Consider the following 144179-nt stretch of genomic DNA (forward strand, 5'->3'; position numbering starts at 1 on the left):
GAGATTCTAGGTTGTAGCAGAGTCCCATCTCAGATGAGCCATTCCCCCCCACCCTGACACACACACACAAAAAAACCATTGCTGTTGAGCCAATTCTGACTCATAGCCACCCTATAGGACAGAGAAGAACTGCCCCACAGGGTTTCTAAGGCTGTAAATCTTTACGGAAGCAGACTGCACATCTTTCTCCCAAGGAGCAGCAGGTGAGTCTAAATCATGGAGGAACTGCTGAACTTTTGGTTAGCGGCCAAGCACTTAACCCCTGCACCATGAGGGCTTCTCTCAGATGAGCCATTACATTATGTAAATTCTCAGGATTCTTTCCAATTTCCAGGTGATTGTACCCTGTTTTGTCCATCATGCACAGAAACGACTCTTCCTATCATTCTTAAACACTCTACACTTGAACATTTACTCTTGCTAGGTACAGAGGACAATGGGCTGGCATCACCAGGAGTTGATGATTTCCTGGTGTCAATAATGCATTTGTCCATGTCTGGGAATAGAGCTTTGCTTGGCAGCCATGAAACAGAGTAAAGCAAAAATAGTTCACAGGGAGAGGCAACCATGATCTTATTAACATGACGTGCTTATCAGTTGTGCTAACCAGCCATACATGTATTCACCCTATCATGCTGTCTTTACTCTTGCTCCCTGCCCCCCTCCCACCATGGAATGATATGGTTAAATATTTCGTGCTGGGAATTTAAAAGAAAATCTGGATTTGTTGCCAGTGCCCCTACACCTTTAATTGAAGGAGGTTCTTGCCTTTCACTGGTCAAGAATGAACAGGTGAGGCATGAAGGGTTTTCCACAGGAGCAAAGCTTTGTTGAAGAGGCTTGCAAGCGGAAACGAGGAGGGCCTAGGCAACGCTTACCCCTGTCTCCACAAAGAACTTGCATGCGTTTTTAAAAAAGGTTTTTTTGGGGGGTGGAGGGGGGAAAAGATTTATGTTTATTCATGGCATAGGCGTGGTTTTCCAGGAAGTAGCCCGTCTGGGCGGGGATTTATTAACTACAGTGTGCAGGCAGCAGCTTTCTAAGATGGCTTTAAGACGGCTTCTGTCCCGGAGGCTTCTGGGATTCCTTGCAGGACTTATTATGGGGTGTCACGCCTGCACAGTCCCTCCTGTGGCGCCGTTTTGATTCCTGTGGCGGGTACTTGCATCAGGCAGAAGTAATCCGTCGGCCACCTTGCCAATGTCTGCACATGCTCCAGGAACCAAATGGGGTCAGTCCTTCTGAAAAACATCTTACAAGGGAGTACATTGTTTGTTCTTTCCTTATAGCACATTCCAGGGTAAGGGTTTTGCATTAGCCAGGCACATAGTATTTTAAGTAAGTTGCAAGTCGCAGGTGTTGCAGAGCTCCTTGCCTAGGGGCTCAGTCCCTGTTTCTTCCCTATCTCAGATTAGAAAAAGATACTTCCTTTAGACTGAGGACTAAGGTATTCCTGTAAGTGAGGTATTTGCCAGTTTTTTTCACATGCCCAAAAAGCATAAGAGAAAGCTTACGAGGATCTACTGCAAGTATTCAGATTTACATTTAGCCTTGAATTATACATACTAAACCCGTTGCCAGTCAATTCTGACTCATGTTGTTGTTAGGTGCCGTCGAGTCGGTTCTGACTCATAGCGACCCCATGCACAACAGAATGAAACATTGCGCAGTCCTGAGCCATCCTTACAATCGTTGTTATGCTTGAGCTCATTGTTGCAGCCACTGTGTCATTTCACCTCGTTGAGGGTCTTCCTCTTTTCCACTGACCCTGTACTCTGCCAAGCATGATGTCCTTCTCCAGGGACTGATCCCTCCTGATAACATGTCCAAAGTATGTAAGATGCAGTCTCGCCATCCTTGCCTCTACAGAGCATTCTGGTTGTACTTCTTCTAAGACAGATTTGTTCATTCTTTTGGCAGTCTATGGTATATTTGATATTCTTCGCCAACACCACAATTCAAAGGGGTCAATTCTTCTTTGGTCTTCCTTATTCATTGTCCAGCTTTCACATACATATGATGCAATTAAAAATACCATGGCTTGGGTCAGGCGCACCTTAGTCTTCAAGGTGACATCTTTGCTCTTCAACACTTTAAAGAGGTCCTTTGCAGCCGATTTGCCCAAGGCAATGCATCTTTTGATTTCTTGACTGCTGCTTCCATGGCTTTTGATTGTGGATCCAAGTAAAATGAAATTCTTCACAACTTCAATCTTTTCTCCAGTTATCATGATGTTGCTCATTGGTCCAGTTGTGAGGATTTTTGTTTTCTTTATGTTGAGGTGCAATCCATACTGAAGGCTGTGGTCTTTGATCTTCTTTAGTAAGTGCTTCAAGTCCTCTTCCCTTTCAGCAAGCAAGGTAGTGTCATCTGCATAACGCAGGTTGTTAACAAGTCTTCCTCCAATCCTGATGTGCCGTTCTTCTTCATATAGTCCAGCTTCTTGTATTATTTGCTCAGCATACAGATTGAATAGGTATGGTGAAAGAATACAACCCTGACGCACACCTTTCCTGACTTTAAACCAATCAGTATCCCCTTGTTCTGTCTGAACAACTGCCTCTTGATCTATGTAAAGGTTCCTCATGAGCACAATTAAGTGTTCTGGAAGTCCCATTCTTCGCAATGTTATCCATAATTTTTATGATCCACACAGTCGAATGCCTTTGCACAGTCAATAAAACACAGGTAAACATCCTTCTGGTATTAATCTGACTCACAGCAACCCTGTAAGACAGGGTAGAACTGCCCCGAAGGGTTTCCAAGGCTGTAAATCTTTATGGAAGCAGACTGCCACATCTTTCTCCTATGGAGTGGCTGGTGGATTCAAACCACTGACCTTTTGGTTAGCAGCCAACGGTTTAACCACTGCACCACCAGTGCTCCTGAATTATACATACACACACCCACATACACACACATACGTTAATTAAGTAATTTAATTTAGAGCATCGACATTTCAATCTGAGAATTATATGGGTGATGCTGTATCTATTGTGCCATTGTGAGATAACTGGTGACATATCTCTCTAGTAAAAGGAGACCAATTAAAGTAATTAGCATTCTGCAAATTTGAATGAATGATGTTGCTCACTAAATTCTAATCAACCAGTGTGAAGAATCTTAGGTCATGCTTTTTTTAGAGCCAGAAAAGGAAACTGGCAAAAAAAGCTGTCCCATCATCTCCCCTTGCCTGTGAATCGTTCCCAGGCCTGCAGTTCTCAGTGCTTATCATTGGGAAGAAAGGAGGGGAAGACTATGCATCATTTTTAGGCTCACTGTGAGCTCTAACCCAGCCCAAAGAGTGGGAGACGCTGATAGGGTTAAACTGTAAGAACAAAAACTCATGCTTTGTTTTAACCCCATTGTCTTGAATTTGGATTAATCATTGGAGCTCCCTTTCCACAGGATCTGCTTGGAAGTTGAGATCTGTCCACACTGAATGCATATATTTCACGAGAACTTGTGAAAAAATGGAGGGTGATGCAGGATTCCTTGGGGGCAATGGGAGTATTCAATCACACTATTTTATGTAAAGATCAGTGAAAAAAAATCTGAAATGTAATGTATTTGGTTAGTGGAGTAAGATATACGTAGTGGTAGAAGAAAAAACAGATATAGTTATTTGGATTGTGCATATTTCATAATACAGTTTAGGTTTAGAAAGGATCTTAAATTGTGAGTTTCCTAGCTTGTTGGCTTAGTTTTGACCTGACCAAAATGGATTTGCTGTTTTTATTTCTTTCATCTTTTTATTTAAATGGGACATACCTTCCTGGTTTTGAGAAATCTGATTGTTATGTCTTAGTTATACCATACCTGACAAAGTAATCTTTTCAGTTTTGGATATTTAATCATGCTGAGTTTTTACCAAAGATCTCAGGGGAGACTCACCTGGAAGGACAGAGATGATTGTCAGGTGAGCTATGGATATGGGTCTGATTCTTGGTGGAATTTCAATGCAAATCGTTTATGCAAAGGTCAGTAAGGCAGATAGAAATAAAATATGCTTCTGGGGAATAAGCAGGGCCAAACAAACACACAGGAATGGATTAAAGAAGGAGCCAATGAGCTAATTCATAACTAATGTCCGATATATAAGACCCAAACGTCACTTAATATTGACTCTATTGTAACTTATTCTTGGGCTTGCCTTAGCTGTTTTTATTTTATTCAAGTGTTTCTCTGGAGGCACAAAAAATATAAGAGTAAAATCGGATTTATCTGAGGCATTTACTTGGATTAATTAGGTAACAGAAGTATTTTCAAATTGCTCATTTACTAGGGAATGTCACCAGAATGCTGAATTACTTTTATTATTATGATCAAAAGAGACAAATGCAGGCCTAGCCACAAAACCGAAGCAGAGGGCTGGGTTTCTTCCATGAGAGAAGAGAGGCAGCAGTCATTCTTTGCGTAATTATTGGTATTTGTCATCCTTGCCTTGAAAAGAGGATGATCATTTTTTCTACAGACTGTTCTCTTTGCTTTAGAAACTCTCATCAGATTGCTGTTTATCATCCACATTGTCCTTCTTTACTCAGAAACAAATGCAGTACTAATATACTTTTCATTAGTCAATTTAATGATTTTAATTTCGGTTCAAAATATTGATTAAAAGGTGTATATTTCATTTGTAAAAGGATGAAGCTTAAAAATCGGTTGGTTCTCAAGTGTTAGGCTAAATTACTAGAAGGAGAATTGTAAACCAGTGCTAATCAGTGTGAAATTTAGTATCATGAGCCTGGGGTTGATTTGGGGGAGTTATAGTTAGTTTTGCTATACTTTTAAGAAAACAAAGGCTCAAAAGTATTTAGGGAGAAAATTTTGAAGAAAACAAATGTAAAAAGAAATAGTAAGGAAGTTTGCCTTAAAGAGAAAAATACTAAAGAAAAAGCTAACAGACCAGATATTCCATTAGTAAGAAATTAATAAGAATTTCATTATTTCTTGGCTTTTTAAAAAATTCACCCTTTGCCGGACCTAAAAATGCTGCTATCCTGGAAGAAAAAGGATCCATTTTGCTAAACAAGCACATACAATTATTTCCATGAAAATGAAATCGTAGACCTGTGTCAAAAAGCTAAATTAAAACTCAGGGGTTCCCAATCCCTAAATTCTGAGCCTGCTTTCTTAAAAAATACCTAAAATATACTTTAAAACGAAATCAGCAAATATAATTACAGTGGGTTTAAATAACACACACACACTGCATACTGGATCTGTTTCTGTAAAACACAGCTGTTCTGTTATTTATATTTTGCTATTTTTTTAATTAGAAATGTGGATGTACATCCGTATTTCTAATACATATATGTGAAGTAACTTTTTATAAAGAGTGAATCTGTTGTCTTCTGCCATCATTAAATTAAAAATCTACAGCCAATTAGCTTGGAAATCTTATATTCATGTCGCTGAACATTACTGCAGTTGTACCAAGGAAAGCAGCACCTCCAGGTACATAATGTAACAGAAACAAGGCACAGGCATCAACTTGTATCCCTGGCAGTTGACAAGGTAATTTCTTCCCCTTGTCTGTCTTCCTCACTCCACCCCGCTTCACCCCCTCCCCCACACGAGACACGAGGCACCCTCCGGGCCATGGAAGGTGCCCTGCGGGGAGTGAAGAGACGCCGGAAGAGTGAGGGCAGAGCGCGCGGGCGCCCACATCCTTGGCCACCGGGTGAGTGCGGGCGGCTGCCGAGGGCTCCGGGGGCCCCGGAAAAGGGGAGCGAATTAGGAGCTCGGGGTCGGGGCGAATTCCCCCCAATCCTCCTGCCAAGATCAGGGATCTGCGGCCCCAAACGCCGGGCCCGCAGCCCCCGGTTGGGCCCCAGCGGGGATGGGCGGGCAGGGGGCGGAGCGCAGCGCAGCGCGGAGCGGTGGGAAAGGGGCGGGGAGGACAGCTCCGGCTCGGGCCGGCAGAAGGACGGTGGCAGAACCTGTGGGCTAGGTGGGGGGCTCGCCAGCTAAGAAGAAGGAGAGCGAAGACCGCTGCTCCGGAAAAGCGAGGAGGCGCATGAAATCCAGGATCGGGCGGCAGCACTCCTCCTCTTGCAGCGGGAGACCGCGCTTCGGGAGAGCGCACCGGCAGCCCTGCGCGCAGGTGGGCACCCCGGAGCTCGGCGCTCTGTCCCCTCCCGGGTCCGCTGCGACCGGACGCCCTCTCTTCCAGGCCACTCCTCTGGGGGACTAGGGCTGGCCAGGGTCGGGGGCGGGAGAAAGGTGCACGGCCCAGTGGTGTGCGCGCTTATGTGTGCCAGCGCTATGTTTAGGACGGGAAGAGGTGCAGAAAGCTGCCTCCCTCGGGAGTCATTCCATGGGGTCTCACTGTCCTCCCCACCCCCTTCTGAGGAGCTGAGGATCTTTGGAAGTCCGCGACCCCTTCCCCCCGCCTGCAGTCTCGGTGGTGAGTGCAGGTCTCCCCCTCTTCACAATCCAGCAACCTTAAGGACGCCCTCTGCTCCCGGCCCGCAGGACTGTAAGGGCCCTGCGAGGAGGGAGGGGTGATAGGACCGGCCCGGGCATGTGCGGGGAAGTCAGGAGTTGCTCGAGTATTGTCTGCCCGGGTCCCGGCCGGTGGCTGCGCCCGCGCGCTCCCTCGCGTTCTGCTGGGCCAGAGTGGGGGATATGGGTTTGGAGAACTTAACTCTAAGGGCTGACTCTGCACATGCATTTGGCGCGTCGTGCACGCTTGGACGAGAGTTTAATGGAGGTTTAATGGAGGCGCGTGGGAGAATTGGTCACTGGCGAGCCGCCAAGGACCCTCTTGGGATGGCATGGCGCGTGTTCGGGGTTGGGAGGGTAAGGACCCTTGAGTGTGTGAATGTGTGTTCTAGGGAGGAGGAGGAGAGTGTCTCAAGGAGACTTGATTTTCTTGTATTTGCTGCAATCCCTTAAACCCAACCATGCTTTCGGAGCGTTAAAGTAAATTACGGGCGAGGCGAGGATTCCGGGTTTGCGGTATAGCGGGCTTAGCTGGCGTGCTTGCTCGTGGCTTTTGGTGCTGCCTCGCCTAGGGAGTGGGACTGGGTAGTGGTGGTGCTTGTGTTTTCGGCTTAAGGTGCTGAAGCTGGGCATTTGTCCCGGGGAGACCATGTGGGACTTGGAGGAGGTAAAGAGCTGTGCGGCACCGTATGTTAGTCTCAGTTAACTCCAGAATCTCTGTCTACCTGCCTCTCTGTCTCTGTCTCTCTCTCACACACACCATCTTCTAGGAGAGCTTTTTTTGGGAGCATCGCTGCTTGGGCTGATAGTTGTTGATTGTGGATTTTTTATTCATCTGCTTGTTCCATAGCTGACTTAAAAAGGACTTAAAAAAGAAAACCAAACCCGTTGCCTTCGCGTCCGTTCCGAGTCATAGCAACCCTATAGGACAGAGCCCCCACAGGATTTCCAAGAGCGGCTGGGGGATTCAGCCAAGCTCTTAACCACTACACCACCAAGAACCAAAAAACCCGCTGCGGTAGAGTCGATTCCGACTCATTGGCGACCCTACAGGACAGAGTAGAACTGCCCCATAGAGTTTCCAAGGAGGGCTTGTTGGATTTGAACCACCAGCCTTTTTGGTTAGCAGCCCTAGCTCTAAACCACTAGGCCACGAGGGTTCCTAAAAAGGACTTAAAAAAAAAAAAAAAAAAGGACTTAACCTGTATTTAAATCCGTGGGGTGTCAGAAAGACCTTTCAGCACTCATTCACATTCAAATCAAGGGTGGGCATTATGATGAAAATACGCGAACAAACTGCTCTTTAGGTTGGACAAAGCTCTAGTTCCTGTTAGTATTATTATTTTAAATAGACATTTTACAACCCTGTGACAAAGTAACCTTTGCCTAGATCTCTCCCTCTCTTCTGTGTGGTAATTTACAAAATTTTGCCTTACTCAATTAGCGAGGTCAGGTTGTCTTTTAATTTTTTTAAATGCTGTGTATTGAAATGGCTGTAAATTGGCATGCAGATGGATTCTGTGACTCCATCTCTTTCTCTCGTAAACTGATCAGAGTGGTATACAGTTGATGATCTGTGTCATCTTATGTATACTCCAATTTCTAATTGAATAATTTATCAAACCATTGGGGGAGAGGAAGTCCTTAGAAATTTTCCACACAGAAGAGAAAGAACACTTTTGTCTCTTGGAGCAAATATTTTGCTACTTTTTTCCAAATCATCTCTATGCGATTTCTAGAAAGACTGGATTGTTGAGGAATGCATGGTTTATTTCTCTTTTATGTCTACAGGTGGCAGTGTAAAAGCCAAAACAGGAGCTTCCAGAAGTGGCTTCTGAAATACAAGAGTGAATGTACATGAGTAAGCAAGCAAAGGAATCTGGAAAACCACCGGTATGTAGAATAATTAATCCACCTACCCTGCTTTATAATCATTGCATTCCAGTAGTACTAACCCATTAGCTGTTATGCTCAATATTTTGACATTTGTATAGGCTTTTATGAAGTGAAATGTATTTTGAAGTACTCTCAGCAGAGAAAACAAGTCTAATCTATTTCAGACAATGTAGGTAAATAAAAATACTGCATGTCATTGTATTATATTATTTTTTACTGTTCTAAAAGAGAAGTATGTTTTTCCATTGTGACTGGCTTTGCATTTAAACAGTTGTTGCTGGATACTTGCCTTTAAAAACACTTTTCCCTAAAGTGTTTAAAACTACCAATTTTTCTGAATAATTTCATTTGAGACACTGTTAACAAAAAGTCACCCAGGTAACCCAACATAGGTGTCTGTTTTTACTAAAACCGCATCTCGCCATTGACTTGGCATCACAGTGATCCAAATACAGATGCTTTAGGAGGTTTCTTTTAAACCAGTGCTTCTGTTTTTAACCTTGTCATTTTCTTCCTACTACCTTGCTCTTTTTCCAAGCTAAGCATATGAGGTATCGTCCCAATTTGCTCACTAAAATAGTTGACTGAAATGAGGACAGGTTTTATAAGTGTTAAAAGACAATCACATTTGTGAAGTTATTAATTGTAACAATTCAAAATAATTTGCCATTATCATTAAAATGTAATGATTTGCTTTTTAAGACCTTTTTTAGCACGTTATTATGAATGGTAGAAGAAGGGGAGAATCCACCTTTGTGTATTTTTATTTTCTTTCAGGAGAATGATAGGCTATAGCTTTTGGTCCTTTTACCAGGAAGGTAAAGTTACTGTATGGGCTGTTTAAGGACAGGGCATCAAATGATTACTAAAGGGACTAAAGCTTTCTCTTTTTCAGGGGGGTATATCTTCATCACAATGCCAGACTAGTGATACCTTGTGAATTTTGACATTTTCCATTTACAGCTGAGGAGGGATTAATTTCGCTAACTGCTGAGGCTGTAAAATAAAGTCAGATGCTGTTCTTAAAGCTTAAAAAGATCAAACTGCACAGGAAAAGCTACTCAGTGTCATTAGTCATTAACCAAAAAAGCAAACCCATTGCTGTCCAGTCAGTTCCGACTCAAAGCAACCCTATAGGACAGAGTAGAACTGACCCGTATGGTTTCCAAGGAGCAGCTGGTGGATTCAAACTGTCAGCCTTTTTTGGTTAGCAGCTGAGCTCTTAACTAGTGCGCCACCAGGGCTGTCATTAGTCATTAGGGAAATTCAAATCAAAACCATAATGAGATACCACTTCACACTCAGTGGAATGACTATTATCATAAAAAATGGAAAATAACAAGTGTTGGTAAGGATGTGGAGAATTTGGAACCCTTACACATTGCTGGTGGGAATATAAAATGGTGCAGGCACTGTGGAAAACAATTCTTTAGTTCCTCAAAAAGTTAGTATAGAATTACCATATGACCCAGCAATTGCACACCTAGGTGTATGTATACCCCAAAGACTTGAAAGTAGGGACTGAAACAGATTGTTGCATACCAGTGTTCACTGCAGCATTATTCACAGTAGCCAAAAGGTGGAAAGAACATAAGTGTCTATCAACAGATGATGTATATACATACAACAAAATGTATTACATATAGTGGAATATTGTTCAACCATAAGGAGAAATAAAGTTCTGATACATGCTACAATATGGATGAACCTTGAGAACTTTATGCTGAATGAAATAAGTCAGACACAAAAGAACAAATATCATATGATTCCACTTACATGAAATATCTAGAATAGGTGAAAACATAAAGACCAAAGTTTATTAGTGATACCAGGGACTGGCGGTAGGGAGGAATGGGGGAATTATTGCCTAAGGGATACTGAGTTTCTGTTTGGGGTGATGTAAAACTTTTGGAAATGGGTGGGGTAATGATTGTACAACATTTTTAAGTAGATAATTCAATAACATGTAATTTTATTGAATTATCTACTTAAAATGGTTAAAGTGGCAAATGTTTTGTTATACATTGCCATGGATTGAATTATGTCCCCCAAATATTTTACTACAATAAAATTAAAAAAAAAAGATCAAACTTACTAGTAGAAAGCAAATTGGGAGCTCTGACTCAGAAAGTATAACTAAAACTAAAGACTGAACAGTTTTACTGTGAAGACCTCGTGGATTTGGAGTGGCTTCAGGAAAGCTCTGGGACATTTAGGAATATGTAAGTTTGTATTTCTGCATGGGGCTTAGATTCATTATCTGAGTCAGGAAATTGGGAAGCAACTAATTACCTCCCAACACATCTAAGAGGAAATAGGAGTCTCATCTTCTAAGTTAAAAAAAAAAAAAGAACAAGAAGGTTGGAATTTTATTCCTTTTTTAAATTATAGCATACTCATTGTAGAGACATCTAGGTACTTCAGAGATTTTTTTTGAGGAATAATATACATACAGTAAAGTGTGTAAAATGCATTAACCTAAAGTGTTTTGCTCAGTGAATTTTTGTATGTCTATACACCATGTGACCACTACCCAGGTCAAGATAACAAAATATTTCCAGCATTCCAGAAGATTTCCTCTTGCCTCTTCTATTCAATATTTACCCTACCTCCAAACCGCCAAGGTAACCACATTGTGGTTTTTAACTCCATCCACTAGTTTTGTCTGCTCTTAAACTGCATGTATGTAGTATCATATAGTAGGAACGCTTGTATCTTCTTTTCCTGCAATGTAATGTCTATGAGATTCATCCATGATGTTGTGTGTATCAGCAGGTATTTCTAATCTATTGCTCAGTAGTATTCCATTGTATTTATGTGCCACAATATGTTTATCCATTCCCCTTTTGGATCTTTGGGTTATTTTCAGTTTTTGGCTAATATGAATAAAGTGACTGTACATTCTTGTGTATGTCTTTTGGTATACATGTCTTGAACATATACCTAGGAGGAGAATTACTGGGTCATAGAGTATGCATATATTTAGCTTTAGTATTAGTAGATAATTGCCAAACAATTTGCCAAAGTGGTTGCACCAATTTAAATTCCACCAGTAGTGTACAAGAAAGGAGCCCTGGTGACGCAGTAGTTAAACATTCAGCTGCTAACCAAAAGGCAAGCAGTTCAAACTCACCAGTGCATCAGCGGGAGAAAAGACCTGGTTGCTCCCATAAAGATTACAGCCTAGGAAACCTATAGGGCAGTTCTACTCTGTCCTATCGGTTCACTGTGAGTTGAAGTCAACTTGACACAAAACAACAGTGTACAAGAGTTCCAGTTGCTCTATATTTTAACTAACACTGGGTTTTGTCCATCTTTAATTTTAGCTACTTTGATGGGGATATGGTGGTATCACCTGGATTTACAAAAAAAAAAAAAAAAATTTTTTTTAATGATATTGAGTGCCGTTTCTTTTGCTTAATGGCATTTGGATATCCTTTTGTGAAGTACCTTCTGTTCAAGTCTTTTGCCTTTAGTTGGGTTGTATGTATATTACACGTATTTTTTTCTAGTCTGTGTCTTACCTTTCTACTGTCTTAATGTTATCTTTTGATGAATTAAAAAAATTGTGTTAAAATACATTTATAACAAAAAAGCCAGTAAAACGTATAAAATGCATTAATCTAAAGTGTTCTGCTTGATGAATTTTACGTGTTATACACCATGTGACCACCACCCATAAGCATATTTCAAATAAGTATCCTAAGAATTAAAGTTTGTTACAATAGGTGGCAGAGAAGGGATTTGAAAAAATGTGCTTTTACTTAAGATATGTAGATATAAGTGCAGTTACTCAAATGGCCCCTGTTGCTGTCTTCTCCCAGAATTCCGGGCCCCTCCAGAGTTGGAAGCTCCCCAGGGAAAAGCCTGATGACTTGGCTATAGGAAAGGATGTTATAAAATGGATGGGCAGCCACACTTCCTCGATTCTTAATCCAGGCTTGTTGAATGATTCTTCACCTCCCTTCTTCTGTCCTTGAGGAGGGTTGCTTCTGTTTGCAAGGAGGGTTTCTTCTGTTTGCCATTGCCTTCCCCCCGCCGCTTTGCCCCTCAAATATCGATGTCCCTCAGGATTCTGCCATTCATTAGCTTTTTCTCTTCTCCATCTACATCTTGCCCCTGAATGCTCTGTGCTTACTTTCATGTCTTCAGCTGTCCCCTGTGTTCTAATGACTCCCCAGGTCTTTATCTCCGGCTTCTACCACCTGTCCCTCAAGGTCCAGATATGTATCCTTAAATGCCTCCTGGACATCTCTCTACATGTCCCACAGATGCCTTCATAAAAACGTGTTGTTCCTCTCCAATCTGCTCTTCTGTATTCTTTCCTTAATTCATATATTTGCCATTAATCCAGGATCCCAAATCACAAATCTTGGCACTGTCCTTGATTCTCCCACACAACTGTTATCACCCTCGAGACTGTTGAGACTTTCTCCTGTCTCCCAAACATCTCTCTTCCCCATACTTGCTACCTCTTGGTTCTGGTTTAGTGGTTAAGAGCTCAGGCTGCTAATCAAGAGGTCGGCAGTTCAATTCCACCAGCTGCTCCTTGGAAACCCTATGGGGCAGTTCTGCTCTGTCTTGTAGGGTCGTTAGGAGTCAGAATCCACCTGATAACAATGGGTTGTTTGGGTTTGGTTTTAGTTTTTAGGATTGTAGCGGGAGAAAGATGTGGTGATCTGCTTCCATAAAGATTACAGCCTTAGAAACCCTGTGGGGCAGTTCTGCCCTGTCCTATAGGGTCAACATAAGTCGGAATCGACTTGACAGCAGTGGGTTAGGATTGTAGTAATAACCTTTTAATTCATTTTCCTGATCTTACTCTTGGCTCTGATCCATTTTCCAGCTTTCTTTTCCTAAAACACAAATTTGATCGTGTCATTTTCTACTTAAAAATGATTTGTTGCTCCGCACAGCTTACAAGAAGTAGTCAAATCCCTAAATGTGATTTATAGCATGTGACCCTTCATTATTTGCCCTCAGCCCACTTTTTTGTTCCATCATCTTCCATTTCCTCTCTGTACTCCCATCTGTCCTTAATTATATTCCTTTCCTAGAACATTCTTTGAGTACTTTCCTGCATCTGTGCATTTACACATGCCATTTCTCTTGTCCATTCCTATCCACCTGGTGAAATACCATTTTTTTCTTTAAAAACCAGCTCAACTGGCCTCTTCTTGTTAACCATTATACCCCCAGTGAACTTTGTAGGTTTCTAGGTTAACTAATGGGTGTACTACTTGAAATATAAACCAAACCAAAAACCACACCCATTGCCATTGAGTTGATTCCGACTCAGAGCGATCCTATAGGATAGAGTAGAAGTGCCCTATAGGGTTTCCAGGGAGCGGCTGGTGAATGTGAACTGCTGGCCTTTTGGTTAGCAGAAGGGTCAGCAGCCAAACTCTTAACCACTGTGCCATCAGGGCTCCACTTGAAATATAGAAGGTATTTGTTAAATTTTTAGTGAATGAGTGGGTTCATAAAGCATCCTTTTCTTATCAGTTATCTTTTACTGCCTAACAGAACACCACAATATCATTTTAGTGATTTAAAACCACACCCATTTACTTAGCTGATACTGTGGGTTAGCAGTTAGGCAGGATGCAGCTGGGCAGTTCTTCTGAGCGAGGCTAGGCTAACTCACTTGTCTATGATCTGCTGGTGGTTTGGGTGCTGGCTCTTTAGGATGGCCCCAGTTGGGATGTTTCTCTCTCCTCCACATGGTGTCTAATTGTTAACTACACTAACCTTGTTGGTTGGGTTCCAAGAAAGTGTGATGACATGCAAGGCCTCTTGAGGTGAAGGCTCACACAACTGGCAAAGGTTACTCCCTCTGAGTTGTGTTAGCCAAAGGAAGTCACCAAGCCAGCCCTGATTCATGAGATGGGGAAATTGAATCTCTCTCTTGATGGGAGGAGCTGCAGTCATATTACAAGGAGCATGGATAGAGAGAGGAGAATCATTGTGGCCATTTTTGCCCTTGCTTAGGAGTAGGAATATGAGGTTAGACCAAGCTGGGTCCAGATCACCAGCAGGGAGGGTAGTTCTGACCATAACGCATGTGTCTGGTTGCTTGTAGTCTAAGATGAGTCCAAGATGGCCCCCTGGTTCCTAGCATATTCCTTACCCACCACCCCCCTTCATATTTAAGACATCCACAATCTCCTTTAGCCTTGATGGTTTGGGCTGGTCTAATGGATGTCATTGGTGTTGAGGGATGGAAGAGAAGCTCTTCAGTATTGTAAAAAGGAGAAACTTCTCTCTTTCCTGTCATCGTTCTGGAATCTGCTGTGGATACCCTTGGGCATTGGGGAACCTTTTTATGGAGCACCCTTGCGTATTTGCCATTAACTTGCCTCTAGCATTTAATTTAAAAGGAGTTTTCTGAGAAAGGAGAGTGTCAGGAAAGGAAAAGAGATTTGATTGATTGGAGCTCTTCACCTGTGTTCTTCGCCATGTGTGAAAATTTAACATATCCTCCTACTGAGAAACAGTAGTAAAAAAAAATTTTTTTTAATGTTTGTGTGCTTTTCCACCTATTGCAAATTATTCAGAGAGTGAAAACATGAATTTAAATGTTTCTGATTTACCGCCCATTAAGGAATCCTTTTGAAGGGCTAGAGTACATTATGAGGAAGTACAGTTATAAGGTACATTTAGGAGCTTAATGGAAATATGCTAAAAACATTACATGAAGTGACTCTAATTTTCCAGGGATAGTAACCATGTATATGTCTGAGTTTTTCCAGAATATATATTTTTAATTTTTACTATTTTTTTATGGTGCTTTAGGTGAAAGTTTACAGCTCAAGTTAATTTCTCATTCAAAAATTTATACACATATTGTTTTGTGACAGTAGTCGCAATCCCCACAATGTGACAACACACTCCCCCTTTCCACCCCAGGTTCCCTGTGTCCATTTGACCAGTTCCTGTCCCTTCCTGCCTACTCATCTTGCTTTTGGACAGAAGCTGCCATTTTTTTTATATCTATCTGACTGAGCTAAGAATCACACATTCCTCATGTGTATTATATTTTGTTTTATAGTCCTGTCTTTGTCTGAAGAGTAGTCTTCGGGAATGGTTCTGGGGGTTCTTCCAGTCACTGTCAGACGGTTAAGTCTGGTCTTTTTACGTGAATTTGAGTTCTCTTCTACATTTTTCTCCTGCTCTGTCCTGGGCTCTGTTCCCAGTCAGGGTGGCCATTGGTGGTAGCTGGGTACCATCTAGTTCTTCTAGTTTCAGGTTGGTGGAGTCTCTGATTCATATGGTCCTTTAGTCCTTTGGGCTAGTATTTTCCTTGTGTCTTTGATTTTCTTCATTCTCCTTTGCTTCGAGTGGGATGGGACCAATTGATATATCTTAGATGGCCACTCACAAGCTTTTGAGACCCCAGACGCCACTCACGGAAGTGGGGTGCAGAACATTTTTTTAATAAACTATGTTATGCCAGTTGACCTAGATGTTCCCTGAAACTGTGGTCCCCAGGCCCCAGCTACTCTGTCCCTTGAAGTGTTTGGATGTGTTCAGGAAACTTCTTTGCTTTTGCTTTGATCCAGTTGTGCTGACTTCCCCTGTATTGTATGTTGTCCCTTCCTTTGCCAAAGTTGATCCTTGTCTACTATCTAATTAGTGACTTCCCCTCCACCTCCCTCCCCACCCTTGTAACCATCAAAGAATGAGTTTTTCTGTATTTAAACCTTTTTTTGAGTTCTTCTAGTAGTGGTGTCATGCAATATTTGTCCGTTTGTGACTGACTTATTTCATTCAGCATAATGTCCTCCAGATTCATCCATGTTGTGAGATGTTTTACGGATTCATCATTTTTCTTTATCGTTGCATAGTATTCCATTGTGTGTATGTACCATAATTTATCCATTCGTCTGTTCATGGGCATTTATGTTGTTTTCATCTTTTTGCTATTGTGAATAGTACTGCAATGAACATGGGTGTGCGTATGTCTATTTGTGAGATGGTTCTTATTTCTTTTGGGTATATTCCTAGGAGTGGGATTGCTGGATCATATGGTATTTCTATGTCTTGCTTTTTAAGGAAGCACCGTATCATTTTCCAAAGTGGTTGTACCATTTTACATTCCCACCAGCAGCCCATAAAAGTTTCAATCTCTCTAACATTTGTTATTTCTTGTTTTTGGATTAGTGCCAGCCTTGTTGGGCTAAGATGGTATCTCTTGGTGGTATAGTGGTTAAGAGCTATGGCTGCTAACCAAAAAGGTCGGCAGTTTGAATCAAACCAGGTTTGGTGTTTTTTTTTTTTTTTTTTTGGAACGGCTAATGATCCTGAACATTTCCTCATGTGTCTACTAGTCACCCGAATGTCTTCTTTGGTGAAGTGTCTGTTCATATCCTTTGTCAATTTTTAAATTAGATTATTTGTCTTTTTGTTGTTGAGGTGTTGCTGTGTCTTGTAGATCTTAGAGATTAGACCCTTGCCAGATACGTTGTATCCAGAATTTTTTTCCCAGTCTGTAGGTTCTTTTTTTACTCTTTTTGTAAAGTCTTTTGATGAGTGTATTTGATTTTTAGGAGCTTCCAGTTATCTAGTTCTTCCTCTGGTGTTTGTACATAGTTATGGTTTGTATACTATTTATGCCATGTATTAGGGCCCCTAGCATTGTCCCTATTTTTTTTCCATGATCTATATCATTTATATCGTTTTAGATTTTATATTTAGGTCTTTGATCCATTTTGAGTTAGTTTTTGTGTATCTTGTTTCATTTTTTTTTTACAGATGGGAGATCTAGTTACGCCAGCACCATTTGTTAAAGAGACTGTTTTTTCTGCATTTAACAGACTTTGAGCCTTTGTTAAATATCAGCTGCTCATAGGTGGATGAATTTATGTCTGGGTTCTCAATTCTGTTCTATTGGCCTATGTGTTTGTTTTACCAGTACCAGGCTGTTTTGACTACAGTGGCGGTATAATAGGTTCTAAAATTAGGTAGTTTGAGGCCTCCCACTTTCTTCTTCTTCAGTAATGCTTCACTTATCTGGGGCCTCTCCCCTTTCTATATAAAGTTGGTGATTAGTTTTTCCATCTCGTTAAAGAATGTTGCTGGAATTTGGATCGGTATTGCATTATATCTATAAATCGCTTTGGAAAGTATTGACATTTTCTCCATTTTGTTAAAAAAATGCCATTTGAATTTGGATTGGGATTGCATTGTTTCTATAGATACCTTTGGGTAGAACTGACATTTTCACAATATTGGGTTTTCCTATCCATGAGCATAGTATGTTTTTCCACTTATGTAGATCTCTTAGTTTCTTGTAGTAGTGTTTTGGAGTTTTCTTTGTACAGGTCTTTTACGTCTGTGGTTAGATTTATTTCTCTGTACCTTCTTGGGGACTATTGCATTTCTTGGGGGCTATTGTAAATGGTATCGATTTGGTGATTTCCTTTTGGACGTTCTCTTTGTTGGTGTAGAGGAATCCAACTGATTTTTGTGTGTTTATCTTGTATCCTGATACTTTGCTGAAATCTTCTATGAGTCCCGGTAGTTTTCTTGTGGATTCTTTGGGGTTTTCAGTGTATAAAATTGTGTCATCTGTGAATAGGGATACTTTTACTTCTTCCTTGCCAATTTGGATGCCCTTTATTTCTTTTTCTTGCCCTAGCACTCTGGCTAGGATCTTGAGCACAATGTTGAATAAAGGGCAGTGATAAAAGGGCATACTTTCCTGGCTCCCGTTTTTAAGGGAAATGCTTTCAGTCTCTCTCCATTTAGAATGATGTTGGTTGTTGGCTTTGTATAAATGCCCTTTATTATGTTGAGGAATTTTCCTTCTATTCCTATTTTGCTGAGAGTTTTTATCATGAAGGTATGTTCGACTTTGTCAAATGCCTTTTCTGCCTTAATTGATAAGATCATGTGGTTCTTTTATTTATGCGATGGATTATGCTGATTGATTTTCTAATGTTCAACCATCCCTGCATACCTGTCATGAATCCCACTTGGTCATGATGAACTGTTTTTTTGATATACTGTTTTATTCTATTGGCTAGACTTTTTTTTTGAGGATTTTTGTGTCTATGTTAATGAGAGATATTGGTCTGTAATATTCTTATTGTGTGGTGTCTTTGCCTGGTTTTGATATCAGGCTTATGCTGGCTTTATAGAATGAGTTCAGGAGTATTCCATTCTTTTCTATGCTCTGAAATACCTTTAGTAGTACTGGTGTTAACTCTTCTCTGAAAGTTTGGTAGAATTTTCCAGTGAAGCCGTCAGGGCCAGGGCTTTTTTTTGGTTGGAAGTTTTTTGTTTTTTTTTTTTAATTACCTCTTCTATCTCTTCTTTTGTTGTGGGTTTGTTTAGTTTTTCTACCTTGGTTTGTGTTAGTTTGGAAACCCTGGTGGCATAGTAGTTAAGTTCTACCGCTGCTAACCAAAGGTTATGGTAGAGAAATGGCTAATGAATACAAAGTTGTATTTTTAGAGTAAGCCTCAGGTGCCACACTGAGTAGTGTTAATGGGCACATTGTCTAGTTTTAAATGGAGATTTAAAAACATACATATTTAGATGGACCAGAAGGCAATCAGTCATTCTGTCTTTTGAATACTGATCCTCTCATTGGAAAATATTTAAAATGATTTGTATGTTTTCTAGATACTATGTTTTGTTTCTGATTAATTATGTTAGCAATGTTATCTTGTGGCGTTATTGGTATATTCAGTATCTGAATGGAGGCTCGGGCACAGAGGTCAGGATCCACTGCTGCAGAAGCTGCGCTGCCTATCCAGTAGGCCAGTTGCACGGGCAGGAGAGTCTTGGGCTGAGTTTTGATAAAGAAAACAGAACCTGGCGAGTATTTAACCAGGAAAATACAACGATGGAGTCTTAATGAATTTCATAACGAGGAAAGGATATGGCTGTTTTAGTTAATCCCAAAGCCTCAGATTGGTGCAGGAGAAAGAACAGATGATTATTTCTCTTTAAAACAGCTGTAGGGAGTAAAAATCCATGTGCACTGAGGGAACACATGGTGCCATGGTGATGAGGAATCCATGGCATGTATCAGCTATTGGTTTCCTTTTACCTTCAAGGACAGCAATGTGGGATCTTTTCCTTTAGTCACCATTCCTGGACCTATAGCAAGCTCTAATACTTGCATTGTGTATGATGATATTATACATGCTATGGAGAAAGGCCACAAGACTCACAGAAATAACCTGACTGCTGGAGCTGAAGTGACAGTCCCTGGTCATACCTTTCCCTATCTCTTTGACACATGTGTTTGCTCTGTCTGTGAGCAACAGGTATAGTCATAGAGTGAGTGTTGTTGGCGGGGGGAGGGGTGCTTTTCCCAGAGATGATAGCAGCTTTTCGTGATTACATGGTCAGAGTGAATGAGTGCCTAGTGTGCTGCAGCTGCTAATCAAATGGTCAGCAGTTTAAATCTACCAGCCACTCCTTGGAAGCCTTGTGGGACAATTCTACTCTGTCTTGTAGGGTCGTTATGAGTCAGAATAAACTCAATGGCAATGGGCTCAGGTATGTTATTTTGTATCACTATCAGTGAAAATATATATATATATATATTTTTGATTGAAACTTCTTTTTTTAATTAATTTTTATTGTGCTTTAAGTGAAAGTTTACAAACCAAGTCAGTCTCTCGTACAAAAACTAATACACACCTTGCTGTACACTCCTAATTGCTCTCCCGTTAATGAGACAGCACACTCCTTCCCTCCACTCTCTCTCCTCATGTCTATTTGGCCAGCTCCTGGCCCCCTCTGCTCTTGTCTCCCCTTCAGACAGGAGATGCCAACATAGTCTCATGCGTCTACTTGATCCAACAAGCTCGTTCTTTACCAGTATCATTTTCCATCCCATATTCCAGCTGAATCCCTGCCTGAAGAGTTGGCTTTGGGAATGGTTCCTGACTTGGGCTAACAGAAGGTCTGGGGACCATGACCTCCGGGGTCCTTCTAGTCTCAGAGTGAAAATATATATTCATAAAAATAAAAATATTTCACCAAGACCTGATCTTGGTTTGGATTTTAACCTTGAACAGGTCTGGTGCTGGCATCAGAAAGCTGGACTAGAAGTCAGGAGCCTACTGTTTTGGTCGCCAGTCTGCTGTGGTGACTGGCACGTCATTTTTATTGCTTTGGGCTTAAATATTCTGATCTTTTTTAATGCGAGGGTTGGACTGTTGATCTCTGAACCCTGTCTTAATACTGTGCCCCCTCCTCCCAATTTCAGTAAACCTTACCATAAAACTATTCTTGGGATCAAAAAATTTGATTGTATAAAATGTGGAGTTGCATTATTATGAGGTTAATGAAATGAGATTAGTGGCCAGGTGGAGACCAGGAATACTTATCACAGTGTATTCAAATTGATGTTATTGTGGGGCTTTACTGTACTTGGCTAAGAGTAAGCCTCCTCTCCTTCCATGCCACTGTCCTTTTTATCATAACATTTCCGAGAAAGGAGGCTAATTCTGTTTGACTAGGTTTAGGTCTGTTGTATGACTTCTGAGTATGTGCCATGTTTTTGTACTAAGAATTTGACATTGACAAGTACAGGTGTGATTTTTCTAGCATTCTTATTAGCGTTATTGAGTTTCTTGAATTTGAAGGTTGATGCCTTTCGTCAGTTTTGGAAAATAATCAACCATTGTTTCCTCAAATATTGCTTTTGCCCTATCCTGTCTCTTACCTTGTTCTGGTTCCCCAGCTACATGCCCATGAGACTCTGAGACTGAGTTCCATATTATGATCTGTTCCCTGCCTTCCCCCCCTTTTCAAACTGGGTTTCAATATGGCTGTTTTCCATTGACTTGTATCTTCAAGGTTACTACTTCTGTATTTTGCTAGGAGTCCTGGTGGCGCAGTGGTTAAGCATTCGGCTTTCTCACCAAAAGACTGGCAGTTTGAATCCATCAGCTGCTCTTTGAAAACCCTATGGGGCAGTGCTACTCTGTCCTGTAGGGTTGCTATGAGTCGGAATTGACTACATGGCAAAGGGTTTGGTTTTTTCTTTTTTTTTTTTTTTTGGTGGGCGGGTATTTTACTATGTCTGTCTAGCCCGCTATTAAACCCATCCAATGACTTCTTAATTTCAGTTCAATTCAGATAACTGTATTTTTCTTAATTTCAGGTATTTTATTTCTCTAGGGTGTCCATTTGATTTTTTAAGCTAGATTTTAGTTCTCTGCTGAAATTCTCCATCTTTTTGTCTATTTCATCCTTTTTTTTCCCTCTTATTTTCTTTAACCAATTAATCGTAATTTAAAGGTCTTGTATACGAAATCCAATATCTGGATCATCTATGAGTCTGCATCTATTGCATTTTTTTCTCTTGACTATTAGTTACCTTTTCTTGCAATTCATTTCATGTCTAATAATTTATAGCAGACATTGTGTGTGAAAGAATCTTACTAGCTTTAGATCATATCTTCCTCTAGAAAAGATTTCTACCGTTTCTTTTATTAGGAAAATATAGTGAGGGACTGATAACCTCCATTGTATTGGTGATTGTGCTAAGTCAAGGCTGACTGGCAGTTTTAGGAAGACCCAATCCAGCTATAGTTGTCCATGCTTCTCAGGCATAGCTCTCCTGGGCTTTTGATTGAAAGCCTGGTGGATCTTTGTCTTTCTTAGCCCCAAAAGACTGGGAGATTCAATTCTACATTTGGAGGTCTTAAGCTAGCTCTTTAGCCTCCTGCCTCATTTCAAATTCTTGCAGTTGGCTTAGGAGAAAACTGGTTATGTATTTGAGGCAGGTACTCCTACTCCAGCAGAACTTGTCTCTGAGACACCTTGAAACTGGGAGATTTCACTTTGCCTTTAGAAACCTTTCACTTCGTATCTCTGCCTCCCTCACATAGCCCCAGAACTGAGCAAATGGGAGTATTTCCCATCTGTCCCATTATCCTTGCACGTTCATCAAGAAGCCTTGCTGATTTCTCTTTTTCTCAGTTGAAATCCTTTCCCTTGGCCAAGTCTCATCAGTATGAGCCCAGAATTACTAAGTGCCCTGAGGAAGAAAATCAGAGATTGTCAGCTCACCTCAGAAAGATTCCCTTCTGACACTCTTGCCCTTGAGTCTCTTATAGTCAAACGGAAGCCTCCTGTTTCTTTCTGCATAAAACATATAAGATCTGAAATTTAGTAATATGCATTATTTGCATGTCCTTATCTATTCTCATGGAATCTTCTGTTTGAATATTAAAAAATTTCAGCTTCATGATAAAAGTAATTTTTGTAGTAAGCACCTGCTGACTCAGTACAATATTTCCAAAGATGGAAAATGGGAGTACTTAGATAATATGGTCCTCTTCAAAATATTTTCATTGCCTTTTCCAGTTTTAATTTGTCTAGAAAACACTTTATAGGTAGGAGATGGTAATGGAGGCAGTTTCAGTTGGTTTAAAGCTCTCTCAGATGGATTCTTTATTGGACACATTTACTTCTCTTTTGTAGTAAAATGGGGCATGACTGTCATTACAAACTCCCATTTGTGAGAAGAATTTGCTCCGGAGAATTCTAGTTACACTAATAGGCAGCATCCATATGGTTTGCATATGTAAAAAAAAAAAAAAAGTGAGAATGAGCCCCACAAATTATTTAAATTTGAACCATTTCATTCTTATAGGAGCAAGACTTTTTTTGAACCTAAGACTTGGCCTGGGCTGAGCGCCCCAGGGCTGCTGGGGGTCTTGAATTCTAGTGTTGGCTCTGCTTCCCACAGGCCATTTGTCTTGGGAGAGGCCTCTGTTTCCTCATCTCAGAATGAGGATATTGAATAGTTGAATCCTAATCCTTTGCATTTCTGCCCCACGGATTCCTACTATTCATCACTTGTAAATTAAGGTTGTACTTGAATTTCAATGAACTATTGCCAGGATCAATTAAAAGAATAAACTATGCTAATTTGGGGGGGATCTTGAATTTATATGTTTGTGACACCAAGTGGAAAAACAAGGTGCTGTGTGTCTGTGTCTAAGCATGTGTTAGCATGAAAATAAATAGAAAAATAGTGATTTTCGAGTCCTGAATACCTGAATTTAAGTCCAGGTTTGTCACTTTATCTGCTTTGGGGGCTTGGGCACATCACCAACTTCTGTGAACCTGTTCCCTCAACCATAAAATGGATCTAGTTATACAGTAGCCTTAACTCTTCCCAGGGCTGTTGTGAGGATCAAATAAAATATTTCATGTGTGAAGCTTCTTTGTGAGTAGTAAAGTGCTGTAACAGTGTCAGTTTGTCATTAGGACTGTAATGATGCAGCCCTTGTCAGCAGTAACCATCTGTTTGTTGTGGCTGTCGTTATCAAAAGTGTGATGTATAAATGGCCCAAGGGTGTTTAAATTACATGCACTTTGACTTTTGTTTCCACCTAACTTTTTTAGGGGGGTTAACTGGAGCCCTGGTGGCGCAGTGGTTGAGTTTGGCTGCTAATTGAAAGGTCAGAAGTTCAAATCCACCAGCCACACCTTGGAAACCTATGGGGCAGTTTTGCTCTGTCCTGTAGGGTTGCTATAAGTCAGAATCCACACAATGACAATTTTGTTTATAAGTGTAAACACAAGGAGTTCTGGTAGCTCAGTGGTTAAGTGATTGGCTGCTAACCAAAAGGTAGGTGGTTGGAACCAACCAGCTGCTTCACAGGAGAAAGATGTGACAGTTTGCTTTCATAAAGATTTACAGCTTTGAAAACCCTATGGGGCAGTTCTACTCTGTCCTATAGGGTCTGCTATGAACAGAATCAGCTCCATGACAAGGGGTTGGGGTTTTTTGTTTGGTCAAGTATAAACTGTGACACTATTTTCAAGGTTGAGTTCCCTCCTTGGAGGTATTGAACTGCAAAAGGATCAGTGGGATTATTTTATCAGCTGCCTCCCCCTTTTAAAGATGGGTTTAGGAAGTTTGACTTACCTAAGGTGGCAGAGGAAACCCTGGTGGCATAGTGGTTAAGTGCTACGGCTGCTAACCAAAAGGTCCGCAGTTTGAATCCACCAGGCGCTCCTTGGAAACTCTGTGGGGCAGTTCTACTCTGTCCTATAGGGTCCCTATGAGTCGGAATTGACTCGATGGCAGTGGGTTTGGTTTTTGGTTTAAGATGGCAGAGCTGCTTCCAGGTAAAACCACAACTAACAGTGGTAACTATTCTCTCTTTAAACCCTGATTTGTTTAGTTACTTAAACAATTTTGGTGAAAGATCAAAATGAAGAGATTTTTTTTGCTTTCGAACATTGGGATTTTCCACTTCCTTCTCCATAGCCGCACTGACAACGTTCACTTTCCTCCAACTTCATAGTCCCATTTCCCATTCTGGTGGTGGCACCTTTCCACATTCCAAATATTGCCCAATTAGGGTCCTTGCCCTGAAGCAGTTGAGCCAATGAAACATACTTCAAGTCAGAAAGAGTGAGAAAGTTTATTTAGGGAGAGATACTACCAGGGATCCGACTGTAATGCAGACTGTCTCTATGGAGTCCCAAAAGGCTTTTTTTACATTGGAGCTTATATATGATTTTTACAAAGGTTAGAAGTGTCTTTGTAGTCCCTAGATGGCATGGCTGGAGGAGTTATTCATTACAAGATGGTGACAAGAGACTCTTTCTCAGACTAAAGAGATACATGGCTAGACATCTCCTTATCAGGCTAAAGATAACACACATCAGACACCTGGGCTCTAATTTTCTGGTGAGAGCTTGTAAGTCACAGGTGGTCAGACTGAACAAAACAAAGTTATTAGCATCAGATCAAAACAAAGAACAAAGTTACTTGCATCAAATCAAAACAAAGTCATTAACAAAGGTATGTGAAAAGGAGAAGGCAGGCAGAGGAAGGAGGAAACTTGTAGGTTTGTCGAGGTGTTAGTTATGTCAAGCTCTTGGTGGCCCATTTTGAAAAGGAGAAAACATGTTGGGGAGTATTAGGGTCACACAAAGAAGGTCCTTCATGTCCACATCCAAAGCTGACCTCCACATGTGCTCATTGTGACTCCTTTTATCTCCTTGGGGATACCTGATTCTAGCAGTTATTTTGACTGTGTCTGATATTGTCTGTCTTTCCCCTTCTGCTGGTTCTTCTCCTTGACCTACGTACAATTGTGCTGAAGCCTTGTGGATTTTTTTTTTTTTTTACTACTCCTCTTTTCAACACTTGACTTCTGGAAAAAGAAATTGGTCAGCAGAGCTGCTGTTTTCTCAACATGTCATTCCCATGACTGGCACATGGTGGTAGCTCAGAAAAGTAACCTGTGTCCCTTCTTCCTTTCCCCATCTCCTCCTGGTTCCCTGCCTTACTCCTCTCCCCCACCTCTTTTTACCCCTTTCCCCCTCTTTTTGTTCTCTATTTGTTTCCTGCCTTTCTCTTGTCCCCTGCTCCTCCTACCCCCATTTGTTGCTATTTGGCTTCTGACCTTAGGAAAACTAATAATGTATTGAAAGAATGCTGCTTGCCTGACATGTAATAGTCTTTTTAAAGATGTAATTTTACCATGGTACTGAATGTGCTATTTTAGTGCCAGAGTTTGGAGCTCCACTTTCTTGTGTTTTAATGCAAAGAGACATAATTCTGTGGATTTCTAGTCATATTAAAGAAAACCAAACCAAAACACCAAACCCCACTGCCATCGAGTTCACTCTGACTCATAGCAACTCTGTAGGATAGGGTAGAACTGCCCCATAGGGTTTCCAAGGCTGCAAATCTTTACGGAAGCTGACTGCCACATCTTTCTCCTGATAAGTGGCTGGTAGGTTCGAACTGCCAACCTTTCAGTTTGCAGCGGAGCGCTTTAACAGCCGCACCACTATGACTCCTTTGTTAAAGAAAAACCAAAACCAAACCTATTGCCGGGTTTAATTTGTGGATTATTTTTTAAAATCCCTTTTAAAAAGTGGGTAATTGCTAGGAGCTAATTTAAAATTCCTTGCTCCACATGCCAAAGGGACTGGGTGTTGGGCCAGAATCAATATTTTACAGACATCCCAGGTGATTGTTACCTAGTCTTTGCTCCTTGAAGGGCCATCAGCATCGGGTCACCTGGGAGCTGTTTACAATTGCAGGAGCTGGTTAGAAATGCTCACCTTGGGTCTTAGCTCAGACCTACTGACTCAGATTCTGCAAGATCCCTAGTAGATTTCTTGTACTTGAGAAGCGCTGATATAGATAGTCCTTGGAAATGCTGTTTTAAAAGAAAAAGTTTCTTTTTGAATTATTATTTACCTTTTAATTTGACCATAATGAATAAATCAGTAACAATTAGGTAAAAGAAAAAAATGTTTTTAGAGCATATTAAAAAAAAACCCATTGCCATCGCATCCATTATGACTCATAGTGACCCTATAAAAAAAAAATAGGCATAGTTAGAACAATAATAATTTAGAAGTGTGTTTTTTAAAACTTCTAAGAAAAACAAAGTTATATTGCCTACAAGGTTTAATCTTAATTATAAACTGTTGGTCTGACATTTTGTTTAGCTTATTTGAATTTCAGAAATCTTACTCGATTTTTAGGAAATCAAATGCAAACAGTATTACAAATAACCTATTATGTAATGTTTAAAGAGAGCCTTTTAAATAAAATGGTAATTCTTGAACTAAAGAACCCCCCCTTTTTTTTCTGATACTTGTCCCTAGTCTTTGATAGTAATCTTCTTGAGTTTCTTTATGTATGAATTGTGTGTAAGAGGACCTAACTCACTGAAATGTGGACACTAAATAGGTGGTGTTTGAAAATGCTTTACAGACTCTTAGATACCTGACCAACAGAAGGTGTTTGTATAGTTTTAGAAGTTGGCAAACATCTGTGGGGCCAACCCCAAGCCTGTATTTAGAAATAAAGTTTTATTGGCACACAGCCATGTCTGTTCATTTACTTGATTGTTTATGGCCATTTATGCGATACAATGGCAGAGTGACAGACCCCACCATCCAAAACGTGATCCTGACACATAGTGACCTTTCTAAGGCTGTAATCTTAACAAGAGCAGACTGCCACATCTTTCTCCCTCAGAGTGGCTGGTAGGTTTGAACTGCCAACCTTTCAGTTAGCTGCCGAGCGCTTAACCACTGTGCCACCAGGGCTCCTTATGGTCTTAATATCTGGCCCTTTGTGGAAAACGTTTGCTGATCCCTAGTATCAGTAATAATGTATCAATCAATTAATGTATTAATGTAACAATAATAAAAAAAAGTATCAATAATAATGGATGACGTTTTGTATGTATGTGTAATTCTTGAGAAAGGTGCCTGAAGAATCTTGATTTCTTTAAATAGGAAAAAAAAAAAAGGGAGTCTATTAATTAATAGGTTTTTATTTTTCTTCTTTCACATTAAATGTTTGTGTTAGGGCTGCAGCCACAGATTAACTTTGCCACTTTTTTGGACCTGTTTTTAAGTCTTTCAGCCAATTCTTTTCGAAGTACTGAGATAATGCTCTCATTAGATGCTGCCGTTATTATACAAGCACAGTATTTTATAAATGAACTATGTGTATTTTTATATCTTCCTTGGATATATGCTACTTACCTCATATAGCCCTGTGAATGTTTTCCCTCCATAACCTTCCAACCTTAGGCTCTTCCTTCCCTGGGATGCCATCTTGTGGTGGGCTGTGGACCTTCACTGGCAAACTCCTGCACAGCTTAGTCATCTAGCAAATCGAATCATCCTTAGGGTTGACTCATGGGAAACCCTGCTCAGAGTTAGAAACCCATCACGTACCTAAGAGATCATGAATCATTAGACTGGAGAAACTTGGTGGTGAATACAACTTAGAAGAAATCTCTTCTACTGATTCTCAACCCTTTTTCTCCCATACTATAAATGGGCTTAGAGTAAACATACTGAGAATGAATAAAGAAATTACTAATCAGGGCTTTCTTTGAGATTTAATCTTAATTTACATTTAATTAATTCAGCGTTCTTTATACTTGGCTGTATATGATTATATACGTTAAAAAATATGTACATATACATACACACACATCTATGTATATATCCATGTAGTTTGTATGTGTGTGCACATGTGTATAACTAATTCATATTTCTGGTAAACTTTGTTACTGAAGAAGTTTAAGACCCCACCCTAATTGCTGTGACTTTTCATCCGGGTTCATGTTAATCTATCACTCATTTATAAATTAGTCAACATACAGGAGAACCTTTATGTAAAGGGTCATATCCATTATTTTGCTTTCCACTTAATAATTTCCAGATAAAAATATATTGATAAAACACACCAGTCCACCAATATTCCTTTGATTTTAAATAGCTCTGACAGTGACAGCTAAGTTCTTATCTAAAGATTCTAAAACATCCCTATAAGATCTGAGTAAATATTAACCATTTATTTGCATCTATTTTCAGGAGAGAAAAATATGTATGTGCCAAATAATTTGTTTAGCTCTGCATGCAGGGGATTATGTCTTTAGTTCCAGCAACACCGTAATAGTGAATAAACTTAAGAACCAGCTTATTCTGTTATAGCTTTCACTAGTCTACCTGGATGAGGATAAAGAGACATGTGTTACTCGTAGGAATTGACAGATCTGGGATAGATTCAGCATAAATAGCACTTTAAAGACATTTGGAACTATGATATTCAGCTAAATGTTCCCATAGTTTAAGCTATATTCATTCCTGAATGTTGCCAAGGATCCTAGTGCTGTGAGCTGCTTGCAACAGAAATTTGTGTGGTTGCTATGTGCTAAGAACCCTAGAATAAGCAAGTGGGAAATAATATCCAGATAGGAAAATATTGCTATAGTAACAAATTATTTTTTCTGAGAGAAATTCGGAAAATAATGCAAGAATCACTGGAACTTTGCCAGAAATATATTTTGCACAAAATGGAGAATATAGAAAAACAAAAGTCAGGCTTCTAATACTGCTTTTTATTACGAATACTTTTCTTTAGGATATAGAATAATTTAAAATGTCATATTTTAAGTGACTTTCTAATGCATTATTTATTTAGTTGGATCAGGGCTTGGACTGGTTCTTCCTGGTTCAGTCATGGCCGAGGAAGTGAAACCAGAACAGACCTGAATTTTTTAAAATTTGAGTGAACCAGAACAGTAACCAAAATGGGAAAAATTAGATTGAAGCCTTGCTGGAAAGCTAATCTCCCTCTTAGAAAACAAGGGCAGTGTAAGCGTTGCATAGCCACCAGATCTCTTGCTGGTCGGATTTTGAGCAGATCCAGAAACAGAGGTGCCCCACTCAAAGCTGGCGGCTGACTGCGCCACTTTGAATTGTGTCACACTCCACAGTCCTGCTGATAACCCAATATCATGCTTCAGGCTCCTGAAAGGGCTCACTACACCTCATCCGAGTCTCCCATTTCAGGGCTTCGACCCATAATTTTTCCAATTCCAGTTACCGGGCTGGATCACTCAAATTGTAAAAATTTGAGTCTGTTTGGTTTTGCTTAGTCCGCCATGACTGAACTGATTTGAACCGCTTTGAAGCCCTGGTTTGGATAAAGTCACAGGAAAAGGTGCAAAGACCCAAGAAAAAGTAATGTTATTTCATTTTTTTCTTAGCATGCAATACCAGAATATACTCTTCACGTGAAATAGTGCTCTAGAGGTTAATTGTATGTCTTGTTTAATTCCATTATAACAGATAACTTTCTTGATTATGAAGGTCTTTATATACAGCCTCAATCTCTTCAGTTGCTCTTCACCGCCTTCTGTTTCTCTTCTTAGTTCAGAAAAAACAAAGGCCACGTAATTATTAAATCCGTCATTTGATTATAAAACATTGGCAGTGATTTATTTATTTATTTATTTATTTATTAATTACCATCTTCTAATGTGTTGGTCTCAACCTTAGCTGCACATCAGAATCACTGCAGTTTTTCCAGAATATAAATGCCTGTGCAGATGATGATAGGCAGGCACCCTGCCTCATCCCGTTTATAAAGGAATACTTTTGATGTTTCACCGTTAAATATGGTACTTACTATAGGTTTTTGGTATGTTTCTTTTTTCAGAGTAGCAAGTTCCTTTCTGTTGCTTAAGTTTTTGCTTTTTTAATCATAAATAGATGTCACTTTTTCTACATCTATGGAAATGAGAGTATGATTTTTCTCCTTTAATCTGTTAATGTGGTAAATTACTTTGACTTTTTTTTTTTTAAATGGTAAACTAAGCTTGGATTCCGGATTTAAATCCAGCATGATCAGGATGTATTAAAAAAAAAAAAGAGCCTTTTTTAATAATATTTTCTTTAGGATTTTTGCATCTATGATCATGAATGAGATTGGCCTCTTGTTTTCAGTTCTTGTACAGTTCGAGTTGAGCTTTTGGATTAGGTTTATGCTAGCCTTCAAGTTGAGGAGGTTGCCCTTTGCTCTCGTTCTCTGGAAGGGTTTGTATAATTTATCCTGATGTCTTTGTGTTAAGTGTGAATGCTTCTTTAAAGTTTTAGTTGAACTTGCTGCTGAAGCCATTTGAGCATTCAATTAATTTTTTTCCTGTGGAAAGGCTTTTAAATTACTGATTGAGTTTCTTAAAGGATTATTCAGGTTTTTCGTTTCTTGTTAGTTTTGATAATTTTTTCTTAAGAATTTTTCCAATTCACCAAAACTTTTTTGGCATAGAGTTGTTTGTAATATACTCTTTAGTTATCTTTAATATCTACAATTTTCTCTTAGTTGTATTCATCAGTCTTCATTAAACATTTATCATTTCATTGATCTCAAATGACCACCTTTTGTCTTTGATGACCATCTCTATTTATTTCATGCTTGTTTTCTCTTTCATTTATTTCTGCTCTTATTAATACCTGCTTCCTTGTACTTTCTTTGGGTTTATTTTGCCCTTATTGTCTTAAGATAAATACTTAGCATTTTAATTTTTAGTTTTTCTTACTTGCCAATGTATATATTTCTTCTAAGTAGCTTTGATCCCACAAGTTTATTTATATATAGTAATTTTGTTACCTAGTTTAAAATGTTTTCTAATTTATATTTATTTCTTCACTGACCCATGGGTTACTTTGTTCTTATTAGTTGGTGTCCAGTTGATTTCGACTCAGAGCACCCCCATGTGACAGAATAGAACTGCCCCCATAGAGTTTTCTTGGTTGTAATCTTTACAGGAGCAGATTACCAGGTTTTTCTCTTGTGGAGCCACTGGGTGGGTTCCAACTGCCAACCTTTTGGTTAGCAGCTGAGTACTTAATTGTTGTGCCACCAGGGCTTCTCTAGGTTAAGTATATTATTTAATTTTCAAACATGCTGGGGCTTATTTAGTTCTGCTTAAAGAACATCATTTAGTATTTATTTTGTAGATTTGTGGTGTTAATTTTTTTTTCAGTTTTTGTTAGCCCAAATGTCTTTTTCACCTTCATTCTTGTTGGATATGTTCACTAGGTATAGAATTCTGTTATCAGATGTTTTCTTTTAGCACTTCGAAGATTTTATCCCATTACTTTCTGATTTCAGTGATTTGGGGAAGTCAGCTTTCAGTATAATTGTTGCTGCTTTGAGTGTAATCTGTCTTTTTTCTCTGGCTACTTTAAAAATTTTTATTTGCACCCTTAATTTTCTGCATTTTTACTATGATGTATTCAACTATGGATTTCTTTTCATTTATCCTTTTATTTGGGGACTATTAGTCTTTTGAATCTGAGATGATATCTTTAATCAGTTTTGGAAAATTCTCAGTTATCATCTTAAAATACTGTTTCTAGACCATTTTCTCATTCCTGTATCTCTCTCTGAGACACCAGTTAAATATAGGTCAAACATTCTTAGTGTATCCTCTGTCTCCTCCTGTTTTAGTTATCTATTATTGCATATAAACCACTCAGAAAATTAGTGACTTAAAACACCAACAATTTCATTATTTCTAGTGATTCAGTGGGTAGACTAGGGCTCAGTTGGATGGTTGTTCTGCTGGTCTTGCTTGGGGTTTGTCATGCAGCTGCAGTCAGAAGACATCTGGGACTTCTTTGAAGATGCCTTCTCACATGCTGCTGTCCTTGGTGGGGACAACTGGAAGCCTGGGCTCAACTAGGGTGCCCCAGGAGGACATCTTAGTCTCAGGGCCTCTGTTTTTCAAATGACCTTTTATCATGGCCTGTCTATACGGTCTCTCCAGCAAGGCAGCTTGGCTTCAGATGGTGACTCAGGGCTCCCAGAGCACAAAAGTGGAAGCCGCCAGGCTTTCTTAAGACATAGCTCTAGAACTAGCACAGTGTTACTTCTTCATTCCTTTAGGTAACTTGAATCAAGGAGCTAACCCAGATTTAATGCGGGAGAGGACTGCACGAGGACATGGACGCTGGGAAGCATGGTTTGTTGTGTCCTGTCTTTGGAGACTACCTACTCTACCTCTTCTTGCTCTTTTCATCCTTATTCCTCTGTAATTCATTATGAATTCTTTTTTATCTGACTTATCTTTCTGTTTACTAATTCTTTATTCATCCATTGAATTTCTAATTTTTTAAAATTATGTCTTCAGGTTTAGAATTTATATTCTTTTTCAAATCTATTATCATTTTTTAAAATTAGTTTCCAGTTCCCCATTGAAATTTTCAGGTTTGGCTTTTAGCTCCTTGTACATATTAAGCATAGTTATTTTACATTTCAGTTCTGGCAGTTCTAATATTTACAGTCCTTCTGTTTTTTTCGTCTTGTCTCTCATTTCTGTTCTTTCTTGCACATGGTTTCTTCATGCATAAATGTTTATCTTTGACTGTGTCAGAATATTGTGTTTGAAAAACTTTTAGAAGTAATTTGAGACCCAGGATGATGTCATATGACTTTAGAGAGTGATTTTGTTTTCTTCTGTCAGGTGCCTGCAGGTATGAGGTTTTTGGAACCATAGTAATCCAACTCTATGAGCCACCCAGATAATTTAAAGCCCAGCTGTAAGTTCATATGAGAGCTGGTTACTTTCTGTTCACTTTTATTTTTTTATTCAAAAGCGAGGTGACTTAACCGTGGTGGTCCCCAGTGTCTGTTTTTTTTTCCCTGCTAGAGGCCATCAGACATGACCTTCATCCTCTCAGCTTCCAATAGTATCAGCAAACACCGCACCCCCCCCCCCCCGCCGCCCTGCAAAAACAGCCCCAAGTATCCTACCCATCCACTTTCAGACTCAGTACTCAGGTAGTTGCTCACCATCTTCAGTGCTCTTTGATGACTTTAAGATGCTTTCTTTTACTTTGCTCAGGTTCTTCAGCTACTTTCAGTGGGAGTGTTGGCCCCAAGTACCTGGTCCATTATTCCTAAAAGTAAATTGTTGCCGTAATTTTTAGCACCGATTTGCCTTTCAGTCTTTATATTTATTCCTTATATCTTATATGTATTCTTTTTCTCTAAATATAGTACATACTTATGCTGATCATATTTATGCTGACCTTGGAGTACCAACAACTTATTATACCCATAATTTAATATCTGTTCTGGTCACAGTTAGCTTGTATTTTACAATCATAGACTATTAGAACATCCTAGGGATTATCTAAACCAGGGCTTTTCAACATGTGGCTCATGCTCCTCCTGTAAGAATTATCTGAGAGAAATTAATAAAAATGATCTGGTTCAATTCCCACATTTTTCATATAAGGAAGCAAAGGGAGAAAGTGATTATGTTGAATTTACAGTTATATGATAATTTGTTGAGATATAGTTACAGTTGGCATGATTAAATATATAAATGTCTTTTATACATCTGTCTATGCTATAGTATTGTAACTTGTTTGTAAGTGGTGGATCACACCTTTAAAAAAACATAGTTTGAGTTACCTGTAATGGCACTCTAAGTGACCGTTGCTTAGGCGTATTAACTGAGCTATTTTTTTTCTCCACCAGGTTTCCATTTCTGAATAAGGAGAAGATGAGTTTCTCTCCCTATGAAACTTTCCCTTGACATGTTGCTGGGAAATCAAAAAGATAAAACAAACATGAAAACACACTTCTCAGTAGTGAGGTAATCATTTTGCATCCCTACTTGTGAAGAACCACCACCCTTGTGAATGCTGCATCGATTTCAAGCCGTTCTTACCAATTCATCAGCTCCAGAGACCCAAACTACCTACTCTGTCAGCATCCCTTTCTCGTATTGAGGCTGTAGATGAAGTGTCTTGAGAATGAAGTTGACTCCATGCTAGAACGAACTGAAAACTCCACAAATGAGTAAGTAAAGTTGTCATCTACTATTAGTTTATTAGGGTTTTGTGGATTGCTTCTTAGTTATCCCAGTTGTTTGCCATTTTAACTTTCACATACTAAAGTTTATGTAATAATGGCATGGGGGCATTGTTTGGCCTCCTGTAAATTCACAAAGGGGAGGTAGAATCAAGATTAACAGCCCGAGACTGGTTCCTATGAGGCAGAAGTCAGACATGCCCTCCTCATCACCATTACCAATTCTGACACCAACTATTCCTTTCATGGCACTCTACTTCTCTGCTGGGTTTGATAATTCATTGTAATGGCCACACAGAACTCACAGACAATACTCACAATTATGGGGTTTATTAGGGAAGTAACAGGTTACAGTTCAAGTTCAGGAATGCTCAGGATACACTTCTTCCATCAGGATAGCCTCTTCCCAGCTGTATTCACAGGCACACCTCTCTGACCCCTCAGAATCTGCCCTGCTTGGGCAAGTGTTACAAAGCTCTTTTAGCGCTGTGAATAAGTGCCTCAAGGCACCCCACTCTGCCAGTAAGCCTCGGCCCCCAAGGTGCTCAGCTCTAGTGCTGTGGGTTGGTAAACTAGCTCTACTAAGTGCCTGGAGGCATCCTACTCCACCAGCAAGCCTCCTGCCCGAAGGTACTCAGCTTTCTTGCTCTGTAGACTGGAAAGCCTACCATGCTGTCTCCTTCCGATCTCTCCAGCTGCCGTTTCTCTGCCACCACTTCTCACCGTCGTCAGTGTTATAGCTTTCTCTCTCTCTCAATCTCTTGGCTCTAGGAGCATCTCAGCACAGGGATCCCGGATCCAAATGTCGCACTCCGCTCCTGGGTCTTTTTCCTTAGTGGCAGTGAGATTCTCCTCCTGCTCTGCAATTGGCTGTGTTTTAAGCCTAGCACTATGGCAAAATTGACCAGTCTCCTTGGTGGGCCACAATTACCTTATTTGCGCAGTCCTACCCAATCACCTGGGAGGGAGTTGTATGACTATGGCTAGAAGGGCCACACAAAAGCAATCCATTGCGCCACAGATTTTGTTTTAATTTACTGTTTGTTATACTTTCCTTGCCTTTATTTTCACTTTTAAAATGCCTTGTAGTATTATGCTTTTAACAGAGGTGTAGAGGTGGCTGGGAAGAACATTAGATGATCAGAATTCTTTCCTCTTTCTAACCTTTAGAAAATTAGTTTATTTCTGGGAGCCTTTGGTTCTTCACTTCTAAAATGAGGGATTGGATTAAATGATTTTTAAAGCTGAGCCATCGATTCCTTAAAAAAGGCCTAGTATCTATTAGACATATAGGGTTGCTATGAGTTGGAATCGACTTGATGGCAGTGGGTTTATTAGACATCCAAGTGGAGATATTGCATACTTAGTTGGGTAGTTGAGTATTTCTGAGAGTAACAGTTCAGATGGAAGATAGACATTTGGGGAATCATCACTGCATTGATAGCATTCAAAATCACGAGGTCAAAAGAGGTCACCAAGGGAATGAGTGTAGGTAGAAAAAGGGGTGGCTTGAGGACCGCCCAGGACTGAACCTTCAGACACCCTCCTGTTCACAGTAAGGGAGCATAGAAGGAACCAGTGAAAGAGAACCAAGAATCTGTGATAAAAGAGAAAGTAACGTCTTGGGAGTCAAGTATCACAAGTGTTTTAAGAGGAAAGAGTGTTTAGTTGTTTGAAATGCTGCCGATAGTTCTGGTAAGATAAGACCTGAAAATTTGTCAATGGATGTGTCAATGTGAAGGTCATAGGAGACCTTGATAAGTACTGTTTGGGGTGAAGTGATGGAGAGGGGCACAAGCTTTACTGAGGTGAGTTCAAGAGAGTGTGGCAGGAGGGGAATTAAAGCGAGTATTAAGAAAACAAATCCGCTGCCGTCGAGTCTGTTCCAACTCATAGCAGCTCTGTAGGAAAGAGAACTGCCCCATAGGGTTTCCAAGGATGTAAATCTTTATGGAAGCAAACTGCCACATAATTCTCCCACGGAGTGGCTGATGGGTTTGAACCGCCGACCTTTTGGTTAGCAGCCGAGCACTTTAACTACTGTGCTACCACTCTCTGAAGGAGCTTTTTTGTCAATAGGAACAGAGAAATGGGACCATAGATTGAAGGGGAGGTGAGGTCAAGGGTTTTGTTTTTGTTTCTAAGGTGGGAGAAGTGAAGTGATTGTAGGGATGTTTGTATGCTAAGAATGATCCAATGGAAAGAGAAACATTTATGGTAGAGAAGACAGAGCGGAGGCAAGAAAGATTTCATACATGAGTGGGTTGGCCTGAGCTAGAAGTACAGTATAATCATAGGAGAGAAGGTGGAGGATGTGAGTACTTTGGAAAGCACTCTGCTTTCTGGGAATAAGGTAGGATTGCACTTCCTGGTCCTTTATGGTGTGGTGGGGTCATGTAACTGGTTGTGGCCAGTGAGTTTTGAGTGTTAAGTGACATGTGTCATTTCTGTTCTACAGCATTTAATTGTCAGTGTGAAAACCATCAAAAGTTATTTTCCCCTTTGCTACAGTGACTGGCATTATTCTAGAAACTGGCTGCTCATCACCCTGCATTCCTGAATAAGGACAACATGGAGCAGATCCCCCAGCTGACCGTGACATTGAGGGCTGAGATACATAGTAAAAAGTCAAACTCATGTCATCTAGAGGGTGGTTTAAAGTTTTCAGAGCACTTTTGCACATGGAAGAAAATGAGAAAGGACCAGATGGTACAGTGGGATTGGCTTCACAACAGCCCAGACCTTCTTCCATTAGGATAAGGAGAAGGCCTCTTGCCTGCCCATGCTTATCCCCTGTGCTTCATGAAGCCCCTGTCTTGGTGGCCTCTTCCTTTTGTGTTTTTTTCCCCCTTTTTTCATATACCCTTCTCTAAAAAAATCTGTACTCTTCATTTGTGGTTTAAGCTTGACCATAATAACTTCTTTTGTCATTGCTTCTTTTCCCTTTGTGTCATTATGAGATTTGGCTCTCCCTTGGGCAGTTGGTGGAGCCCTGGTGGCGCAGTGGTTAAGAGCTTGTCTGCTAACCAAAAAGTTGGCAGTTCGAATCCATCATCTGCTCCTTGGAAACCGTATGGGGCAGTTCTACTCTGTCCTCTGGGGTCACTATGAGTCGACTCGATGGCAAAGGGTTTACAGGCAGGTGGTGAAGGAAGAGAAAATGAGTGGGGTGAGTTACCATGATTCAGATTTAGCCCGGGAGGTGAGATTTGTAAGCACAAAATTACAACCCTTAGAATAAGCCATTCATGAGATAATGTGCAGAATCCTCCAACTTAAAAGTAAGGAAGCTGAAGCTTGAGGTTACTTGTGTTATTTACAGACTAATGGGGTAATGGGAAAGTATTATTACCTTCACATATACCCCTTTTTTGGATTCAGACTCTCCCCCCGCCCCCCAGTCTAGGGAGTGTTTGCTATTAATAGTAGGAATTGTCCATATCCAGTCTATTGTATGTATACAGTGTGCCTCTTCCCAACCACTTCGATCTAAATAATGCTCCAAAGGACACTCTGTCAAAGCTTCCTTCATCTCTTTGCAACTTATAGGGACAGATACTGATTCTAATTCAGGAATTGTTTATAGAGATGTCCTGTGTTGTTATCCAGACATTAAAAAGCCAGAGAGGCTAGATAATTCTAAGAGTTGTTAAGTGTGTTTACTGTGTTTCTTTTTTTAGACAAGGACAGGAGAAGGCTTGTTTGAGGAGGCCCTGCTGTCTCCCTTGGTGCTGGGTTTGAGCTCCTGGGCTGAGGGGAGAAGCAGTAAACCTGGGGAGCCTCTGCACAACACCAGAGAGAAGTAATAAGGCAGTGTTGTTTCCACTGCGGATGCATCAAGATGGTGGTGCTGCTCCTGAAGTGGGAAGGGGGGGAGCATTTGGCTGTTGGGAAAAGTCATCTCTGGCCTCCAGGAGTCCACAGTGGTTCTGTTGGCACTTTTTTTCTTGTAGTCTTAAAGCATTTCTGATGCTTCCTCTTAAAACACGAATATCCCTGAGAGGGAGAGAACTTCACACTCCTCAGAGCAAGTACCATGTAAACGGTTATTTCTCAGCAGATCCTACAGCTAGATTTGGGGATGAAGCATGAGCCAGAAGAGGCCCTTTGGGCGAGGAGGAATGAGAAGGGCAGGGCTAGCTTGGGTAGTATTTCATAGTTTGAATTCCTGCTACGCTCACGAGCGTGTGATTTTGGGGACTTCGAAGAGTTATTTGACTTCAGCCTGGGGCCACAGGTTATTTCTTGAACCATGACCTTTTTCAATGTTTGGTCTCTTCTTTCTCATTTATTTGCTAGGCTCCTGTAAGATTGTACCTGGGTGTACCAACTTCAGCCTTTCCTAGGCCAGTATCCTCTGTGAGGGCATGCCCAAGATAAAACCTCAAATATTTGCTTTCCTCCGGTTTTTGATCTCCCGTACCTCTGGAACAGTTCTCCATGTAGGTGATAGCGGCACTAGGTATGAATTAATTGAGATGGGGCAGAAGTAAGAAAAATCATGACATGCCACCCTTACCAGTTTTAGGAACTAAGTTTTTACTCCCCTCCCCCCAGTAGACTGCAGTTTGGAAGAGTATGCAAATAACATAGGGCTGTATGCAAATATACTTCCCATCTTGTTTGTGATTTCATATACTTGAGTAATGCCTCCAGTGAAATGCAAATAGAGACTTTTCTTCTGAATCATATAGATTCCAAAAGCCAAGAAGTCCTGAGCTATTGGGAAATCCAGTTACCAAGTCCATGTTTTTTATTCTCTAAGGCCAAGACAGAGAAATGTTCATTACATTTCAATTACAGAGGAAAGAGTCTTGGACATTCCAGTCCATTCCCTTATGTAATAATTCTTACAATGGAAAGTTGAAATCATAAGCTTTAGAAAATATGCAGTTTCCTTTGAGTTTAGCCTTTTCTGAAAGGAAGGCTGGGTGAATAAAAGTTTGCTCTGCCTTTTTTTTCACTGTTAACTTAGGAGTTACTGTTCTTCTTACAAGTGTAGTCTCTTTAGAGTAAGTAACTTCTGCATTTCAGAAAAATGGAGAGGTTTGGAGAGGAGGAACCCGTGAGGAACCATTCATGAAGTCGAAGTTGCTTGTAATGCCTGTGTACTCCCTCTATTCATGAATTATTCCTTTTTCTGCCTTTGTTATAATAGCCATAGTGTTCAGTCTCCTAGACTGTCTTGTGTTATATCCTTCTTTTGCTAAAAGACTAGATATCAGCAGCCTACTTTGAATTAGAAGCCAATTCAGCATACCATTTGAAAAGAATATTGGAATCCTTCCTGCTATGAAAATGTCATGTGTGCTTAAAATGACAAAGTTTGTCCCAAGCAGTGGTTTCAAGTGCCTTTTAAATGTTGTTCTTGAATCTTCAAAGCAATTTAATTTTAGGGTGTTCGTTTTCAAGAAGGAAAATTACCCAGCTATGTGTTTGGTTGTGCTTTTTAATATCAAAATGTTGATCTGGAGATGTAGAGTATCCAAAATGTAGAATGAAGGTAGTGTGCCCGTTGGTAAAGTTTTCTTATAAAAAAGCGTTTCTTGGGAGGTAAAACAACCAAACCATAGAGAACTCAGAAAAATAAAATCTGAGTCATGTATGCTAGCAAATACTTTTTGTTTGTGCTACTTAATATCAGTCTTTCATACTCTCAAATCATGGAATTTCCTCAACTGAAATTCCAGGACAAGTGGTTTAGGTTCAAACTCCCCTGACATCCCTCTCTCCACAAATATCATGTCCAGCTCTCTCTTAGAGTTATAGTTCCCCAGACTGCCCCTTAGGGACAGTGTGCCTGCTGAAGCTGGGTGCCCTGCAGTCCTGCTTGCATGGAGGGAGACATGTGGTCAGGTGCTCACTGAAAAAAAAAATGATGACTTTTTCTCCTAAACTTTTCTAGAATGCCCAGAGGGAAGAGAAGGGGAAAGGGAGCAGGATGGGAAGGGAGCTGCTGTAACAGTGAAAGGATGAATGACCTATTAGATCATTAGGGTTAGTAATATGTTTTCTCATTGGAATCTGTGGGCTTTTCCCATAGATCAGCTTCTATATGGATTCCAGGCCCAATTCAGAGTTCAAGCAGCTTTGGCCAAAGAACAGCCACAGCAGCAGCATGCTCTGTGGTCTGGGTTTAGTCCAAAGAGGGTTGCCAGAGAACCGGAAGACAAAGGTTTGACTTGAAAGAACACGTGGTTTGGGAGAATCTGAATCATATAGTGTTACTTTCACTTTTTCTTGACTTTTTTTTTTCCCTATGAACAAAACAATGAGGCAAATGGAGAGGCCTGATTTGGATAGTGGCTGGGATTACTGTCCTGACAGATGCTTCAAGATTAGCAGTTTGCTGTCTTCAGTAGGTATGAGCTGTGAGAATGAGCTTCTTTCCCTCCCACCCGTTTTATTATTGGATAAGGGTGAGGAGCAAAAGAGGCTGGGAGCCTCTCTTTTCCTTATCCCTGCAGGTTCCTGGAGCCACTCAGTGAGCCAGGAATGTGGGTACATAGTGTGTGGTCTCCAGTCTGACCAAAGAGGCATTTCCATTTCGGGCTCTACCACTAAAAATGTCTTTATCCTGCCTGGGCTCAGAGGAGTGTGGGGAGGTTTGCCTTTCTCTGCTGCTTTTTTGCTTTCCACTAAGGAAAGCTGCGTAGGTGCTGCTGGGTGGGTGAGGGGAGGAGGAAAGCTTAGGAAAATGCCCAGAAGCTTCTAGAAAAACCTGGTGTCTGGGGAAATGCTTGTGTGCTGTGAAGTGTGGTTCCCTGGAGAACCCTAGACCCTCCGGTGCTTCAATAATGGAGTCAGAGAATGGAAAGAAGGGAGGGCAGGTGGGGACTGAGGGCCAAGTTTCCAGTCTGCTGCAGTGGCAGCTGGTTCTGTCCTGCTTCTTGCAACAGAAGACTAGGGAGGAGGCACACACTTAAGCTCAGCCAAATGGCTGGTCAGCTGATTCTCAGAAGTCAGTCAGGTGAATGGGCCTTGACAGACCTTCCCCCCAGAGTGAGGGATCACTTTAGAAGGCAGGTGCAAGCCAAGGACTCTGCTTTGTTGATACTGATATGGAGGCAAGAGGAAATGCTTTTAGAAATTTTTAACTAGTGCTTTTGTGTGTGTGTATGTCTTTAAAAAATAAATTTACCCCGTTTTTTCTCCTAACATTTTTTTCTGAAAATTTTCAAATCTCTGGCAAAGTGGAAAAAATTTTACAGTGAAAACACATATACCTACCACCTAGTTTACTAGCATTTTAATGTACATGCTTTATCAAATATCTGGCTATCCATCTAGCCATATGTTAATTCATCTTATTTTTGATGCATTTCAAAAAATGTTGTTAGGTGTCTTTGAGTTGGTTTTGAATCATAGCAACCCTGTGTACAACAGACCGAAATGCTGCTTGATGCTGCACCATCCTCACAACTGTTGCTATGTTTGAGCCCATTGTTGCAGCCACTGTGTCAGTCCATCTTGATGAGGGTCTTCCTTTTTTTTGCTGACCCTCTGCTTTACCAAGCATGATGTCTGTCTCTAGGGACTGGTCCCCCATAATACCATGTCCAAAATAAGTGAGAGTCTCACCATCCTCATTGCTAAGGAGCATTCTGGCTATACTTCTTCTAAGACAGATTTGCTTGTTTTTCTGGCAGTCCATGGTATATTCCTTGGTCTATTCATATAGTCCACATTCAATATACTTGGCCTAGTGGTTAAGCACTCAGCTGCTAACCAAAAGGTCAGCAGTTTGAACCCACCAGCCACTCCACGGGAGTAAAATATGGCAGTCTGCTTCTATAAAGATTACAGCCTAGGAAACCTGATGGGGCAGTTCTGTTCTGTTCTGTTCTACAGGGTTGCTATGAGTCCGAATTGACTCGATGGGAATGTAATTTCAAAAAATACTTTCCCCTAAATTCTTCGGCATTGTAAGTTCAGTGTTTATTTACACGTTTTTTTTTCCTTTTGAGGTACAATGGAATGCCCAAATCTTAAGTGTTCTACACTGTCTTCTGAATGATGTCTTTTCTATCATTTTGTCAGATTTTACAAAACTAAACAAAGCTTCTGGTTAGTCACATAATTGCTATAAATTATTTAAGAAGTGCACATTATTAAATTGAGAATGAGCACGTTATAAGCATATTGGAAAGATTGTTTGGAGAGGATGTTCACTGCAACACAAAGTTCATGCCCTGCCCTCTTGCCCCTGCCCTCCCCTCTTACACACACATGAGAGAGAAGAAAGTAGAAATTAATGGTGAAGACTTTTTTCAAGATCCAAGTGTGAAAGCCAAGCTAAAAGGTGACCTCTAGTTTTTGCCATTTGCAACCACATTCTTCCACCTTTCCATTTCTTAAATTCAAGGATGTGGTAAAACCCATGTGAAATTGTACACTACAGATTACTATTAGTAAAAACAAGCCCATGTGTACCTGGCTTATTGGATAATCCACCCCTGCCCCACCTGCGACTGACAGAAATGTATATACTAGACTAGGGCCATTTTGTCAAAACGGTACCTATTTGGTACCCATTGACCCATTTCTTGTTTGGATAAAGAAATGAAGAAACAATTGGATCGTGTGAACTATTTCTAAATTAGTTTAAGAGAACTGGTGATCAAACAAAATATGTAGAATAAACTTTTAATCCAAAGGTAGTGACCTGAAATGGAAGTATCACCTTTTCATGAGAGGAAATGTGCCCATGAAGAGTTACACTCCTTTTATTAATGGGGATATGGTCACTGTTTAAACCACAAACAAACAAAAAAAGCCCAGCAGCATTTCTTGGGTATAGTTACTCATCTTAAATGTTGCAAAATACCCAAGGAAGGAAAAACCAGAAAAAGAAAGGGGGGATATTGGTGGTTTAAAAAATACAGTGACTAACTGACTTGCGCTGACTAATATCAGTGAACTCATAATGAGTAACAATAGTGAATTTAGAAGGGATATAAGTAGAAGGAGAACTATTTAAAGGTTACTTTAGTATAAAGGGCAGCTGAATTGGTAATAACTAAGGGTTCCCTCTGGGAGATTTGGAAGTAATTCTTTTTACCCCTAAAAAGTTCTGTCTCTTACCTAAAGGAGTCATCTTGGAGAAGTTATATAGAGCTCTTTCAAGTATGGCTCCTTTTCTACTTCATCCTGGCTGGGTGGGGGGATTCTTGGCAGATGAGCTTGCTTGTGGTTTTGCGTTGAAGAAATACCATTGCTGTGCAGTGGTAAGCATGAACAAACAGTTGATTAAAATAATAATAATAAGGTTGGTGGTGATTTCTGTGAGCTGGAGATACAAAAGTTTTGTTTGAATTTATTTTTTAGGTTTTGTTTCCTTATCATGGTATAAAATTATAAGAACTGACCAACCATCCTTTTTATAAACAAAGAGACTTTTTTTTTTTAATGAAAGAGCATAGTATATAAACAGCAAAATGCAACTGACCAAAATGTATAAAGACAGGATACTCCATTCTAGAATTTTTAATTATCTGAGTGTTTATCAGAAAATGTTTTTTTTTTTGTTCTTGTTGAAAATATTTTAAAATGTTAATGTATTTTTCTTGAAACACCTTTTTCCTAACCCCACTTGACCCCAGACTAAGGACTTGACTGTCTTTTTCTATCATAGCATCTGTCTTGCTTTTATTGACACAGGATATTCACTTGTGTCTTGTCCCTTTTAGACTTAAACTTTTGACACTGTGTGGGTCATTATTTTAATACCAGAGCCTATAATTCAGTGTGTGTAATGTAGTAGGTATGTATTTGTTCAAAGAAATATTCAGGTCATAAATTAAAGATGGGTTTATCTAGCTGTGTCTTGGGGATTATGATGTCATTTATTGTTTTATCTTGAAAAAGATATCAAACTATGCTAAACCTAGGATATGCCTGCATATTTAATTTTTATCTAAAATATTTAAATAAGCTTATTTTCCTGTTCTGTTTTCTTTATCCCTCATTATTTAGAATTTCTAGTGACTTAGGTCACTGTTAAATGTTTATATATATTTGGAAGATAATCTGAGTTATTAATTTGGATAAAGCTTTGGATAAGTAATTTTCCTCTTTTAGTATTTATGTAATGTGTGGTAAATAAATATGAAAATATCTTGAAGTGTGTGAGTTTGAATAGCATGAATAGGGAAAACAAAGCCTCAGGTTTTCTTGATATCTGAAGGTCTTTGAGCAATTAATCGAATGGGATATTTATTTAAATAAGTTTAAATCCATAGGCAAGTTGATGAACAGTTTAGTTTGTTTGGTAAGAAATTTAATGGTTTAGAAATAATAAATTTGAATTCTTCCTAAAGCATGTATTATGAAATTTTCCTCGGTTTAATTTCAGTTCAGCACGAAAAAGTGTATCTTTGCTTTTAAAGTTGCAGTTAACTTTGTCTTAAATTTAACAGCCCTATTGTTCAGAGATAGAGGTGCTGAGAACAGATTTACTCAATGCCTTTCCCTTAAAAGGAAATCCTGGTGGAGTAGTGGTTAAGTGCTATGGCAGCTAACCAAAAGGTCGGCAGTTCGAATCCACCAGGCGCTCCTTGGAAACTCTATGGAACAGTTCTATTCTGCCTATAGGTATAGGGTCAGTATGAAAGTTGACTTGACGGCAACGGGTTTGTTTCCCCCCTTCCGCCTTAAAACTGGTGGTAAATTTAGATGAAGTTGCTAGCGCCAGAAAACACCATACTGTAGACCTTTGTGATATATTTAGGAATAATTTCACTTAAGAATTTTGCTTTCACAATTAGAGCAAATTGTTTTTAAAAGGAAATAAGTTTTTAAATCCAATCTGGTTATAGCATTCTACTCATCAGAGGTTTTTTTTTTTTTTTTTAAACGTGAGGGTGAAAAATGAATGTAAAGAGAGGGATTTATATGAACATTTGGCTTGAAAATTGACTAAGACCTTTTTTTGCTTACCACCTTATTCCAAATGGAGGGTGTTTTTATGCCTTCTGGTTTTGGCTAGGGCGAGATATTATAAGTATTGTCCCTCTTATGAAGAATCAGTATTTCCAGTTAATTCCGAAGTACTGTAAGTGCCTATTTGGTAAAATTCAGAGACTGGATGTTTTTCAGTCTAAATGTTGAACTTTAGAAATATGTTAACGGTATGACTCAGTTTTCATTTTGACATGTAAGACCCTGAACGGGTTCAATCCTGATTTTTCTTTTTTAATTCTTATTAGTGATGCTTGGAATGTCTTTCCTAAAATGCAATGTCAGTATTGAAATGGAACCTGATGCCTTGGGTTTAATAGAACTTTTCAACAAAGAGAAATGGCAAGCAGAGGAGTATGGATGATAAGAATATTTTATCAGGGGGCTATCGAATGGACAAGGAAAAATAGCAGATAACTAAAATTCCCCACGACGAGTGAACAATTGCTGTTTGGCCTTAACTTCAGAAAGAACCTAGGTTTTTCGTTTTGACATAAAAACAATCTAGAAGCAATTATTCCGTATCATTTGAGTTACAGAGGTCAGTGGGGTGTTTGTCATCAGAAAGAGTGGAAAGCATTTGTTCACTCCTTATTCAAAGGAGTTCTCTGGATTTCATGTGGTTTTAAAGTTTGCAGAAGGGTGGAAAGTTTTCACGTTGGTCAAGTCTAAAGAAAATGGGTTGCTGCAGACAGTGGAGCTAATAATGGTGGCACAAAGTAAAGGATCAGTAAATATGTCAAATGACTGGATCAATAAACCTTATCTTAAAATTCCGGAATGATAGTTAAGCTTGAATCTTGAGACACTACAAGAAAATAAAGCAAGCATTGTTTTATACAGTGAGGGTCAAATCATAGACTCTTATGCAAAAGGTGTGGTACCCATTGGAACTATAAAGTAGGCTGGGGGAAAAATTGATTCAGGCGAGGGGGATGATCCTAAAACCAAACCTACTGCCATCGTGTCCATTCTAACTCATAGTGACGCTATAGGATAGAATAAAACTGCCCCGTAGGGTTTCCAAGGCTGTAAATCTTTACAGAAGTGGACTGCCACATCTTCCTCCCACGGAGTGACTGGTGGATTTGAGCTGTCAACCTTTTGATTAGCAACTGAGTGCTTAAACCATTGTGCCACCAGGACTCTGAGGAATGATAACCAAACCAAACTCAACCAAACCCACTGCCATTGAGTTGATTCCAACTCAAAATGACTATAGGAAAGAGTAGAACTGTCCCATAGGATTTCCAAGGCTGTAATCTTTACTGAAGCTGACTGCCACATCTTTCTTCTGTGGGGGGACTGGTGGTTTCAAACTCTCACCCTTTGGTTAGCAGCCCAGTGCATTAACCGATGCGCCACCAGGGCTCTCTGAGGGATGATCCAAAAACCAAATGAAACCAGACCCGTTGCTGTTGAGTCAATTCCAACTCATTCCGACTCAGAGACCCCATAGGACAGAGTAGAACTGCCCTATAGGGTTTGTAAGGAGCAGCTGGGGAATTTGAACTGCCAATCTTTTGGTTAGCATAGCAACCATAACTCACCGTAGCTCTTAACCACTGTACCACCAGGGCTCCCTGAGAGATGATCACAAAAACAACCAAACCCATTGCTGTCAAGTCAATTCTGACTCATAGCAACCGTATAGGACAGAGTAGAACTGCCTTATAGGGTTTCCAAGGAGCGCCTGGTGGATTCCAACTGCCGACCTTTTGGTTAACAGCTGTAGCACTTAACCATTCCGCCACCAGGGTTTCCCTGAGGGATGATAGATGTGCGAAAAGAGGTGTCACATCACCTCGCTGGTCACTGAAGAAAATAGGGTGCCATCTAGTGGACTCATTTCACTATCACTGACCAAGTTGAGTATTTCAGTCAACATTATTTTAGAAGATTTAGATTCTTAATAAAATAATGTCACAATTTGTTTTCTTTCTCAGAGAATTTATTGTTTTTTACTTTTTATTTTGAGATAATTTTACATTTATGGAAAATTTACAAAAATAGTACAGAGAGTTCCTATATACCTTTCACGCAGTTTCCTCTGTTAACGTCTTGCGTTATCCATGGAGCACTTATCAAAACCAGGAAATTAACATTGGTACAGAACTACTAAGTAAATTCCAGACTTTGTTTGGATTTCATCAGTTTCCCACTAATGTCCTTATTCTGTTCCAAATCCTGGCCAGGATCCCACCGTGCTTTTAGTCATCATGTCTCCTTAGTCTTCAATCTGAGACAGTTCCTTAGTTCAAAGAGTGTTTATTAAAAACGCTTCTCTAGGGATTGTGGCTGTTGTAAAATACATTTGAAAATACAGGAGACTAAAAAAAAAAAAAAAGAAAGAGTATTTATAAAATAAAAATTTTGATTAGAATTATTTATCCTGCCTGTGCAATTGCCCGACGGTCTTTTTTTTTTTAAAAGTTATTCCTTTATTTCTTAAAAGAGATTAGTTTCAGTGAAGCAGTCATGCATTTCAGGATTACAAAATTAACATTATTAGTTTCTCATTTTGGAATTATGACCTTTAAAATTAAAGATCTTTACCTTTTTGTGATGACTAGAAAGAAGAAAAGAATAAAAACTAAACAGAATTTCGAGTCTTGAGGCTTGTGATTACTTGGATTCCATTATTTGTAATGCTCATTAACACAACATATATGGCTTTATAATTTTTTATTGAATATTAAAGGAGAAACAAAGTAGAAGATTTACAAATGCAAAGAAATTATTGTGACAGAAAATTTGTTATGTCTAGTATCATTTTATAAATAAAAATATTGGTTAAAGAGGATTGTCTGAAGTTAAAAGGTAGGTTAATATGCCTCTTAATAGCAGCATTAAGCATTAAAATACCAATCAAAAAAGTAAAATGTAGGACTGAATCATTGAGCAATCAGAATTATTATAATTTTGGCATAATTTTTGTCATTATTGACCCAAATTATTTTTATGGTAACAACTTTCTCAAAAGTTGGCTGCAAAAGAAGATAAATACAAATGGCTGGAAATAATTTTTTTTTTTATTTCATGATTTTTCTTTAATGCTCAGATGATCTTCATTTATTCCTGCACAGGCTTTTTGTATTTGCAAAATGCTTTATAAGTTTTACTTGTTCTGAAAAGTTGTGAGAGGTAGGAAATAATCTTTTACACTTTTCTCATTTGACTTAAAAGGAAATTGAACCATAGGGGATTTTTATATTTTGCCTTAATTGGAACAGCAGTCTCATGCACACTGGCAGGTAGAAAAAAGGGCAACAGATTACAATATAATTGAAAAGTAAACCTCATTTTGCCAACATATTTTTTATTATGACAGTAACTGAAATTTTAAAATGAAAGATCTCCCAGAATTACACTGCTTAATAAATCAAATGTTTTGTTTTTTAATAATTGGTGTCTGAAATACAAATCAGTGCTTTCAAGTGCTCCCAAAATATTTGCAATATTTAATCAGTGTATATATTTATGTAGGGTTTTAAGAAATAGGTTGAACTATCTGTTCTAAGATTTCTAAACTAACATTTAACTGCCTTGTATACAGAAATAAGTAGGTCTGTTACAAATTTTATTGTTAAAAATAAGAATGATTTTTGGCCCTTAAACAACATCATAATTTTGTTGCCCCCAGTTAGTATAATGATTTGAAGAATCCGTATTTAATTTAGAACATGCTGTATATGAGTGATGAGAATAACAAAGCACAGTCTTATTTTATTCACGTTAAGGCTTTGTTCCTCTGAATATTGCTTTTTGCACTATGTGATTCTTCCCTGAATCTAATGACTATGGTAAACTCTTGTGTACCTGAAAGCAGCAGAAAGGCCTGGAATTTCCACAGAGGATGTTTCCTTTAGCGCCTCTCCACACCCACCTTTCCCAAATCAACTAGAAGAGATGTGGTGATGTTGTATGAAGTGAAACTGCCTCCAAAACAAAGAGGAATGACTTGGCCAGGGCCTTAGCCAACAAAGCTACCTTCTTCAGAAAACTTATCATTGGGTTGATGTTGGCATGAGGATGAATGTGCCTTGATTCCAAGATGCCATCAGTCCTTTTAGTCATAGTAAACCCATAAAGTAGCCAAACCGTAGAGGCATGTCTGCTTTCCCAGAACATTTATCTTGACTGCAAGATACAAATGTGTCGCTTTTCTTGGATTGTGTAATTGTGCCTTCTGTAGTTTTTTCTCAGCACGTTTTAATTTTTGTCTTTACCTTATATGCATACTCAATTATTTGAAAGTTAAAACAAATTTAAAATAGCATTGCTTGCCTTTAAGCTAACGTAGTGAAATAGAATAATTAGTCTGTCTTTTAGGTTTCCCACATACTATTGGGAACCCTGTTCTCTCTCATTTCCTCACCCCCAGGCAACCCAGCCCCCCTCATGTTTGTCAGCAGTCTGTCAGTTTGTCCTACTGTGGGGCTTGCATGTTGCTGTGATGCTGGAAGCTATGCCACTGGTATTCAAATACCAGCAGGGTCACCCATGGCAGACAGGTTTCAGCTGAGCTTCCAGACTAAGACATACTGGGAAGAAGGACCCGGCAGTCTACTTCGGAAAAGATTTAGCCAGTGAAAATCTTATGAATAGCAGCAGAACGTTGTTTGATGTAGTGCCAGAAGATGAGCCCCTCAGGTTGGAAGGCACTCAAAAGACGACTGGGAAAGAACTGCCTCCTCAAAGTAGAGTCCAACTTACTGACGTGGATGGAGTCAAGCTTTCGGGACGTTCATTTGCTGATGTGGCACAACTCAAAATGAGAAGAAACAGCTGCAAATATCCATTAATAATCAGAACGTGGAATGTACGAAGTATGAATCTAGGAAAATTGGAAGTCATCAAAAATGAAATGGAATGCATAAACATTGATGTCCTAGGTATTAGTGAGCTGAAAAGGACTGGTATTGGCTATTATGAATTGGACAATCACATGGTCTACTATGCCGGCAATGACAACTTGAAGAGGAATGGAATTGCATTCAGTCAAAAAGAACATTTTAAGATCTATCCTGAAGTACAGTGCTGTCAGTGATAGGATAATATCCATATACCTACAAGGAAGACCAGAAAATATGACTATTATTCAAATTTATGCACCGACCATTACAGCCAAAGATGAAGAAATTGAAGATTTTTATCAACTTCTGAAGTCTGAAATTGATCGAACATGCAATCAGGATGTGTTGGTAATTATTGGAGATTGGAATGCAAAAGTTAGAAACGAAAAAGAATCGGTAGTTGGAAAATATGGCCGTGGTGACAGAAATGATGCTGGAGATGGCATGATAGAATTTTGGAAGACCAACGACTTCTTCACTGCAATACGTTTTTTCAGCTACATAAATGGTGACTGTACGTGTGGACCTCGCCAGATGGAATACACACAGGAATCAGATTGACTACATCTGTGGGAAGAGACTATGGAAAAGCTCAATATCATCAGTCAGAACAAGCCCAGGGGCCAATTCTGGAATTGCCTATATGCAAGTTCAAGTTGAAACTGAAGAAAATTAGAACAAGTCCACAAGAGCCAAAGTACGACCTTGACTATGTACCACCTGAATTTAGAGACCATCTCAAGAATAGATTTGACGTGTTGAACACTAATGACCAAAAACCAGATGAGTTGTGGAATGACATCAAGGACATCATACATGAGGAAAGAGGTCATTAAAAAGATAGGGAAAAAAGAAAAGACCAAAATGGATATCAGAATAGACTTTGAAACTTACTCTGAAAGTTGAATACCTAAAGCAAAAAGAAGAAACAATGAAGTAAAAGAGTTGAACAGAGGATTTCAAAGGGTGACTCCAGAAGACAAAGTATTATAATGACATGTGCAAAGACCTGGAGACGGAAAACCAAAAGGTAAGAACATGCTCTGCATTTCTTATGCTGAAAGGACTGAAGAAAAAATTCCAGCCTCAAGTTGCAAAATTGAAGAATTCTATGGGGAAAATACTAAACTACTTGGGAAGCATCAAAAGAACATGGAAGGAATACACAGAGTCACTCTACCAAAAAGAATTGGCTGACGTTCAACCATTTCAGGAGGGACCATATGAGCAGGAGCCAATGGTACTGAAGGAAGAAGTCCAAGCTGCACTGAAGGCACTGGAGAAAAACAAGGCTCTAGGAGTTGTCGGAATACCAGTTGAGATGTTTCAACAAATGGATGCAGCCCTGGAAGCACTCACCTGTCTATGCCAAGAAATTTGGAAGACAGCTACCTGGCTAACCGACTGGAAGAGATCTATATTTATGCCTATTCTCAAGAAAGGTGACCCAACCGAATGTGGAAATTATTGAACAATTTTTTTTTATCATTAATATCACATGCAGGTAAAATTTTGTTGAAGATCATTCAAAAACAGCCGCAGCAGTACGTCAACAGGGAACTACCAAACAAATCTGTCTTGAAAGAAGTACAACCAGAGTGCCCCTTAGAAGCAAGGATGGATATCGAGACTAAGTCTCACATACTTTGGACATGTTATCAGAAGGGTTCAATCCCTGGAGAAAGGACATCATGCTTGGTAAAGTGAGAGGGTCAGCAAAAAAGAGGAAGACCGTCAAGGAGATGGATTGACACAGTGGCTGCAACAATGGGCTTAAGCATAATGGTTGTAAGGACAGCGCAGGACCGGGCAGTGTTGTGTTCTGTTGTGCATCGGGTCACTATGAGTTGGAACTGACTCAATGGCACGTAACAACAACAATAACAAGGCAACCCAGTTGGGCCACTGGAGGCTTTAAGTTTCCTCTCACCCGATGCTGCGTTTGCTGACAGAAATAAATTAGTGTGCAGTATTTATTCATGTATTGAACAATATCGTTAATATCACATGCAAGTAAAATTTTGTTGAAGATCATTCGAAAGCAGCTGCAGCAGTATTACAACAGGGAACTGCCAGAAATTCAGAAGAGGACGTGGAACCAGGGAAATGACTGCTGATGTCAGACTGATCCTGGCTGAAAACAAAGAATACCAGAAAGATGTTTACCTGTGTTTTATTGACTGTGCAAAGGCATTTGACTGTGTGAATCGTAACAAATTACGGATAACATTGCGAAGAATTGGAACTCCAGAACACTTAATTGTGCTCGTGAGGAACCTGTACATAGATCAAGAGGCAGTTGTTCGAACAGAACAAGGGGATACTGAGTGGTTTAAAGTCAGGAAAAGGTGTGCATCAGGGTTGTATCCTTTTACTATACCTATTCAATCTGTATGCTGAGCAAATAATCCAAGAAGCTGGACAATATGAAGAATGGGGCTATTATCCCTTTAAGGTAAAATTCTTGAAACTTAACGGAACCCTTGGGGAGGTAACACCTGAAAGCTAAAAAACCGAAAACCAAACCCACTGCCATCGAGTCGATTCTGACTCATAGCAACCCTACAGGACAGAGTAGAACTGCCCCATATAGTTTCCAAGGAGTGCCTGGTGGATTTGAACTGCCGACCTTTTGCTTAGCAGCCATAATAGCACTTAACCACTCCGTCACCAGGGTTTCCCCTGAAAGCTAAGGGCGGGTAATTTTAGGCTTGCGAGCATTCGAGCAAGTGAACATTTTGCTACTGCTCAGTCGTTACCACACCACAGGTGACCCTGCCAGTGTCTGATCACATGAGAAACATGCAAAGTAAATCTTGTAAAAACTATATATATATATATGGTCTTCTCTGGAATACAGGAAACAAGCATGTTTCAGGCTAATGAATGAAAGGAGGCTTTCCAAATAAATCCATTTACGCAATGTACTAGATCATATTATGTCTTGTGAACTGAACATATTCCAAAGGAAATTGGAGAAATAAAGTATTTGCCTATTCAGGTGTATACTTCTAGAATTTTTTTTAAATATCTTTTTGCATATGTTTATTAGAGACTGGATTCTTAAATAATTTTAAGTTAATGGCTAGGAGGACTGAGATTACTTTTCACCAACCTCCAGATTATATTTTGACAATTTGAGTTTCTCATTAAGTGTTTTCAGTAACATTTCGGCTTCCTTTGTATGTTTCTTCTAAGTTGAAAAAACTATTTGGTTCTTATAGTCGTTAGTAGTTAAACATCTGTATTTTAGAAGAAGCCTTTTAAAATTGTATAAATTGTACTTTTTATACACAGGTCCAAAGAAATGAGTTGACATGAGAAAAGAGGGGTTCATGATCCCCTTAGAAATATTGAGAGATGAAGTTTCACTTTGCAGACACTTCATTCATTAGTACAAACCCACTTATTTTCTTTTTATCGACTTCCAATGTAGGTGCTTTGGCTACAGTGAGTTCTCCAGTTTTTTAAAGTGGACTTTTATTATTGCAAACCAGGGACACTTCAAGTGGTTAATAGAACAAGGCTGTTGTAGAGCAGTGAGTTGAAACTGTTTCCTAGATTGGTGATTATTGTATGCTTTTGAATCCTTACGTTCTGTGAGCGAATGGTCTCTTTATATACTTTACCATTCTTTGTGCTTAATAAATGTTAAATATTCTAGCCACATTGAATTCCCAGTACATGTAGTATTACCAAACCTATAGGAAGAATTTGTACAGCGTTCAATGAATAGTAAGGTTTTCTTTGTATGGGAATTTATGAAAGATGTATTTTTCTTCATGTACTCTAAATACTTTATGCCTTTAAGGCTGGTCTTGGCTGCACTTTGTTTTCATGGCTCTTCCTCCGTTGTTATTTGAGGATGTTAAATGGTATGTTAACTTGATTACGATTTGTAGATATCATAAAGCTGTATGTGATTCTCCCATCATCAATACTAAATCGACACACTTTTTTGAGCCTTGGATTTTCTTTGTCTACATGTTATATGCCTCAATAAGGGCTAAGCAAGGAGGTTGAGATTTTTATGAAGTGCTGAGTCCAGGGTGGCCTTCCCACCATCCACAATGGGAAGCTAGCTGTTGACTCAATACTGCATTCATCTTTTGTGATTTTAAGAACCACATACTTAACAAGAGAGATCCCAGGCTGTAGGTAGATTTATTCTATCTTAAGATGAGTCTTTGGAAATATAAGAGGCTTATGGCATCTGGAAGATCGAGTTATGGAAATTTGATTAAAAGGCAAAGAGAGGAAAAAATGTGGTCTTTCCTGTTTTGGGGTGAACAAGGTGTCTAGGGCATTTTACTTTAAGCCTGCATTAACTCATTGTGTTATTTTTTTTTTAAACCCTGTTGCCTTCTTACGGTTCAGAGGAACCACATATTAGAAGGTCTGCATATTTGGTAATAAAATATTTGGCCTAGAGTGAAATAACAATGATTTCTGTTTCAAAAGAGGACGGTGTTTTAGAGTTTGCTAGATTCAACCCGTCCCTGCTTTTTGTAAACAAATGGAGAAACTGAGTCCCTCAAGGTGTGACATGCTTAAAAGTTGTATAATAACTGAAGTAGTACATGGTTATTTAAAAAGTGGAGATGAGATAGGCTTCTTATACTTGATTAGCACCCTCTTGAAGAGAAATACTTTTGCTCAGATTTGTGAGTATTCACCTTCTGATTATATTACTTAGGTCTGTCTTTCTTTATTGTTAAACTTAAATTGAAAAAATATATGTTGCTTTTAAAATGGAGGGTTTTAGAAGCATTTAGATCTATCCCTTTGGTTTAGGCAAAATTAGCCAGCCAATTTCAGACTTGCCTTTTGGAAAGCTTAAGTATATGAGCACAGTGTTGAAGTGCTTGGCTGCGAACTGTAAGATCAGCAGTTTGACCCCGCTAGCTGATTCGTGGGAGAAAAGACCTGGTGATCTGCTCCCATAAAGGTTACAGCCTAGGAAACCTATGAGGCAGTTCTACTCTTTCCTTACAGGGTTGCTATGGGTCAGAATTGACTAGACTATATATAAACCAACCCACTGCCGTCGAGTCGATTCCGACTCGTAGCAACCCTATAGGACAGAGTAGAACTGCCCCATAGAGTTTCCAAGGAGCGCCTGGCGGATTTGAACTGCAGCCTCTTGGTTAGCAGCCGTAGCAGTTAACCACTATGCCACCAGGGTTTCCAGACTCTGTGTGTGTGTGTGTGTGTGTGCGCTTGAAGTTTCTGTCAAATCACATCTTGCAGAAAACGTTTGAAAGCTGCTTTTCATTTAGTGGTTAAATTAGGATGTTTCTGAGGAAGAGGGTGTGACCTCCTAATTTGGGTTGTCCATCTGTCCCTGGTGCTCCCTTTGCTTGCCGGGTCTGCCTTTCATCTCTCTCTGAAGCATTGAGCTCCCTGTGTCCTGACTGATTGCTTTTTGGTGCTCTTCTCTTCCCAAGTGCCTGTACTCCTGGAGGACATCAAACCTGGGTGCTCAGGGCCAGATGGGGCACCCCACAAGGCAGTCCCCTCACCCCCGCACTGGAGATTCACATTCAGCTGATTCCTTGGCTAGAATCTCCTCTGGAGATTTCTAATCTATAAAAAAAAAAAAAAAATAGCCAGGGTTAACAGTCCTTATATTAATGAGTGAAGGGACAGGGGGAGGGAAGAAAGCTCAGAAAGTGACATGGATGATACAAACTCAGGATCCACTTTTGAGATCAAAGGAGAATGTGAGAGGTTTTCTCATACCTTCTCAAGGACATCATTCGTTGAACACCTTTTGTGTTCAACAGGCTCTGAAATGGTATTACCACCTTTTATCCTTACTGAAGCACTGTAAACAAGAGATTATTGGTTTTATATTAGAGACGAGGCCATAGGCACTTAAGGGAGGTATTCAATCACTTGCCAAGGTCATGTAGGTAGTAAATGATAGAAGGTAGCCATGATCCTCACTTGTCTGATTTCACCAAACCATAGCAAGAACAAAACAAAACATTGAGATGGATGCATGTCAATATGAATAACAAAATAATGATTTTTCAGTGCACATTTTTAATTTTGCAGAATTTTTGTCTAAGACTGAGATTATATATCTATGTTAAAAAATTTTTTTCTGAGGTCCCACAATATGCTAGTCCCTGTTTTAGGTGCTGGGGATACAGCAGGGAGCATATATAAAAATAAGTGATGTTTTTATCAGATTCTGAGATAGAACTTGAAGCTTTATCTGTGCTTATTTCATCACGTCCTTTCTTCACAGGCAAGTCATTGAAACATAGAACCCGAGATTAATTGTTGTCATTTTTCCATTGACTCACAGACTTACTGAGCTAACAGTATTTCTGAGGTTACTTAGCCAGCTCTTAAGGGTCTAGGGGCATGCAAACCTAAACCGTGCTGTTACTGATAATTTCCAAAGAGGATGATTTCATTAAGCCTTTGTGGTAGCTGCTGCTTTAGCTTTAGAATGTTACCTCTTGTGATGACGATAAATTATTTTTGCCCCACCAGCATTGGCTGGTATGAATTTTGAGTTTTAAACTGAATACATAAAAGAAAACATTAAAAAAAGGTCTTAAATTCTATACCCTTAACCAAATACAGCACTTTCAGTGGTTATGAAATGATGAGCAAAAGCCCAGGCAGGTTGTCCAGACCTGTTCGATACTGATGTGGCCTGAATCCTACCCACTGTGGTATCAACTCTGGACAGTCACTCCTGCTTCCTGTCCCAAATCTATTGGTCAGTTAACCTCACTTTGCAATGTGGTTTAGAAGCTTTTGGGAACATCTTCTCTTCTAGTAGTTATCTCAGTCACCTTGTAGGTGACTCTATTTTGTTTTTCTTGCAGAAAGCTCTATGCTTTATATAGAATTGCATTCTGATGTTTTGTTCATCTGTTGATTGTTAGGGTTAACAGAGCCTGACCTGCTATTATAATAGAATTATCAGTTAGTGGGCTATAGACTTGAGCTGGTTTTATTTAAACCCTCCCATGTGGTAATTTGCCATCTTCAAAGCTTAAATGATGGCCGCTTATCAAGTCTCAGATTTTTGTGATTGTTTCTACGCCTTGAAAAAGTATAAGGGAAAAACAGACAATTTAAATACTTCCCATCAAGAGGACGCCAGTTGTCAGGGAAACATCTCCCAAAAGAATAACTTATCAAACCTTTATAGAAATTTCCCATTAAAAGTGTCTCACTCATTGCCTGCTCTGCAGAACTTCCTGGTTTATTAAGCAGAGAGCTCCTGCTCTCTGGAGTTTTTATGTTAGTTGCTAGGTCCTGTTTCAGGGCCTTCTTGGATCCAGGGTTATCTCCCCTGCAGTATCTCAGTCATGCTTGGCTTAAGTCACTTCACAGTGGCTCCTTCATTTTGGTCTAACAAAGCACTCCTGGCTAGAATCATTACTTCTTTCAATGTCCATTCTTCATCTAGCTCCTTAAAAAAAAAAATACTAAATTGACGTTCTCCACATACCTCCCTGTGATTGTGCTTCAGGTGTAGGGGAAGAAAAACAGTACATTCTAGGTTGAGGAGTTAAACCAACATGAAGTTCACTTAATCACCAAAAGATCACATATGATAATTCCCTGATTTTCCGTTTTGATCACTATGACTGCGGGGATGGTGATGGTGGAGTGTGTCTTAGGAAGATTTTTTTAAGGCTATATATTTGTACTCCCTGCATTTCTCTTTGGTAACACTCATTTCCATTTTAATTACCTGTGTAATTGTTTAATATCTGTATCCCCCACTAAAGTTTAAATTCCATGATGGCAGGAACTGTGTCACATTGCCTCTCATATAGTTCAATATATAGGCCAATAAAAACTTTTTATTTGTAGTGTACACAGCACTGTGCTGGGACCTTGGAACCTGGGCCAGTCACTTCCCGCATCTAGACTACAGTCTCCTCATCTATGAAATAAGGCCATGAGTAGGGAGATTTATGAGGTTGCTTTCAGCTTTATGAGTCTCAATTTGTGTCTGACTAAATGGGGGAAGCATTGCAGCCATTTGCATGCCACAATTTGTTTCCAAACCCAGGCTAACTCTATTTAAGTGCCCTGCCTTGGGTTGGGAAAGACTGGCCCATTGCTTTTCTGAGGCGCCCATGCCAGAATCTCAAGTCATCTCCTTTGGGACATCTGAGGGCAGTGTTTTCCAAACTTTTTTGGTAGCAGCTAAATTCTCTTCAAAGGAATAAAGAGTTAACAATAAGACTTTCAGTTGTGTCGACAGAAGCCATGCCATGTCAGCACTTAACCTTGGCATGGAAATTTGTTGCATGTAAGGATGGAGGAATTCCAGAAGGCAGAATGGTTGAGAGGGCAGTTGATCTAGTTGGAGAGGGGGTGGAGACCTAGTGGCACTCCCTGGCCAGCTTTACATTTATCCTGACCCTCGCGCACCCCTGTCCTTTGGCCCTACCTCCAGCTCCAAATTCCCAGCTCACTTCCTAGAACATTTCAAATCCTCTGCCCTGGCTTTCGATGACTGTGGTAACTACAGTGGTGTGTGCGGGCCAGTCTCAGAAGCTGGTATCCTGAAACTTACCACATTAACACTATCCCAGAGCCTCCCCCACAACTACCACTACTACCTGATTGCTCCAAGAAGACTGGAAACCTCTCCGTGACAACCAGAAGGCCCTGTATCAAATAGTATCTTCCCTAATCCAGGAGGATCAAATAATTGAATCAAACTTGGGCATTCAACAAAAACATCTTACAGCTCCAATTCCTGAAAGAAATACAGCCTACCAAAACTCACCTAAGATGAAGTAGATAACCTGAATAGCCCTATAACCACTAATAAAACTGGATTCATAGTTAAAAACCTTTTGAAAAAGAAATCTCCAACTCAGATTGTTTCGCTTGTAAATTCTAACAAATGTTTAAAGAACAATTAACACCAATTCTGTACAATCTTTCAGGGAAGAAGAGGGAAAATGCCCCAGCTTATTTTATGAGGCCAGCATTACTCTGATACCAAAGACAGAAACAGATAAAATAAAAAACCACTACCAACAACAAAAAAGCTATAGGCCAATACCTTCGTGAATATAGACAAAAAAATCATCAAATGATATTAGCAATGTTAGTTGTCAAGTTTATGTGTGTAGAATTGTTCATAATATTCCCTTATCTCTTTAATGTCTGGAATCTGTAGCAACATCCCCACTTTCATTTCTGTTGTTGGTAAACTGTGCCTTGTCTTTATTCTCTACCAGTTTTGCTGGGGGCTTAACAATCGTATTGGTATTTTCTAAGAGCCAGCTTTAGATTTCATCCATTTTCTTCTCTTTTTCTGTTTTCAATTTTATTGATTTATTTTTCTCTTTATTATTATTTCCTTCCTTTTGCTTGTTTTGGCCTTATTTTCCTCATTTTATTTGTTTTTTTAAGATGAAAGCATAGATTATTGATTTGAGACCTTTTTTTCTAATATAGGAGCACTGGTGGCATAAGGGTTAAGAGCTATGGCTGCTAACCATAGTTTGATTCCACCAGCTGCTCCTTGGAAACCCTATAGGGCAGTCCTACTCTGTCTAGGCTCCTTATGAGTCCAAATTGACGGCAACGGGTTTTTTTTGTTTGTTTTTCTAATACAAACATTTGATTGTTATAAATTTCCCCATAAGTATCACTTTTATCTGCATCACACACATTTTGATGTATTGTATTGCCATTCTGTTCTATTCAAAATATTTTTTGTTTTCCTTTGAGACTTCTTTGACCCAGATTATTTAGAATTGGAAATGATCCTTTTCTCTTTCTGTTGTTGATTTCTAATTTAATTCCTTCATGATCAGAGGACATACTTTGTATTTCAATTCTTTTAAATCTGTTAAGGTTTGTTTTATAAATCAGGGTATGATCTATTTTGGTGAATGTCTCATGTGCACTTCAAAAAATGTATACTCTGCTTTTGTTTTTTAGAATGTTTTATAAATGGCTATTAGGTTCAGTTGACTGGTGGTATTTTCTGTCTGTTATTGCCATGAATTGAAATTGACTTGATGGTAACTAACAACAATATTTTTATCTGTTACTGAAAGAAATATTGAAGCCTTTAAGTATAGTTGTAGATTTATCTATTTCTCCTTTGGGTTCTGTCAGTTTTGTTTCATGTATTTTCAAGGTCTATCGTTTGGTGCATATATGCTTAGGATTGTCATGTCTTCTTGACAGATTGACCCTTTTATCATTCTGGTTATGTGCTTCTTTGTTCCAGGCAATTGTCTTTACTTTGAAGTTCACTTTGTCTGAAAGCTACTACAGCTTTCTTTTAAACAGTGTTTACATTTCCCATCCTTTTACTTTTAATCTTGCTGTTGAGTCAGACTTATAGTGACCCTATGTACAACAGAATGAAAACTGCTTGGTCCTGCACCATCCTCGCAATCCTTGCTATGTTTAAGCCCATTGTTGGAGCCACTGTGTCAGTCCGTCTCGTCGAGGGTCTTCCTCTTTTTTACTGACCCACTACTTTACCAAGCATGATGTCTTTCTCTAGGGACTGGTCCCTCTGTATGTGAGAGGAAGTCTCACCATCCTCACTTCTAAGGAGCATTCTGGCTGCACTTCTTCTAGGACAGATTTGTTCGTTCTTCTGGCAGTCCATGATTTATTCAATATTCTTCACCAACACCATAATTCAAAGGGATCAATAATTCTTCCCCCGTGCGTCTGTCAGTTTGTTGTACTGTGGGGACTTGCGTGTTGCTGTGATGCTGGAAGCTATGCCACTGGTATTCAAATACCAGCAGGGTCATACATGGTGGACAGGTTTCAGCTGAGCTTCCAGACTAAGACAGACTAGGAAGAAGGTCCCAGTGGTCTGCTTCTGAAAAGAATTAGCCAGTGAGAGCCTTATGAATAGCAGCAGAATACAGTCTGATATAGTGCTGGAAGATGAGCCCCTCAGGTTGGAAAGCACTCAAAAGGTGACTGGGGAAGAGCTGCCCCCTCAAAGCAGAGTTGACCTCAAAGACATGGATGGAGTCAAGCTTTCGCGACCTTCATTTGCTGATGTGGCATGACTCAAAATGAGAAGAAACAACTGCAAACATCCATTAATAGTCGGAACCTAGAATGTACGAAGTATGAATCTAGGAAAATTGGAAGATGGGAGGGTAGAGAGGGTTAGAAACTGGCAAAACGGTCACAAAAGGAGAGACTGGAAGGAGGGAGCGGACAGACTCATTAGGGGGAGAGTAAGTGGGAGTATGTAGTAAGGTGTATATAAGCTTATATGTGACAGACTGACTTGATTTGTAAACTTTCACTTAAAGCACAGTAAAAATTATTTTTTAAAAAAAAGAAATGGAACGCATAAAAGTGAGCTGAAATGGACTAGTGTTGGCCACTTTAAATCAGACAATCATATGGTCTGCTGTGCCGGGAATGACAACTTGAAGAGGAATGGTATTGTATTCGTTGTCAAAAAGAACATTTCAAGGTCTATCCTGAAGTACAGTGCTGTCAGTGGTAGGATAATATGCATACGCCTACAAGGAAGACCAGTTAAAATGACTATTATTCAAATTTATGCACCAGCCACCAAGGCTGTCTTAGTTATCGAGTGCTGCCATAACAGAAATACCACAAGTGGATGACTTTAACAAAGAGAAATTTATTTTCTCAGAGTCTAGTAGGCTAGAAGTCCAAATTCAGGGTGTCGGCTCCAGGGGAAGGATCTCTCTGTCTGCTCTGGAGGAAGATCCTTGTCATCAATCTTCCCCTGGACTAGGAGGTTCTCAGCACAGGAAATCCAGGTCCAAAGGACACACTCTGCTCCCAGCACTGCTTTCTTGATGGTATGAGGTCCCAAACTTTCTGCTAGCTTCCGTTTTATCTCTTATAAGATAAAAGGTGGTGCAGGCAACACCCTAGAGAAATTCCCTTTATGTTGGATCAGGGGTGTGACCTGAGCAAGGGTTTTCAATTACATGCTAATCCTCTTTAGCCACAGGCAAAGATTATGATGTATAACACATAGGAAAATCACAAAATCGAGGTAAACCACACAGTACTGGGAATCATGGTCTAACCAAGTTGACACACATATTTGGGGGATAGAATTCATGACAAAGGCCAAGAATGAAGAAATACAAGATTTTTTTTTACCAATTTCTGCGATCTGAAATTGATCAAGCATGCAATGAGGATGCATTGATAATTACTGGTGATTGAAATGTGAAAGTTGGAGACAAAGAAGAAGGATTGGTAGTTAGCAAATATGGCCTTGGTGATAGAAACGATGCCGGAGATCCCATGATAGAATTTTGCAAGACCAACGACTTCTTAATGGCAAATACCTTTTTTCACTGACACGATCGACCACTATACACATGGACCTCCCCAGATGGAATACACAGGAATCAAGTCAACTACATCTGTGAAAAGAGACATGGAAAAGCTCAATATCATCAGTCAGCACAAGGCCAGGGGCTGACTGCAGAACCAACCATCAGTTGCTCATATGCAAGTTCAAGTTGGAACTGAAAAAAATTAGAATGAGTACACGATAGCCGAAGTGCAACCTTGAGCATATCCCACTTGAACTTAGAGACTATCTTAAGAATAGATTTGACGTGTTAAACACTAATGACCGAAGACCAGGCGAGTTGTGGAATGACATCAAGGACATCATACATGAAGAAAGCAAGAGGTCATTTAAAGAGACAGGAAAGTAAGAAAAGACCAAAATGGATGTCAGAAGAGACTCTGAAAATTGCTCTTGAATATCGAGTAGCTAAAGGAAAGGAAGAAATAAGTAAAAGAGCTGAATAGAAGATTTCAAGGGGCGGCTTGAGAAGACACAAAGTAAAGTATTGTAAATGACATGTGCAAAGACCTGGAGGTAGAAAACCAAAAGGGAAGAACATGCTCAGCATTTCTCAAGCTGAAAGAACTGATGAAAAAATTCAAGCCTCAAGTTGCAGTATTGAAGAATTCTACAGGGATAATGTTAAGCAATGCAGGAAGCATTAAAAGAAAATGGAAGGAATACACAGAGTAACTATACCAAAAATAATTAGTTGATGTTCAGCCATTTCAGGAGGTAGCATTTGATCAGGAACCGATGGTACTGAAGGAAGAAGTCCAAGCTGCACTGAAAGCACTGGCGAAAAACAGGGCTCCAGGAATTGACAGAGTACCAATGGAGTTATTTCATCAAAGGGATGCAGCACTGAAAGTGCTCACTCATCTATGCCAAGAAATTTGGAAGACAGCTACCTGGCCAACCGACTGGAAGAGATTCATATTTATGCCAATATCCCAAGAAAGGTGATCCAACCGAATGTGAAAATTATCTAATAATATCATTAATATCACATACAAGTAAAACTTTGTTGAAGATCATTCAAAAGTGGCTGCAGCAGTATATCGACAGGGAACTGCCAGAAATTCAAGGAGGATTCAGAAGAGGTTGTGGAACCAGGATAAATCATTGCTGATGTCAGATGGATTCTGGCTGAAAGCAGAGAATACCAGAAAGATGTTTACCTGTGTTTTATTGACTATGCTAAAGCATTTGACTGTGTGGATCATAACAAATTATGGATAACATTGCAAAGAATGGGAATTCCAGAGCACTTAACTGTGCTTGTGAAGAACCTGTACATAGATTAAGAGGCAATCATTCTAACAGAGCAAGGGTATACTGTGTGATTTAAAGTCAGGAAGGATGTGTGTCAGGGTTGTATCCTTTTACCAAATGTATTCAATCTGTAGGCTGAACAAATAATCCGAGAAGCTGGAGTATATGAAGAAGAATGAGGCATCAGGAATGGAGAAGACCATTAACAACCTGCAATATGGAAATGACACAACCTTGCTTGCTGAAAGTGAAGAGGACTTGAAGCACTTACTGATGAAGATCAAAGACCACAGCCTACAGTATGGATTACACCTGAACAGAAAGAAAACAAAAATCCTCAGACTGACCAGTAAGCAACATCATGATAAACGGAGAAAATATTGAGGTGTCAAGGAGTTAGTTTTACTTGGATTCATAATCAGTACCCACGGAATCAGCAGTCAGAAAATCAAAATATGCATTGCATCGGGCAAATCTCCTGCAAAAGACTTCTTTAAAGTATTAAAAAGCAAAGATGTCACCTTGAAGACTAAGGTGTACCTGATCCAAGTCGTGGTGTTTTCAATCGCATCACATACATGTGAAAGCTGGACAATGAATGAGGAGGACCAAATAAGAATTGATGCTTTCGAATTGTGGTGTTGGCAAAGAAATTGAATATATACCATCGACTGCTAAAAGAATGAACAAATGTGTCTTGGAAGAAGTACAACCAGCATGCTCCTTAGAAGCAAGGATGGTGAGACTATGTCTCACATACTTTGGATGTTATCAGGAGGGATCAGTTCTTGGAGAAGGACACCATGCTTGGTAAAGTAAAGGGCCAGCAAAAAAGAGGAAGACCTTCCACAAGTTGGATTGACACAGTGGCTGCAACAATGGGCTCAAGCATAACAACGATTGTGAGGATGGCACAGGACTGGCAGTGTTTCGTTCTGTTGTAGATAGGGTTGCTATGAGTCGGAATTGACTTCATGGCACCTAAGAACAACGACAATTCTTCTTCAGTCTTCTTTGTTCATTTCTTATTCACTTTTTTAAAGTTTTTATTGTGCTTTAGGTGAAAGTTTACAAATCAAGTCAGTCTCTCATACAAAAATTTATATACACCTTGCCTGTATACTCCTAGTTGCTCTCCCTCTAATAGGGCCGCACACTCCTTCTCTCCACTCTCTTATTTTCACGTCCATTCAGCCAGCTTCTGACCCCCTCTGCCTTTTCATCTCCCCTCCAGACAGGAGTTGCCCACATAGTCTCATGTGTCTGCTTGACCCAAGAAGCTCACTCTTCACCAGTGTCAGTTTCTGTGCCATAGTCCAGTCCAATCCCTGTCTGAAGAGTCGGCTTTGGGAACGGCTCCTGTCTTGGGTTAACAGAAGGTCTGGGGACCATGACCTCCGGGGACCTTTCCAGTCTCAGTCAGACCATTAAGTCTGGTCTTTTTTTTTTTTGAGAATTCGAGGTCTGCATCCCACTGCTCTCCTACTCCCTCAGGGGTTCTCTGTTGTGTTCCCTGTCAGTGCAGTCATCGCTGCGGGGCACCGTCTGGTTCTTCTGGTCTCAGGCTGATGTAGTCTCAGTTTATGTGGCCCCTTCTATCTCTTGGGCTCATAATTACCTTGTATCTTTGGTGTCCTTCATTCTCCTTTGGTGCAGGTGGGTTGAGACCAATTGATGCATCTTAGATGGCCGCTTGCTAGTGTTTAAGACCCCAGACGCCACTCTCCAAAGTGGGATGCAGAATGTTTTCTTAATAGATTTTATTATGCCAATTAACCTAGATGTCCCCTGAACCCATGGTCCCCAAACCCCCGCCCCTGCTACGCTGGCCTTTGAAGTGTTCAGTTTATTCCGGAAGCTTCTTTGCTTTTGGTTTATTCCAGTTGTGCTGACCTCTTCTGTATTGTGTGTTGTCTTTCCCTTCACCTAAAATAGTTCTTGTCTACTATCTACCCTTTAAAAAAAAAAAAAAAAAATTTTTTTTTTTTTTTTTACCCTTACTCACTTTTAACTTACATGTATTATTACATATGAAGTGAGTCTTTGGTAGACAGCATATCGTTGGTTCATATTTTAACTTTCATTCTGACAGTTTCTGTCCTTTTTGTATTTAGACTATTTGAGTTTAATGTAATTATTTATCTCTACCATTTTTTACTTTCTGCTGATTTTCTCTTTTTTGTGTGTGTTTCCTGTATTCTGTCTTTTTTTGAAGTATTTGAATTTGGAGTGTGTGTTTACCTCTGTATCTTTTTTTTTTTCTTTAAGTTGCTTGCTGTAGGGGTTACAATATACATACTTTTCACGGTCTACTTAGAATCAATATTTTACCATGTGAAGTGAGTGTAGAAGCCCTGGAGTCCATGGGTGCCGCAAAGGGTTAAGCACTTGGCTGCTTAACCCAAAGGTTGGTGTTTGGAGTCCACCTAGAAATGCCTCACAAGAAAGACCTGGCAAAGTACTTCCTAAACATCAGCCATTGAAAACATTATAGAGGACAGTTCTACTCTGACACGCGTGGCGTTGCAATGAGTCAGAATTGACAGCAACTGGTTTGGTTTGGTAGAAACCTTACCACCATATAGGTTCCTTTGTCTCTGCTTTTTATGTTATAATTATCTTATATGCTTTATCTGCATATATTGAAAACCTCATCAGACATGTTATAACACTTGTTTTCAAATGTCAAGTGTGCTTTAAAGAACTCAAGAAGGAAATACAGTGTTTTACATTTACCTTGATTTTTACCATTTCTGTTGTGTTTTCTTCATACCCTGTGTTTCAAGTTTCCTGTGATATCAGTTCCCTGTTATCTAAAGAACTTTGTTTAGCAGTTATGTTGGAGGAATTCTGCTGACAGCGAGTTCTTTTTGTTTTCCTTCATCTGAAGTTGTCTGTATTTTACATTCATTCCTGAGGGATATATTTGCTGGATATAGAATGCTGTGTTCACAGTCCTTTCCCTTCAGTACTTTAAAAATGTGCCACTTCTTTCTGTCCTCCATGGTTTTTAATGAGAAGACCATCACCATTTTAACTTTTTGTGCCCCTCTATGTAATATGTCATTTTTCTGTCACTGCTTTCAATATTTTTTTTTTCTTTTTCTCTCGTTTTCAGCATAGTTTTCTTTGGGTTTATCCTAGGTGGGGTTCACTCTGCTTCTTGAATCTGTAAGTTTATGTCTTTTGCCAAATTTAGGAAGCTTTCAGCCACTATTTTCTCAAATACATTTTTTTTTCTGTACTGCACTCTTTCTCCTCTCTGGGACTTCAGTGACACAAGTGACAGACCTTTTGTTATTGTTTCTGGGATTCCTGAGACTCTGTTTTGTTTGAAATCTTCTTTTGTTCAGATTGGCTAATTTCTGTTCATCTATATTCAAGTTCACTGACTCTCATCTTCATGCTGCTATTGTGCCCATCTAGTGAGTTTTTAATTTTTTTATTTTGTTTTTCAGTTCTGAAATTTCCAGTAGTTTTTCATATCTTTTATTTCTTTAGTCAGGCTTTCTGTTTTTCCGTAGGTTTCAGGACTGTTTATGATTGGTTGGAGCATTTTTTTAATGGCTGCTTTAGAGGTTTTGTTGGATAATTTCAAGCATCTGTGTCATCTTGTCGTTGGTGTCTGTTGATTGTCCTTCCCCATGCTGAGTACTTTTAGATTTTATCTGGGACATTTTGAAAATTATATTATTAGACTCTGAATCTTGTCTAAATCTTATGGAGAATGTTGATATTTTTGTTTTAACAGGGAGTCAACCTGGGTAGCTTCAGACTGCTAGTTCTAACACGCCTTCTCTGGCTCCAATGTTAGTTCAGTTTTCAAAGCCTTTGCAGTGCGATTTGAATGTGTCATGTGTGCATGCCTCCCATTGGCCAGTGTGGTACCTGGGCGATTCAGACCTCAGATCTTTGGTATGCTGTTTAGGGTGAGATCTATGCATGCAAAGGTTGGAGGTGAGCCCAAGAGTTCGTGAACAAATTTATGGGGTCTGTTTCCTGAGCTCCTCTCTCTCTTTCTGTGACCTCTCTGGTACTTTCTAGTGCCATGGGGCTTCTCTTACTAATAACTTAGCCAGAAAGCTTGGGCTTCAATTATTCCACTCTGCTGTGTACTTCTACAACTGTGTCCACCTCTAAGGCCAAGTAATGAGAGGACAGAGAGACTTTGGTCCCACCTTCTTGGAACCCCAGATCCACTGGCTCCCTCCCTGAGTTTTGGTCGCACAAGCTCCCATTGCCACTGGCTGCTATTGGATCACTGTGTGACAGAGTTGAGAAAAGAAAAAAAAAACATGGGGATTTCTGTCCTTTGTCTGAGGAATAGAAGTTCTCTTTCCTGCTCCTTGAGCCAGAACTTCAGAGCTTCTCCTGGATCCCTTTGTGCCCCAGTGCCACTGACAGTGTGTTAAGTTCAGGCTTGGGGATACTGGGGAAAAATGTAATGGTAATCTCACCAGTAGTTTGGAGGTATTTTGAATTCATAACTTCTTACCTAATCTGTCTGCTAATATTTACTTTCCAGAGTCCTCAAATAGCTGCTGCATGTATTCTGCTCAGGTTTTATAGTTATATTCACTGGGAAAGACAGGATGGAGTGTGCTGACTCCATCTTACCAGGACCTCTATGTCTATTTTTGAATATGTCAAATAGTATGAGTCTAAACAATGGATGCATTAACTTTTCCTTTGGTGTCACTCTACCTGGCTTTACATCTTTGCTTAAAAGCCATCCTTCGAACCCGAATACACATTTTAGGAGGAAGAGAGGGATTAATACTGCCATTTAACAGCATTTTTTCCATCTTCTGATGAAACAAACAAAAAAACTAGCTGCTTTCTTGATTTTACAACTAAAATGAAATTGGAAATGATTTTTTTTTTTACCTAGGTGTTCATTAAAATAAAAGGTTTTTTTTTATCAAATGCAAGAGTTATGTAAGTCAAAGATTTCTGAATTCCTTTTTGTCCAACTAGAAAAGGACAACAAAGATAATGCTTAAGTAAATCTGATTCCAATAGGCACCGTCTCTACTTAACTGAATTGGTTCTTCTTTAATGAAGAAAGTGTTGTGCAGATTTTTCAGTGACACATTTTGGATTCTAAATATTTCTGTGTGTTTATAATTACCGTAGAAGTGATCGTTGTGGTAATAGAAAAATTGGAGAACACACTCCCATGAAAATTTGAAGTGAAGTAGTGACTACCTCCCTTAATAGCGAAATGGTTAAAGGTATTCCCAGGGCAGTGAATGATATTCAAAGACCTGTTGTTCAGGAGGGGTGGAGAGCAGGAAGCTCTGTTGGTGTTAGAGGAGAATGGAATGTTTTAGGGAGTGGGGGTTTGTCATTTCCAGGAGCAGGGCGGGCTGCACGGTGGGAAGGTCTGGCTCCAGCTTGAGCCCACTCACAGGATGTCAGGGGGAAGTGTGACTAAGGTCACGGCCATGCCACGTGGTGGGCCAGCTGGAGCCAGAGCAGGAGCCGCTGTAGCCACACATCCTGAGTTTCCATGGTCTAACGCAGTGGGCTTGAAAGAAAGGGTGGATGCAGGATGCTGGCTAGGCCTGCGGAGTGCGTGGGCAATATGTCTTAAATGACAGTGGGTGGGGATTACAGCATTTCATCTTGCTTTTCCTCTGACACCTTTTAAAGATACAACCCATGATTTTCAAGGATTTATGCCAATATCTGCTAGAGGGATCTTGCAGTCCATCTTAAACCCTTTAGCGTTCTTAGGTGCACAAAGAAAATTTCTAAGTCCCATTTACAACAAATAAAGGAGTTTAAAGTTAGTTCTAAGAATTTGCAATGCTGTTCATCTTAAGCAGAGTTTATTAGGTGGTTATTTTGAAATCATTCTTATATAATTTTCAGATGTTTGCACATCTGAAAAATAGATATACATTTCTCTTTGGCTAAGGGCTGTTCAGGATGTTTAGCAGGTTGAGTTTCAGAATTACAGCAGGTTTATGGTGTTGTCATTCCAGTTTGACAGATTGAATTTGCACTTAGAGGAAATGGAATGTAATTTTAATCACTGGAATGTATTGTACCTAAGAAACATGGGAAAAAGTGTATGTCAGGTTTCAGCTGTGATTAAACTTTTACTGATAATTTTTCAACTGCTTAGTATGTTTAAACTCTGCTTCTACTTTAAGAAATTCTAGTATTTCTTGATTTTAAAAAAGTAGAAAGATTCTTAGAAAATAGGTATAGAATTCTTACCCTTGGGCTATTAATATTTGAGAAGGTCTCGGGTGAAATTTTTCAATTTGTTGAGTTTAAAAAATTTTTTACTATTAAAAACTATAAAGTATTAATCCTTACCCTCACTCAACAAATCATAAAAAATGCTTGAAGGAACAAGGAAAGGGATTTTCTTCACATCTGCTAGGTAGTTTGAATTCAAGCCGTTTTATTTCAAGTATCACCAAAAATACTTGGGTCTATGCCTGGCAATAATTCATCAAAGTATAAAAGGCATTTCCTTTAATGTGCTAAGTATTTTTTAGTTCAGGTGTTCTTCCTGAAAATTAGCACTTGCCTTCTTCCTGTGGATAGAAAAGACAGAGAAATCACAAACTTTATAGTATTTTGAATGTAATGTCATATTCCAAGTATGTGGACTTACTTATGGAAAAAAAAGTGCTGAGAAGGGACAGCTACCTGCTTCAGAAGCCACACATTCCTTACCAGAGAGGGAGAGTATGAACCAATAGTTCTTGAGTTCTTGTTATGTACCCTCCTTGAACCCAGTTACTGACTCTGCTTATGGTTTCTTGTACATTTTTACAATGTTCATTCAACTAAAATTATCAATTTTAAAGAAAATTAATTCATAGGTTAGTGAGTTTGGCTTTTTTGGGTGGGTGGGTATGAAAGAATGAATAGAGGGTGTATATAGGTGGGTATATTTGGTGATTTTAAACAGTGTTTCTCAAATAGGGGCCACTTTGCCCCCCAGGGGACATTTGGCAATGTCTGGAAACATTTTGGTTGTCACACCTTTGTAATGGGGATCCTACTGGCATCTTGTGGGTAGAGGCCAAGGGTGCTGCTAAACACCCTGAAATGCACAGGGCAGCCCCCCATAACAAGGAATTGTCTGGTCCCAAATATCAATAGTGCCAAGGTTGAGAAACCCTGATTTAAAGTAAAATTATTGCAGAAAAGAAATTGAAACCAATGTCTTCCTTGTCTCACTAAGATGTAGGGAAGAAATTTTAGCCTAATTTACCCATCCCTGCAAATAACCATGCCTACATATTGCTAGACATCTCAAGGAGAAGAAACAAAAGGATTTACATGGGATTTCATGGGTCCAGTGTTTTTTAAGTTTTTCTTTTCAGGATGTACTTCTTTTATCCAGCCTAAATTTCTCAGTTTCTCATAGTATAGTTTTGGCTTCTTTCACTTGATCTCTCCCTCATGGAGATAATAATTAGCAGATGACCATTCTGCATAAAGAATACTTTTGTCCAAGGTATTTAGAGGCCACTTTGCCCCTTAGCTTTAGATATCATCAACCAGTAAGGAATACTACAGTGTATTAGCATGATTATTACTAAGTGTAAAAATAGTGGGGTGGCGAAATTGGAATATAATGCACCATAAAGATACTGCTTTGTTAGCATTAAGTTGCATTAATTTGTGGTTCTTGTTACTAGACTTAAAGTTTATTTTTGACTGTTTAGATTTGCCTAGAGACTCAGAGTTTGAATTGCATATCTCAGCAGTTTAGAGGTCCTATGTTTTTTTTTTTTTTTTATGGCCTCTCCTGCCATCCGAATAGATTCCCTTCTACAACATTCCAAGTGGTCATAGATGTATATCTAGTACAATACATCATTTAGACATTTCAGAATATTTATCACTTTTAAATATCAGAACACTAAAATCAGCAAAGAGATTGGATGGAGCTGGTACAAAAGAAAGCTGGAGAGTCCAGAAAGGTGCTTACCAGGAATGGCACAGTAGGGAAGAGCATCAAACAAAACCAATACTGGTTCATTCATGCATACCAGAGATATTTTTGAGCACCTACCAAGCGTACTTGCTTTAGGTCCTGGGAATGCAGCAGAGAATAAGAGAGGCAAGGGCCTTGCCCTTTTATAGTGGTTATATTCTACATAGAGTTATTATCAATAGGTAATAACCATGGTTAGTAAATGAAAGAAATAAAAGGTGTGTTGTGAGAGAGTAACATTGGGGAGGAAGGAGTATGCTGTTTTAGGAACTTCAAGGAAGGTGATATTTGAGACGAGAATGGATGGGGTTTAGCCAGAACTGAAAAGGGCAGGCAGAGGGAACAGCAAACGCAGTACACTAGGCTGCTGATTTTATGCAATAAAATATTTTATCATAGTCCTGGGAGAAGATCAGATGTCTGCTTCTCAGTTTTAATTGCTAAGTGTGCTTTAGTCACCTGGAAAAGAAATGGTCTCTGCTCTCTTAAACTTATATTAAAATATATACCGCCATCATCTCCACACACACACACACAAAATTATGTGAGCATAAATAGAAATAACACAACACTAATTGAGGTATCTTCTCAATGATAGACATTGAAGATAATTTTAGAAAATACCAATTTTTTCTCCCATATTACTTTATGTAGAACATGGCAATACAGGTGGTATTGTGGTGGTAGTTCACTAAATATGAACCATTCATCTGCTAACAATTTAAATTTCACCAAAAAATGCAAACAGCCTATTTGTTTACAATAATGTTTTAGAAATGTATCTCTTGGCCTGGAAAGATTTGCATATTATGTTGCTTATCCACTTTGCTACTGATTCTTTTAACTTCCCGAGGTGAGAAAATCTACCGAAAAGTGTAGTAAATGACTCTCAATCTGTCTTTTTAAATTTTGTTTCCCCTGGGTTTTAATTTCTCAAAAGGACCTTTTACAACATTGCAGCTTGCCCTGAGTTCTAATCTTATATCTGTTCCTAACTGGGTGGCCCTCAGTGAGGCATTTATTCTCTTAATACCAATTAACTGTTTAAAATTATTTTGTTGTTGTTGAGAATATAAACAGCAAAACATACACCAATTCAATCATTTCTGCGTATAAAATTCAGTGACATTGATCACATTCTTGAAGTTGTGCGACCATTCTCAACTCCTTTTCTGAGTTGTTCTTCCGCCATTAACATAAACTCATTGCCCCCTAAAGGTTCATATCTAATCTTTTTGAGTTTCTCTTGTCACTTTGATCCAGTATAGATAGTTCTTAAAAGAGCATAATGCTGAAGGCAGACATTTTTTACTAGTTAAGCTAGACTATTGTTTGGTTTTAAGAAGACTTCAGGGGATATGTTAACTTTTAAAATGAAGGAGAAAAAAACAATGGAAGAGGGGATAAATGAAACAAGATTTGCAAAATGATAATTTTTGAAGCTTGATTAAAGGTACATGGGGTTCATTATATGATTGTCTCTACTTTGGTATATGTTGAGAATTTCTGTAATGAAACATGTAAGAGGCTGCAGAAATAGATAAAACTAAAGTCCTGTTCCAGGACTACCACTGGAAGTTCTTAAGAGGTCAAGGGAAAGATGAATATCCCTAGAGGCCAAGTACAGTAGCAGGCACCATATGGGGCCAGCTCAGAATCTGTCTGGGGTGATTGATAGGTGAAGGGAGTAGATGCAGATAGAAATTTCTTAGCTGTGACCAGTTATACCTGATCTACCTAGACCTGGCTCATAATCATAAACCCTCTAATGAAGTAGATTCTCCTATGCAGCTTGTCCTCTGCTCATCCCCTTTAAAAAAAAAAAAAAAAGCCGTCACCGATGAGTCGATTCTGACTCATAGAAACACTATAGGACAGAGTAGAACTGCCCCATACAATTTCTAGTGAGTGCCTGGTGGATTCGAACTGTCGACCTTTTGGTTAGCAGCCATAGCTCTTAACGACTACGCCACCAGGGTTTCCACTCATCCCCTTTACACCATTTTTTCCCTCTCTCTCTAAAAGTTGGCCCAAACCTTCCATTGTCTTGAATGGCTACTGAATATGGTACCATCACCAGTCTTGTAGGATGATCAAGAAATTTCTTCAGTCCTGGCAGTTCTAAGGATATGCTCATTTCTGGGACACTGGTCTTTGCCCTGAAACTTTGATTAAGCATCTTACTTCAGTGCTTGGTTCCTACTCCATGAGCCATCTCCTTGTTACATAAGAGTTGGTTTGTTCTGAGCTGCAGAATCTATCTCAGATAGAGATTTTACACTGTCCATCTTATAACTCACTGACGCCTCACTTGGCTTTCTGTAAAGTTCAACCAGAGATACTGAGAGTAAAGACTCATACATCTCAAAAGCTCAGGAATGCATTTTGACCCAAGACCACCAGAGATGCTCCTAGCAACCGCATTAGTATGTACACATCCCTTCCAGTTTGCCGGCAAGGACCAGAAGTGCAGAACCCTGGGTCTTACTGCCCTTCTGAGACTGGAGATAGCTGTAGCGCCACCTTGCACCCTGTTAGTGAACTGCACGTACACTCCCCATTTAATTTGTGATTTTTTTCCCCTTGGTAAAACCCTGAGTGAAGTCTTTGAAGAAAGTGAGAAGGGAAAAGAGGAAGAAAAGGACTAGTGTTGTGGTTAGAATTGTGTCCTCCAAAATTAGGTGTTGTAAATCCTAACTTCTACACCTGTGGTTAAGGAGCCCTAGTGAGCAATGGTTAAGTGCTTGCTGCTAACCTAAAGGTTGGAGGTTCGAACCCGCCAGTGGCTCTGAAGGAGAAAAGACCTAGCAATCTATTCTCATACAGATTAGAGCCTAGGAAACCCTAAGGAGTAGTTCTACTCTGTCATATAAGGAGCCCTGGTGGTGCAGTGATTAAGCATTCAGCTGCTAACTGAAAGATCAACATTCAAAACCCACCAGCCACTCCACTGGTAAAAGATGTGGCAGTCTGCTGCCGTAAAGATTACAACCCCGGAAGCCCTATGGGGCAGTTCTACTCTGTCCTCGGTGGTGTCACTAGCGGGGTACGGGGGTTGAGGAATGTATTGGGTAACAGTGTCAGAGGGGGTGACACCAAAATGACTGTCTATAAATTTTTTGTGCAGTGTTTCAGCAGAAATGTATTATTTTTAATAAAAATATCCCTATAGTAGTTAAAACAAAAAAAAATTTCATAAGGCCAGCTTACATGTATCAATATACTTACAAGGCTAAAACTCTATGCTATTTTACTTTTTAAACCTTCTAATGTGTTACTGTCAGAGCTGTCATTATTATTACCTAATTACACTGATGCGTCGAATCAAGTGGTTTTGTCTGCATGCGCTATATGTGCTACACGCGTGCACTGTTGTTTTCGCAGCTGCCATTGTTTTTATAGTCACTGATTTTGTCAGATTTTCTGGTGTTTTAGCTACAATATTGTGGTAATTAGCATGGGAGGATGACACCAACACAGTGATACCACTGTCTGTTCTATAGGGTCGCTTTGGGTTGGAATTGACTCGATGGGCCACAACAACAATACTTGTGGATGTGATCCCATTTGGGAATTGGGTTTTCTTTGTTATGTTAATGAGCCCATATCCGTGTACAGTGTGTCTTAAACCTAACCACTTTTTTAGATATAAAAAGAGCAGATTAGGCACAGAAGTAAGTAAGCAAGCACAAATGAGAGAAAGATGGCACGTGGAGATCTCCAAGGGATGCCAGCAAGAACACTGGAGAAGCTTGAGACAAGAATTCTCTTCCAAAGTGAACAGAGATCACCTTCCCATGAAGCCAGGGCCCTGACTTCAGACTTCTAGCATCCTAAACTGTGAGGAAATAAATTTCTGTTCGTTAAAGCCACCCACTTGTGGTATTTCTATTTTAGCAGCACTAAGACAATACGATAACTAGTTTGAGAAACTGTAAGCTAAAGATAAACAGAACAGCATAACAAAAGAGCTTCAAGAAGAATTGAAGTGAGATGAACAAATGAAGTAACCCTGGCACTGTTAATAGATAGTGACTCAGTGAATAACTTATACTTAAGTTTCCCTTTTTTTAGAATCTGCTACTCTACCTCCACTAAGCTGCGGGTGTTTCTCTAATGGAGGAAAGAAGTCGATTTACAATTTGCTGCCTAATCTAATATTTAATTCCCAGGTACTCATTTAATATACATGTGTTGAACACATACCTGCATTAGACCTTGGGCAAAATCCTGGGGCAAGACCTACCAAGGCCCCTCTTCTTTTTTTTGGCTTTAACAAAGAAAAATTTATTCTCTCACTGTCTAGTAGGCTACAAGTCCAAATTCAGGGTATCAGCTCCAGGGGAAGCCTTTCTCTCTCTGTCGGCTGTGGAGAAAGGTCCTTGTCATCAGTCTTCCCTTGGTCTGGGAGCATCTCAGCGCAAGAACCTCGGGTCCAAAGGATACTCTCTGCTTCCGGCACTGCTTTCTTGATGGTGTGAGGTTCCCACATCTCTGCTCGCTTCTCTTTTATATCTTAAAAGAGATTGGCTTAAGACATTACCTAATCTTATAGACCTCATCAATATAACTGCTAATCCATCTTATTACATCATACTGATACGATTTACAACATGTAGGGAAATCACATCAGAAAATAAAATGGTAGACAATCATACAAGAGAATCGTGACCTAGCCAAGTTGACAGATATTTTAGGGGGACATAATTCAATCCATGATACCAATGAAATATATTTGGACCATACAGGGGAAACAGTAGTTTGGTGATGAAATTACAGTAGCAAGAGCCTGTGTAAAATGGCTGGCCAAAGAACCTAAGGCTTGAGGAGGGGTAGGGGGGACTGCTGCCAAAGGGGTGGGGAATGGAGACATCTTGTGAGTTTCAATTAAAAGTCAACTCCAAAGAGCCCATGAAAATATGTTCTAGAGCATAAGCTTTAAAAAATTTGCCAGTCCCAGAGGGCGTGAAGATGATTGTGGCAGTAGCAATTACTAGCCAAGTAGGTGCAGACTTACTCTTTAGCTTCATCTCTTGTTCTAAATTCACTTTGATCGTTTAAGTTCAAAACAGTAGCTAACCAGTGGGGGAAGGAGGTGTATGGAAAAGCCAACCATGCCTAAGAATAGAGAAGTCTTACTTTTGAATGAAGATTCATATATCAGTGATCATCTTGAAGTGATACTTAATATTTCTGAATTGAAACTGTATGCTTTAACTGTAGAATGTCTACACTGAGGAGTGAACTGAAAAACCATGAGGCTTGCTTGAGTTTTCATCCAATGACTGAGGGAAAGCTTCTTCCACTAGACGCATTTTAAAGTGGCAATGGAAAACCAAAACACATTTGCATTTGGATATCATCTAATGTGAAATGCTAGTTCAGTATTACACTAGTAAGCTATAGTTAACTCAGGCATAGTTAACTCAAAGTTCAATAAGGCATCAGGGTCAGAGAATGTGACTGAGATGGAATGTATTTCTCAGATTGTTAAAAATAAAACATATAAGCAATGAAATGTAATGTGATAAAAGGAGTGGTCTGGGAGCCAGTAGACAAGTTCTAGAACAAGTTTTCTCATGGAGAGGGGAATGCATAAGTAGTCATTATTATTTAGTCTTTTTCAATTTTAAAATTCTAGGCATTTAGTACAAGAAAATTTAAACAGGGCTGGGTTAATCTGGTCCAATTGGGGTCTTTAGTAATAAATAAACACTTTTACTTAAATGCATACTAACGAAATATACTTAAGAGATTTAAACCTTAAATAGACTACAAAAGGGACTTTCCAAGTATTTAATTTTTTTTATTAGAAATAAACGCACATGCAAGAAATCATAATGATTTGAATGTTCTTCTTTTACAAAGATATAGTTTTATATTCTGATTTATTTTGAAAGTTATCTAAAGAACTTAGAATTATGGAATTAATAGAGACTTTGTAATTTATGCCCACTACAAGTCCAATTTAGAAAAGAGTAAACTGAAATGCAAAACATTTAAAACGATTTGTACAGGGTCACACAGCTAATTTATGGCACAACTACACGAGCAGGCTAGATTTCCTGATCCTTGAAGGCCTGTAGGCATGTTCTCTTTGATCAAAACTGTGTTACAAACCCAAAAGCTGCAAAGATACTCCTAGCAATCCCATCTTCATGTGGCACACTTCACAGGTATCACCTCGGGTGCCCTGAGGGAAGATGAGCCTTGGGTGACGGCTGGCACAAGAAGCTGGGTTGTAATGGGACATGTGGCTCTCTGTTCTCCCTGCCAGTAGGTGATGGCCCTGAGCTATGCCTTCATCCAGACCATTCCAGGCCACCTCTGCACAGCTCACTAGTGCTGCTTCATGATCTTCAGGATTAGAATTTAAGTCAGAAAGCGGAAGTCTTGGCACCATCTTTTTCTACCGCTTCCATCCATGAACCCTCCATTCCTGACTATTATGCTGTTAGTCCCCTTGGACATTACTCCCACCTCCATACCTGTGTCTTTGTGGTTCTTCTTGCCTAAAGTGGGTTCATTGCTACGTGGTATCAGAATGCCGCCCACCTTTGAAAGCAAACACTATCTCCCCTTCTTGAACTGCTCTGAAGCCTGGGCCCTGTGAGGGGTTGAGGGTGGAGGTAAGAAGTGGAGAACAGAGCTGGTTAACAGGGGCTCTTCTGGCTTCTATCAGAGCACTTGCTATTATCTGTTTTACATATTTGGCTTTCTCGTAAATTTCCTTTGAAGAAAGCATTCCAGAGTTTAAGGTATTGTCTGCACCATTAATTTGGAGCCCACACATTGCCTTATATTCTTCATTATCTTTCCTAGTCTTTGTGCCTAGTCTCTACATTTGCATCATGAATTCTGGAGGGCAGAATCTCTGTCCTGTATGTCTTTACTCTCCCAGAGTCCAGCTCACTACATTGCACATAAACAAACCATTTGCTGTAGCGTCGTCTCTGACTCATGGAGACCATGTTTGTGTCAGCAGAACTGTGCTCCTTAGGGTTTTCAACGGCAGCTTTTTCAGAAGTAGATTGATTGTCAGGCCTTTCTTCCAAGGCACCTATGGGTAGACTCAAACCGCCAACCTTTTGATTTGCAGCCAAGCGTGTTAACCATTTACACCACAATTTATATCACCTATAATTCTGTGCTCTGACAACAGTAATCGAAATACTAATTTTCTTATGCAATAAATATTTATTTTGGCACTGTACGGTCAAAATAAATATTGCATGAGCAAATTAATATTTCATTTACTGATTGCCAGAACACAGAATTTATAAGTAATACAAATTTAAACTCCTATGCCCTGAGACCTCTCTCTTTTTGAGGGCACACTCCTTCCCTGAGAACTTTTTCTCCCCACTACTTGCTCCTCTCAAAATGTGTGCAGTTTTGAAAATGGAAGCCATCATACCATTGTCTTTGTTTCACTCATCTGTCAGGTTCCTTTTACCTGTCTCTTTAAGTCTGGAGCTAAAAGTGTAGGACCGGTCACCAAAGGCCTGACTGGAGCATCCCTGGGAAGCCTGAGTAAGCAGGGCTGGGGCTTTGATAGGGTCAGGGTAGACCCACACCTTCTTCCACAGTCCTCTCAGAAATATCCTGGGGGTTTCTGGAGGTCATGACTCTCCCATTAAGAAACACCAGACTTAAAACATGGTATCTCTCATTGGACAAGTAAATACCCTGTAGGGGTTACTTTGGACCAGTCCCTGGAGAAGGACATCTTTCTTGGTAAAGTAGAGGGTCAGTGAAAAAGAGGAAGACCCTCAACGAGATGGATTGCCGTAGTGGCTGCAAAAATGGGCTAAAGCGTAACAGTGGGCTCAAGCCTAACAATGTTTGTGAGGGTGGTGCAAGACCAGGCAGCGTTTCTTTCTGTTGTACATAGGGTTGTTATAAGTTGGAACCAACTCAACAGCACCTAACAACAGAAAAAAAAAAAACAACCATTAACATCGAGTCAATTTTGATTCATAGCAACCTTACAGGGCAGAGCAGAACTGCCTTATAGGGTTTCCAAGACTGTAATCTTTTATGGAAGCAGACTGCCACATCTTCCTCCATGGAGCAGCTGGTGGCCTTGAACCACTGACTTTTAAGTTAGCAGCCTAACGCTTAACCACTGCACCACCAGGACTCCATAGCAACAACGGGAAGCCCCAAACCCCGAAGTGGAGAGGTGACTGAACTTGGAATTGGAGCCCTGGTTTACTAACTCCACTGCTTGCTATTTGTTTAACCTTAGGCAATTCTCTGAACTTTGCTAGGTCTGTTTCATCTACTTCTAGGGATTAAATATGGGAGCGCCCTCACAGCACAATTTACCTGTAGCTTGTAGATCTCCTGTTTTACTCAGGAGACAGAATGCTTTATGACAGTATTCCTTTTAAGTTTTCAGAAGAGGACACCAAACCTCAGAGAGTGTGAGGGTAAAAGAGCCTAAGGCAAGCACACAATTTATTTCAAGACTGTTCTAGAAATTCATGTGAATTTTGTATTCTGATCTCCACTATGTCTATGTTTCATATTAAAACATTTAAAAAAGTAGTTTTTCAAATTAAGCTATTTATTGTCTTCAAATTTTAGAGTACAGTGGCTGACCTAGGGATATAAAAAAAAAAATATATATATATATATAACATGTTTATTCCCTGGTTTTGTGAATTCCCTAGAGGATCCTCATGCTACTTCTAATTTTTTGTGGTCAGTTTTAAATTCCAAGATGGATGGAAATTGTGACGATAATAATTATTGCACACATCAGTTCACTTAACCCTCCCAATAACCCTATAAAATAGGTACTATTGGCTGCCTTCATTTTACAGATGAGAAAACTGAGAAACACAGATGTTAAGTATCTTGCCCAAGGTCACACAGCTTGTAAATGGTGGAGCTGGGATTTGACCCAGTCAGCCTGGCTATAGAGTCTGTGCTCTCTTAACCTCATTATGCTGTCTGTCTCTAAAGTACCTAATTCAGGTAAGCCAATAGACTTTTTTTTTTTGTCATTGATAGTAGTCTAAATATCTTGGTGCAGCTTTTTACAGTCGATACCTGACTCATAGCATTTATACAATAAATGTCTAATTTGTCTAGAGCTCAAGAAGCTCGGTGATTGGGCCTGATGTTCTCAATTACCCAAAATTTGGTCAGGCTTAGTTCTGTGGCCATAGACTCTACTTGATTATCCCCAACCTGTTAGCTCCTAAGAGATACCACAGACAGCATGCATCTGGGGTGATCAGCATTACTACTAGAGAAACACTCAGTTTGCAGTTTGTCTTATGCTTCCATATGCTGGATCTATATCAACCATGTCGTTGGGTGTTTTCAAACGACATGACTAAGATACAAAAGGTACAGATACTATAGTTGCTGTTGTGGCTTTGGAGTATAATTTGGTATTGATGCACTTTGATTAGAGTTCATTGTGTTTCTTAGCTGTGGAAACAAAAACAAGCACCATTTATTACTCTCCGCTCTTTTGAATGTTTGTGGTTTAACATTTACCAGATATTTCAGTATATAGCCATACATCACTCTGGGTGACATCATCAACAGCAAAGTCTTTCTGTTTCTTTAATTACTTTTTAAAAATTTGGATTGGGACTGTGGGCTTAATATGTCCAATGTGACAACAGCAACAACAAAAAGTCAGTGGAGAACGTACTATCCCATATCTAAAGAGAAGGTCTTAAACACAGACGCATGACATAGAAATTAGACACAATTGGAAGAAGAAGCCCTCGTGTCCCTCCCATGGTACCTATTGGTGTGCTTTTGTGGGTACTTATGTAGTTATTTCCCCATTGAAGGCCACCCTCTCCATGGCACACTGGATCCCCTTATCACTGAATCAAGGCTCTGGCGATTGTTCATGCATTCCCCAGCATCATCAGCTTCTCTCATCTTTGTTGTCAGCGCCCCTTGAGTCAGCCCCTGACTTAGTGGCTACCCCATGCACAGTAGGATGGGACTGCTATGGTTGATTTTTGGAAGTAGATCGCAATGCTTTTCTTCCTAGTCTGTCTTGATCTGGAAGCTCTGCTGAAACGTGTTCGGCATCCTAGCAACACGCAAGCCTCCACTGACAGATGGGTGGTGGCTGCACATGAGGTGCATTGGCCAGGAATTGAACCCAGGTCTCTTGCATGAAGGATGAGAATTCTGCCGCTGAACCTCCATTGCCCTCAATTTAAAAAAGACAAAACTCTTCACCCACACCCATCTTTAGCTACTGTGCTTTTTCTCGTTGAGAGAGTTGTCTGTATCTCCTGCCCCTAACTCCTCTCTTCCCATTCCCATACTATGTATCCTCACTCCATTTAGGCTTTGTGTCCTCCAACTCTACCAAAATGACTCTTGTCAAGGGCTCCCAGAACTTGAATGTGTCGAATTCAGTGGGGACTCCTCAGTCCTCACCTTGTTCAGCCTGTCAGCAAGATATGACACAGCTAATCACACTCTCTTACTTGAAATTGTTTTCTTCATCTTGCTTTTTTGATGCTACTCTTACGCTTTGCCTTCCTTTAGGGTGTTCCTTGCCAGTCTCTTATATTGGTTCCTTTTGGCATCCCTTTACTTCTGAGTATTCAAGTACTTTCTCTATTTGTCCTCGTTCCCAAAGTTTAGTGATCTAATCTTTGGATTTTAAATGCCGCTTAAACACTGATGATTCCATCTCGGACCTCTCTGTTCAATTTTACCTACCTTTTCAACATCTCTGCTTGGATGTCTAATTGGCACCTCAAATCTATCACAGCTAACACCTAACTCCTTATTCTTCTCTATGCCCCTATACCAGTCCTGCCATGCCCAGCCTGCCCCATCTCAGTAAATGGCAGCTCCATTCTTTGAGTTGCCCAGGCCAGACACCCTGGAGTTACCATTGATCCCTATCTTTAGCCCACACTCCACTTGCAGTCCATCAGCAAATCCTATCAGCTCTTCTTTTAAAACATCTCCAGAAATCAGCCATTTGCCTTTATCTTCACTGCTTCACTGCTACCACCTAGGCCAGGCTGCTGTCATTTCTCATCTGGATTAATCAACTGGCCTTCTTTTTCCACCCTTGCCTTCAGAGCCACCTTTTTTGATATGTAAATCAGATCATTCCACTGTCTTCATCATTCTCCTCATAAAATTTTCCATTCCCATTTCTCTAAGAGTAGAAACCATAGTACTTGTAAAGACAGTGCCCTAAAAATGCCCTATGTGATCTACTCCCCAAACCCTGCCCAACATAATCAATGTCATCTTCCTCCTCTTTTTCCCTTGCTCATTCTTCTGTAGTTGCATTGGCCTCTTTACTATTCATGTAACTGACCACTTGGTCACTCCCACCTGAGGACCTTGACACATGTTCTTTCCTCTATCTTACATCCTCATTTGTTGCCTAGATGTCCATGTAACCTGCTTTCTCCTTTCCTACTGATCTTTGTTCAAATTCTTACTTTATCAGAAGACCTTCACTGATCACCTTAAGCAAAATAACAGCTCTCCCCTCCACCCCCATCCCAGGGCTCCCTACCTTCTCCATCTTGTTATAGCACTCATCAACACCTAGCATATTATGTACTTATGTGATTGAATGTCCTTCCCCTCTAGACTGTAAACTCCATTCAGGCAGGGACTTCATCTCTTTGTTCATTGCTATATCCCCTGAACCTAACCCAGTACCGGAATTCCATAGGTACTCAAAAAATTTTTGAATGAAAGAGAGAATGACCTGGACAAGGTGGTCAGAAATAGGGTATAGGAAATAAGGATTTACGTAGTCTGGAAGAGAACTTAATATCATCTACAATATTCCGTCTATTCCAAAACATATTCTCTCCCTTCCCCTCCTTCCTCATATTTGGCCATTTCTAAAATTGGGGTGCATGCTAGAATGGATGGCATCTTCAGTCACCGTCCCTCTGCCAGGCAGTGGTCAAGATGCAGTTGTTGATGCTCACGTGGTCAGAATTGGTCATGTCTGTTCACATGGACAACAGTTTAGCTGAATTGCTTATATTGTTGGTTCTATATATGATGAGTATACCTGCCATTGATAGGTGCTCGATGACACTCACTGAAATAAAATTTTATTGACATCAAAACAAAATGTTATTGTATACACAGAATGGCATAGCAGGGAGTAAATTTGATGTTAGTGAAGCCAAGTGTTCATTATTGGAGAAATGACTGAAATTCCACATTTTTTTTCCCCCAAAACAACTAGGAAGATACAAGTGGTTGGAGCTGTGTTATGTTTTGTTACTGAAATACATGTAGAAAAACTGCCTATCACTTGCCAAGCAGTGCAAGTGAAAGCAGGAGAGATTGGCAAATTCCCCAGAACAAAGCAATGAGAAACTAGTTTGATTGTCATGCAGGGCTATCTTTAAGGCATTGTGCCATAGTTGTTTCTTTCCTAATGGTTCATAAAATAATGGATGGTCTGCACAATCAATGACATTTCAGGTTAGATGAAATAGGGTTAGGTCTTTTCCCTCAATCTTAGAAGTGTAAGTAAGATTAATTCATAAATCTTAATTTGTCATTAGCAGTTGTTAGTTTAAAATTTAATTTTTAAGATAACAAATGTTACTCTTCCATATGAATTAAACAAGATTGTAAGGAAGGGAGTGGCTTGGCCAGGTACTTGTCTCAAAGTTTCTTGGTTTTCTTACTGAGTATCTTTATGCAGCATTAAGTAGAGAACTGACATCATTGGGACTAATTAGCTAATAGTGGGTGTTGATTTTTGTTTGTTGTGATTAGTTTGAAGATAAATTTTCCAGACAGCTGCAGGTTTTGCTTCTTAACTTTTTATTTTGGAATAATTAGAGACACCTAAGAAGTTAGAAAAATAGTACAGAGAGGTCTCACATATCTGTCACCCAGCTTTCCCCAATGGTGACATCTTACATAACTCCAGTGCAGCTGCAGTTTTTAATAGATCATCTTGTTCTCTTCTAATGACCTGTTGGGGGTATGAACAGAAAAAGTAGTTATGCCACAGAGAAGCTGTCAGATGCCTTTGGTGTTAGGAGAACTCAAGGTAAGCGATAAGCTCAATCAGGACTAGACTAGTGGGGTGTATCGAGGGGGACAGGCTTTGGACTTGGATGTCCCTTGACTGAAGGCTGGGGTGAATGAGAAAGCATGAGTTTTACCTAATCCCATTACCACTGACAAACATTTCCCACACTAGGAAAATTTGAGCTGTTTGAGTCCCCCTGTCTCCCATAAGGTAATGGCCAAGTGGCCTAAATCTTCAATAAAATCTTCCATCTTTTTAGACTCTCACATGCCCATATTGCCAAGTTAGGTGCTTGTCATACTGTGCAACCAACCACCTCACTTTTGGAGGGTTCCTGGTCACAGAAGGTAAGACCAGAGGCAGAGATGCTATAAAAAAACCCAGAGGCAGAGATGCTATAGAGGGATTAATCTGTTGATTGCCACTACGCAGAGGAAATAATCACTTCAGGTTAAAACATTTTTAAGATTTAATTTGTGGCCTAAAGCTCTCCAACAGAGGAACTCTTCATTGGTTTGTTTGTTCTTTAGCACCAGCTTTGCTTTGAAGAAATTGGTGTGCAATTTAAAATGCTCTAAAAACTCCTGAAATAGAGAAACATGGCATTTCTAGAATCACAGAGTCAGAAGGGACTTTAAGGTCAACCATCCATTAGATCTGGTAACTTTCTCCTTAACATCCCTGCCAAGTGCCTATTCCAGCTCTTTTTAAGACCCTTCTCTGCCTAGCACTAGAAACCTCCTCTCAAATGTGTCTGTTTTCAGTTTTCACATGATAGGACTTTTCTTATCCACCTACCAGACAGCAAACAGGTACCTCTGCTTTTTCTTCCTCCTTCAGGTTAAATGGGTCTAGATCCTTTAATCCTGCTGTCATTTCAGGCCCCCTTACAAGCCTGCTTGCTGCTTCTCCACAGGCAGCAGTGTTTTGATAGCCTGGCCCTTCCTGGAGGGTGGATAATAATGGATTGAGGAAGTTAGGAGGTGAGCTAAGAGGTATGTTACAGGAAAAACATGATAGAAGGGACTTGGTGCAAGATTGAACACTAAAGCTCACCATGTTTTGTACCTAAAATCATATTCTTCACTCGAGGTGGTGCCTTTCTTTTCTTGTTCTCCTTCCCATTTCTATTACTTACCCCCTTTCTCTTGCTCTTTTGGACTCCCTGTGCTTTCCTCCATTCCCCTTGAAGCCAGACTTTGAAGATGTGGTCTGTATTGTGAGGGGCCCTGATAGTGGTGTGTTCTGTACCCCTTCTTGTCAGCCCCTACCTGCTGCTCACCTCTTGTTTTCTGCCTTTGCTGACTCCTTTACCACATCACCTGCTCAGCCGAGACTACCAAGACTACCACCTCCACTTTCACATTCACCTCCACCACTGTTCTTGCTCAGATGCCTGGCTTCCAAGTTGTGTTAGCTGCTGTATTTTAAATACTTTCCTTTTTGCTAGAAGCGAACTAGGCCACTTCAGTATAGTGACTGATTTATAAACAGTCTTCAGTTCATTTATACTTAGCATCAATAATGCTTGCAAAAATTCTTGTTATGAAAAACCAGAATGGTAGCTATCCCTCCCCATTCCCCCAAATGCTTTGGTATATTGGTGGGGGAGAGGGAGGGGGACAGAAGAAACCCATACAGAGTACCCAAGGTCTCTTCTATTCAGAGGGTCTCGAACTCTGGGAATATATACAGCCCATTTTTCAGTGTTTTCCCTTGTAGTTACTGTTTAGAACATAAAAGAGATAACTGAAACATGAATTGAGAATTTCTGGAAACTTCTTCTAGCTCTTTGCAACAGACACAGGTCAGGATATGACAAAGTTGGGGTTAGGGATATTATTTCTACTCATAAGAAATTAGAGAGAGTGCTGACATGAAAGGTATACACTTTGCTATTGAGTTGGTTCTGACTCATAACAACCCCATAGGACACAGTAGAACTGCACCATAGCGTTTCTAGGGAGCGGCTGGTGGACTCGAACTGCTAACCTTTTGGTTAGCAGCTCTTAACCACTGTGCCGCCAGGGGTCTGACATGAAAGGTAGCAAGTCAAATACTGCAGTATCATTACCTTAGTTGGGGTGGGGGTGGGGCAGGAACTTGAGGGTTGAGGATAGAGATATCCAAGCCACCCAGTCCAAAAACAGATCTGGCCCATTTTGTGTGACCCCCACTTCGATGTATCCTTGCAGATTATGTAAATATATCTTGACTAAACTCCAATACATTACTGTTTTGGAAATGTGTAACCTGAGGCATACAAATTGTCGTCCCTAAAGAGCTCATCATTACAGATTAAAATTTCCAAATTGAGGCGCACATAGAATAGAGAAGGTAAAAGCTTTAGCTTATTCAGTGTGGTCTTGAAATAATTTCTTTGGAGACCCCGATAAAGATTGTGCTAGCACAAAAAAACACTGTCCCATAAATAGAAATGAACTTTGGAAAACCTGACAATATGGTAAAAATGCTATTCTCTTTGAGCTCCTGTGTCTGGAATATTCCATAAACTCTGTTGCCATCAAGTTGATTCCAACTCATAATGACCCTATAGGACAGAGTAGAACTCTGCCCCATAGGGTTTTTAAGGCTGTAATCTTTACGGAAGCAGACCGCCACATCTTTCTTCCACAGAGTAGCTGGTGTGCTCAAACTGCCCACCTTTTGGTTAGCAGCTGAGTGCTTTACCACTGTGCCACCAGGGCTCCTTCAGAATATCCATACTCATGTTTAAAAGGAAAAAAAAAATCACGGTAGGTAGCCAAACCCGTTCCCCTTGCCATCGAGTCAAAGGGGCAATGTATTCTAGCTCTATTGATGTAGTACAAAATGTAACTGAGCTCTTGGTAGAGTTCAGAATGCGCCCTTTAATTTCCTAATGCATAGACTTGCCTGGGAGTAGAAAATAATTTGGTTATTAAAGCCTTTCCCCTTGCATAACCAATTTTTCCCATGGTAATGCTTATAGTCCATGAATTACTAAATAGATTGAGTTAAATATGATGGAAAGGGAAATGTGTTTCTATAAGTTTAGTTAGATAAGCACCCCAACTACAAGAACATGTTATTATTTAATATGTAAATTCCAAGAAACTGATTTTATATTTTTGATCCATCTTTTTCTCATTATTCCCATCGAATTAAGTTGATGACCCATTTATTTCTGTGTAAGGTGACTCAAAAGTTTTGTATGACAACTGTATTCTCACCTAAAATTATTATGAAAGGAGTGCTCACTTTTTTCTGAGGGTTTGGTTTTGCATGCAACACTCCCATTGGAATGCTCTTAAGAGATGAAACTCATTTTCTGAACAATTGTTTTCATAAGCTCATTATTTTGATTCCAGTGCTCGTGGCTAGACAGTGTGTAACCTGGTCTCTCTTCCCAATGTTAGCCATGTTGTTTTCACACTTACCTACAAGGGCCAAAGATTATCTCACAGAAGCTCCGAAATAATTCCTGTTTCTGGAATTCATGTGTAAAAGGACATTTTTAATGGGAAGAGGGTGGGAATTGAGTTCAAACTCTTAAGAATTTTTTTAAAGGATTATATTGATTAACAAAAGATCTCTGGCATCTTCAGGCAAATATGTGAGGGAAAAGTAGTGATTGTAATTAATTTTTAGTGAGTGTCGCATATTTGATAATTGCTCTGATTCACGCTATTATATTTCTCTTCATCCACAGCAAAACAAACTTAATTTGATTCATACCCTTAGGAAGAAAAAAAAATAGCTTAAGATTACTCACATGGCTGTGATTCAGCTCTTGGCTCTCACCACCACCACCTCCTCCTCCTCCTCCTCCTCCTCCTCCTTTCTTTCTCCCACCCTGCCCACTCCCATATTCACTCCCACCCAGTGGCGTTGCCCTTGAAAAACTGAGTCAGTTCGTTCTTTAAAATGGGTGGGGAAAGAAGACGACTAATAAAAACTTTTCTGACCAAAGTATACTGCTTAGATTTGAAATCATTGCAAAAAGAAGGGCAAAGTGGCTGCTTATATAACATGAAAAGCTTGGAACAGAGGCAAGCACTCATAAATAAATGTTCAGATTAGTTTATATAAGTCTAGAAACCATTTGTGTGCATGTCTGTAGAGGCATACACATAGCCATATAGGCAGCTTTCCATTAAAAATCTCTAATATTGAGAAATACATGTACAACTAATCTTCTGTTCTCAGTAGGATAATTTGTAATGAAAAAGTGAATCTAGCACTATCCGAAGATTTTGATTGTTATAAAACACAGGTAATAAAATCACGTTGTCATCTTTCAAACCAACAGCGTGGCTTGGAAGCCTGAGATTTTTGTTTCTTCCTTTCTTTGTTTTTTTTTTTTCCAAGCAGTTAAGGGATTGGTACCGGGCTGGCAGCTCACACTTAGTGAGATGATCGTGGTGGCAAATATTATCGAGGCAGTGATTTGTTCCTTCCTTGTATTTTTTTATGAATCCCCATTCTCCAGATGAAACAAAAGCTTTGGGAAAATAAGGTGACTTTTCTCTGTCTCCACAGGTAATAGTACTAGAGCCAGTATTGAAACCCAGGCTGTTTCCTGACCTGTAGCCCTGGCTTTTGAAAATTTGCCATAGTTGGATCATTTGGTGTTTTAGACGTTGCCCTGGGACAGGAATGGAGGATGAAAGGAATCTCCATGGTGAGCTCCCAACCTGTCTTTAGCTGGACTATTGAATCCTCTCTTCTGTGCATCTTCCAACTGACTTCCCACGTGGAGGGGAACAGAATCAAGCCTTCCCCTGAAATGCTCATTTGCAATCCTGACAACTTCCTCTCAGTTTTGCTGGCCTTTCCCCCATTATGTTACCATCTGTCTCAGAAACAATGCCTAGGTAAAGACAAGTTGAAGCAATTTTTCCTCCTCTAATAAATAACAACTACTTCTCTTCTCCCTCAAAGCAGCACTGAGCACCATCTTTAAGGAGTTCCATATTTGTAAAGCTGGTCTGTGCTGCAGAGATGTCTGCTTGCTGTTCTTTTTATCATTCTTCAGATATTTCATATGCTGCCTAGGAATGATTAGCTTTTTTGTTACTGAAGTGTTTGTGGGATGCTTGAACTTTATCATGTGCTTTGAGAAGGAACTCCATGTAGTTTCTCCTTTAAAACAATGAGAGAGTAGAGCAGAGAATGCGTACTGAGGTTTCTTTTTGCACCCTCCTTCCCACTCACACACATGGCACTCCCTGGGGTTCCTGTAGTGTAGCTCTGGTGTGGTTCTATGTCATGATCCTATAGAGAATAAGCAGTAGACCTCAGGGACTGTTTTCTGGGTCTGTAACTATGCCCTGGCACCTCTGTTTGGGAGCCCCTTGTTGATGTCATGGAGTCCCTGGGTGGTTCAAGTGGTCAGCACCCTGGGCTGTTAACTGAAAGGTTGGAGGTTTGTATCTACCCAGAGGTGCCTTGGAAGAAAAAAATCATCCACTGAAAACACTGTGGAGTGCAGTTCTACTCTGTCACACGGGGGGTTGTCATGAGTCAGAATCTACTGCGTGGCAACTTTTTGTTGTTGTTGTTGATGTCAGGGGCATGCTCTGCCCCCAGAAGGGCAGTTGTGTTTCCCATAGGCTTTGACACATTCACCTTATTTCTTGCCTGATAATGGTTTCCACATCTTGAAGCATCTGGCCCTGGACCAGCTGGAATGGGAATTCTTCTTGGATGTCCTCTCCACTGTCCCCGGCATGATTTTGCACTGTCCTAGGGAGACTCCAGAGAGTATGGAGGGAGAGGCCCTGTCTTAGTTATCTAGTGCAGAAATACCGCAAGTGGGTGGCTTTAACAAACAAATTTATGTTCTCACAGTTTAGGAGGCTAGAAATCTGAATTCAGGGTGCTTGCCCTAGGGGAAGGCTTTCTCTCTCTTTCGGTTCTGGGGGAAGGTCTTTATCTCTTTTCAGCTTACGTTTCTTGGTTCCTTGGAGATCTCAAGTGGCGTGGCATCTATCTTCCCCAACTGTACTTGTTTCCTTCATCTGTTCTTTTATATCTCAAAAGAGGTTGACTTAAGACACATCTTATACTAATACTTCCTAATTAATATAACAAAGAAAACACTCCCAAATGGGATTATAGCCAGTATAGGGGTTAGGATTTACAATATGTATTTGGCGGGGGGACACACAATTCAATACATAACAGGCCCCAATAGATCTCAGATGTAAAACCAGATGAGTAAATTAAACCACTGCAACGTTGGGAGGAAAATGTGGATTGGTGAGGTGTTTGTCATAATTACAAGTGATTTAAAATTTTATGTATATATATGTATATGTATATATGTACCACCCAGTGCTGATGAGCCAATTCCAACTCATAGCAACCCTATAGGACAGAGTAGAACTGCCCCAAAGAGTTTCCAAGGAGTGCCTGGTGGATTTGAACTGCCGACCCTTTGGTTAGCAGCCATAGCACTTAACCACTATGCCACCAGGGTTTCCTATATATGTACATACATATGTATATGTAATTGGATTTTTCTCATTCAGAAATGTTAACTTAGGGAATAACTAAGATGTGTGTGATTCCAAAGTGGTGATGCAAAGAGCAGTTACAGGGTAGAGGCTGGAATGGTAATAGTAATAGTAGTAGTAATAGTAATAGCCAACTCTTACAGTGCTTTCTTATTTGTCAGGCACTGTTCTAAGTACTTATGTATTTTAGCTTTTTCACTCCAGGTGTTACAGCCAGGAATGACAGAGCCAGTATTTAAACCCTGGCAATATCAGGAAGAAAAAAAAAAAACTTTTTTTTTTTAATCTGGCTCCAGAGTCCATGCTTTTAACTATGTTATAGATTGTTTTAGATGCTAAAGTTTTCAGTGCTTGATTTGATTAATATTCTGTTTCCATATTATGTGTTTGTTTTAATTGAAAGCCGTATAATTACGGGTTTTTATATTCTTTATGTGTCTTTGTGTCATCTCTGGGGCTTGAGAGCAACTGGTTTTATGTGTCTTTGGAAGGTAATTTCTGCACAAAAACGAGTGACTAGTTTAATACATCCCTGTTGAAGTATAAATAATTTTTAATAACTGAAAAATAATGCACATATAATTAAAATAGACTTCAAAAACGTAATTCAGAAAGGCACTTCTAAATAGCTTTATGTAAATTTAATTTCTGAAAATCAGTTCTACAGGTAAATTAGTGTGGGGGTTTATTCCAGCAAAACCCTTCAAGGAATCTGTCTATAAAGTGAATGGTCACCTCCTGAATTATCTCTTTTACATGGTTTCAGTGTGTATATGTTTTCTCTGCCCTAATCCACCCATTTGAAAATGAAATATTTGAACATCTTCTATATTTAGAAATAGAATGTATTTTCTCTATTATAACAACGAATTATCCATCGAGGCATATGTAACAACAAATTTCAGGACTTGGTTAGAGCAGTTGCTGACTTTGGTCAAGGTTAAAGGAAGTATGCTGAAAAGAGATAACTGTAATTAAACTGCTCAGACCTAGCCTTCCAGATTTTTCATGTGGAGAATTGCACTTCTTCTTAGTGCATTCTTCCTGACTGTGTAATAAAACCCAAACCAAATCCACTGCCGTCCAGTCGATTCCAACTCACAGCAAACCTATAGGACAGAGTAGAACTGCCTCACAGGGTTTCCAAGGCTGTAAATCTTACAGAAGCCGACTGCCACATCTTTCTGCCACAGAGCAGCTGTGGGATTTGAACCACTGACCTTTTGGTTAGCAGCCAAGCACTTTAACCATTTTGCCAGCAGGGCTCCTGTATCTGCCTAATAACTTGAGAACAATTTACTTCATGTAATGCCACCCCCATCTTGGTAGTAAACTTCTTACTGAAAAAAAAAAAAATATTGGGCATTAAATAGTTTTATTTAATCGGGATATTCATAGATGACTTTTAATGAAGTTTCAAGGTTTTATTTTGCAGTTTTTAGGCAGGTTGGGATTAAAGGATTGTATAGATTTTTTTTGTGACCTGTTTGTATTGCATGCACGCCTATGTGTGTAGCTCAGGTTATAAGTGTGAATTGAAGTAAATGCAAAAGTGAAAGCTACAACATGGCTCCCATGCTCCCGACCACTTCCTGAAAAACCCGCCATGTGTGCCCCAGATTTAGAGACTTACACTTCAGTCCTCAGGACAGAAAGAATCCAAGTCCCTCATGGTAAAGGCCTCAAGTAAACCTAAACCTAAACATTTAAAACCTGATTTCTGCTGTTGTGTGATCTCGAATGTTTGGTTGCCTCAGTTGTAAAATTTGTGATGTGCAGTTTTGAAATTTTAAATATTAAAGAATAGAGCCGGAGCTTTGCCATACTTAAAATAATCTTAAGACTTTCTCTTTTACACGGTCCAATTATTAGAAACCATCTAGAATGTGCATTCTGATACTGAAATGTACAAATTATAAAAGAAAAACGTGAGCTTGTCAGATCAACTACAACCACCGGTCTTATAAAACTGAGTCACATTCAAATGGGCTGTGCTTACGCTACCCTCCCATTCTAGGCAAAGCGTGGCTGGGGGAGGCAGCCTGAGTCATCACCTGGTTTGTTTGACATATGCTTCCTTCCATAAATTGGGAATGGCAAGCAGCACAGTGTTCCAGGCTTGCCGTAGAGAAGGAGCTGTTGCAGCTTTGCACGATCAAAATAGGGCTTGATCAAAATGAAGTTTAGCTCATATTTTGACTTAAAATGTCAGGGCAGGGGGAGAAACTGACAGACCCAAGCAAGGAACATTTGTAAGTATCATTTTTTGATGTAAAAAAATATAGGGGTGTGTTCATAGTTTAAATTTTTTTCCTAAGGCATAACAAAAATTTAAGAAATAAATTGGGGATGTTAAAATAAATTCAGAGCTAATTCACCAAGGGGGCTCATTTACTCAACAAGACTGTTCTTGATGTGAACAGACCAGAATGATTGCATGTGAGAATCACATATGATTTGGTAGTAGCCATAGGAATTTGTCCTTATAATGTTTAATGCCTGAATTATCCATTTTTAAAGAAATGTATTTCATTTAAGAAACTTTTTAATGGCAGACTTTGCATCTCTTTAGGGACCTTTTGAAGGTATGGAGGAAGGTAGGAGGCTCATGTCTTGTACATTTTTGCTACAGTGGTTTTGCAGAAGTTTACTGGAGCTTTCATTAAAATAAAGAAGTTTAAAAATGTAAAATTTGGGGGGAGACTGTAGAGGAAGGGGAAGGAGGAGTAGATTTATAGCTGAAGTGGGTTTGTAAACTCAGCCTCAGCTTTGGGATTATTTTTTAATATGTGCCAGACATTCCACTGATTTTCATCCTGGCTGGGTTGTGGCTCTTTCTCTGTCTGTGAGGCTGGGGTGTTCCCTGTTTTAAAGCTGGAGTTGTCGCAGCCTGGGCGTTTTCTGTTTCGGCTTATGGCTTCTTTTTTTTTTTTTCTCTCTTTTCCTGAATGAGTGTCCTTTGTGTAACCCCAGTAATTCAGAAATCCTGCGGTCATAGGGACTGCCCTGTCATGTGACTTAGGTACTAGGTGCTGGCTGCTATTGGTCAGCAGCTAATTGGCGGGTCCCTATAAGAGGTCCAGGGCCAGGCGTCTGGCCACTCTCCTGCCTGGGCTGCTTGCTCAATGGGGGAGGGGGGCGTCCAGTGTTTGAGCCACATGTGATAGATGACCAAGTGACCTCTTCCTTGGGGTCCACACACCAGTGGAAGACACACAAACTGGTTGTGGCCGACTTGATCAAATGCTGGCATCTGAACTGGTAACTGTCACTTTAATATAGCTTAATGATTAAACTAAGAAAAATGCAGCTGTAAATCTATGCCAGGAACTTGTGTGGACTTACTCCCTGTCTCCTCCCCCCCCCGCCCCCTTGTTCTTACTCGTTTTGTCACAGGAATGAAATGCAGATAACTCTTTATAAAACTTGTAGGAAAAGCGGCTCATGTGATGTGGAACAAAGACATTTTATAATCAGATTTATCAAGCTGCGAAGTGGGAGTTTTAGCGAACGGAAGCAGCAGCATTCTGTCACCAGGAAATACTGCTTTATCCAGAATTGGTAAGTGAAAAATGGCATTGCTCCCTAATAGATATCATATGGTGTGTGGGGGAATTGTAAAATTGTTCACAGACCTCTAACAACTGTGCTGAACCAGAGAACACATAGAGTCGGGAATTCTAAAAAAGAGCTGCCCAAGAATATAGTATAAAGGCTGAGAATGAGGCCAGGTAATTAACAAAAACGAGCTATGTGTCACTCATTTAGCTGAGCATATGTAATGCATTTAGTTTTTTTTTTTTTCCTTCCTTTTTAGTGGGGGGAAGCATACCATCAAAATAAGTCGTTTGGTAGTTGTGGCTTTAACTTTCCATGGATATAGATTTCCATTTAGTCTGTAATAGCATGTATGGTGTTTGAAGGGCTGCTTTCAATGCCTGTCTCCTTGCTTTCCTTTCCTTCTACCCAAGGGTGTCAAGCATTCAGTTAGAATGTTAACAGAATGAAAGTTCGAGTAATGCATTGGAAACATTTTCTACTGGTTGGGAATAGATTTTTCTTTTTTACATTTGTGCCATGAATTCTAGGATTGTTCTATTTGATTACATTAGTACAGCAAATGGGTGGTTATTCTTGTATGGTCCATTACATTTTGAGAGATCATGCTTAGCAGTTTTTATCGTGTGTGTGTGTGTGTGTGTGTGTGTCTGCCTGTCTGTCTCTGAAACCTTAAATTAAGTTTCCTAATTTCAAATCTGAGCTGCCCCTATGTTTAAGGTTTCCAGAAAAATACAATAAAGCTTTGAATGCCTGTGTTACATACAATGGGTTCTTGTTCACAAATTGTAAAGAAAGACAGTTTTATATTAGGAGTGAATGTCACATTTCTTGATCTGGTTTCTTAAGAATGATTGTGTCAAAAAGGTTAAATCAAATAAGAAAATAAAATTAGAATGGTGGGGGGTGGTTGCGTGATTTTACCAGTTTCTTATTGGTTAATAGAAGCAATCACGTGATGTCTACTTATAGAATCAGATGGAAAAATATTTTTGTTCTTTAACTGCTAGCAATTATGTAGGTAATTTTGGTGCTCTCCATTTATAAATGTGAAAATACACAACTCAAACTGTTACTGACAGTTGTAAGTTTTGGCTTATATAGGATATACTTTTATGTATTTCTTCCTAAATATCTTAAACCAAACTGAAAGTTGAATCTGCATTTCTGACTTTTGGTTCCCATTCTGTTACTTTTGAAATCTTAAAAGGAAAAAATGTAATGAAACAGGATAGCAATGCTGCAGTTTCTCTTTGTTGGCAGTGAAGTGGAATGAAGGTAGAGGGGGAGGGAGATGAGTCTAGTGGGATATATAATTGGTCTTTTTTTTTTTTTTCTCTTATATACTTTGAGCACTTTTAAGGTCATTTTTCTCAGACTAATAACTTTCAAGACTTCGGTATAAGTATTTATTTTTAAATAAATAAATAAAAAGACAAGGTAAGCCTGACTGTTAAGAGCAAGTCTTGCAATAAACCAGGAAACTAGGTGATCCAACCTTGTGAATATTACAATTTATTTGACTTAATTAAGGTGTGGCCGAGGATGTGGAAAAACACTACTTATTCCCCTGATGCACGTGAATTTATAGGTTTTAGAGTCTTAAAGATAGAAAAATGGTGACAAAGTATTAAGAGGTAATTTATATCAGATTGCTTATTGTGTTTAGAGAGTTAAAATTATTTTCAGCTCTGTATTTCATCTAAGTACTTGGGTAAAACGTGATGATTTAATAATCTGGCTAAACACTGTCATGTTTAAAGGGAAAAGGAAAAAATGTTAAAAACCTCTATATAAATTTTACTTTCTACTCATCATTTAGAAGCCATTCTTTTGAATGTGTGATATAAGCAGGTTGAAATATTAAATGCTAGAAATTATAACCCAGAAGATTCCTTTAGGTCATCATATTTTCAATTCTATTTGCCATTCACTGTTGTCAGTTTGTTAATTTTAAAAGTGTCTTTAAGATGCCCTGAATTTTTCCCTGGAGTCTTTGAGAGTAGTATTAGCATTTTTGTATCCTCTGTTAAGAAAAAAAAAAAAATTTTTTTTTTTCCACGTTAAGAAGTACTAACAGTGTGCATGTGTGTTTGTGGGTATGCAAAGCTGCAGACTGAAGGAAATCTCCTTTATCTGCCTTGTTTGCCAAGTGACCTCAAAATAATTTTCTCAAATGGCATTTGATATTCGCATATTTAGAAATATGAACACGTTCCCTTTGGATTTATTTCTTGAATTTTTGGTATGATATACAGTTTTCCCCAACTGACTGTTTTTTTCCTTGAGGAATGTATGTGTGTGTGTGTATATATATATATATATATATATGTGTGCGTGTATATATGTATATATACACATACATATGTATATATAATACTTGATTTGAAGGGAAGCTTTAGTCACTAGTGAAACAAGTGGCTATTTGTTAGAACCCAGATAAGCCACCCAGTGTTGTTCCTATGACAACTGAGTAGCTGGGTGTTGAAATGTAGCTTTAAGTTCTCAGTTTAGAAATGTCATTCAGACCTCCCACTACAGTCTCATTGAGTAGGAGGATAATGAGAAGGGGAAAAAGCATAAAGCAACGTAAGCATCTCCATTTGTTTCATGTCTTCCTGACTTGTTTTTGTGTACAGGATTGCCCTGGGAGTGGTAGACATAGGTCTTGAACAAAACAATACCTCACTATAAAATAGTAAATGTAAAGGGGTCAGAAAAGATGGGGGAGATAAGTAACAACATATGGGGTAATAAAGAGGCAGGAGAAGTCTGCTTCCATGGGTTTTTGTAGATCCTTTTGCCAGGGCTGACCATCAGTGAGAACATCTTGAACCAGTTATTGTATAGCTCTTCAAGAGCTGCAAATATTTCCTTAAAATGCAGTGTGGGGAAAATTCCTTTGGTAGCAGGATGGTTTACCACTTTTACGTAACATTTATCCATCTCCCCGAGGCTGACTACATGGAATACTGTGTTCTTTTAAGGTACATGTTTTTAAATCAACTGTCATTTAATAGCTTTTGTCTGTTTTCTATGGAAAAGACAAGGCCGTGCTATTAAAATGGTGATACAACTTAAGTATTTTACCCTATGTTCGAAAAACAACTTAAAAAAAAAAACCCTTAAAGGTTGTTCAAGACCTAATGCTTATGGAAATGAATCAGTTGATTCAGAATGCTATAAAAACAAAACAGTTGCCATCGGATTGACTCTGACTCATGGCAACCTCATGTATGTCAGAGTAGAACTGTGCTCCATAGGGTTTCCAATGGCTGATTTTTCAGAAGTAGATTGCTGGGCCTTTCTTTTGAGGTACCTTTGGGTGGACTCAGACTTCCTTCCAACCTTTTGATTAGCAACTGAGAGTGTTTTGACCATTTATTTGTTCATTACTACCCCCAGAAATTAGAAAGGAAGAGTTCAATGGGGTTGTCCCTTTCTTAATATAGGTCTGCCATCTCTTCTGAAATCCAAAAAGCTCTGAAAATTAAAAGATTTTAATATAAGTAATGTGGTAGCAAATCTTGACCTGAACTGATGTGGTTATTTATACTCTTTATTTATCGAACTTATTATGGATATTTGTATATTTTACTCAGGGATTTGAACTGGTTCTGCCCAGATCAGTCATGGCCAAGGAAGCAGCACAGGAACAGATCCGAATTTTTGAAGTTACAGTTTACTGGACAGATAGCCAGAACGGGAAAAATTACAGGTCTAGGCTCTGCTAGAGACGTAATCTCCCTCTTAAAGAACAAGGGCAGCTTATTCGTTGCATACCAACCAAATCTCTTGCCCTCAGATTTTCAGCACAGGAGAAAGCAGCGCTGTCCCACTCAAAGATGGTGGTGCCCTGCTCAAAGATGGCAGCACTCTGCTCAAATATGGCAGCACTCTGCTCAAATATGGCAGCTGACCGTACCACATTCAATGTGTGTCTCTCTCCTACAATCCTGCCAATAATCCAGGCTCATGTATCAGGCTCCTGAAAGGGCTCTTTATACCTCTTCGGAGTCTCCCGTTCCAGGGCTTCAAGCCACAATTTGCCAAATCTGCCAAATTGTGAAACTTCTGGTCTGTTCCTATTTTACTTCGTTGGCCATGACTGAACTGGTTCAAACCAGTTTGAAGCCCTGGTTTTACTTCTACTTAGAAATTTTAATGTGTTTGATCATAGAATGCTGCCTCAGACCTCCTGGAGTTTTATATATATGTAGAATAATAACCCTATTTCTTTTATAAAATAATAATATTCAATCTTAGTGTCAGATGAGGGTTTGTAGACCTCTAATTGCTGCCATATATTGAGATCATATTGTGTGCCAGGCACTATTCTAAATGAATCACTAGCATCTAAAACAGTGCCTGGCATGTTGCTGTAAAAAAAAAAAAAATTAGCATAGCAAGCTTACAAAAATACCTTGCCCGGGGATGGCACGGCTGGCAAACAAACAGAAGGTACATGTTATTTGCTTAAAAATACAGTAATCCTCACAAAAACTGCCTGTGGCCAATATGATTGTTATCCCCAACGTACATGGGAAACTGATGCACAGAGAGGTGAAGCAGCTTGCCTAAAGTGAGACAGTTAGGAAGTAGTGGAGCCAAGATTTGAAAGTGGTTTAGCTGCAGTCTGGTCTTATTTAATGAGCCTGCTTCAGTTTTTTTTCAGGTATGAGAGAGGACTGAAGATGTGGCACTGAATCTCTTGACTGAGGCAGAGGGACGTTTCAGTTTGTTTTATTCCTAATCACCCTGTGCCTGGTGCCATCACAGCTAATGGTCATTACCAGGGCCCTACTGGGAAAGGGTTTTAATAGTTTCTCCTGGGTGGAAGTGTGAGAGTTCCAGGGATCTGAGAGGCTCTTAATCGCTTCCCAACATGATCTCTATCATGGAGATGACTTCTTTATTTTGAGAGTTAGACGAGTAAAATAACTCTTTTCTTAGCCACAAAGAAATTAACTTGAATAGTGAAAAATGCCTTTTTGTAGACATTTTCTGAATCCTTTACATGGCAGGAGGTTTGGGCTCTGATGAGGGAGGGCATGGGTCATCTCGAAGGGGAGCCACACTGGGACAAAGCAAGGCCTGTGGGGGGAACTGTAGGTTTATGGCACTCTTTGAATCCTTAAAAGGATACTTCTAGCAGTACTTGTCAAAAATATAGATAAATATTAGTATATAAGATACCTCTGCAACCCTTATATATTTCTAGGGATAAGAAAATTCATCCCAAGCTGGTGGCAGCTTGCCCACTCTATACCTCAAATTCCCTATCCTTCTTACCTGTATTATTTTTCTTCTTGGTACTTATCTCTGTCTGATACGTTTTACTTATTTGTTTCGTCTTTTAGTCACACACTAGCAGTAATGTTATCTTTGAAGAGATTTAAAGGTTCTACATTTATGCCTCTTTAATGTCATCTTCAAACTCATTCCCATCTGTCAATCTCAGACTGCTATAAATAATTTTTTTGCCTATTAGATTTTCCTTTTTTTTTTTTAATTTTTATTAAGCTTCAAGTGAACATTTACCATTCCAATCAGTTTGTAACATATAGGTTTACATACATCTTACTCCCTTCTCCCACTTGCTCTCCCCCTGTTGAGTCAGCCCTTTCAGTCTCTCGTTTTGTGCCATTTTTGCCATCTTCCCTCTCTCTCTATCTTCCCATCCCCCCTCCAGTCAAGAGTTGCCAACACACTCTCCCATGTCCACCTGATTTAATTAGCTCACTCTTCATCAGCATCTCTCTCCCCCCCACTGACCAGTCCTTTTCATGCCCGATGATTTGTCTTCGGGAATGGTTCCTGTCCTGTGCCATCAGAAGTTCTGGGGAGCATTGTCTCTGGGATTCCTCTCGTCGCAATCATACCATTAGGTATGGTCTTTTAATGAGAATTTGAGGTCTGTATCCCATTGGTCTCTTGCTCCCTCAGGAGTTGTCTGTTGTGCTCCCTGACAGGGCAGACATTGATTGTGGCCGGGCACCAACTAGTTCTTCTGGTCTCAGGATGATGTAGGTCTCTGGTTCATGTGGCCCTTTCTGTCTCTTGGGTTCTTAGTTGTCGTGTGACCTTGGTGTTCTTCCTTTGCCTTTGCTCCAGGTGGGTTGAGACCAATTGATGTATCTTAGATGGCCGCTTGTTGGCATTTAGGACCCCAGGCGCCACAATTCAAAGTGGGATGCAGAGTGTTTTCATAATAGAATTATTTTGCCCATTGACTTAGAAGTCCCCTCAAACCAAGTTCCCCAGACCCCAGCCCCTGCTCTGCTGACCTTTGAAGCTTTCATTTTATCCCGGAAACCTCTTTGCTTTTAATCCAGTCCAATTAGGCTGACTTTCCTTGTATTGAGTGTTGTCTTTCCCTTCACCCAAAGCAGTTAGATTTTCCTTGTTATTAGTAATCATTTTTATATCAACATCCACGAGAATTTCTTTTTGTAAACAGACTTCTAGATTTGTGATCAGAATTTGGAGAACTGATATCTTCATTCAGAAGGGGAAACAACCAGATTTTAATATAATCATTGAGTTTTTTTTTTAAATCATGATTCTGAATTACTAAGAAGAACATGCAAAGTAAAATACTTTTACATTTTGTGAACTACCCTCAGTTTAGGTAAGGATCTGTAGATAACATTTATTCCAGCTAAAACATTATCTTAAATCTACCCACTTGCTACCCTTTCCCCTTTAAAAAAATAAGAAAATCAATGTAAAATACTTGTTCTGCATATTATACTGAAGAAAGTAAGTGATTTTATCTTGGATATTTCCTGCCTCAAGTTCTTGAATTCTCAATTTTAACCTATTGTCTTTCAATCCTGTATTTATTCTGGTTTATACATTCTGAAGTATTTAGGATAATCTAAAACTTAAAACTAAAAAATTCACATCGATTATTCATTGTAAACAATGTGGCTGTATGAATACATCATTCATCTTTGTATTAATTCTTAAAGGAACAGATTAGATGCACATAAAAGTTGAATTTAGTATGCTTTTGTACATCAGTATAACAGTAGACATTTTTTCTTAGCCATATTTAATAGATTTTAGTTGCTTTCTTTTAAATGGCTAATTTATTGAACAACTTTAAGAAAAAGAAGTGTAGCTATTTACTTAAAGGTATAAAATGGAATAATTATGAAAATCAAGCTAAAGTTTTACGTTAAATGTTAACCCTTTCTGGCTCAGAAGAGTTTAATTTCCTTGAAGCACCTGTTCTACTGAAAGCCTGTTGTGGTGGTGTTATTGGAAGAAGGCTTAGTTCTCCTGCCTTTCCTAAAAGGAGATGGATAAAAGATTTTTTAAATGAAAATTCATAGATTTTCTCAATTAGGGTTTATGTGATACATATAAAATGAGATGAGTTCTTAAAAATGGGACAAACTGAATGAATTTATACAGAGCCTGCAAGATTCGCAGGTAGCTTTTTCCTGATTATCTGAAAAAATCTCCTCCATACCTCCAGATGTTTCCCAGTGAGCATCAAGTAAGTGGCAGTGGTCACACCACCTCAAGAAGGTGCCTATTTATAACATCCACTGAAATGTTTACTCTCTGAGAGGCACACACAGGCTTTGGAAACAAGTAGAGTTGTGCTGTCAACTCCATTTTGCACCTTACTAGCTGAGAAAGCTACTCCGTTTGTTTCCGTAAGCCTTGGAGAGTAGAGTGTCAGTATTAGCTCATACGGTTGTGGCATGAAATGAGATAACAAGTGTAAAGCACGTGGCGTGGTACCCAGATACAATGGTGCTTAATACAACTTTAGTTTTCTTCCCCAATTCTTTCAGGGACAAATTTAGTCAGTTTAGTCCCAAAGTCTGTAGATCCATGCTGAGTTACATGACTTTTTTTTTCCACATCAGCTGAAGCAAATTGATGATGATGATGCTGACTGCCGTTTATTGGATACTTACTATGTTCTAGGAGCCCTGGTGGTGCAGTGGTTAAAGCAGTACGAACCCGCCAGTCGCTTTGTGGGAGAAAGATGTGGCAGTCTGCTTCCATAAAGATTTACAGCCTTGGAAAGCCTATGGGGCAGTTCTACTGTGCCCTATAGGGTCACTATGAGTCAGAATCAACTTGATGGCAGTGGGTGGGGTGGGTACCATGTTCTAACCAGGTGCATTGACCCATTTAATCCTCATGACAACCCACTGGTACAGTTATTGTGCCCATTTTATAGATGAGGAAACTGAGGCACACAGAGGTTAAAGGAACATTCTTAGGGTCACTCAGCTGATCAGTTATGGTGCCAAAATCCAAATCCCAGATAGACTGTTGCCAGTGCAGATGGCAAGTACTTAGGGCAGAAAAGCAGAATAAAATTTGACTGAACCTGAAAGTCTCAGAAATGGTTTTCTATAAAGTGTCACATCTTCCAGGCCTGGACCTCTCAATATTGAAATACATAGTTGACTTTTCTGCTTCTTATTTCACAAATCATTGGGAGCAGTTTTAGTCATCTGTGTTTTATGAGTTTTAATGAGCCCACTGAAGTATAGGAGGGGAATTCCTTGTTTTCAGTTAATCTCATGCACTAACAAATTTACTCATGCAACTTCCCCTATTTTTTTCTCTAATGTTTTCACTTGAAAGTGGGGGTAGAAGGGAGAAGTATGTGAGCGTTTGAGCCCTAGGGATGTACTTTCATTAACCCTTCTGGAGATTCTTTCTTCTATTTGGTATAGAATTAATCCATAGAAAATTAAAATGAATAAGAATCTATGTTCACTAATATTGTTCTCCTTTATCTCCATCTAGTCTGGGTGCTATCTAGTGGGACAAAACCTCTAAACAAAGAATTACAAGAAGCCGTCTGTATGCATAAAACATTATGTTTGGGCGAAGAGTTAATTTTCAGAATATGGGAAAGGGTTTTCATATTTAAAGTTTCCTTTTTCAAATGTAGATTGAGAATTTGACTTAGAGGGTAAGGGCAGGCTGCCTGCCTGAGGGTTCAGAGTGCCAGGAAATTAGGAAAAAAAATCCTCTGGCCTTAGATCAAGCCTACCATTAGGAAGATAAACTAATTATGTCTACCTTCCTTCTTTTATTTCATCATTCATTCATTTATTCATGTTCTCATTTAACACCTGTAGGACAAATGAAAAAAAAAGGACAGGGGTGAGAGTCCTTTAGGGGACTAACTAATTCTTAATTCCTTTCACCTCAGGCAATGACTAAATCTTTTATTTGATCTTTCGCCATTTTCGAGACAAAGAACATTCAGACTGATACTCATAAAAAGTCTTTAAGCATCTTCCTTTGGCAGCCATGCCTCCTCTTTAAGGTGTGTGGGAGACAAGGCTTGTGAGGGGAAAACAATGCAGAAAAATTGTTTTTTTTTTTTTTTTTAATTTTTTCTTTAAATGGCGGCAGAGGAAGGGATCTTAGTAGGGAATGGGTAATTAAATATGGTCTACACTTCTTTGAGCTTTCAACTCATTTGCTCATTTAAAGAAAAATTCAGAGAACATTCAAGACTACTAGAAGAATGTCTTGCAAAATAATTTTTAAATAGAACTTAAACCAATTTAAAGGTTAGAAATCTTACTCTGCCCTCAAGCAAATTTGTTATGAGTTTTTAAAAATATTTCTAAATAAATATGTGAAAAATGAGAACTACCCTTTTTTTCTTGGTGGTGGTGGGGGAAATCAGAGGATAGGAGGGAGGGTTTATACAATTACTGTTTTTAAAAAGTGTTATTTGTCACCATGCTGGAGTTATGAATACTCTTCCTTAAAACAGCCAGAGTCCTTATCTTTACTTGTGATTTGTCATTCCCCATAGTTTCTGAAAAACACATAACTAACCCTTCAAGTTCTTTTCAATGGTACAAACTGCGTCTGTGTGTTTCCTGATACAGGTTTGACCACAGCAGCAAAAGCAATGAAAATGTTTTATGGTTTTCAGCATGAAATATGAAGTCTACATTAATAGTAGGTATGTTAATGGGCAATGGATCGAAATGTTAATCTAGATTCAAAAATAAAAAATAAACAAACAAAAAGCACACTTCACCAGAATGGCTTATTATCTCAGGGCTCTTGTCTCAGAGAGAGAGAATCAAATAAGGATAGTCAGGACCAAGTTTAGGTTGGTGAAGACAGTGAATTTCAACCTTTCTCCCTGTCTTATTTGACACCCATGCTCTAAAAGACCCTCCCTTATCTTCTACCCAGGGAAACTATTCTTTCTCCTGCACCCCTGCCCAATTTGTCTTAATACTGGGGAAATGATTACTTTTCTACAACTTTGTCCACCTGGCCCTTGAAGCATGGGGTGTTTGGGCAAGGTGTTAACAGAAGTTGTTTTGGGTGCCAACTAGACTTCATAAGCTTGAAGCAGAGACATTGAAAATATTTCATGTGAAAAGTATTCATTTTACAAAAATTTATTGCACATACACTATAAAGCAGGTAACATTCTAGGTCTGGGAAAACGGCAGTGAACAAAGTCCCAGCTATTCAGAGAGTGCAGGTGATTTCTGTATGGATCCTTGAGAGTTGAGCCCATGATGCCTCATAACTGGACTGTATACAAGTTGGATATAAATGTCTTTGGGTAAGATACTACTTTTGTAATTTAAATTAGTGTGATATGACAGATAAAGTATAGGCAGTCCCTGGGTTACAAAAATCTAACTTACGTATAACCCATAGTTATCAACCAACCCCCATAAAGCTTATTATGTTAAAAATTTGAGGTACATGCAATGGTTCGTAATAACAAATGGGCGCTACTTTGCGATAGGCATCAAAACATTATTACTGTATTATTATGTTAAAGATGTTTTAGTGTATCTGGAAGTGTTTAATTTTTTATTCGTAGAAAGGTATACTATATGCTAAGACAAACATTTGACTCATGTTGGGAACTGTACCAAACTGTTTTGACTTACGTACAAATTGGACTTAAAGACAGACTTAGGAAACGAACTTGTTTGTAATCCGGGGACTGCCCGTAGAGCTATTTGAAATACAAATGCAGCTAAGGAGCCAAAAGTGTATAATTCTTCCTGTCATTTCTATTCATCAGGTAGGTTTGGGACCCCGAGTATCTAGCAGTGGGATGTTTCGATTCAATTTATTAAATTTTCCAAATTTCATCTTCCATGGTGTATGTCTTTCCTGATTTGGCAGCTGGCAATAATAATTGAAAAACAAGACAGTTCAGAATTTTAAACTATGTGGTTTTTAAGTAATTTGATGTTAAAAATGTCTTTGTTTCTGTAGTCCTGAGTTTTGTGTTCACTCAATTGAGAAATTCCCTCATATAATTATATGTGAAAATTTACTGCTTGATACAAGTTAGAAAGATGTGTTATATAGTACTTGTTTTACAATTGGAGGCAGATAGGGAGCATGGAGAAAAAAAATTGGTTAAACAGTTGGCAGGGCTTCAAATCGGAGTTCTAGTTTCTGCATTTCTAAGAAGTTATACATAAGAATCACATGGGGATCTTGTTAAAATTTAGGTTCTGATTCAGTATAACTGGGGTAGAAATGCAAATTCTCAACAAGGATTCAAAACAGAATGAACTGGTTCAAAGCCCTGCCAACTGGGGAGGGTGGACTAATATGTACTTTTTCTCCTTTAAATTTTTGCTAAAAACTTCTTTGAAATTTCTTAAAGGTAGAGTTATTATAAATGGATTACAGCTCCTTGTCATTCTCTTATTATCGTAATCTGATAGTAAAACTCCTACCCAAGTGTGGCTATTTGATGTTTTTTGTGTAAAGTCCATGCAATTTCTGTCATCTGGGAGTTTACACGTTAAGAAGCATGACGTCCTGAAAGCAGACATAGCATGTGCGTGCACATCATTCTGTTGACACTGGGCCACACAGCCAGGCCTGGCGACATACAGGGCTTAAAGCAAAGGAGCTTTATTGCTGTTTGCAAATTATTGCCCAGATTTATCTTACTCCACACCACCTGAGATGTTAATTTTTGTTACCTTGCCTGACATTCTTCATTTGGGTTAACAGAGATTTTTTTTTGACGGGGGCTACCTGCAGGAAAGGGGTATCGGTTTTGTTCTTTTTTTTTACCTGCAGGAAGGGGGTATCGGTTTTGTTCTTTGTAGTTTAGGTCAACTGAACCTGAATTCCTCACTGCCTCTGACTAAAAAACCCACTGGAGGACCTAAGTCTTATGTGTGGGGAGCAGAAATTAGTAATTTAGGAACATAGAGTGTTTTGTGGAGTAGGGCCTAGTTTGTTCCTTTCCATCCTCCCTGAAGGTAGGAGCTCTGCACTGAGAGGAGGGAGAGGTGAGCACATCATGAGAAAACTGACCCCCTTGGGTGAGTGGCATGGGGAGCTGAGAGATAAAGATGTAGAAATGGATAAGGGAGGATGGAGGGAACCTCAGCGTAGCTGGCAAATCTCTAATCCTAACTCCAGGCATCCTTGGGCCTCTGCCTCACTTCTTCCTGGTATCCTGGACATGATATCTGTTCCTGCTCATCTCTAGTGAGACAAGGGACATGCTCCTGATAGACTGAGAGTCCCTTTGCTGAGGAGTCGACAGCAAGAGGAATTCAGGTATGGGCGTTCAATCCACCATCTTCCCAAAATCCTTCATATAAATCTCTCTACTGAATCTACTTTCTAGGTATAATATAAAGAGCTAGATATATAAAGAGCTAGACATAGATATTCCTTTTCTACAAACTTTCTGACTTTTTTGCTTTGAGGGAAGCACATGGAATGCCCATGTAGCAGTGTCCTCTATTTGGTCCTTCCGCTAAGGCCAGTCACCTCTGATGGGCTCTCAGGGCTTAAGCTAGTTTGCCCCGTGCACCTTGGGATTTCCCCCTTTTCTTTCCCCATGTAAATAGACAATTTGCAGTCTGTGTTCTTAGACCTTGATATTGCTGCCTTTGACTGGAGTCTATTCTGGAACAACTGTGTGGTGGCTGGGCACTGCAAAATGAGTCAGTTCCTGCAGTTCGGTTACAAGTTCTCAAAAAGTATTTCAGAATGTGGATGTGGTCAGCAGAGTCATTTTCCAGGCATCTAAAAGGAAACCCACATCAACTGTAACAATTGAGCTGTGAACTGATGGCCATGCACAGAAGAACCAGGCCTGCTTTTCCTCAAAGGAAAGCCTGTAGCTGCCCTCAAATCTAGCCTACTCTGCATCTTAAAGGAGGATTCATCTTTATACTTGAAATCACATTTTATTTTTCTGTTACTTTTTGCACAAACAATGCTATAGATGTTTTGGTCTTCATTGCTTCTTGAATGAAGGTAGACATTTGATATAAAAAAAAATTGTAAAATGGAATCTATAGGATTAGAGTATGATTAGTACAGAGTGTGAAATGTGATAATTTAGCTGATTCACCGAAGAATGACTAAGATGATTTAGGTACCACTAGAGTACATGGGAATGTGATTATTTTGTTTACTAATTAAGTTCTGAACCTATGTAGCACTTTATAGTAACACTGATAAAAAATTAAATTCTTTTCAAGCTGTGGAAGAATTTCAAGTTTGGAATAACATTTAGAGAATATTTAGTTCATCGTTTTAAAAAATAATCATTGTGATTTTTTTAATCTTTTTGGGTACCCATGAATTATGTAAAATTTTGATTGTTCTTCATTATCAGCCTTGTTTATCACTCATTAAAACTGAAGGAGTTTTTAATAATAAAACAAAACTATAAAACAATGGGCAAATGATTTGAACAGATACTTCACCAAAGATATGTAAATGACAAACACGTGAAAAGATGCTCAACATCATTAGTCATTAGAAATATAAATTAAAACCACAGTGAGATACTGTTCCATACCTATTTGCATGGCTAAAATTAAAAAGGCCAACCATGCCACATGTTCGTTGTGATACGGAGAATCTAGAAATCTCATACATTTTGGTAGACAAGTAAAATGATAACTACTTTGGAAGATAGTTTGACAGTTCTTAAAATGTTAAACATATGCCTACCATTGATCCAGTCATACCATTCGTAGAGAAAAGAAAGCATATTTCCATACAAAGACATGTGCATGCATGTTCATAGCAGTTTTATTAGTAATAAATAGCTAAAAACTGAAAGCAACCCTAGTGTCCGTCAACAGTTGAATGAATAAACAAATTGTAGTGTATCTATTCAATGGATAGGATACTACTCAATAATGAAAAGGAATGAAGTGTTGATACTTTAAACAACATGGATGATCCTCACCCACGTTATGCTGAGTGAGGAAGCCAGACAAAAAAGAGTGCATACTGCATGGTTACATTTGTAGAAAATGCAAAGAAATCCATAATGACAAAGCAGATCAGTGGTTGCTTGCAGTATAGGGTGGGGGGCCGGGGAGTTGGCAAGAGGGAAGGATTACAAAAAGGCAGGAGGAAACTTTGGGAGTAGTGAATAATTTCACTATCTTGATTGTGGTGATGGTTTCATGGGTGTATACGTATGTCAAAACGTATCAAATTGTGCACTTTAATATGTGTAGTTTCTTGTATGTCATTTGTTTCTGAGTTTTAAAAAAAATCATTGTTGTAGTAGATGAAGGGTTTAAAAATGTCCTTATTTGGCAAAATAAAAAGCCAACATCCCTTGGGTGGAAATAATCTAATAGAGTTTTAATGGTTTGGGAAGAGAAATGTAACCTAGTGCCGTGAGAAAGCAAAGTTAAAATGTGAACATAATAAATGTGACATCTTTAGTTTCTACTGTTTAAAAGGCATTTAAACAAGTAGTTCAGGAAGTATCTTGCCCACCACTGTGGGGCCAGCTGAATCCCTGGTTTTAAGCATTTGCCCTAAATGCAAGTACTGTAGCACTCATTGTACAATACGGATTAAAGCACATGAAGCTGAATTCAGATTGCAAAAACAACACATTAAAATACCTACCTTCAGATTCTACTATTATTAGAGAAATATATCTCCTATATTTGTAAAGCACATTGAAATTATAAAGTACTTTTAGAAACCTGATGTGATCCTCTCAATAGTTTTAGTACAGTCAGTATTATTAGCCTCATTTCCTTGGGGAGCAAACTAAAACCCAGAGAAACAAAGCTACTTGCCTGGATTACAGAACCCCCATCTTCTTGGTTAGAGATCACCATTATTCCCACTACACCTTGCTGCTTCTTCACACTCACGTCATTGAGGCAGTGTGATCCCCTCTAACCCTCAGTTGCCCCATCTGTAAATGGGTAATAATAACACAGCCACCTGCTTAGCTATAGCTAGGCTGTTGTGTCAAAGGCTTATATGGAAAGAACTGTGGAAGCTGGACAGCACTGTGTACACAGTGGGTATTGGTATTTACTGGATTACTGATGGCACAGTACTGAGTAGGCGTCTTTGTAAAACCAACAGGGTAGCACAACAGCCTAATTTCATTAGTCCCACTTTGGCTTCCATTAAGATTGGAAAGTTTCATGATAAATGAAATCTTGTACACTGGATTATTTAAAATTCTTCTTTAAAAGTTAGCAAACGACTAAGTTGAGTCCCAGCAGCTCCAACTGCTGGTGTCTTTTGAACGAGACAAAACAGAGCTAAAAGCAAGTTCCATTGGGGTTGACCTAGCCAAGAAGGTTGGCCCATGACTGGTTGGGGGCAGCTGCCTTTTGGAAAAATTCCTGACGGGCCTGTCACCACCCATGCTTTTCTCTGCCCAGCATATGTGATAAACTGCGTAGGGCCCAGTTATAGCTCTCTAGTGTTCTCTAAGACGGCATTTCACAAAACACGTTCTCAGGAGACAGGAAAAAAGTTCTGTAGTCAAATAAGTTTAGGAAAAGCTGAGTTCAACAACATGAAATGGGTTTCTTTCCTGTAGGACTTTTCAGAACTGTTTATATTGGTAGTGAAACTTCAGGAGGGGCATATAGTGCAGCTACAACATTTCTCAAATTGTTCAGTGCTCGAAGGAGTACACTTTGGGAAATGCTGTTTTATAACCTCTTATCTGAGGTATTGGTAAATTGACGATTTTCCTAAGAATTTTCTGTCTGCCCTGTCCCCACTGGCACATCTAAAACAGCAAATGTGACGTTTTCATTTCTTGAGAGTTCCAGTTTCTAAACTTCTTATTCTTGATTTAAAAAGTTGTCCACATTTATTTTAATCTTAGAAAATCAGGGGTTATAATAATAGGGGAGCACAAAAGACTGTAAGGTTTCTTTAAGAATGAAATTCAATCAAGGCAATCTATTTTTTGTTTTGTTTTGTCACCAGCTCCTCTAGATTCTTCCCTTGAGGTGTCTCCAGTTCTTTCATCCCTAATGCTGTTTGTCCATTCAGTGCCCCGTCCTGGCCTCTATAGGAGTTTACCAAACAACACTCTCCTGTCGGCATATAGTTTGGTTTAGCTATTAGTGATCCCAGTAGTAGGATGATTTTGAACTTTTAGTGTGAAAAGAATTATATATTATGGACTTTTTTGTATGGTTTGTTCCCAGACTATAGAAACATCAATGATCAGGGTAGCACTTACAGGAGAGGTAATGTCAGAATGAATATTAATTGTAAGTAAGAAATTTGAATAGTTTGCGTGACATTCGTCACAAGCTGGGAATGGGGGTGGGGGTGGGCAAGAGAACAAACATGAGGTTAGCAGCAGTGAGTAAGGAAAGGGGATCAGGCGATTCTGGACTGAAGTGAATTGGGGTCATTCCTGGCTATTCGAATGTACATAGGATGTTTAGGCAGTCCAAGACCTGGATTCCCCAGGAAGGCTGTCTTCTCAATTAGTTTACTTTTCAGGCTCTGAGGTTTACTGTGCTTCCAGCGTTGCCAACTTAAATCTAGTATGTTCTTATGAGAAGGTGAGGCTTGCCCTTCATTTCTGAGCTCCTTAGACTCTGCCGTTTTCTCTAAACGAGAGGTTTTGCACTTCCTTTTTTTATTGAAAATTGCTTCTACTGTACATTGCCATTCACACCTCCAGGGACCTCCCTCCCCCACACTTTCTCTTGTCCTCCCTGAGCCAGTCCTTTTGAGGTTATACTATCCTTTAGCGCCGAGTACCTCTCTTGAACTCTTTTCTGCAGTCACAGAAAGAGGAACCAGATTCCCCCTGTGTTACTTACCATCAATATAAACAGAAGTTTTGTTTCTGTTATTTCCCCTTTCAACCTAGTGATAAAAGTTTGCCACTGTTCTCCTCCCACCAACACCCACAGGAAGAAAGGCTTCCTTTCTTCATCTCTTGACTTTACCCAGGCCTATGAATAAACTTCCTTTTCTCCAACTTCAGATGCTCACGTTTTGTAATATATTTTTTTAAACTTCTGAGAGTCACTCCTCCTGCGTCCTTCTCCTGACCTTCTAGTTTCCTGCATCTCGTAAAATTCCTCTTGTCCAGAGATAATAGTTGACACCTCAGTGTCACGGCTGAATATTGGGCTCCTTTTGCACCTCTTTGCTCCAACCCCCACCCCCCGCCCGAGCTGCATTGATAGACATCCCTCCTCCGTGCTCTCTGTCACTTGAAGTGGGCCTCTCTCTTCGTTATCCTTCTGCCTTTTTACATTCCAGATTATGCTGTTGTGGCCCATCTCAAAAATCCAGCACTAATTGTAAGCTGAGAACTTGATCTTTTGATGTTTTCCTCTTATTTTAAATTTTGTTTTTGAATCTAACTTTTAATTAGTTTGCTAGTATTTTTTTAATATTTGCTGTAAAACCAAACCCATTGCCCTCGAGTCGATTCTGACTCATAGCGACCCTATAGAACAGAGTAGAACTACCCATAGGGTTTCCAAGGAGCGGCTGGTGGATTTGAACCACTGGCTTTTTGGTTTGCAGCCAAGCTCTTAACCACTGTGCTACCCAGAGTCCTATATTTGCTATACAGAACTTAAATTTCCTATGCAGAACTTAAATTTGCTATACAGGACTGCCCATTAAGCTGCCAGTACCCCTCTTTTGTGAGCACAGACATTGTTCAGCATCAACCAATAAGGAGAGAAGGCAGGAGAGAAAAATGCTCTCATCAAGACTTTGTATAGCCCTTGGCTTACACTGAGTTATTACCACCAAAAACACTTGGTTTTCTTAGGACCAAAGAACTAGTCACATGTCCACCACGTGGCAACCACTCTGAGAGCAAGTACTTGACTTGTAGGTTAGAACTTTATTCTACTGCCTTTCTTCTAGTCTCTAGAAATTTAAAAAATATCCCACCCTACTTTTTTCCTTCAGTTAACACATTTCAGAGCAGCCTATAATTTTCTTTAAAAATCTCAATTAAGGTTCCCATGTTCTCTTTGTTACGCAAGTAGAATACACGTTTTCACCCTGTTCTTCTTTGCTAAAAGTTGTATATGTGTTGTAGTGGTAGGTCATAACAGATAGTATCTGTAGGTATGAGGTATATACATTTAACTCTCCATCATTTTCAAATCATTTTTATTAGCCCCATCAAATCTTGTCATTTCATCTGTTAGCTATCTTCCCTTCTCTTCCTTTGTGATGTGATCCATTTACATAAACCACATAGATTTAAAATCCAATATACTACCGTATGTATGTATAATACCTCATAATTATAACGCCCAGTGTGGTTCAGCTTTAGTTTATAACTATCACAAATGAGAAACAGCAGCATATGGAGGTTCCCTTTGTTCTTTCTTCTGTCTCCCCCTCTCCTCCCCAAATTACCTGTTTAATCATACTGGTTTTTCACTTTACCAGGGTAGATCTTTTTTCCTTATGATATGAAATGGAGGAGGTTACGATAGCCTTCCTGAGCTCCAAGGACCTTTCTGTGCTAAAAGGTTATGACTGTATGTAAATGCTCACTCCAAGGCAATGCTTTCACTAGCCCGCACTTCTGGTAAGAGGAAAACACACTCCTTTACAAACAGCTTTATCCTATAAGCACCCAAAAAATCTAACCAAAAGGTATCATCAATCTAAGATGGAAAGCAAGAGATGGCTAAAGGATAAAGAAATACAAGAGTTTTCCTGAAATGGAGACACTGTCCTCCCACTGTTTGTTTTCTGATGTGTCTTAGTACAGATAATAGGCACTTTAGTGTCTGTTCACTCAGGTTTATTTATTTGACAAACATTTATGAAAAGATTACTATGATCCAATATACTATGCTAGGACCTGTGAAATCTGAAAAGAATAGGACTCAATTCTTACCTTCAAAGAGCTTAACGTTCTCCTAGGAAAACAAGTTTATAAACAAATAACTGCATTGTTATGTGGCTTGTGTTTCTGGTTGAAACCCGAACCAAGTGATCTGGAAGGCACCCTGAGTAGCATGCAGTTAATTTTCCAAAAAGATGCTGGGAAGGCCCCTTAGGAATTTAGGAGAGTCCTTTTGAATAGGGCCCAGCAGAGAGAAGAGGAGCTGGCAGGCAGTGCATAAAAGCCAAATATCTGTCCCTCCTTCAGTCCCTCTGAGCTGAGCAAAACTTGATGGGAAGAATCAAGGAAGACAAAACATGAAGAATTTCGTACCGTGAGAACAATTAGTGAGGAAAGGAGTTCTGTACAGTGAACGCAGAGACTTGGTGGAGATTTGATTATAAATGTAACCTGCAGTGTTATGCAGGTGGGCCTTTTTTAGAAAATGCCTTTTAGAAAGTTGCAGGAGTCTTAAGAAATGAGACTAAATTTGAAAAGACGCTAGTAACAGTATAGAATAGTGATAAGTTAATTATGACTGAATACAAATCTGAAACTCAAGAATTTTGGGGGGAGCTGATTGTTTTTTCTATAATTTGTAGGTTCGGAAAACATTTACCTTATTTTGCCATTCTTAGTTTTTTTTAGCTTATCTTTCATGGCTTATAAATTATTTTACTTACTTTTGTAATGCAAGAATTCCTCAACATCATTGCATACGCTAGACGTTACATGGAGAGGGTGCCATAAGGATTTTTTTCAGAGAGGGGGAGAGGAACAGAAAGAAATATATGCATATGGATTTAGTGTAGTTAATTTCTGGAACTTGTCCGTAAAAAGCCTGTACTTATGTTAAAGCTACCCTTTTTCTCTGACTGTTTTTAATGAGTGAAATTATTCATCAAATGATTGTTTAAATTTTTTTTGTTTTCATTGAGAAGAATTAAAGGCATTTGCCTAATTGCTAAATATTATTTCTAACAAACTAGTCTGAGTCTATCTTTATGGGGCTTGAGTGGTTTTGCCTTCAGAAGCTTGTTTTAGGATCTCCTGCCAACCTCTTCCCTTCCCAGGCCTGTTCAGACTAGAATTATCTGGCAGGGAACGTCTTTGAAAAAAATGTCTTGAGCAGGAACGTCCTGGAAAATGTTCACCCCAATCCTCAAGTTGACTTGCAGAGCAATTTACTAAATAGAGAGATGTGAGAATCAAGTGACCATCAGCTGGTATAAATGTTTTTGGTCAATGTGGTCACAGGATCTCAGGTATTCCAGAGCTGGACTTGCCGCACCCACGTGCTTGGTGAGGGTGATACCCTGGCTTCTGTAACATAACACAAAAGGAATCCAAGTTCCCAAGACAGTACTTTAATTAGACACCTGTACTTAAAAGGTTGGTTTCTCCTCTGGCAAAGTTTCACCCCGTGGCACACTATATGTACATGCGTGCATTTCTTTCCTGTGCCATCAAGTTACAGTTAATTAAGCTTTTTGTTCTTAACCATGTGGGAGGCAGTTTTTGTTCACTTTTAAAGTTTGACTTTGTTAGAACTGGGTACTCTGTGTGTACTGTCAAACTGCACAAATATAAGTACTCCCGTTTAGTTATAGAAGGATACTGGCACATTCACTAAAATATGTGAAACGTCATGATTGGGGGTGGGAGGACATCTGGAACTAAACTTTGTGGAATAGAAAACTGTAGAAAATCATGGAACCAGAAAGGATTTGGAAGATATTTTATTCAAAAAGTATAGATTTTCTCACTTTTGAGTGAAAAAAAAAATCATTTAGACAATGTTGACTTGCTAAAGTTAGTGTTCTGATAATGGTATCAAATTGTTCACCTCTATTTACTTCCATGTACAGTCCTTGAGGTCAGAATTTCTTTCCAAAAACCACAATTTCTAGAGTTAGAGGTACATTTTTGGGAAAAAAAAGAGTTGTTTTGGTAATGTCAAAGTAATCCTACTCCTCCTTTAGTTGCATGACCCATGAAGCAGCATTTCTTTCATTTTGAGTGAAACTTTGGTAACAGCGTCATTTCATATCTGTCATTGTGGCTTTAAATAATCAGTTCCTTTCTTCTGGGTTTATAGGTCACCTTTGTTCTAATTATGGAGTTTGAGCTGTTCAAATTCTAGGTTAACATTTCAAGATTTGTACTTCATCCCAGTTCCAAACAGGCTTTTTCAACAGCAGGTGGCAGGCTTAACATTTAATCAGTCTTTTCTCTCCCTCTAAACACTGGGTTCTGGGTTAAACTCCTTTTGCCATTACACATATTTCACATGAATGGTCTTTAGCCAAAATGGATGGACTTTTTTGTTTGGTACTTTTTGTTTGTTTGTTTGTACTGTGAATAGGACTTGAGCAGCAAATACCTTAGTTATAGTTCTGTTGCCCACCCTTGGGACTTAGTTGTCTTCTTAATTGTTAGTTAATGGAAAAATGTAAGTTGACATTTTTGGCTTGACCCTTTTATATTTATAAACTTCAAAATGTATTATTAGTTAATATACTATGCTATTGCATATTCTATTCTTTATATATTCTGTTTTCAATGCTTTTAATAAACTTTAAACATTTATATTATTGGTTAGTAGTTGAAACTAATCTACAAACCAACCTTTAAGACATTTTTATTAACAGTTTTTCCTTGTATTACCTAGGTAAACTTAAAAGAAGGAAGAAAAACACTTTTAGAGATTTAAATTTAGGAAGTTTTGGAGGATAGATAGGGCAAGCTATCAGAATTAAAAAAAAAATACTATTCTTCTAATCTAAATGTATATAAGAGTTAAAGAAAAATAATCCTTTGAATTTTGGTATTGAAACTGACCAAGCTAAACCTTGCCTCACTTAATTGTCAATCTTATTCATAAAAATAGAGTCCTGAACATTTACTTTTAATGGCTTATGAAATATAAATCTGTGTGTTCTATAAATGCTTTATTATACATTGAGGTAAGATTCAGCCAAACTTACATAAGCAGTCTTTTTTCTCATTTCAGTATGCATGCCCTGGCTTGTAGGCAATGCCAAAATATACTTCATAGATGGAGTTGGTTTTAATTTATTTGAAAGGAAAAGAAAAACAAGCAGTCAAAAGCAAAAACCTACTTCACCTTGTAAATTCCACCCGTATTCTTCTTCCAAGAGCTAACCACATTGGTGAAGCACTATTATTATAGCTTGGCAAGTGAGCTCCCTCTTGAAATTAAGCATCCATCATTAAATAATTAAATAATCCCTTGAATCTTTACATATTTAGAGCTTCCAGAAAGCTAGTCATCTTTTCTTACAGCTAACACATTGAAAAAAAAAAAGCCACTCCTCTTGGTAAATATTTGCCTATTATTCTGTGGTCCAACCGAGTGTCCAGTATTAATCTAAAAGTTCTAAGAACAGCGTTTCTTCTAATTGATGGTAGCTTTTTTTTTTTTTTTCTAAGTAATAGCCAAAGCATTTTAAATTCATAGGAAGGAAGGATTCTAAGACAGTACTTGGAGCAAGGTTGCATAGCCATTTACATTCTAGCATACTGTAAATCTAAAAGTCTGACAATAATAGGTGGTTGTCTTAGTCATCTAGTGCTGCTATGACACAAGTGGATGGCTTTAACAAAGAGAAATTTATTTCCTCACAGTCTAGTAGGCTAGAAGTCCGAATTCAGGGCATCTGCTCCAGGGGAGCTTTCTCTCTCTCTGCTCTGGAGAAAGATCCTTGTCATCAATCTTCCCCCGGACTAGGAGCTTCTCTGTGCAGGAATCCCAGGTCCAAAGGATGTGTGCTCTGTTCCCGATGCTTCTTTCTTGGTGGTATGAGGTCCCCCATTTCTCTCTTTCATATCTCAAAAGGGATTGGCTTAAGACACTATCTAATCTTGTAGATCTCATCAATGTAACTGTTGCTAGTCCATCTCATCAATATCATAGTGATAGGATTTACAACACATGGGGAAATCACATTAGATGACAAAATGGTAGACAGTTGCTCAAGGCTGAGAATCAGGACCTAGCCAAGTTGACAAATTTTTGGGGGGGACACACTTCAATCCATGTCAGTGGTCATGTGCTAATAACAAGAACACTCCTTCTCCAAGACTTCAGACTCATTCTTGCTTTGGGCCTTTGTTCTGACTCTTGCCTCTCCCAGCAGTGCTCTTTCTCACTCCAGGTATTTATGTGATTCTTCTCCTCCTTCAGGAATCTGCTCAAATATTATGCCTTTAATGAGACTTTGCCTGACTTCTTTATTGAAAATAGCATTCCTCTTTGCTATTTCATTACTCTATGTATCTGTTGAGTTTCTTTTTTGTCTTTCTGTAACTTCACCTCTTTTTTTCTTTTGGAGTCCCTGGGTGGTGCAAATGGTTAACACTTTTGACTGCTAACCAAAAGATGGAAGTTCAGGTGCACCCAGAGGCACCTTGGAAGAATGACCTGGTGATCTACTTCCAAAAAATCAGCCATTGAAAACCCTATGGAGCACAGTTCTACTCTGACACACACAGGTCGGAATTGACTCGGCAGCAACTGGTACAGATAACCCTCACCTTAATCTTAGACTGTAAGTTCCATGAGTGCAGGGACTTTGTTCATTGCTATATTCCTGGTGTCTATTTTTTTGTTTGTTTGTTTGTTTTAGAATAAAGAACAGTGTCAAGTATATAGAAGGCACCCATTAAGTATTTTTGGGGTGGATAACTGAACAAATGGATCAGTGGAGAGGATACCTATCCTGTAACTTTTGTATTATGGGTGGAAAGATTGCAACTGACCCACTGGTGAGCTGCTGCTTTAAATACTTAGTAGCACACGTCTTTTTACAGTTTTCTTTGATCTTTTAGACATTTGGTAGAAACAACTAGATCATCCTCAATTTCTAGCAGGAAACTGACTTTTTTTTTTAACTGCGATTTTATTCTAGAGACTTTTTACATATGTGCATCATTGCTAGATTACCCAAGTTAAACCTACACAAAGCAACACTATTAGGTCACAATAAAATGGTGAATTTTTGTTTGTTTTTTCTTTTTTTTTCCTTTTTACATTTTACTTCAAAAACATACTAATAATCAGTTGTAGATTTTCTCACAAGGAATCATGCTTGTTCCAGAAGGGCAAAGGTTTTCATCTTTTTTGGTTACTGCTCAATCTCCAGCATCTGAGATAGTTATCTGGCACTTAATATCACTTAATCAATATTTGTTGAGGAAGTGGATACATCGACGAGTTTTTTAAAACTGTATGCATGGGATTATTATCAAACTATCAATTCGTGATTCAAAGAAAATATGCAATTAGAATCTCTTGAGACAGTTTCCACATTAGTTTCCTTAATGGACGTCTTCTCTTTTCCTCCACAGAACCCCTCTTCAGAAGGTTGTAGATCCGTCCATGTGCTGGAATGTGTAGTTGCCCCTCAATGGCTCAGTAGCTAGTGTAGATCCTGTCTTTTGTAATCAGCAGCTACATCTGGCTACTGGGTCTCTGATGGCATCTCCTAGCTTCTGTCACAGTGTCCTGAGCAAGGGTATTGGGCAGTCCTTAATAATGAAAACTTTGATTTACACACACGCACACACACAGAGTCAAGTTCTGGAATGGTAAGTCTTCCATTATTAGTTGGAGTTTGGGATTCATCAAGGTTTTATGGGTAATGAGGTATATTTGATTTCAGTACCACAGTGGGGAGGAATCTGGATATTTTACCCGTGGATAGTTTTTCCATTTTATCTCCCTTCCTCTGTGGAAGGTATCATTTGGTCAAAAAACCATTGTTATCCGTGTGTGTGTGTGTGTGTGTGTTTGTGTGTGTGTGTGTATATACACATATGTGTATGTATGTATCTATATATGTATTTAGTCTTCATCTTTTGACATTTAGATGGCATTTTCAAAATAACATGGTAATTAACAGCAACTTGATGGCATGATTGTTTAAAGAAATTTCACTTGTAATAGGTACATGCCAGCAACGCATTCTGACTTTTTGGTTTTCTCTTCTTTCTCTGGAAGACAAATACCAGAAATCTTGATTGCAGCAGGCAGTGGTACTAAAGGAATATGTGGGATGACTCTTGCAGACAGAACATCCAGGTCTGGGGCGTGAACCTGGCATACAATGTAGATTTCTGTGTTTGTTGGGCAACAGCTACATTGTCTGCTGGGTTTCAGGCTACCTGGAAACACATTCTTCATGGCCTTCTCATCAGTACCTCACTTACAGTGTTTCTGACTGTTTTCCAGGAGGCATACCCATCAGGACATATCATTAAACAGAATGCAGAGAAATGGACCCCATAAAAACTGATCACTTTTAGCCAAGAATGGTTTCATTAGGATTTCACCCAAAGTATTCTAACACACCAGCCTAGTAAATGGAATGAACCAGAGACAAGTTGGAATTTTATCCTTCCTTCTTGCCAGCTACAATTCTCAAAGATTGACTACTTGCATGTTATTAATTACTATTTTGTTTATATACATAATTACTATCAAAAGGTGTAGCAGAATGGGCCTAATCATACTGCCTTGCTACCTCGCTTGTTCCTTCTCATTTTGGCTTCTCACACACCTGCAGGAACTTTTTAAAGTAGAAAATGAATGTAAGGAATTAAAAGGTAAATGTATACATGTGAATTGGAGCAATAAAATGTGTTTTTGTCAGAGCATGCTGAATTCAATAAAAATAAAGCTCACTACTTGGAGCTTTTAAAATGTACTTTTTTTGTGTGTGAGTTTTTTGGTTTCTTGTCACCATCAGTTCCATCATCCACTCTGTACCTGACCACTAGCCTTTGTACCTTGGGAAGAGACAGTCATTCTATTTGAGATGTTTCGAAGCCTGTGGAGAGTGGTAAAGGTCTCTAGGCAGCAAGGTTATGTTTAATAAATCATAATTATAAAGAGATGATTTTTCTTATCCCCATCTCCACTCCCATAATTCCCACGTTCTTTCAGTCTATTTGCCTAGTTATTAAAGGTGAAGGTGTTGGCAGTGAGGCCAGGTGTGAAGAACTCCTAAGTTCCATGGCCAAATTTCATTTCCCTCTCAAGTCAGATGTACCACTATTAGATTGATCCCCAAAGAAAGGCTGAAGGCGCAAACAACCAGGAGTCTTTTTCTTTTTTCCTTTCACTTCGTGGGGACCCAGGAAGGGATGTACCTTGATGTGTTGGCTCTTCCTGTGAGAGAAATGACACCCTGGCCACATTCTGTTTATAACTTTTCACTTTGAAGTGATTTAAAACTTTTAAAAAGTTGCAACAATAATACAAAGACGCAGTGCTGGTGGGAATATAAAATGGTGCGGCTACTTTGGAAAAGTTTTTTAATTCCTCAAAAAGTTAAACATAGAGTTACCATAAAAAACCCAAAGTTAACATATGACCCAGCAATTCCACTCCTAGGTACATACCCAAGAGAAAACATGTCTTCACAAAGACTTGCACACAAATGCTCAAAGCAGCATTATTCATAATAGCCAGAAAGAGGAAATGACCCAAATATCCAACTGATACAATAGATAAACAAAACATGTTATTTCCATATAATGGAATACTATTCAGCCATAAAGAGAAATGACATTGATTCATGCTATACCATGAGTGAACTTTGAAAACATTACACTAAGTGAAATGAGCCAGACCTAAAAGAAATATACATGATTCTATTCACATGAAATATCCATAACAGGCAAATCTATAGAAGCAGAAAGTAGATTAGTAGTTGCCAGTTGCTGGGGGGAAGAGGAAATGGTGCATGACTGCTTATGTGTACAGTGTCTCATTTTGGGGTGATGAAAAAGTTCTGAAATTAATGTTCTGGCAATGGTTGCACAACTCTGGATATTCTAAAAACTAAACTGTACATCTTAAAAGGATGTATTTTATGGTATATGAATTATATCAATAACAGTAATACAAAGAATTTCCATATATTCATTGATTTCCCAGATGTTAATTATGTAACTACAGTATAATTGTACAAATCAGGAACGTAGCATATCATAGTTCACCATTTGCTCCACTATTATCCCATTTCTGGTTCAGGAGCCAATCTAGGAGGACACATTTAATCACTTCTCTTTAGTCTCCTTTAATCGGTACCATTCCTCAATCTTTGTCTTTCAGTGACTTTTACAGTTTTCAAGAGTGCAGGCTTGTTATAGAATGTAACTCAATTTGGGTTTCTCTGATGGTTCCTTATGCTTAAATTGAGGTTACACTTGTTTGGCAAGATTATCACAAAAATGATGTGCCCATAGTGCATCATATCAAGAGGCATATTATGTCAGTTTGTCTCACTAACGGTGATGTTCGTTTTGATCACTTGGTTAAGTTGGTATCTGATTACAATGATAGCTTCGTAGATGAGGACCAGCGTAAAGCCGATTTCCCAGAAGGCGGACATCAATCACACCCCTTCTTTCCCACTTCATCATTTCTGACACCAGCCGCGCACACAACACTGTCCCTAGCCACCTAGGCTAGCTCAGACCTTAAAAGTTAAGAGGGCACCATCCTTGGGTTCACTAATTCTCTGGACTGACTCACAGAAGATAATATGCTTAGCACCACCGATTTTATTAATACGAATCATCATAAGGAAGAGATGCGTGGGCAAGGTTTGGGAAGGTTCCCAGTGCAAAGCTGCTGTGTCTAGGAGAGGGTACCTCACTCTCTGTCAACCACTAAGCTCTCTGAGCTTCAGTGTTCTGGGCTTTTATTGACCAGTCCTGAATGATAGACTAAATCGTGCTTCCTGAGGCTAGTTCATATCGGCTTCCAAGGTGAGCCTTCTCTGGCCTGACCAGGCCCCACTCACCAGCACAAATCCTCAGGTGTGGCCTAGAAGTCCCAGACCAAGACACCTCAATTACTCCAACGATTATTTCTCCAAAGTCAAGGACAAAGGCCACCTTACTTAGGGTAAAACTAGGTCCTTTAGCCCACATTGACTGGCTATTTATACTTTTCTTTCTTTCTAAAAAATTTCTTTTAACATCATTATATTCCCATTTCCCTCACTCCCCACCCATAGCCACTATTCTAATGTATTTAATATGTGTCATTTGATTTCTGTGTGTTCTTGAGAAATGTATCTCATTTTGGAGTCCAGGTATTTTTAATTTACATAAGTGGTATTGTGTTGTATTTCATTCTATTTCCTTTTTCATTAAGCACTGTGTTGAAGTCCATCCATGCTGCTATCTAATTTGTCGCTTCTAATTCTACACAGTGCTTCATGGAGTGCAACTACTGTATCATACCTATGCCATTTCCAGTGATGGACCCCAAATTGGAAACAATCTCTGACCACCACAGTAAACTTTATAATGAACATGTCTCCTCGTGGATCTGTGTAGGAATTTATTTGGAATATATAATTAAAAAAAAAAACCAAACCCACTGCCGTCGAGTCGATTCCGACTCATAGCGATCCTATGGGACAGAGTAGAACTGCCCCGTAGAGTTTTCAAGGAGCACCTGGCGGATTCAAAGTGCCGACCTACGCCACCAGGGTTTCCAGAATATATAATAAGAAATGAAATTGTTGGGTTGGAGGAGATACACACACGCACACACCAACTGAGAATGGCCTGATCAGTCTAAGCTCCCAACAGCAGCAAATAAGGTTTCCTACACACATCCCAGCAAAAATTGATATAATGAAGCTGTTTTCTCTTGGCCAGTCTAAAAGTGATATCTTACTGTTTTAATCTGCATTTCTCTGATTACTAATGATTATAAATGTCTTTTCATATGCTTCTGAGCTTTGGGGATTTTCTGCATCTTTCCTGTTCATATCCTTTTTTCATTTTGTAACTTTTAAAATTGTGAAATATAACACACAGATGGAAAAATGCACATAAAATAAATGAACAACTCAGTGAATCTTTGTAACCACCACCCAGGTCAATAAATGGAACATTGCCAGCACCTTAGAAACCCTACCCCTGAGCCTTCCTAGTCACTACCATCCTCCCCACCGAAGGTAACACTACCCTCAAATCCAGATATATAGTTTTGCTTGTTAATAAAGTTTCTGTAAATGGAATCATAGCACATAGTCTTTTGTATCTGACTGTTGTGTAAAACTGTGAGATGTATCTGTCACGTGTAGGTATAGTTTATTCATTTTTATTGCTTCATTTTAATCCATGTTAGTAAACATTTGGATGCTTCCAGTTTTGTGCTTTTATGAGTAATCTTGCTATGAACATTATTTTACATGTAGCCTGATGCACATATGCACTTGTTTCTGTTGGCTGTACACTCAGGAGTAGAGTTGTTAAGAATAGGGTATGAATACATCAGCTTTAGCAGATAATGCCGAACAATTTTACATGGTGATTGTTAAAATTGACACTTCCACCATCCGTGTACGGGAGTTCCTGTTGTGCCACATCCTGACCAACACGTAGTGTTCTAAGTCTTTTTAACTTTAGCTACTCTGCTGGTTATGTAGTGGTATCTCGTGGTGCGTTTAATTTGATGACTAATGAGGTTGAGCACTTTTTTATATGTTTCTTAGCCATCTAGATATACTCTTGTGAGGTTCTTGTTCAACTCTCATTTTTATATTGGATTGGGTTTCTTGTTGGCTTGTAGGAATTCTCCATATATTCTGGAAAAATTTTGCCTTTTGTTATTGCAAATATCTACTTTCATTTGTCTTTTCATTTTCTTAATTGTTTCTTTCAGTGATCGGGTAATCTTAATTTGAATGTAATCCAGTCTATCAGTCTTCTTTCATAGTAAGTGCTGTTTTGTGTGCCCTGTGAAAATCTTTTCCTACTCCAAGAGCGTGATATTATTTCCCTGTGTTAACTTCAAGAAGTTTTATTGCTTCTCTCAGCAATGTTTTAGTTTTCAGAGTAGTGATCTTGTACATATTCTGTTAAATTTATTCCTAACTATTCTGTTTTTCAATACTATTCCTATTGGTATTTTTAATTTCAATTTCTAATTCTGCATTGCTAATATATAGAAATACAGTTGGTGTTTGTTTATTGACATTTATCCTGTGACATTGCTAAACTTACATATTCTTGTAGATTTTTGTAAATTCCTTAGGCTTTTACTTCTTCCTTTACAATATTTTTTTTTCCTTGCTGTATTACACTTGTTAAGACTTCAGATACAATGTTGAATAGAAGGGGTGAGGTCAGACATAGTTGCCTTTTTTCTATTTTCTTCATGCATTGAATTGATTATACGGCATTTCATTTTTAGTTTGTGGATATGGTGAATTACATTGAATGATTTTCAAAGGTTAAAACAACTGCTTACTACCTGATGCTGCCTTAACAAAAATTCCAGAAGTGGGTGACTTTAAAGAACAGGAATTTATTGTCTTGAAATTTTGGAGACTAACCAAAAACCAAACCAAACCCATTGCTGTCAATTCCAACTTAGAGCAAACTTATAGAGTAGAACTGCCCCACAGAGTTTCCAAGGAGGCTGTAGTCTTTATGAAAGCAGACTGCTACATCTTTCTCCTGTGGAGTGACTGGCAGGTTCAAACCACCGACCTTTAGGTGAACAGCTGAGCGCGTTGGCAGGGTTATGCTCTGTCCACTCTAGAAGATCATTTCTTGTCTGTTTCAGCCTCTGGCAACCCCAGGCATTTCTTGTTGTTCCTTAATTTGTAGATGGATCTTCACATGGCCTCTTCCCATGTGTGTCTAACTTTCTGAGTCTATTTCCCCTTTGTATAAGACACTATTCGGAAGAGATTAGGTTTGAGGAAACCTTATTCTAGTATGACCTCATGAACATGTTGTTGCTAGGTGCCATCGAGTCGGTTCTGATTCAGCAACCCTATGCACAACAGAACGAAACACTGAGGGGTCCTGCGCCATCCTTACAATCATTGTTATGCTCGAGCCCATTGTTTCAGCCACTCTGTCAATCCACCTTGTTGAGGGTCTTCCTCTTTTCCGCTGACCCTGTACTTTACCAAGCATGATGTCCTTCTCCAGAGACTGATCCCTCCTGACAACATGTCCAAAGTTTGTAAGACACAGTCTCACCATCCTTCTAAGGAGCATTCTGGTTGTACTTCTTCCAAGACAGATTCATTCATTCTTTTGGCAGTCCATGGTATATTCAATATTCTTTGCCAACACTACAATTCAAAGGCATCAATACTTTGGTCTTCCTTATTCATTGTCCATTTTTCACATGCATATGATGTGATTGAAAATATCATGGACTGGGTCAGGCGCACTTTAGTCTTCAAGGTGACATCTTTGCTTTTCAACGCTTTAAAGAGGTCCTTTGCAGCAGATTTGCCCAATGCAATGAATCTTGATTTCTTGACTGCTGCTTCCATGGGTATTGATTGTGGATCCAAGTAAGATGAACAACTTCAATCTTTTCTCCATTTATCATGATGTTGCTCATTGGTCCCGTTGCGAGGATTTTTGTTTTCTTTATGTTGAGGTGCAATCCATACTGAAGGCTGTGGTCTTTGATCTTCATTAGTAAGTGCTTCAAGTCCTCTTCACTTTGAGCAAGCAAGGTTGTGTCATCTGCATATTGCAGGCTGTTTATGAGTCTTCCCCATTCTTCTTCATATAGTCCAGCTTCTCAGATTATTTGCACAGCATACAGATTGAATACGTATGGTGAAAGGATACAACCCCAACACACACCTTTCCTGACTTTAAACCAATCAGTATACCCTGGTTTTGTCTAAATAACTGCCCTTGATCTATGTACAGATTCCTCATGAGCACAATTAAGTGTTCTGGAATTCCCATTTTTTGCAGTGTTATCCATAATTTGTTATGATCCAGAGTCAAATGCCTTTGCATAGTCAATAAAATACAGGTAAACATCCTTCTGGTATTCTCTGCTTTCAGCCAGGATCCATCTGACGTCAGCAATGATATCCCTGGTTCCATGTCCTCTTCTGAATCTGGCCTGAATTTCTGGCAGTTCCCTGTCGATTTACAGCTGCAGCCACTTTTGACTGATCTTCAGCAAAATTTTGGCTATGTGTGATATTAATGATATTGTTCTGTAATTTCCACATTTGGTTGGATCACCTTTCCTGGGAATAGGCATAAATATGGATCTCTTGCAGTCAGTTGGCCAGGAAGCTGTCTTCCGTATTTCTTGACATAGACCAGTGAGCACTTCCGGCCCTGCATCCGTTTGTTGAAACATCTCAATTGATATTCCATTGATTCCTGGAGCCTTGTTTTTCGCCAGTGCCCTCAGTGCAGCTTGGACTTCTTCCTTCAGTACCATCGGTTGCTGATCATATGCTGCCTCTTGAAATGGTTGAACATTGACTAATTCTTTTTGGTATAATGACTCTGTGTATTCCTTCCATTTTCTTTTGATGCTTTCAGCACCGTTTAATATTTTCCCCATAGAATCCTTCACTATTGCAATTCGAGGCTTGAATTTTTTCTTCAGTTCTTTCAGCTTGAGAAACGCCGAGGGTGTTCTTCCCTTTTGGTGTTCTAGCTCCAGCTCTTTGCACATGTCATTATAATACTGTCTTGGTTATCTGGTGCTGCCATAACAGAAATACCACAAGTGGATGGCTTTAACAAAGAAATTTATTTTCTTGCAGTCTAGTAGGTTACAAGTCCAAATTCAGGGCATCGGCTCCAGGGGAAGGCTTTCTCACTCTGTTGGCTCTGGAGGAAGCTCCCTGGTCGAGGAGCTTCTCAGGTGCAGGGACCCCGTGTCCAAAGGATGCACTCTGCTCCTGTGCTGCTTTCTTGGTGGTATAAGGTCCCAAACTCTCTGCTTTCTTCCCTTTCCTTTTATCTCTTGAAAGTAAAAGGTGATGCAGGCCATACTCCGGGGAAACTCCCTTTACCTTGGATCAGGGAAGTGCCCTGAATAAGAGTGGTGTTACAATTCCACCCTACAATCACAAAATGGAGGACAACCACACCATACTGGGAATCATGGCCTAACCAAATTGACACATATTTTTGAGGGGACACAATTCAATCCACAACATTCCACCCTTTAGCCCCCCCAAAATCACATCCTTTTAAAATGCAAAACATATTCACCCCATTATATCGTAGCAAAAGTCTTAACTCCAAGTTTAAAATCCAAAAATTGCTCTTCATCTGTGAAATCTAGAATACAAGTTATCTGCTTCCAAAGGTACAGTGGCAGAACAGGCACAAGCTAGACATTTCTGTTACAGATGGGAGAAAGTGGGAGGAAAAGAAGGCATAACAGGTACCAAGCAAGACAGCAGAACACATTACTTTAGCTCTCAAAGTTTTGAAAATAATCCCCTGTTCTCTGAGAAAATTTACACAGTGGCCCTGCCCTCCAGACTCTAGGTATTGGCCACGCTCTCGGAATTCTGAGTGGAGGCCCCTGGGCCCTGGGCTTCAGCTCCGCCTTCCAGGCCCACTGGGACAGCAACTCTGCTGCCTCAGCTTTAGGCACACCATTCTCCTAGTCCATCTGAGTGGCAGTTTCACCCTTAGAAACACCAGAGGCCATGGCTCCACCCTTTGAAGCCCCTGAAGTCGTGGCCATACCTTTTGAGACTGAGGCAGCTCAGCTTCTTGTGTTGTCTCTATTTCTTTAGCTTCTGCTTCATGGTTTCTTGGCCTCTCAGCTCCTAGGGCCTCACTCCCACATCTACTCTGCCGGGGCAAGTGTTCCAAAACTTTGTAGCTCCACTGTTAAGTGCCCGGAGGCACCCCATTCTGCCTGGAAGCCTCCTGCACATAGGCACTCAGCTCTCTCACTCTGTGGGTCGGCTCCAGTGCCCTCTAGCACTGGTCTCCTGGTTCTGCTGCTTCTGGTTCTCTGCCGTTGCTGCTCCTCTGCCACTGTACTTTCTCTGCTGCACTGGTCCTCTGCTGCTGTCGCAACTCTATCCAATTTCAGAACCGCTTCCACATTTTAGTTATCTGTTAGAGCAGCACCCCACTCTCTCGGTACCAAATTCTGTCCTGGTTATCTAGTGCTGCCATAACAGAAATACCATAAGTGAATGGCTTTAACAAAGAGAAATTTATTTTCTCACAGTCTAGTAGGTTGGTTTTTTTTCAGTGGTTACAAGTCCAAGCTCAGGGCGTCAGTTCCAGGGGAAGGCTTTTTCACTCTGTTGGCTCTGGAGGAAGGTCCTCGTCCTCAATCTTCCCCTGGTCAAGGAGCTTCTCAGGCACAGTGACCCCGTGTCCAAAGGACGCGCTCTGCTCCTGGTGCTGCTTTCTTGGTGGTATGTTGTTGTTGTTGTTAAGTGCCGTCAAGTCGGTTCTGACTCATAGCGACCCTATGCACAACAGAACGAAACACTGCCCGGTCCTTCGCCATCCTTATAGTCGTTGCTATGCTCGAGCTCATTGTTGCAGCCACTGTGTCAATCCACCTCGTTGAGAGTCTTCCTCTTTTCCGCTGACCCGGTACTCTGCCAAGCATGATGTCTTTCTCCAGGGACTGATCCCTCCTGACAATATGTCCAAAGTATGTAGGAAGCAGTCTCGCCATCCTTGCCTCTAAGGAGCATTCTGGCTGTACTTCTTCTAAGACAGATTTGTTCGTTCTTTTCAGTCCATGGTATATTCGATATTCTTCGCCAACACCACAATTCAAAGGCGTCAATTCTTCTTCGGTCTTCCTTATTCATTGTCCAGCTTTCACATGCATATGATGTGATTGAAAATACCATGGCTTGGGTCAGGCGCACCTTAGTCTTCCAGGTGACATCTTTGCTCCCCAAAGCTCTAATTTCTTCCCTTTCCTTTTATCTCTTGAGAGATAAAAGGTGATGCAGGCCACACCCTAGGGAAACTCCCTTTACACTGGTTGAGGGATGTGACCTGAGTAAGGGTAGTGTTACAATCCCATCCTAATCCTCTCAACATAAAATTACAACCACAACATGGAGGACAACCACACAATACTGGGAATCATGGCCTAACCAAGTTGACACATATTTTGGGGGGGACACAATTAAATCCATGACAAATACTTTGTCTTCTCAAGCCACCATTTGAAATCTTCTGTTCAGTTCTTTTACTTCATCGTTTCTTCCTTTTGCTTTAGCTGCTCGACGTTCGAGAGCAGGTTTCAGAGTCTCCTCTGACATCCATCTTGGTCTTTTCTTTCTTTCCTGTCTTTTCAGTGACCTCTTGCTTTCTTCCTGTATGATGTCCTTGATGTCATTCCACAACTCGTTGTGTCTTCGGTCATTAGTGTTCAACGAATCAAATCTGTTCTTGAGATGGTCTCTAAATTCAGGTGGGATACACTCAAGGTCATTTTTTGGCTCTCAGGGACTTGCTCTGATTTTATTCAGTTTCAGCTTGAACTTGCCTAGGAGCAATTGATGGTCTGTTCCACAATTGGCCCCTGGCCTTGTTCTGACTGATGATATTGAGTTTTTCCATCGTCTCTTTCCCCAGATGTAGTCAGTTTGATTCCTGTGTATTCCATCTGGCGAGGCCCATGTGTATAGTTGCTGTTTATGTTGGTGGAAAAAAGGTATCTGCGGTGAAGAAGTCGTTGGTCTTGCAAAATTCTATCATTCCATATCCAGCATTGTTTCTATCACCAAGGCCATATATTCCAACTACCGATCCTTCTTCTTTGTTTCCAACTTTCCCGTTCCAATTACCAGTAATTATCAATGCATCCTCATTGCATGTTCGATCAATTTCAGACTGCAGAAGCTGGTAAAAATCTTCAATTTCTTCATCTTTGGCCTTAGTGTTTGGTGTGTAAATTTGAATAATAGTCATATTAACTGGTCTTCCTTGTAGGCATTTGGATATTATCCTATCACTGACAGCGCTGTACTTCAGGATAGATCTTGAAATGCTCTTTTTGACAATGAATGCAACACCATTCCTCTTCAAGTTGTCATCCCCAGCATAGTAGACTATATGATTGTCCAATTCAAACTGGCCAATACCAGTCCATTTCAGCACACTAATGCCTGGAATGTTGATGTTTATGCATTCCATTTCATTTTTGGTGATTTCCAATTTTCCTAGAGTCATCATACTTTGTACATTCCACATTCCGATTATTAATGGATGTTTGCAGCTGTTTTTTTTTTTTTTTCTCATTTTGAGTCATGCCACATCAGCAAATGAAGGTTCCGAAAGCTTTACTCCATCCACATCATTAAGGTCGATTCTACTTTGAGGAGGCAGCTCTTCCCCAGTCATCTTTTGAGTGCCTTCCAACCTGGGGGGCTCACCTTCCGGCACTATACCAGACAATGTTCTGCTGCTGTTCATAAGGTTTTCACTGGCTCATTCTTTTCAGAAATGGACTGCAGGGTCCTTCTTCCTAGCCTGTCTTAGTTCAGAAACCCAGCTGAAACCCATCCTCCATGGGTGACCCTGCTGGGTATCTGAATACCGGTGGTATAGCTTTCAGCATCATAGCAACATGCAAGCCCCCACAGTACGACAAACTGACAGACAGGTGGGGATCATTAACATAGGAAAAGAAAAATCCCATTTTCAAACAGGTTCAAATTCACACATACAGGGGTAGGACATCAACATATATATACATATATATATATGTGGAAACCCTGGTGGCGTATATATATATTATATATGTATTTTATTATTGTACATTAGATGAAGGTCTACAGAACAAACTAGCTTGTCATTAAATAATCAGTACACATATTGCTTTGTGACATTGGTTACCAATGTCACGACATGTCGACACTCTTCCCTTCTCAACCTTGGGTTCTCTATTACCATACCAGCTTTCCTGTCCCGTCCTGCCTTTTCTAGTCCTTGCCCTTGGGCTGGTGTGCCCCTTTAGTCTCATTTTGTTTTTTGGGCCTGTCTAATCTATGGCTGAAGGGTGAACTTCAGGAGTGACTTCATTACTGAGCTAAAAGAGTGTCAAGGGGTCAACATATATTTTTGAGGGACTCAGTTTAGTCCATAATACCGACTTTGCCTACCTGGGATGTACTTTGGTTGAGATGTATTATCCTTTTTGTGTATTACCAAATGTGACTTTCTAATGTTTTGTTGATAATGTTTGTGGCTATGTTCATGAGGGATATTTTGTTTTTCCCCTTGAGTGTCTTTTTTCTGGTTTTGGTGTCAAGGTTATGCTGACTTCATAAAATGGGTTTGGTAGTACTTCTTCCTTTAAATGTTTTATAAAATTCACCAGTGAAGCAATCTGAACTTTTTTGGGGGGAAGGTTTTTAATTATTAATTCAATTTCTTTAATAACTATCAGTCTTGAGATTTTCTATTTCTTCTTGAGGCAGTTTTCATATTTGTGTCTGAAGGAATGTGTGTCTTTTTTTCTTGATCAATTATTTCAACACTTTTTTTTATAGTGATTTGTAGAACAAAAAGACAGAAAATTATTGATGATATATAAAACTTGGATAACACTATCTACCAATTTGACCCAATTGACATTCATAGAACATTTCACTCAAGGACAGCATAATACATGTTCCTTTGAAGTGCACATGGAAACTTAACCAAAATATAACATATTTTGGAACATAAAACATATTTGAAAGGATTGAAAACATGTAGAATGTGTGTTTTGACTGCAACAGAATCAAGTTAGAGATGAATAGCATGTATTTGGAAGATCTCCAAAATATTTGGAAATTAACATCCTTCTACATAATTCATGGGTAAAAAGAGAAGAAGAAAATGAGAGAATATGTTGAACCAAATAAAAATGAAATAAAACATATCCAAATTTGTGAAATACAATGAAAAGCAAAGCTTTTATGAAAATTTATATCCTTAAACATTTGTATTAGAAAAGATGAATGGTCCAAAGTCATTTATCTAAAATTCTACCCTAAGAAGCTAGAAAAAGAACAAAGTAAACCAATAATAAGTGAAAGGAAGGAAATTAAAAAAAAAAAAGGGTAGAAGTCAATACAATAGAAAATAGACAAACAGTAGACAAAAATCAGTGAAAACAAATGTTGGCTTTTGAAAAAGTCAACAAAATAGAAAAACTTCCAGCCACAAATTAACTGTCAGAAATGAAAGGGGACAGCACTGCAGATCCTATAGATTTTAACCCATCGCCCTCCAGTGGATTCTGACCCACAGCAACCCTATAGGACAAAGTAGAACTGCTCCGTAGGGCTTCCAATGAGTGGCCGGTGGATTTGAACTGCCAGCCTTTTGGTTAGCAGCTGACCTCTTAACCATTGTGCCACCAGGACTCCTTATAGACATTGGAAGGATAACCTTATAAACAATTTTATGCTAATGGAGGTCGGGTTTGGTTTTATTATTATTTTTTTGTTTATGCCAATAAATTTGACAACTTAGGTGAAATGAACAAATTCCAGTTTTCAAGATAATGGGATTGGTTCCTTAGTATGCTCCAAATGTGACCAATGAGAAATTTGTATTTTGGTTATTGTGTTTGTTTTAATATCAATTAGAATATGTGAAATACATCTTTAATAGTTTTCCTCAAATAGGTTTGGAACATTTCTTGTGAGTATTTTAATTTTTATTATTGCAAACAGAGTCTTCTCTACCGTTATAATTTCAAACTTGTTTTTGATTGTATATATGAAGGCTATTTTATAACCTATGTTATTAAATTCTCTTATTGTTCATAGCATCCTGCCATTGATTATTTTGGGTTTTCTAGATTATATGATTTTTATCATCTACAAATAAAGTTTTACCTCTTTACACTTTTTGTGCTTGTAATTTCTTTCTCTTGTATAATTTCGTTCGCTAATACCTTCAAGAAAACAAGAAGTAGTAAAAGAAATAGTGGCCATAGTTTTCTTGTTCCTGACTTTAGGGTAAAAGAAGTATAAAACCAAACCCATTGCCATGAAGTCGATTCTGACTCATAGTGACCCTATAGGACAGAGCGGAACTATCCCATAGGGTTTCCAAGGCTGTAATCTTTATGGAGGAAATGCTGGTTAAGTGATTAAGAGCTATGGCTGTTAACCAAAAGGTCGGCAGTTCAAATCCACCAGGTGCTCCTTGGAAGGCCTATGGGGCAGTTCTGCTCTGTCCTACAGGGTCGCTATGAGTTGGAATTGACTCAACGGCAACAGGTTAATCTTTATGGAAGCAGATGGCATGCCACATCTTTCTCCCATGGAGCGGCTGGTAGGTTCTAACCTCCAACGTTTCAGTTAGCAGCCAAACACTTAACCACTGGGCCACCAGGGTTCCTCAGAAGAAGTATAGTTATAAGCTCCATAGACACATTCAAACTCCCTGAGGGACCACATTACTCGGTTGAGGGCTGGGGACCATGGTCTTGGGGAGCATCTAGCTCAATTGGCATAACATAGTTTATAACGAAAATATTCTACATTCTACTTTGGTGAGTAGTATCTGGGATCTTAAAAGCTTGCAAGTGGCCATCTAAGATACTCTGCTGTTGTCACCCCATCTAGAGCAAGGGAGAATGAAGAAAACCAAAGATACAAGGGAAAGATTAGTTCAAAGGACTAATGGACCACAGCTATCACAGCCTCCACCAGACTGAGTCCAGAACAAGTAGATGGTGCCCAGCTACCACCATCAACTGCTCTGACAGGGATCGCAATAGAGGGTCCTGGACAGAGCTGAAGAAAAATGTAGAACAAAAGTTTAACTCAAAAATACAAAAACAAAACAAAACAAAAAACAGACTTATGGGTCTGTCAGAGACTGGAGAAACCCTGAAGTATGCCCTCCCAGCTCCCTTTAACTCAGTACTGAAGTCACTTCTGAGGTTCACCCTTCAGCCAAAGATTAGACAAACTCATAAAACAAAAGGAGACTAAATGGGCACACCAGCCCAAGGGCAAGGATGAGAAGGCAGGAGGGGACGGGAAAGCTGGTAATGGGGAACCCACGGTTCAGAAGGGAAGAGTTTTGACATGTTGTGGGAGTGGCAACCAATGTCACGAAACAATGTGTTATTAATTATTTAATGAGAAACTAATTTGCTCTGTAAACCCTCATCTAAAATACAATAAAAAAAGAAGTATAAATACAATAAAAAAAGAAGTATAGTTACTTTAAATCCTTCGTCAGCTAACTCTATTTGAAACCCCTGTGGATCTGTTTTGATTGCCTCTTGTTTTTCATTCACATTTTCCTGTCTCCTCATGTGCCAGGTTATTTTCTAATTGAGTTTGAGACATTTTATATGAGAAAATAAAAAATATATGTGAAAAATCAGACCTATGCTGATGTTATCTTCATCTATAGATGGTTTATGTTTGCTTCTAGAAGGCTGTTAGAGATATTAACAATCAGGGATAATCCTAATCCATTTTCAAGGGTGGAGATTATTTTGCTCTAAGCGTTAATCTCTTTGAGCGTACTTGTTCATCTTTATTCCTGAGCATATACTTTCAGGGTTCCAATCAAAAGCATTGCGGGTTTACCCGGGTATTTGGCTTCTTTAGATCATTCTGGACTCCAGTTTTGCTCCACTACACCCACAAGGTTTTTAGAATCCTTGTTCAGCTTCTGAGCCACTCAGTTTCCTCTTATAGAACCAGTAAATGTCCTTAGGACAAAAACATCCCAAATGCTGGACTCACCTCTGTAGGATTTCTTGTTCTCTTGAATCTTGTTCCCTCAATTTTTTGCTCCCTTATTAATTCTCTGCTCCTCTTAAACAGGTTTTTGTTGGGGTAGTGGTGTTATTATTATTTTTTTTCAATTTGTTCAGATTTTCTAGTTATCCTCGGCAAAATGCTTGGTCTAAATTACCTAGCTGCCATTATCAGGTTTCTTTACCCATTTTTTCTACTGAAGTTGCTCCTTTTTTGTACTGATTTTTTAAGGAGTTCCTTTTAAATTCTAGGTATCAATCCCACTTGGCTTTAGATACTGCAAATGTTTTCTCCCAATCTGTAATCTATCTATTAATGTATCCATGGAGTATTTCTTGAACAGAAATGCTTATTTTTTCCTCAGTTCTTTTTAAAAATTTTTATTATAGCAATATACGTATGAACCCGATGGTGCAGTGGTTAAAGTGCTCGGCAACTAAACTAACTGAAAGATCAGTCACTGTTCAAATCCACCAGCTGCTCCACAGGAGAAGGATGTGGCAGTCTGCTTCCGTAAAGATTTACAGCCTTGGAAACCCAATGGGGCAGTTCTACTCTGTCCTACAGGGTGACGGTGAGTCAGAATAGACTGGTCAGCAATGGGTTTTGTTTTGCTATTAGTATTCATACAACAAAATATACAATATTTCATTAATTTCTACATGTACACTTCAGTGACACTGATTACATTCTTTGAGTTATACAACTATTGTAGCTGTCTTTTTCTAAATTATCTCACCACCATTAACAAACATTCAATGCATTTTAAACAAAAGCTCCCAATTTCCCCCTCCCTCCTGCCCCTGGTAACCACCAATTACTTATGGTTTCTATATAATTGCTTATTTAATATAAGTCAATCCATGACAATAACTGTATCTTGCACTGTTAGTTCCTTAATAAATCTAGCATCTACCTTTGCCTGTGGTGTTTAGAAGGAAACCACTTTTATTTTTCTCTACATTGTAAACCAACTTGCCCAGTAACCATCTATTAAATAACTGGTCTTTTTTTTCCATTGATTGGTATTGCCATGGTTACATTTGTAGTATTCTTGAACCATCCCTATGGATTTTTAATATGTCTTTAATATGCCTTTCTATTAAGTAGGACACTATTGAGTAGGGTCCCAAAACACTACTTTTCTTTCTTGAGAAAAGAAACTTAGCTGTTCATGATGTTTATTTTTCTGTGTAAATTTTAGAGTAAGTATATAGTGTTCCTACAGATAAAATCCACCCTGGGTTTTGATTGGAATTGAATTTAATTTATAGATTAATTTTGATCTTTATAGCGTTAAATCTTCTCATCAACCAACATGAAATTTCTCCCTTTTTATGCAGATTATCTTTTATAGCCCTTAGTAAACTTTTCAAGCTTTCTCCATAGAAGTCTTGTGTATTCTTGGACAAAATTATTTCTAGATAGTTTGAGGTTTTATTTTATCAATAATGTCTTTTATTTATTCCTGATATAGAGGAATGCAATGGTTTTGTAGGTTGACCTTGTATCTGACAACTTTACTGAGAATAGTTTGTATTCTGTTGATTTTTCTAGGGAAATGGACTTACCATCTGAAAATGACAGTCTTATATTTCCTTCCAATTCTTAACCTTTTACCTGTTTTTTTTTTTTTTTAATGGCTCTGGCTAGTGTTTCCAGCACTATGTTAGATTGTGGCAATTTTATTGGGCATCTTTGTCTTATTCCACATCTTAAAAGGAATGCATTTAAATATTCTATAATAAATAGAGTGGTGGTAGTTAAATTTTTGTCTTTAAGTAAGAATGGTCCATTCTATTCTTATATTGCTAAGTTTTTTTTATCATAAATGTTGGAACTTATCAAATGATTTTTCTAAATTAGTTGAGATAATGTATGATTTCCTTCCTTTAGTTTATTACTGTGTAAATTGTATCGATAAATTTTCTGTTGTGAACCATCATTTAATTCCTGGTATAAGCATGATCTGTTACTTTTGTGTTATACTTTTATATTAATTTGGCTAATATTTTATTCAGAATTTTTGCATCTGTATTCAAAAGTGGAAGGAGCCTAAATTTTTCTTATATTATGTATGTTATGCTTCTATATAAAGTTTAAAAAAAAAGTATACATAATTAAAAATAAATTCAAGAACCTGGTTGAAGAAAATAGGAGAGAGTAACTTCAGAGCTCTTTGAGATTCTCATCTGAACTCTCATCAACCGTGGGAGCAGGTGACATCCTGGTGAGGTAACCTCCTATTGAGTCAACCTCATAGCCCATTTCACCCTGTTGATTTAACTTCCTTCACCAGGTTTCAGTTAAAGTGTCCAGCATTGACCTACTTTTTCAGTGAGCATGTTTAAAGTTACTCAATAGGATTACTTAAGTGAATAATAATACATTTATGGATCCATTCAAAAGAATGAAAAAAAAAAGAATGAAGTATATGCACTAATGTGAGAGAGCACTCAAGACCTATTATTAAGTGAAAAGAGCAGGGTGTAGGGCTACGTGGGAAACATGATCTCATTTGCTGTTTGCATGTATGTATGAAAACTGTCTGGAAACATATCCAAGAAAATGTTACAGTGTTTATTTCTGGGGAGTGGACTAAGGAGGAAGGAAGATGACTTACTTTTTCATACCATATCTTGTTATACTTGAATTTTTTAATTTTTTAAAAAATAGATTACGTAAATCAAATAAAAAATAAATACTGCAGGTATAATTTACAGGTGCCTTTCATATGTGTTTCTTAGATCTACTAACCTATTGCCCTCCTAATATTTGAGAGTTCTTTTTTAAAAAGAAAGGTAGTAAAGGATGTAACAGACTCCCCACTTCTGTGATGCATTAGAGAAGTGTCCAGAGTTGAGTACTGCATCCATTAGAACAAGTTTACATGGATGAAGCCTATGATAAGGTTAAGATTCATAGAAAACCACTCAGAGTTCCCTCAGCAAGATCTAACCTAGGGTTGTAAATTGCACCCCTGGTGCTGAGCAGCCTCTATGGCAGTGTAGATGGTTATAGTGGTGGCTGAGTGGTGTAATGGCTGCTGATTTGTTCAAATCCATCACCCCTATGAAAAGACCCTGATTTAAAAGCATCTGACTGATCATAGATTACTTATTAATTTACATAAACAGAACAGCACATAAAAATACTTCATTACCCCTTGGTGCTTATATTGTTAGGCCATTCTACCAGATCATTATCATTATCCCAGGAAAAGTAACCTTTTCCCCCCTGGTTACAAAAGTAATAACATTCAATGCAAGAAAAGCAAAAAGAAAAATCCAACCATGAGATATATTTTAATATATGTCCTCCCACTCTTTTTATCTAGAATATATATTTTCATATTGGTTTGCATCTAAATTTGTCTGCGATATAAGAAACATTTCCCATGACATTAAATATTCTTCTACAGCATGATTTTTGGCTATTTAGTATATAAAAAAAATTAATATACTTGCCGTATAATTTATTAAAGCAATCACCTATGATTAGACATTGTATATTAATTTTAGTATTATTGAATTAACCTATACAAACAGACTTGTATGTAAAAATTATTTGTCCTGCACTATATTTTTTAGGATTAATTTTTAAAAGAATGGCTTCATGGGATATAAATATTTCTAAGCTTTTAATACTAACTACCCTCTGGGAAAGTCATACTAATTAACAGACCTACAAGAAAGTCATACTAATTAACAGACCTACAAGCCCTATAAGTTCCAATTTCCTTGCTACATTATCACTATAATATCATTTTTACGTCTATCAATTTGGTAGGTAGAAATTATGGGGAAGGTTTATTTTCAAATTATTTGATTGCTGGTGAGGCTGAACTTGTTTTGATGTTTATGAGCTGACCTTGTTTTTAATATTGTATATATATTTTTTTATTCCCAAGCACATGGTATTGTGGTAGATACTCTTTGAATAACTCAAAAAGTGCTGGTTGATGAACTGACTATTCTACTGAGAGTGATTTTTTAAAAACTTCTTGGACGCCTAAATTAAAAAAAAGTATTATTTTGCTGTCATTTTTTCTATCTTAGAATTTTTCCTAAAAGTGTTCTAGATAACTGAAAACATTACTTCTTTTAGTAAGAATTGTAAAGGTCATCACAGTGTGTGAAAGACCACAGTATTATAGGTGCTCCATGTGTTATGATGATGATCTGAATTTAAGTTCCCTTGAGTTTGTCTTTCGAAACATTCTGAAGGACACACATTTTAACACTGTAACCTCGGTCATACACATATTGTAGAAATCGAGATTAGACTTATTTTTGGCAGATGAAGTATACTTTTGTCTTCTGAAATTCTTCTCTTTTACTTGATGGCATTACACTTACCTGCCTCCCACAAACAAACTTGGTGAGGAAGTGGTTAACATACAACTTCAGATTTTCACACAAATATACTTAGGCAACCCAGAGCATATATAGCAACTAGAATTAGAGATCCTACATTAAATTTGCCTGAATCCTAAAATAACTCATTGCATTTTGTATTTTGTGACTAAAAAAAGTTACTATCAAATCACCAAGAATGTGATATGAAAGAGAGACTACTAGTTGATAACCATCGTCTGTTAATAGGAACTGTAGATTGTGATTTATCCACAATGGCTGGTCATTATTATGGTTAATTGAATAGTATGCAAAAATTGCTCTACACCCCACATGGGTCATCAACTTTCAAATCTTTAAAATTCAGCGAAAATATACTTAACACTAAACTTAAAATCATTTCCATTTATAATTTAGAAGACATCAGACACCAGGATTATGAATTTCCTTAGTAATGTATAAGGGCCATTAACCTTAATAGTATAGTGTTCTAGAAAGACCAGATTCAATATTTTAATAATCTTCACCTTAATATCATCTTGATGTCATTTGTCTCAGAGAGAGAGAGAGAGAGAGAGAGACAGTGCATTGGTTAATTAGTTTCTGAAACTTCTGTTATTCACATTTGGATCTTATGAATTGGTCCTTTACTTATCTTTTCTCTCCTATTTTCAGTCTTATACTTTTTGCTCTACTTCCTGAGACATTTTCTTAATTTTATCTTCCAAATCTTCTATTGCATTTTTGGTTCATTTCCCACAGCCCTTCAACTCTTTGTGTGTTCTGAATGTTCTTTTCTTCTACCATCAAGTTCTTGTTTCATGGATATAATATATGATCTCTCTGAGGATAGAATCTTTTTTTTTTTTTTAATTTTCTTCTCTCTGCAAAGTGGGCATCCTGCTTTTTTACTCTTTAGTTGTTGTGTTCACTTTCTTTCATGTCATGTCTCTCATATCTGGTGGCCTTTGACTATCTGCATGCATTATGCAGTTTTGTGCACATAAGTAGGATTTTTCAACTAGTACTAGTTGAAAATGAACTAGGTCAGGCAGATCACCCTATAGTTGAGAAGTACTATAGGGTGATCTGCCTGACCTAGTTCATTAAGAAATCCCAGTGTTTTTTTTTTTCACTTGAACTGGTCAGATTCCCGAAAAAAGGATCCTTATAATTTCTTGCCAGAATTTGGAAAGTTGACTGAGAAAAGAAAGCTGGCTGTCTCAACATTTAGTATATAATTTTTCCCTTATTTCTCCATTTTTGTTACAGTATCTTTACCATCAACTGTGCCTGGTGTTTCCTAGTCCAGAAATCCTCTGTTTTTCTCACGCAATACAATGAATAACCTTCAGTCTTCTGCTAAGATGAGATAGGATCAGGCTTTTGGCTACTTGGAGTGGGGGAGGAACCTCAGGACCTAACTTTTAGCCTTACCTTAGCTCCTATTTCTACAGGTGTCACCAGTTCTAGAGCTCTTAAGAAGTTCTTAGGTGAAAACTAGGTTCTTTCTTAACTTACATGCTGCTGGTTTAGAATTCAGCTGAGTTAGGTTTCTTAAGTCAGTTACCATTTATCCATTTTTTTTCCAGCTTCCATAATTTTATTGCTTTTGTTCATTTTAATGTTTCTCCTTGTTCTTGTGGCCCTATGTCAGATGCAAATGTGTGTACTCAATTGGTCATCATTAACCAGACAGTGTCCTTCTTTTAACTTTAATTCTTTATAATATTCATATGCTTTTCTGATACATTTATTTCCTCCCAGTGCTCCCGCCATCTGTTTCTTTCCTGTATTTAGCCATATGTTCAAATGTTAAACCTTGGTCATGACACACACACTAAGTTTCTGAGTGACAGTTACAGATTTCAGTGAGACTATAGGAAGAGATCATATGTGTGTGTGCACACACATGTACGTGCACACACACACTGATTAGATTAAACTCCTAGTTTATAGAACATAGACTCTTTTTTTTTTTTTGGAAACCCTGGTGGCGTAGTGGTTAAGTGCTACGGCTGCTAACCAAAGGGTCAGCAGTTCGAATACACCAGGCACTCCTTGGAAACTCTATGGGGCAATTCTACTCTGTCCTATAGGGTCACTATGAGTTGGAATCGACTTGACAGCACTGGGTTTGGTTTTTTTTTAGACTCTTTTTTTTGAAAGCAAGCTGGCCAAACAGAACAGGGGGCCGATTCAGAATGTCTTGGTGAAGCTGCTCTTTGCCCCCCACTCCCACTCACCAGGTTCCTTTTCAAGCTGCTGGTGACACTGAACAAGCAAAGTTGTTTTGAGTTTTGGGATACGAGAAGCACATTTTCTTTGCTTTCTTTCTTTCTTTTTTTTTTTTTTTAACTATGCCACAGTACCATTGAGTAAGAATTTAGACGAATAATGTATGCTCTTAAAAGGAAATATTTGAAGATATCCTGGAACATTAGAGGCAAGCTGGAAGGCAGATGGTTGAGGGATTCTTGATCTAAACCTAGCATCAGCAAGACCCCTACTCATTTAAGGAATAAAAGAGTGAGTGCCCAGGTATCCCTGGACATTTTCTGCATCCATCTTCCAATGTCCTATTTCCCTACAGTACGCTTACAGATTTTAATTGGATACCCTTTTTTTCTGGGGTGGTTCTGATCCTATGTTTGCTCAAAGGATCATCTAGCATCAAATGTAAAAACAGTCTCCCAAATGTTTAACTTCAGTGTTGATGGAATATAGCAATGTTTATGTCCAAATAAGTCTTATTATAGAGACATTTATTACTCTTGGAACCATGAATATTCTTTTTGACATCACATTTTTTTTTAGTCCTAAGCAAACATTGATCTGTGTAAGTGATGCAGACTTGCAATTTTAAAAACTTTGTCTTCTCATTTTTCATGCCAACAGTGATCTTTCTCTCAGTAATGTGTTTTAGTTTTATGTAATGGAGTACGGTGGCACTCTGTTCAGTATGGATTGATTTAGTTATAGAAGCTTCAGAAAGTCCCATAAGGTTCTCAGTAATGTCATGCAGTCCTATGGTGGGTGCTGCAAGGGCCAAAATGTTTTGTGCAAGTCTATTTTCAAAGAAAAATTCTTTTAGCATCTAAATAAATACATTTTTCAGAGGTGATAAACCTGGAAAATTTTGCCCCTGCAGAGAGTCTGAGTAGTAGCCATTATGAAAGCAACTACCAAAGAGGATTTGGCCCATGAGCCACGGAAGGCTGAACTCACATGCCTGGAATTTTATTCCTTTCCTTAAAATTCCCTTTAGCAATTTGAAGTGCCCTGTATATTCGACAGTTGAGTCAAAGTTAAATAATACGATGTGTTATGAGTTCTTGAAATATTTAGTCTTTTTGGTAAACTGGATTTTTCTCGTTTGAACTCTCAGCTCAGATACTAGGAATTTGGTCTAATTCTGTGCTTTCGTATTAAGGAACAAGCAAAGTTCATTCCCATTTTGTTCCTTTGTACGGGACTGTCGGTATTAAGTTAATTCAATTATTTCTATAGCAACTAGTATTATATGCTTTATGACTCTGGTTCAGAAATATAAGAAAACACCCCAAATCCATGTTTTTCAGACATTTTTACCAGAACAAACCCAGACTCAAATTTCGAGGTAACAGTTTCAAACAAACTATACTAACTACATTCCTGTTGCGTTACAGTGTAAGAGGGATTTTCGTTACCTCTTACATTTGTTATGTGGCTTACATGGCCCCTGGTCAAAGTTACCATTTGGGCTTACGTGTGATCTCTTATAGACATGTCCTTTTTCCTCCGTTTCATCAACTGAACCTACTCATGGCCCAAGGTTCATCAGTATTCACATTTTAATTAGGTCTAAGAACAGGCATTAAGTTGAAAAGCTTTAAGCCTCAACATGTATATATCACAGTTGATGGTGCATTTCCAAAGTTGTATACCATATTAAGAAAAAGATGTCAATGAAGGGGAATAAAATAGAGTGTTTTAAAATCTAAATCCTGATGCCATTAAAGGAAGATGTATGGTTTTAAAAAATCCCTCTAAAGTAATGTGACAATCCATTTGCTCCCTGTTTTGCATTGTGCATGCTCAAGATATGTTTAAAGTTTTTGGAGTCTTTTCCAATATTAAAGAATGCAGTTTT

General features: G+C 39.1%; 1 long non-coding RNA gene across 3 annotated transcripts; it reads left to right on the forward strand.

Annotated features, from left to right (window-relative positions):
• The first annotated feature begins 5920 nt into the window (after positions 1-5920).
• LOC126068609 (uncharacterized) lies at positions 5921-108499 on the forward strand. Of its 3 annotated transcripts, XR_007515742.1 has the most exons (6): positions 5921-6106; positions 8239-8340; positions 34157-34480; positions 89443-89584; positions 94818-94982; positions 104870-108499. It is a non-coding gene; the product is annotated as an uncharacterized LOC126068609 (long non-coding RNA). The 3 variants fall into 3 exon arrangements; XR_007515741.1 differs by lacking the exons at positions 89443-89584; positions 104870-108499 and having other exon boundaries at positions 94818-96760; XR_007515743.1 differs by lacking the exons at positions 89443-89584; positions 104870-108499 and having other exon boundaries at positions 94854-96760.
• The last annotated feature ends 35680 nt before the right edge of the window (positions 108500-144179 follow it).

This window comes from Elephas maximus, chromosome X, assembly GCF_024166365.1.
Source record: "Elephas maximus indicus isolate mEleMax1 chromosome X, mEleMax1 primary haplotype, whole genome shotgun sequence".
Lineage (NCBI taxonomy): Eukaryota > Metazoa > Chordata > Mammalia > Proboscidea > Elephantidae > Elephas > Elephas maximus.